The sequence below is a fragment of the Balaenoptera physalus genome (genome assembly GCF_965194825.1).
Source record: "Balaenoptera physalus genome assembly, chromosome: 15".
Taxonomy (NCBI): Eukaryota; Metazoa; Chordata; class Mammalia; order Artiodactyla; family Balaenopteridae; genus Balaenoptera; species Balaenoptera physalus.
In genome coordinates this window covers 64,837,333-64,981,511 of record NC_138894.1, presented here as the reverse complement: position 1 = coordinate 64,981,511, position 144,179 = coordinate 64,837,333, and positions in this window count along the sequence as shown.

Sequence of the window (144,179 nt, the reverse complement as noted above, 5' to 3'; positions counted from 1 at the left end):
ATTCATTTCTGCAGCTCCTACCTCGAAACTCTACCGTGAGCTCTAGTGGTCTCTTTGCAAAGAAATCTGTGCTCCTCTCATCCTAAAAAACAAGACCCTCCACCCTCTGAGTCTCATGGTCTCTAGGGCAAGAAAATACTATAGACTTCTTTTCGTTTGCAAAATGGGCAAAATAGTAGTATCTACTATGTGAGAAATGAGTGAATTAATATGCAGAGTTTGGGAAAATGACACATTGTAAACATTGTACAAGTGTTTGCTGTGACTCTTATAAAGGCTAAGATTCTCCTATGGCTTTTTAAGCTCCATGAACAATTTCCCCTCCATTTTCCCATATTTGTTCCTATAACATTCACTGTCTTGTAGCAACACATTTTAAGTGACATAATACTTTGTTTAGTAATAGTTAAAGAGTTGTGTGTCAGGGTTAGTCCCAGAGATGGGTAGTCTCTTATTCTTAATGTCCCTTGGTGCATGTATGTCAAAAAAATTCAAAGAAATCCTGTCACAGCCTTTGGTTTTAAAGGAGATTGAAGATAACAATGGAAAGCCAATGGAAGGGAAAAATGATTTGAGAGGGACGCAAAGAAAACGTGTCCCTGCTGCAGAATGGCTACCCTCTGATGAGACTGAGACATCGTAGATGGGACAGAGAGGGAGGGACTTCTCATTTGCATCAGAGAGAGACAGGTGCAGCCACCAAACTGCTCTCCTCTCATAAGTTGTAGAACTTTTTTTTGATCTTCCTCCATCCCTCACCTATGTCTTTGCCCTTTTTACTGTTCTCTACAAAATTCCCCCAGTAATACCCCCTTTCGCAATATTACTTTACTACCTAAAGTTCCCACAGACTTCTCCCTTAAACTGTTGCTGTGTCCTCTAGCCATCCCACCCCGCATCTCCCTGCCACAATTAGCTGAACTTGCTGTGTTGTGACACCAGAAACAGAGAATGCAATATATTCATCTTAAACTATGGTCAGAATATCGAAGATTATGCATCCCAAACATAATGAACACCATGTTTCCTGACACCAATTGTTTACAAATAATGTATGCCTAGCACCTCTGTTTTTTTTAAGTTAATATGCTACAATTGATATTCTGCCTCTATTGCTATGCTTTCCCTCTCCCACTGCCTTGTAAAATTTGTTAGTTTTATTTTTATCATTTTAAATGTCAGTTGTCTTCACAAAACAACCTCCTTTTTATTTAATGGCATCAATTAGAAAAAGAAATGTAAGTCGTACATATACATCACAAAGACAGAGTGAAAGGAGATAACATAAAATTTAAAAAGAGTGAGTACAACTGAAATGAAAGCTTACTACATTTTCTAAAAGAGAATGAGTGCTTTTTTCCATCAAGAAAAATGATAGTACTGATATATAAGACTTTTATTTCAATATCAATAATTTTTCCCAAGAGAACAAAGTCACTACCTGAATTCTAAGACAGGGAAACACCTTCCAGATATTTCCTGAAAAAAAATTAGAAAACCCAGATGACCTTGAGTATGGTGATGCCTTTTTAGGTGAAACCCCAAAGGGATGATCTATGAAAGAAGTAACTGATCTGCTGGACTTCATTAAAATATAAAACTTCTGCTCTGTGAAAGACAGAATTCAAGAGAATTAGAAGACAAGCTACAGACCTGTAGAAAATCTTTACAAAAGATAAAAAAAATCTGAGATAGTACTGTTATCCAAACATACAAAGAACTCTTAAAATTCAAAATTCAGAAAACAACCTGATTTAAAAATGGGCCAAAGACCTTAGTAGACACCTCACCAAATAAAATATGCAAATGACAAACATACAAAGAATGCTCCAAGTCATATGCCATCAGGGAAATGCAAATTAAAACCACTGCATATGTACTACAATGGCCCAGATTTGGAACACTGACAACACCAAATGCTGACAAGGATGTGAAATATCAGGAACTCTCATTCATTGCTGGTGAGAATGTAAAATGGTACAGCCACTTTGAAAAACAGTGTGGCAGTTTCTTAAAAAACTAAACATACTCTTACCACATGATCCAGCAATCATTCTTCTTGGTATTTACCCAAAGGAGTTGAAAACTATGTCCACACAAAAATCTGCACACAGAAGATTACAGAGCTTTATTAGTAATTGCCAAAAACTTGGAAGAAACAAAGATGGCTTTCAGGGTGTGAATGGATAAAATGTGGTACATTCAGACAATGGAGTATCATTCAGTGCTAAAAAGAAGGGAGCTATCAAGCCATGAAAAGACATAAAGGAAACTTAAATTTATATTATTAAATGAAAGAAGTCAATCTGAAGAGGCTGCATACTGTATGTTTCCAACTATATGACATTTTGGAAAAGGCAAAACTATTAAGACATGAAAAGATTAGGAGTTTCCAGGGGTTGGGGCAAGGGGAAGAGATAAATAGGTGGAGCACAGAAGTTTTTGAGGGCAGTGAAAATACTCTGGATGATACCATAATGATGGATACATGTCATTACATGTTATGCCAAATCCACAGAATGTACAACACAACACCAAGAGTGAACTGTAGTGTAAACTATGGATTTGGGGTGATTATGATGTGTCAGTGGAGGTTGATCAATTGAAAATTCCCACTTTGGAGGGGAATGTTGATAGTGGGGAGGCTGTACATGTGTGGGGATAGGAGATATATCAGACATCTCTATACCTTCTCAATTTTGCTATGAACCCAAAACTGCTCTAGAAAAATTGTCTTGATAAAAAATAAAATAAATGAAATTAAAGAATTTCTCTACAGAGCACAAATGAAAGGAGACTAGATGTCATGTGAGGAAGAATCAACCAGAGCCCTCTGTTCATTTACCTTGGCATCAATGCCAGGTCCCATTTACGATGTATGTTTTGGTAGCACCCTCCTGATTCTCCAGTTTGGCCACTGAGTCCTATCATTTTGGAGCTATTTGCATATCATTTTCTTCCCATCTGTGTATCACTGAATACTTCCAACTGATCAAAAAAATTGTTTTCCTTGAATTCAATAAGGAGTGAGAGTCCTTCTCCTTTTCTGTTAGTGAAAATAGCAGGAAATAATATGGGGTAGAGGAAAGAAGAGACCATTCCCAATGGAAATTATAATGGACCAAGAATCTGGAGCTGAAATTTAATTTTGATGATGCAAAAATCCATTTTTGTGCACTGTCCAAACAGCCTATTAAAAGGGGGATTATGCAGTCAATCACTGATTATTTGGTCTACACACATTTAACCTTGATATCTAGGCTGTCCTGTTTGTGGCATTTAATAAATCTGTGTGTTTTTCTGATTATATATTTAAGGTAGATTTATGTAGAAAGCTGTTGTTGAATCCTTTGTCTTGTATATTGTCTAAGATCTATTGTATAGATAACCACATAATTAATTGTGGTTAAACCGTTTATTCATTCAAACAACTATTATTTCAGAGCCTTATTGGTAGAAATTAGCTGGCAAAAGATGCAGAATCCTTCTCCTAATCAATCTTACAATCAAGTAAGAAAGAGAGACAACAAACCAGTGAACAAACAAATAATAGTAGTAAAAATGTTTATCTCACTTGATACCCTGTCAAACTTCTCTTTTATCAGGCAATAAGAGTTACATGGCTTAATATATTTCCATGTTTGCTTTGGCAGATTAGAAGGCCAGAATGAACTTTCAAGAAGAGGAATGATATAAGGAGAAAGGATAGGAAATAAACGACCTGAGTTTGACTCTCATTCCTTCAGCTTTTACTTGTAAAAACTTTCTTGTGTGAAACCGCATTTCCGAGCCTCTGCTTTCTCATTTCAACATGGAATTCACTAACACCGGGACTTCTTATCTCATTGTTTTCAGAAACCAATGGCACCATGTACATAAGGGTAACACAAGTAATTTATAAATATAAGACATTAAGGAATCATTCTTTTTTTTTTAAAGTGAACCATCTTTTCCCCTATATTTATTTATTTATTTATTATTTCTGGCTGTGTTGGGTCTTCGTTTCTGTGCAAGGGCTTTCTTTAGTTGCGGCAAGTGGGGGCCACTCTTCATCGTGGTGCGCGGGCCTCTCACTATCACGGCCTCTCTTGTTGCGGAGCACAGGCTCCAGACGCGCAGGCTCAGTAGTTGTGACTCACGGGCCTAGTCGTTCCGCGGCATGTGAGATCTTCCCAGTCCAGGGCTCGAACCCGTGTCGCCTGCATTAGCAGGCAGATTCTCAACCACTGTGCCACCAGGGAAGACCCCCATTCTTAAATTAACAAAATAAATTGCATTAGATTTCTTTTCTCCTTTAAAGCTATGACTGACACTTTCCTATATATATAAGAGCAAATATATTTTATACATTTTGTTAAAGTTTCACTAAATCTTTTTGAAATGGAATATTAAATTCTAGGATTAGGAAAAAAACCTTAAAGTTTATCAAGTCCAACTACCACTTGATGTTTAAAATCTCATCTATAACTTCCACATAATATGTGAGTTTAATTATGCCAAAGTTTCAATTCCTCTAGTAATGGGGGATTTAGAACTTACTGAAACAGTTCATTCTGACTGTTAAAAGCTATGTCAGAAATGTCTTCCTAATTTGGAACTGAAATGTCTCCTGGTAGCCTCTGCCAAATGTTCCTAAATTACAAAGACACTGGGTATGTAAGTGCAGGTTGTGCACCGTACAGGGGCACTGATTGATGAGGCATTGTTCTGATTGTAAACGTTGCACAGTTGTCTGTTTATTAAGATATTTTTTTCTGGCCAATGGAAGTAAAATAAATTAAGGAGGAAATGCTATTTAAAAATTCTTGCAAAGGTACCTTTGGGTTAACAGTAGCCCTGTTTTATCATTTGTAGTCAGATAGATAAAAGCCCATCCCTCCTCCCATAGTGACCTTTTGGATATTTATTTTGGTCAGTATATTTCCAAGAGCCTGTAGACTTCCTCTCTGAGAGGGACTCAGGTTTTCGGCTTCTAAATCACAAGTTGCCCACCTTGATCAATATAAAAATAAATGTAACAATTGTGAAAAGCATCTAACTACTTATAATAACATGTAAAACATCATGCAATATTTTCTCTAATGTGGAGTCGCAGTGGGATTGTAACGTGCCGCAGTATTTTGAAGAATCGATTATCAATAATACACATTAAAATGTAAAGATTTCTTATGAAATTTCTGATATTACCCAAATAACACATAAAGGCACTTTTTATAACACTCTCATGTTATCCCCTATAGTATCATAGGAGCTTCCATTGTCTGTTAGGAATAGATTCAAAATATCACCTGCTCAAAGATATTCTTATCCAGTGTGTGCATATCAATAACATTCAGTGTTATTTAGCTAAATTTACATTGTTAAACAAGCGATTCTGATATTAAAATAGAATCTATATCTTGGTTTTGAATCTCACACATCTGGTTTTAAAGAGACAATGAATATTGTTGAGCAATTAAATTTTATCTAAAACTTATAGCTTGAAGGGAAGGGGGTGGGATTAGAATAAAGGTATGATCATTAACAAACATTTTATTACACACTGCCTTTCCATTTTTAGCTAAATGGGTCTCAATTCTTGTATCTCCTATCTAGTAATTTCTGTCTGGATTTTTTTTTTTTTTTCCTAGAACAGGACTTACCACCTGTAACACCATTATATGTTTCTTAAATAAGAAAAAATGATGCAATTTTCATTGCAGAAGTTAAGCTAGTTCCAAAGCTTTTGAATTAAAAAAGTGCGAGTTTACCTCCTTGCCAGGCCAGCCATCCAATTTCCCAGGGCCAATCACAAACCTTAATTTTTTTGTTTATCTCTTAAGCCATTTTTTGGTGCCTGTACAAGAACTGTTTAGACACATTAATATTTTAAAAATACAAATGGAGTTCCTTCATTTATTCAACAAATAGAGTCTACTCTTTTTGGCAGTGTTCATTCTTGTACTTGGGGGTAGACAGATAATAAAGCAAAAGAAGAAAATAACAGATAGATATATAAGACCAATAAGGAAAATAAAACAGGGCAGCCTGACTGATGGATGGGATGGTGTTTCATTAGATTGGTGGACAGGGAAATCCTGCCTGAGGGGTGGCGTGGGGACAGAGTATTCCAGGACAATGAAATGAACTGAGGCAAAAACAAGATTAGCATCATCAAGGAACAAAATCAAGTTCCCAAGGAATGAATCAGAATAAGGGAAGAGAAAGGGGTAGAAATAATGTGAGAGAAGTAGTAAGTATCTGTAGGGTCTTCTAGGCTGCGATGGGGAGCCTGGATTTTATTTTTAAGTGTGATGTGAAGTTGCTGGAGGGTTTTAAGGAGGTAAATGACATGATTTTATTTTTATTTAAAAATTATCATTCTGGCCACAATGTGGAGGGGAGATTATACAGACATATCTTAGAGATACTGGGGTTTCAGGTCCAGAGCCCTGTAGTAAGGTGAATAACACAGTAAAGTGAATCACATGACTTTTTTGGTTTCTTGGTGCATATAAAAGTTATATTTAACTATACTGTAGTCTATTAAGTGTATAATAGCATTCTATCTAAAAAAGTACATATTTTTTATTAAATTAAAAAATACTTTATGGCTAAAAAATGCTAACCGTCATCTGAATCTTCAGTGAGTCATAATCCTTTTGCTGATGGAGAGTCTTGCCTTGATGTTGGTGCTGCTGACTTATCAGAGTGGTGGTTGCTGAAAGCTGGGGTGACCATGGCAATTTCTTAAAATAAGACAACGGTGAAGTTTGCTACATCGATTGACTCTTCCTTTCACGAACAAGTTCTCTGTAGTGTGCAATGCGTGTGATAGCATTTTACTCACAGTAGGACTTCTTACAAAATTGGAGTCAGTCCTCTCAAACCCTGCTGCTGCTTTATGAACTGAATTTATGTCATATTCTAAATCTTGTCCTGTCATCTCAGCAATCTTCACATCATCTTCACCAGGAGTAGCTTCCATCTCAAGAAACCACTTTCTTTGCTCATCCATAAGAAGCAACTCCTCATCCATTAAAGCTTTATCATGAGATTGCAGCAATTCAATCACATCTTCAGGCTCCACTTTTAATGCTAGTTCTCTTGCTATTTCCACCACATCTGCAGTTACTTCCTCCACTGAAGTCTTGAGCCCCTCAAAGTCATCCAGGAGGGTTGGAATCCACTTCTTCCCAACGCCTGCTAATGTTGATCTTTTGATCTCTTCCTATGAATCACAAATGTTCTTAATAGCATCTGAACTTTTTACAGAAGATTTTCAACTTACTTTGCCCAGATCCAAAAGAGGAATCACTATCTATAGGCTTATTAAATTTGTCCCTTAAATAATAAGACTTGAAAATTGAAATTACTCCTTGATCCATGGACTGCAGAATGGAGGTTGTGTTAGCAGGCATGAAAACAGCATGAATCTTGTTGTACATCTCCATCAGAACTCTCGGGTGACCAGGTGCATTGTCAATGAGCAGTCATATTTTTAAAGGAATCTTTTTTTCTGAGCAGTTGGTCTCAACAGTGGGCTTAAAATATTTAGTAAACCATTTTGTAAATAGATGTGCTGTCATCTAGACTTTGTTGTTCTATTTATAGAGCACAGACAGAGTACATTTAGTATAATTCTTAAGGGCCCTAGGATTTTCAGAATGGTAAATTCACATTGGCTTCAACTTAAAGTCACCAGCCTCATTAGCCCCTAACAAGAGAGTTGGCCTGTCCTTTGATACTTTGAAGCCAGGCATTGACTTCTCTCTAGCTGGGAAAGTCCTAGGTGGCATCTTCTTCCAATAGAAGGCTGTTTCGTCTACATTGAATATCTGTTTAGTGTAGCCACCTTCATTAATTGTCTTAGCCAGATCTTCTGAATAACTTGCTGCAGCTTCTGTATCAGCATTTGCTGTTTCACCTTGCACTTTGGTGTTATAGAGATGGCTTCTTTCCCTAAACCTCATGACCCAGCTTCTGATAGTTTCAGACTTTTCTTCTGAAGCTTCCTCACCTCTCTCATCCTTTATAGAATTGAAGAGCATTAGAGCCTTGCTGTGGATTAGGCGTTAATTTAAGGGAATGCTGTGGCTGGTTTGATCTTCTATCCGGGCCACTAAAACTTCTGCCATATAAGCAACATGGCTGCTTCTTGTTCTTATCACTTGTCTATTCCAATGGAGTAGCACTATAATTTCCTTCAAAAACTTTTCTGTTGCATTCAAAACTTGGCTAACTGTTTGGGCAAAAGGCCTAGATTTCAGTCTATCTCAGCTTTCCACATGCCGTCCTCACTAAATTCAATCATTTCTAGCTTTAGATATAAAGTGAGAGACATGCAATTCTTCCTTTCACTTGAACATTTAGAGGCCATAGTAGGATTAGTAATCAGCCTAATTTCAATACTGTTGTATCTCAGGGACTAGGGAAGCCCAAGGAGAGAGAGAAATGGGGGAGCAGTCAGAACACACATAAAATTTATCAAATTCACCCATCTAATATGGGTGCCATTCACAGTGTCTCAAAAAAATTATAATGGTAACATCAAAGATCACCATGACACATACAATAATAGTGAAAAAGTTTGAAATATTGTGAGAATTACAAAATTGTGACATAGTGATATAAAGTCAGCAAGTACTGTTGGTTAAAAGGCACTGAAAGACTTGCTCAATGCAGGGTTGCCATAAACCTTTGATTTGTGAAAACGTAACATCTGCAAAGTGCAATATATCGGAGTGCAATAAAATGAGATATGCAAGCAAGTGGAGGTAGAAGTTGATGGGAGTTTATTGTGTTCACAGGATGGTGGTAGTGCTGGGACTGAGTAATAGAGGGTGGAGGTAAGGACATCAATTAGGAGGGAATGTAGGGCATCTGGAACAGAGTGGCAGCTGTCTAGATAGAACTGAACAGAATTGGTATATGTTTTAGGGAAACAGTCAGCATAGGGGTGTGGTGAGATGAGGGGATGAGTAGAATACTTTAAGATAAATCCTAGGATATTGGCTTGGGCAAGTGAGTAAATGGTGATGCACTTTATAGGAAGGGAAAAGATTAGGATGAAGGCACATTTTGGCATGTTCAATTGAAGCTTCCTCTTAGAAATGCAAGTGAATATGTCAAGTGGGTAGTTGACCATTTAAAAAAAAAACTGGCGTTCAGGGAAATTCAGAGTATGGGTTAGAGGCATAACTTGGAGAGTCATCACCATGGATGGTACTTAAAATCAAGTGAGTGGCTAAGGGATCCTAGTATATATTTTAATTTTAATGCAGTTTTTGCTTTTTATTTTTTGCTCTATGTTTCCTAATTTTATTATTTATTTATTCCCTCTTCACCCTCTCATTTGCTGTTTTTTGGGAAAGTTGAATCAAGAATTTGTTCTTTACATTTTAAAATTTTGAATTATTTTCATTTATAAAAAAGACATATGTATATGTATATATATATATATGGTAATGCAGGTGCTTTTCTAGGAGTACAGATGCACATAGAGTAAAAAGTAAGCCCCTCTGCTTACCCTGTCCCCTAGATACTCGCTTTCTCTCAGGAGAAGCAATGTGGGCTCCAGTTGTTTTGCGCAAATGGGAGTTTATTAAGTAGGTTCTTCTATACCTTATTTATGTCACTGGGCATTAGATGTTGAACAAATTTCTGTGTTCCACTCTATGGTGTACCATAACTTATTTGACTAGTCTGTTGAAGCACATTTGGCGTCTTTTTATTCTTTTGTTATTCTTTCCTATTTCCTGCATTATCTGCTTGTTTACTTTCTGTTTATCTCTAGCTACTACTCCATTTTTTGGTTCTATTTTACAGCAAATTCCTTGGAAGTGCTGCTCATAATCACTAAAATCCTTTCTTTCCTGTTCTGTCTCGTTACATATAAAAGGTGTTTATTGTCCATTTCTGTAATGATCGTCTTACTACCTTTAATTCTTTCCTGATCTCTACCACTTCAGTTGTCTTTTATTTGTTATGTTCCTTTCCTCCTGTTTGCTTTACATCAACTCTGTATACATCCCTTTCGTAATCTTTCAGGAACGTTCTTTGTGTGTGAATGGAGACCATCGTTTTCTGGTCTGCCCTTTGTACAAGTAATGGGCAGAGGCGATCAATAGCTTCCAAATGGGAATGGTTTCTCAAAATATTTTCTAGATAAATATGCTGTGTCTCCTGTTCTAGAGGCAACACATCCCTGAGTCTTTTCTCTAGAGGGAGCAGGTACCATGGAGCCAGTTCAGCGTGTTTCTAGCATACCTCTCCTGGATTTATATCTGCCCAGACCAATTTTGCTAGCGGATGCAAGGTAATTTTCCCTTCCTGTCCTGCCTCATTTGCAGTTTATTTCTCATGTTGGGAGTCATGTTTGGAGACATAAATGGGGTGCTCTTGGCATCACTTCTTTCTCAGCTTCTGCTCTGATGCTCTGTGCTCTAGAACCAAATTCCCCAATTATTCTTCCTCTGGCCAACCCACACGCCCAGCTCTCATCGTTCTAAGAGATGTATCATTGGTCTCTCAGGATGGCGTCATTATTTTGAGAGAAATAAAGAACACTGTTTGAGATGTGGAGACATGTTTTAGACTTTTGGTGTCCTTCCTGGATTTGGATGAATTTCGGCAGATAATATTCTTGTCTTAGCTGTTTCCTGTTTTGTTTTTTAAAGGGATTTTTAAAGTTATTTTTGTTTCTTAGGTTAATATTGGTTATTTTCATGAAAGAAAAGGAGGAAAAAAACCCCCTTATTTTTTCTCTTCAGACTTTTGTGGGTCTTCAGCAATCCAATAATTCTTCAGTAATCTAGGTATTCTTTCTCAGCAAATGAGCTTATTTCTTACTAAGCAGAGGAAACTGATTTCAATTTCCTGATCTCCTACTTATAAAGTTATCCACACTTTTCTCTTCCTGTACAGAGGCTGTGCTAGCATGTATATGCATAACTTCATTTAATTGCTACCTCCTGTGGAGTAGTGATTATTATTACTATTTTAGAGATGAAGAAACTGAGGCTCAGATAAGTTAAGAATTCTGAAGTTGCACAGATATGGAGCAGTAATTGAGCCTGGTTCATGATGGAGCAGTAAATGGAGCCCAGATTTGATTCTTAAATACTATGATCTATGCATCGTAAAGATCATATAAATAAAATATTAGATTTTATTGATATTTTATTATTCAGTTGATTATTATACAAATAACTTTTTACTTACTAGGACCTATCTTTGGAAGGTATTACTATAACGTGGTTATTAAGAAGAATGTAGGCTCTAATACCTATTATATCTACTAACTTATTTGCTTGCGTGTAGAGTGATTTGAGGGCTGAATAACATAAAGTTGTGAAGGTACCTAGTTATAAGTTGTGTGGATGAAATTATGGTAGGTGTTCAGTAAGTGCTCATTAGCCCCTCTTGTCAAAATCATGCCCCAAACAACTGATCAAGCAAAAATTAGCTATTGACCAATTCAGGGTACCAATTAACACTCCTTGATTGCAATAACAGTGTGGCCATCCAACCAGTTTCCCAAGAGGGGACATTTAAGATTATCATGATACTTTCAAATCTTCTCTTTACTTTCTTATACCTCTGCAATACAATCCAAAGTTTACCATGTCTAGAGATGGTTTTGTGGGTGTATAATTATCCCCAAACTCATTAAATTGTGTACATTGTATATGTACAGCTTTTTACATGTGAATCATGCCTCAATAAAGCAGTTTAAAATTTTTGTCATGAGAAAAAAAAAAAACCCACGAAAAACAAAGATCACCATGTCATGCATGGAGGACAGGGATTATACCTGAGCTTTGAAAATCAGCATGGTGTCCTGGACATATTAGGAACCTTGGGGTTAGGTACATGTAGGTTTGAATTTCACCTTTGGCATTTATTAGTTGGTTGGGAAAAAATTTCACTTCTCTGAGCTCATTGTAAATTCTCATTGTAAAGAAAAAAAAAAACTCACCAGATTGATATGAGAATTAAACTGTGTAAGATGAGGAAAAGTATGTGCACAAAGTGGGCATTCAAACCAATTTCCATTTCTTTTCTCACTACTCATATTGTATCTTTTGCCATCCAGGCTAACAGCTTTAAAAAAAATTTGAACACCCAATAAGCTTTTATAATATTTGAGATTTTATTACAATGAAATAATATAACAGGGCATCCTAAAAGACTCGTAATATGATACAAGAAACAGTTTATAAAAAATTACACTGAAGCCTATGCATTGTGCAAAGAGATTCTGAAAACATTTTGATAAAATTGCAACAGCAAGGAGACCTTGGTAGGAACACATTCAGATACTAAAATATTTCACACATATGTATAATAATTGAGCAAATAATTCAGCTGAATTGTCCAATGAGAGATTTCTCAATGCAGAAGAGGAAAAGCAGAGAGCATTAGGAATTTTTTTTCAGGAAAATAGGAAATTTAGTTAAAGCCTTTCAAAGGACAAATCTGAGAGTCCTCATCAAGGAAAGCTACTTCACTGCTTGAGGATTTGTTATAAGACCAGTCAAGGAGAAATGAAAGAAAATGTTAATATATTTGGTCTTGAAGGAAAATCTGTGAGATAAAGAAAATTTCAATTTTTAATTTAATATTTAAGTGAAAGTTCTGTCATATTCGTAACCCTAACATGATAGAAATAAGTGTGTCTCAGCTAGCAAAAAATGCTTCCATTTATGCTTTTGCATTTTTATGTAGCTCAGAACAGAAATGCTTGGGGCATGGAGTGACAGCATTTAGTTAGCAGGGGTGTCTAAGTTCTCTCAATTGGACATTGGAGGAAATGTTCCATTGGACTGTTCAGTCAGCTCATCCCAATTCTGTACTTGCAAGCCCTTGCTCCACAATATAGCAGATGGAAACTATTAATGCAAAGAAAGTCAGCACACTGAAGATATTCTTTATTAAGCAAAAATTCATTTCAATATCACAATGATTCATGTTAAATGCCCCTCAAAATCTTGACCACATCTCTTGCTGTCGTCATTTGTCCCTGGGTCCCATGTCATTTCCTACTAGACTCTTTCTTGCATGACATGTCTTCAGGTCCTCTCAAGCTCAGTTGTTCTCCTGGTGTGCTCAGCTCCATTGGCCTCTGATAATTCATCTGCACAGCTTCTGTTCCAAAGTTCCCTCCTAACCAAAGTCTCTCTCAGCCATCATGGACCCCCAGAACTTTCTCTGAGTACCTTATATATTAGCGGGGGGAAAACTTTAATATCTCCCTGTGATCTGGAAAGGGGTTTAGAATTAGTGAAAAGAGCCCTGGGCTTGGAAACAACATCTGTCTTTAAATCCCCACTCGGCCTCTTGTTGCTATGTGGCCTTGGGCAAAATAACCTCTTTAAACTTTTTCCCTCATCTGTGGATGCTTACGAGAACTAAATAAAATAAAGTATATGAAAGCATTGTGTTGTGATACATGGTGTGATATAGAAGTCAGTTTTCAGGGTAATCATCAACACAGTTCTTACAGCAGCAGAAGCGATGGGCACCATCCAATCACTGAATATCTCCTTCGGAAACTAATTCCTTCTATTTACAATTCAGCCACCTCTACACAGGAGGTGTGCTTCCTGCTTGCAGGGTAGCAAATTTTCTCTTCTTCAGGGATTTTAAGTGCACTCAGAGGTACTGACTATCTGCAGATAATGGGGCTGAAATTTCACTTGAGCTCTGGGGTCTTGGTTTCTTAATGAAAATAAGACCAAAGGACTCTTTTAAATAAATAACTCCTTCTAGGTCAAGGGCTGGCAAAGCGTTCAAATACACCTTGATTCATGTCTCTTTAAGCACTGAATGTTAACAGATCAAATATGGTTGCAAATGCTAGGTACTACTTCCAATCCTCCCTCAACTCCCAAACACACACACCTGATAGCAAACAAGACTACACATCCTGCATTAAATTCTCCAAACTCTGAAAAGAAAAGCCATCTGGCAAAGCCTAGATGCTGTGCTGTAGCGATGCCATGGACCCACTGGTATCTGAATATGAAAATGATATTTTTTAGAAAATAAAAGAAAAACTCCTTTTTACCTTTCTCTCTTCACTTTCTCCTTCCCTCACGTCCCCCCAAATTCTGAAGTGCAAGCAACCAAGCAGGGTCTTGTTTCTATTATTTTAGCGGTTACTCCAGAAACAACTTAGAAACAGAAGTGATGTGACTCTTCTAATCCCAGCATCTGGTGTCATTCGCTTCTCAAGTCCTGTGGTCCCTGGTGCCATGGAATGACAGCAGTCTCCTAGGTTTGTTTATTTACTCACCGACATGTCTGAGCTTTTGCTCTTCCTTTGTATTAAATACTCTTCTGTTCTTGGTCAACTGAGCAAATCCGTAATTGTGGATCAAGTCCAAGGCAAACAATACTTCTGGGATGCTTTCCCCACTTGACGGCTTGTCATGTGGTCTTGTTTTTACATGCCATCATGATTTCTACTCCAGATCTCTTTGGACAGTCCTTAGTAGATTGTACTCTAATTTATTAGCAGCTTACCATCTCATTACTTTTCTTTATTGAGACAGAGTGTGACTTTATTTATCTTGATATCCCTAGTCTGTGCTACAGTGCCTAGAAAGAGTGAATGCTTAATAAAGCTAATTTAGGTACTAAATAAAGAATGGCTTCTGGTTTTATAAAAATTAATTAATTAGCTTCATTTTATGCACACATTTTATTCTCAGTGAGTAACAAAAATTAAGGAGATAGGGAACCGAGACTTCAAATTAATTCCTTTTTAAGTCTTCTAAGAAAAAAATTAAAGCCTCAGAACAGACTTTACCTATTTCACTTACATTCAGTTCTATGTACCAAATATAAAAATACGTGGCTCTGAGGTCAGGCATTTGAGTACTAAAATTTAGTATACTGAATAAAGCAAGAGGAATAAAAGAGAAATAATTTGATTGTTGAAAAATAATTGTATTAAAATCTGCAGCAAATGCTCTTTTAGTAGTAGATTCCTAAATCCCCCCAATTCTAGTATTACTCAAGATAAAATCTGTCCAATCAAACAAGTTGTTTTTTAAGGAAAATAATTTCATGCTCTTAAAAAACACCTGGTTAGTTGCTTTCTTTCTGGAATTATTTATTTTTTTGGCAAAAAGTACTTCTGTAAATGACTTTGTAGCAATCCCTATCAGTATTTGATGGGTATATTGTTTAATTTACTTTTATTTTATGATTTTTCTATGAAAAGATTAGACACAGGTATACAATTTGATATATACATATATTGTTCTCTATTTTAAAAAGCACTCATTCACACAAAACAATTTTGCTAATTTTTAAAATTGTACTAACACAAGGGGGCTTTGTAGAGCAGTGGTTATGAATGTTGAGGATGGAAGCTGATAAAATTTGGGTTGAATTCCAGCTCCATTCCTTGCTAGCTGGTGACCCTGGATGGCTCAACAAAACTGTCTGGATCTCCATTTCTTATCTGTGAAATGGGGATGTTTATACCTACTTAGCAGAGTAGTTTTAAGACTCAGCATAAGTTAATGCATTCACAGCTGTTAGCATGGTTCAGGCCCTTAGTGATTCCTTAATAAATGGCGCCTGTTCTTATCGCTGGTATCTTCACCATCATCAATACTCTGGAATATAAGCTCCGAAAGTGTAGAAACTGTACCTGGTTTGTTCACTGCTTGCATGCCCAGTGACTTTTCATTTTGTCTCACACATAGCAGTCTATCAATGTTTCTGTTGAATGAAGCGAAGAGAAACTGAATATGAATACTGTCATAATTATGTCACTGACAAAAATCATATTAGTTAAATTATTGGTGCCTATCCTTACAATCGGAATAGTTAGGAATGATAAGTATTTCATTTGGTCATCTCTGTGTAAATGTTGTAATCAGCATCTTCTCTGAAAGAAATGATTGAGCCCACGTTAAATTCCTGTGAAAAGTTAATTCTCAAATTTACACTCAGTAGAAAGTTTTATTTAATTACATTCTTTTTATTCTTTCATAGAATATCATTTCGTAAGTTTTGCCAATGAAAATATGAATGTACTACTCTAGCACCTGATGAACATCTGATCAACTGGTACACTACACAAGAGATGGATATGCTAGTGGAGACTATGCTTATCCAAAACAAATCTAAGCCAAATAAAACAATACACAAAAAAGTAGAAAACATTCATGGCTTCTTTCATTTACCGATACATACGTTTACCCATCCATCCATCCATCCATCCATCCATTTAACCATCCATCAGGAGACATGTTTACTGAGCATTGGCTATATTTCAGGTATTATGTTGGGCTTCTAGGGATACAATAATGAATTTAGGCACAGCTTCTACGGGCAATTAGGTCACATTGTTGCAGGAAAGAAAGGTACATAGACCAGTGTTTAGAATACTATGACGTAAGTAGCAAGAAAGAGTGGTACACAGAGCACTGTGAGAATACATAGATATACATAAAAAGGCCATAGTGTTCTTAGCCTTGTAGCGCAGGTGGCTGTGGTCCTGAGGTAAGGTGATTGAATTGGTAGTCAGAGAGGACTTTATCAGGAAGGTAAGGCTGCTGGGAGCCTTAAAAATGAAAAGGATTTGCCGAATGAAGACACAGTTTAGTAAATATGTCAATCACCTAGGAAGTTGTGAGGAATTCAATTTGTTGGTATAAGCAATAAATCATACACAGAAACTATTTATAACATGTATGTATATTTTCGATAGTAGTACCAACACAAACATCCATGTACACATGTACACAACTTAAGAACCAAAATATTACTAACTTAAACTCTGTGATTCCCTCCCTAGTTTCGTCCCCTTTTTTTCCATCCCCTTCAGAGCATATATTGTATTGTTAGCCCCTTGTTTTTCTTGTTTTCACCAAATATGTATCCATCTAAAATAAGTTTTTTAGCATGACACTTTTTAAACTTGGTATATATACAGAACCATATAGCATGGAATGTCTAGAAGTTGCTGTTTTGCTCCACATTTAATTTATTAGATTCAGCCATGTTGACTAGGGTAGACACAGTTCATTCAGTTTTACTGTTATATATTTTCTGTGCATAAATATGTCATCATTTTTACATGTATTCTTCTGTTAATGGGACTTTGAGTTGTTTGCCTTTTTTTACTACCATGAACAACGCTACCTATGCACATTTTGTTTTGAGGGGTGTGGTGGGAGGTTTCTCCTGAAGAAAGTATGTGAGAGTTTCTCTGGGTTGTAAATATACTGATTACTACTAATGATTATGGTTTTATTCAGGTTTTCTTCCTTTGTCATTTTGTGTACTATACAGTTTTCTTGAAATATGTGTTTCTCCTGCTATTAACATATGATCATAAAGGTTATCAGTTTTCATTATCTTTTAATCTCTGTTTCTGTGGTTATATCCCTTTTGATACCTAACATTCTTAGCTTATTAATTTTCAGCTTTTTCTCTTTTCTAATATAATCTGTATTATGAAGTCTTTAAGCTTTTCTCTCTGGGCAGCTCTAGATGCATATCATAAGTTTTGAGATATAATATTTTATTATTAATTATTATAAAATTTGGCCTATCAAAGTATTTTTAAAGAATTTTCAAATACATAGTTTGTTTCTTTACATTTTCCATATTTATATCTAACCCAACTTCATTCTTTTTTTTTTTTTTTTAATTTATTTATTTATTTTTGGCTGTGTTGGGTCTTCGTTTCTGTGCGAGGGCTTTCTCTAGTTGTGGCAAGCGGGGGCCACTCTTCATCGCAGTGCGCGGGCCTCTCACTATCGCGGCCTCTCTTGTTGCGGAGCACAGGCTCCAGACGCGCAGGCTCAGTGGTTGTGACTCACAGGCCCAGCTGCTCTGCGGCATGTGAGATCTTCCCAGACCAGGGCTCGAACCCGTGTGCCCTGCATTGGCAGGCGGATTGTTAACCACTGCGCCACCAGGGAAGTCCCCCAACTTCATTCTTAAGACTGTGGTTCATATGATACTAGTGTTTGGAAAATGTTGAGACTCGTGTTAAGGTCTAAAATGTGACCAATATTCATTCATTTGCCTGAATGCCTGGAAAAAAATATTTTTCAATTGTTTGGTGCAAGATTTTATGTGTCTATTAGATCATATTTGTTAACCATATAGTTCAAATATTATGTACTTTCCTGGTTTTTCTGTGTGCTTTGTCTGTAATTACTAGAAGTGTAATAAAATCTCTGATCATACTGTTGTATTTGAAAATTTATCATTGCAATTTAATACTTTGTAGCTTTATAGTTTTGAAATTATTTTTAATATGATTCTTATAAACCTCATATATCTCAGGAAAAAATTCAGTCTGACAATTTTGGGTTGTTTTCACTGAAGACTGTGCTGTATTAATTTGTTAATATAATGATACTGGATTTTTTTCTATCTTCTTATTTCTTTCCTTTTATTTTTTCTACTATTTGACTTCTTTCTTTTTCTCATCTGTATTTTTTTGATATGGTGTGCTTTTCTTTTTATTTAATTCAGATGTTCCCCTCTACTACTTTGGAAATTTAACACTTAATTTTAATTTTTTCAATGTTTATGATAAAAATTTTACATGCATACAAAACAATATTTAATATCTGAAGTAGCAATAGTGCTCTACCAGAATTTTGATAAATAAACTTACTTGTCTATTAATCATTACATGTCTTCAGCATGGCTCTAACATGTCATTTTTTCCAGGTTTGTTGTTTCATTCTTTTAACAAAGATTTCAAATAGATGAAATCCACTGTGTTCTGTGAGTTGGTCCTAAACATTAAAAAAACAAATGCGAGGCAGTGTTGAACCCAGAGCAGAATAATAATGGGCTGCTTCTGAAACCATTTTTCCAAATAAACACTTATTTATGAGTTCAAATATAAAACAAATAAAAGTGTAGCTGCTCTGTTTGAAGCAGCTCCCCTGCAGTGCTGGAGCTCCAGAGAAAATTATTTGAAAAATCACTCTGCATAACTCCTACCATGAAAGTGTCTAATGTAGCAAAACTTTTATTTTCTCCTGATTTACCTACCCTTTGACTAATTTCTAATTAATTGGGGATTAGAAGGAATGTTTCAAAATTTTCACCTGAAGGGTAGCTGTTTAAAGCTTAGATTTTCTTTCTAGAAAATGGAAATTACATATTTTTAATAAACAGAACTATCCTCAGAAATAACAGTTCACCGAGAAGGAAAGAAAAAAATGGGAAGGAATAGTAAGCTAAAGATGGAACACTTGAAAGGAGAAAAAAGACTCTACTGGTTATCTATTGTAAAACTGTGAAACAGGAGAGCAAATCTGATTGCCATTTATACCTACTGGAAAAATGAACAATCTGGGTTTTTTATTATTATTTTCTGAGGTGCATTACTAGGCTTTCAAAATCCTCTGTCTTACTGAGAGACACATCTAATGCATCTCTTCAGTCTTATTTCTCTAATAAAGGGATTATGCTCCAGTAAAGTAAATTGATGATTTTCCAATCCACCTTTGATTAGTTGACCTTGAACACCTGAGATGTCTTTTTCTCTCTCCATTCAAATTATTTCTACCCTTCAGGAGCTTGCCCAAGTCCCACTTTCTCCATACAAATTTTGCCTTCTTTGAATTCTCATAACATTTCCAGTTTTAATGGCAAAGGAGAATATTTAATAATAGACTGTTTGTAGGGATTGCTACTGCTTTCTTCACAGCAGATAGTGCTTTTCACAGAGATGATGACTGCCAAAATTTAACTCTATGGCTTTGGTGAAATTTTCTGAAAAATTTGACCTCAGTTTATGCATCTGTCAAATGGGTTGGAAAACAGCCTTTATTTTTTCATCCTTCTCTGAGACTATAAGACTCTTTTTGCTTGTTTGTGTGTGTGTGTGTATAATATATATATGTATATATATTATATACATATATATATATATAGAGAGAGAGGTATATAGTTGATGTACAATATTATATAAGTTTCAGGTGTTCAACATAGTGATGCACAATTTTTAAAGGTTATATTCCATTTATGGTTATTATAAAATATTGGCTATATTCCTTGTGCTGTATAATATATCCTTGTAGCTTATTTATTTTATACATAGTAGTTTGTACCTCTTAACCTCCTACCCCTATCTTCCCCCTTCCCCCTCCCCTCTCCCCACTGGTAACCTCTAGTTTGAGTCAGTTTCTGTTTTGTTATATGTGTTTATTTGCTTTATTTTTTAGACTTCACATATAAATGATACCATACAACATTTGGCTTTCTCTGTCTGACTTATTTTTTACTGGGTTGAAAATCTTTGAGATATGTTATTATAACCTACTTTTTAAGATTCCCTTCCATTCCATTCCCCTCTCCCACTTTTAGAACAAAGCAGAGCACATACAAATATCAAATAAAACTAAATGACATTGGCATTACATTGGTTGGAATAAAATGGTTTCATCTGTGTAATGTACTTATTTCACATGAACACATACATGTAAACACTTTTACTCAGTAAGAGAGGATCAAGCCCTACTGTACGGAGGGTAAAGATTTTAGATTCCAGATATTTAGTTAAAGAATTGTCTTTGCTAAATTAACAAATACTGATATATATATATATATATATATATATATATTTTTTTTTCTTTTCTGAATACTCCTGTAACAGTCTAATTAGAAACTTTAGGTAACTCTTTAAGTAGCTGGAATAAGTGGAATAATAATGGAATGAATGGATGGATGAATACAGGCAAGTAAATCCTCATCTAGAGCACTTGACATCCCAGAGGTTTAGAACGATCCCTTCAGTGATTTCAGACTGAAATCATAGTTTCTGAAGGACCTTGAGAAAGCTTCTAATATGATAAGGTGTAGGTTATATCAATGAGATAAAAATTAGAAGACCATACAGTGTGTTTCTTCTCTAAATTTTCCTAGCAGGGAATGTGAATGCTACATAGAGTATTTTTCTTCCCTGGAAAATAGAATAATGTATAGACTAAAATAACGTTTATAACTTCTAGAATAACACCCCTCAGTTATGATGAATTAATTAATTTAGGCTTTCCACATTTTAGTTTATTTTAATTAGAATGAGATTTATTTTGACATGTCACTCTAAAGTAATGAGAAATTTATCTAATATGAGGAATTTATCTAATACAGCTTTAATCTCCTGATGACAATGGGAAATATATAGCCACTGAAATGTCAAAGTTATTTATAGCTGCCTCTTAGAACACTGGGTTCTTGCTTACAGAGTGACTAATAGTGGGGATCGAGATTTTATATAGTGTAGTGACTCGGCACTAATTGTGTGACTTGGGGAAAGTTGTTTAATCTTTCTGTGCCTCAGTAATCTCTTTTTCATAGTATTTTAATGGGGATAAAAGTGAGATAACAGATGTAAATTGCTTTTCACGGAGCTGGGCACATAATAAGAACCAATAAATTATACACATACACATTTTACTTTATATATACATATCATATATAGAGCGTTTATAAAAAGTTGAACATTTTCAAAAAATATGTTACTCAGTAACAAAGTTATTTAAGAACACATAATCATGTGGCTAAAACCAATTTTAAATACACTACCACTGTTATTTCCATAATCTTACAAATATGTGTCCCTTAAATTGTTACCAAGTCTGCATCAATCCTGTGGCTTCTAACCATGAGAGAGAGAGAGGTGACAAGAAATCACATAATGTCATGTCTGGGATCTGGGTGCCCACTGTTCCCAAGGCAGGGTAATGTGTTTAATGTTTAGAATAGATGGCTGCACAGTACAGCAGTGTGGAAGACATTCATTTGGGAAGGAACTGTGTCATAGGAATAGAGTGGTCTCTTTCTACTAAAATATGAAACTATCAGAGATCTAACAGTAGAGTGGAATGGTATCACTCCACCATTAGGTCTAAATATATTATCATTGTCTCTATGTCCTTCAAAATTAAAAAAAAAACAATGGAGTAATGAATTAAGTGCAAAAAAAGATATTCAATGTTGCAAATCCCTTATGTGTTTTGTAGTTACAGAACCCAATTTAATAAATTCTATCACAAGGACAGAGATGATTAGAATTCTAAGGGCATCCCTTGAGTTTGGTGCCTACTACATGTGCATGTATAATATGAATTCTGAATAATACATTTTGAAAGTAATTTATACATATATAATGATAACCATTTAGTTCAGACTAAATAATTACCTATTGTTCAAGGAGCATATTTTTGAGATTTTCCCTTCTGTCTTTGAAACACTAATGAGAAGAAATAGAATCCATATAATCTGGTGAAGGTGTCTGGGTCAAATTCTAAATTCTGGACCTAACCCTTGATAGTTGGGCAGGAATTGGGAAAGAAAGCCTACGCTGGTTAATAGGTGAATAGATCTCTTTAGGAGTCACAGATGAATTTGATATAGTGATGCTATGTCATTCATCACCTTAAGGAAGGTGGCAAACAAAGGAGGGGTCATGTTTGAGGTGAGGCATTCTGGATAAAGAAAGAGTAAACTGAACTGGAAAGTCTGAAGATTCAAGGAGAAGTTGACCACTTAGAAGTAGGGCCAGGGGACTGGGGGGAAGTACACAAATGAGAACCACAGCTGGGAAATAGCATATTTTCCTTCCAGTCTCATACAATCTGTTTAGAATCTAGTGAATTTGTAGCAAAGAACAGCTACAGTTATTATTCCTGGTTCAAAAAAGATGATCTCTCTCTTCCCTCTTCAGCATTGGTTGAAGAGCAAAAAATTATATTGAAACCCTAGTTCTATTTTGATACCCAACAATTAAACCTACCTCACTTTTTTTTTTTCTCCCCAAATTGATTAGCTTGTATTTTTTACTACCCTCCACAGGTCCCAGTTTCCTAGTCACAATTCAGATTTCATATTGTTATTTTCACAGATTATTAGTAAAAATGAACAAAGTGGGGCTTTGATCTTGCCTGAAGGGCTCTGTGAACAATACCATTTACTCTCTTCCTTTGTTTAGAATCCCTCAGCCCAGCTGCTTCAACTCTAGTCATTTCTTATTGTAAACCTGAGGCCAATTTGCTGTCACTCTCTGAGTTGTACAATAATCCTTCATGCTTACGAAAATGTAGATATTGCTTGTTCTTCTCACCAATTACAACATTCATTATCATATCTAAATAGTAATCAGAATTTCAGTCTTAGTTTGTTTTCAATCCATGTGTTAACAATTTCTGTAACTGCCTCTCACTCTGTATTTGAGAGGTTTTGTACTTAATTTTGTTAGAATTTTCACATTTTTCCTTCCAGAATTTCTGAGAGTTCTTGGTAGGCTGCTGCTTTGTTTTCCTCTGAATTCACATAATAGGTTGTCATTAGCTACAGAGGGTGTATAATTCTATTAAGTGTTTAGTATTCATTACACTCTTAGTCTCAGCAGTTGTGGACTCTTCTCTAGTTTCTGTTCCACATTGTAGGACTATCAGATAAGTTCAGACTAAGGGATTTCCTCCAGACTCCATTCCTCCAAAAGTATTTGTCTCAATACATTTTCATTACTCATTCATCCTTTGTTACAGGTGGCTGAATAATTGTCTTTTCAGCCATGGTTTAAGTAGACTTAAATAGTTGTCTACCCTATCACATTTAAGCTCTATCTTTTCCAGACAATGATATCATCAGACACCCACTAAGGCTTAAAACATCGATAACATCTGCTGCTCTTCCGCAAAGGCCACTTTCTGACTAGAAAGGCAGCCCCAAAATTAAGAAGAAAAGGTAAGGAAAAGACATTCTCTTCCAAGCTTTCTCCCACCCTCCCCTCCAGGTACGGTGAGTATATAAGTCTTAGGGTTGCCATATTTATACCCATCAGTGCCTGTCTTATGAAGACCATAGAGGTTTGAACACTTCAAAAAAGGTTAATTTTGGTATCAGTTACCCCAGGAATATAAGGAAACCAGTGGAGAACTGTAAGCATAGAGGCCTGTCAATGTGATGCCTGGGACTTGAGCTGATACAAGCTAACTGGAGCTTGCCCAGTGGAAGTGGCTGCTTAGAAGGAGGAAACCAAGAGGTAAACAATAGACTGGAAGTGAGTGAAAGACACAATGCAAAGCAGATCTTCTAGATTTATGCCACCCTCTGTGTATCTTTAGCCTTGGCTATCCTTCAGCTTTCAGCAAATTCTCTGAATGACCCCCTTACACCAATAAAGTTTCAGTTTGAATATATATATATATATTCCTAAACTTGGTCTAACATGTTTAAATTAAAGAAGAGGAATTGAAGGTCCGTGAGACAGAGCCAGTAGGAATGAGTGAGCATTCACCAGGAGATGGTGAATTTCCAGAAAGAAACTGGTGTTGGGACGTGTAATTTTCCATCTCTACATAGCAATTCGCTTCTAATGTGCACTTTGGAAGTTCTGGGGCTCGTTTTTACCACGGAAAGAACTTTAATTTGTAGAAAGACAAACTTTTTTTTTTAAATGAAGAAGACACTAGGGTAGGGAGACTGAGATGAAGCAGGGTGAAATTGTAGCAGACAGATGAATCCTTTCAGGGAGGAATGCCATCTCAAGGTAAAACTTTCAGAGAGCGCTCTGTTTGCCAGCATACTTAGACAAATCTGAAAAAAAAAAAGATCAATAAATAAAAGACCAAAAACTGTTTGCAGCACACACACATTATTTTCACATCTTTTATGTAGCTTCATCTCTTCTTAATAGCCCTGGAGTTCTATTAATCAATTATTTTAGCACCAGACTAGATATAATTGGTAATTTTTTATTAAACTGATCAGAAACCATACTCTAAAACACTCTTAAACAAATATATGAAATCATCATAGCCTGCTGGTTAAAAATGCTGGCCCTGATGTCAATCCTCCATCAGCCCCTCTCCCCGACCCATTTCCACTGTTTAATCACTGTTCTTTGGTGCAAGTTATTTAAACCTCTCTGTTATGCTTTCCTCTAGAGCTTATTTCACACATTAATGTAAGTAAATGGGTTAGAAAAATGCCAGGTATATGGTAAGTGCTCAATAAATATTGGCTGATGTCATTTTAATAGCAGTTTAATTTCATATCATTATTTTCCCTCATATATGTCACTTCATTGTGGCTCATCAGTAAAACTGTATGCATCAATAATTGTCAGATGAAACACTTAAAACAATCTATTCTCAAATCCTTCTTTAATATAAGGACCTGCATTTTAATTTCAATGTATTGTGTGTTATTCCATGTGAAAGAGGGTATATGGGGTTATTTGAAAAAAATATAGCCCACTGAGACTATAGGAAGTTAGATGTCCCTTAGACATCTCAGTTATGTGATGTCTACTTTTGGAGTAGTTGAAACTGAGGTACAGCAAGATGCTGCTTATTCAGAGAGATATATACTAGAATGTAAGTTCCATGAAATAGGGATTCTTGTCTGTTTTTTTCACTGTCCTACACCAATGCCTAGAAAAGTGCCTGGTACATAAAGGGTGATCACTAAATATGTGTTATTTAAAGAAAATGCAGTACCTTTAGGACCATGTACTGAAAAGACCATCAGTGATTTCAAATAAGAGCAATAAATCAAAGTCTTACAGGCAGATGCTTTGGCTCTTTTTGAAATCTGTTTCTCAAAGGGGCAACTCTCAATATAGCACATTCTAGGTGGAGCTGCAGTGGGTGGCCATTAATAAGACAATAGTGAAGTAGTGATTTTCCCAAAAGACAGTATTTATAGATCGTATAGCCCTAAGGAATCTTTAGAAGTGCTTGCATTTTTTAGCACGGTCATCAGGAAAGGCAGAAAGAAATCCTTAAATTCTAAGACATAGTATAATAAAAGCAGGGTAATATAGATATTTTAAGGTAGGAAAATGTGAATACCAAATAGAAAAGTCTTTATGCCAAAAAAAGAAAGAACAATAAAAGTGGGGATGGATATCTTAGTTATGATTTTTTTATGTTGAATTTTTTTATGTTGAATGACTGTCTTCTTTAAACTTTTCTCCTCATGAAAATGGCTGAATACTATAGAAAAATAAAACTTCAGGAAAATAAGAACTTAGAAAACTTCCTTTGTGTTATTTTTAGGTATTCAAAGAGAAGCATAAACAACTTGGACAGCAAATTTTCATTAATTTTTATGCATTTATAATTACTAATATTTTCTCAGTGTCATCTTTTATTTTGTTCTTTCTTTCATGACCTCATTTGCAAAGCAACAAATATACTTTAATAGAAAAAAAAGGAAAGGGTTAAAAACAAAAGTTTCTGAGAAGAGCCCCCCAGATCGATTAAATATCACAAAAACTCAGAGAAATATATAGTAATAATATATTTGCTATTTATCAAATTAACAAATTTGAGGAAATACCATTTAATGTTGATGAGGGATTGTAATACAGAGGCATTTATAAATCTTCTGTAGGAGTGCAAACTGATATATGTTTTCTGGAAATCAAGATGAGGATATGTATGAAATGTCTGAAAAACAATGCTTCTTTTCATCTAGAAAATTCATTTTTATTTATCCATATACTAAGGAAATAATCAGAGTGATGTCAAAGTTTTTGCACAAAGATGATCATGATAACTTTATATGGGTGAATATTTCAATATAATCTAAAAGGTAATGATTAAATAGTATATTCATTAATATTTATTGTCATATTTTCTTCTAGGAAGGATTTAAAGCAAATAATGATTAAATTAAATGTAGCTCATGCACATGGTAGATACAGTGTATCTTGAAATGATACTAAAATGTATGTGCATTGATGTTGGAAAATGCTTTTATTGTTAACCGAAAACTTTAGGAATCATAGTTCATTGTATTATTAATGACAAAAAAATGGATAGAAGGAAATAATAGATGAAAAACAGATTTCAGAATGTTAAAAACTGTTGCTTTGGGTAAAGAAATGAGGAAAATACCTCTAGAGAACACTCCATGCAGCAGTAGCATGGAGGGACAACAAATGGGCACAAGAAAACTATTTGTGGGATGGAAATATTCATTGTCTTGAATTGTGATTATCTTTTAGGGGTGTATACACACTAAAAACATTAAATTAACGTTTTAAATATGAGACTTTTTTGAAACTCAATTATATTTCAATAAATGTGTTAACATTTTTTAAAAGTAGCCATAATATTCTTGGAGAAGAACAGTGAGTGGGTTTGTTCTATGCAGACTTTTTATAATGCTACTCTAAATAAGATAATGTGATATAGATATATATATCTATATATATAGATAGATATCTATATATAGATATAGATAGTGTAAAGATAGACAAATAAAGCAGTAGAATAAAATAGAGATTACAGAAAAAGACCCAAGTATACATGGAGTGTTAATTTATAAAAAAGAGTGCTACTCCAGAGCTGGGAAAGGAAAATATTTTTCCATAAATCATGCTGGGGCATTTTATATCCATAAAAATAAAAATGAAATATAGCTCCTACTTCATGTCATATACAAAACTATCTTTTATGTAAAACATAAATCAAAATACAAAAAGCAAAACAATAAAAACTCTGGAGCACAGTGAAAGAAAATATCTGAATGATCTCAGATGAGTAAAATATATCTCAAATAAAGCAAGAACTCTAATCAGGAGATTAAGGTGAATAAATTTGAGTACATTAAGATTGTTCATCAAAAGACTCCATTAAGATAGTGGAAAGGCAAGCTGTAGTCTTGGTGAAGAAATTTTCAACTCATAAAACATGGCTATATCCAAAATCAGTAAGAAAAAAACAGACAAGCAGAAAATGAGACAATGACTTGAAGAGGCCTAGGAATATTGAAAATAGCCATAAATCCATGAAAAAGTGGTCAAGCTCATTGGTAATCAGGAAAATGGAAAATAAGACCAAAATAACATTCTACAGCATACCCTCTTGGATGACTAAAATTTCAGTCTGACACCTAATGGGAACTCTCATGGACTGCTGGGGGGGTGTAAATTGGTACTATTACTTTGGAAAACTATTTGGCATTTTTCGCTAAAGTTGATCACGTACAAACGCTATAACCTAGCAATTACATATATATGTATTAGAAATTATATATATATAATATAGAAAAACATATCTTAGTATAACTATCTATGTGCTCTAGCAGTTATGTGCTCAAATCAGCTAGTACTGGCCCAGAGAGCCAGCTGTTAAATTTTCAGAAACTTTGTGATTTGACTTTTAGACCAGTGGTAGCTTGAAACTGGTCATTGCCATAGTATTTATTTTAGAATTTTGTTCCATGCTATATAGTGTGGCTCTTCCCCTGCCACCCCAAGAACCAGTATATAATATGTGCACAAAGATACATGTAAAGCAATGCTTGTAGTAGTGTTATTTGCAATAACCTCAAACTGGTAACAACCCTAATGTCTTTCTAAGGTAGAAATGATACATAAGTTGTGGTATGTCTATACACTAGAATATTTATGGCAATAAAAATAAATGAACTACAGCTATGTACAGCCATAATAATGATTATAATTTTAAAAAGTGCTAATAATATGAGGTACTTAATGTATACCAGACCATCTCTCTCTTTTTAAAATATATATGTGTGTTTGTATCCTTAGAAAAAATAATGTGAATACATATAAAATGCTATATTTGTGTGATGGCATTATAGGTTATTAATTCCTTTATACTTTCTTTCTTTTATACTGATAAAATATTGCTTTATAATCAAGAAAACACAATAGAATTAATTTTATTTTCAAAATAAAATATAGGATGGTAGTCATGATAGTGGGGATATAATGTTTTTAATTGTTCTGGTGATATTGATATAGAGGTGTCTTACAAGATATGTGACTGTGTAGATATTATTTAACTGTACTGATCTTTGTTTCTTTCAACCTTAAAATTGGAATAAGGATATTGCATACTTCATAAGGTATTTGTGAAGATAAAAATAAGATATATGTGCTTTGCATAGTTACCAGCACAGAGTAGGAGTACAATATGTTTTATCTAGTGTATTAATGTCTGCTTACTTCCAGCTCTTTTAAGCAGTCCTTAGTCTATTAGAAGATCCTCTAAAATCATTTATTTGGATTGTGATAAAGATGGAACACCTTTATAATTAATAATATACCATTGTTATTTAGCTTATGGACACAAGTGAGGAAGCTTCAGTAGTAGGATTTGGGAGTTACCAAAGGAGGAAGGTTTAATTGATCAGTACCTGAGGGTTTAGTTAACCGGTACCTGAGTTTATTCAGAGAATTTTTACCGTTTTATGTGTCTGCTCGATTTATTTACCTGCTTTTAAGTCCTTGAAATGTGAAGGCATCATATTCACTGACACTTATATACAACTCCTGGAGGATTGACACATTTCTTTATCAGCTCTGCCACAGTTGCTAACTCTCTCCTTTTTCTCTACTCTCTATAGCTTTCTATTCTCAGACACACCCTGTTCAGTCGGTTTAGTCAAAGAGATAGTTACCCATCGTTGTGTGTGCAATTTAAGTTTTGTAAATGTAGGCTCTGACTCATTAAATGTCACAGACTTGCTTTAACTGAGAGAGTGCATTTCACTTTGATTCAATCAATGAGTTGCTAATTAAACCTCTTTGATCTTTGTCATAGAAACAACCCACCAGGGTGCATAAATGTTTTAATTATTTTGAAGGCATTAATTTTTTTTAATATTATATATAGCATTCTGCTAAACACATTAGCGTTTCTTGTAAGGCTGGTTTAGAGGTGCTGAACTCTTTTAGCTTTTGCTTGTCTGTATAACTCTATCTCTCCTTCCAATCTGAATGATAGCCTTGCCAGGTAGAGTATTCTCAGTTGGAGGGTTTTTTACCTTTCATCAGTTTAAATATATCATGCCATTCTTTTCTTGCATGCAGAGTTTCTGCTGAAAAGTCAGCTGATAGTCTTAGGGAAGTTCCCTTTTTATCTATAGTTCCTTTTCTCTTGCTGCTTTTAAGATTCTCTCTTTATTTTCTGTCATTTTAATTATTTTGATGTGGACCTCTTTAGGTTCATCTTATTTGGGACTCTCTGTGCTTCTGGGAGCTGGATGTCTGTTTACTTTCCCAGATTAGGGAGGTTTTCAGCTATTATTTCTTCAAATAAATTCTCTGTCCCTTTCTCTCTTCTCTTCCTTCTGGGACACCTATAATGCAGGTGTTAGTATGCTTGATGTTGTCCCACAAGTCTCAAGGTATCCTAATTTTTTTTTTTTTTGTATTCTTTTTTTTTTTTTCTGTTCAGCTTGGGTGATTTCCTCTACTCCGTTTTCCAGTTCACTGATCCACTCCTCTGTGACATATAATCTACTGTTGATTCTTTCTAGTCTATTTTTTATTTCAATTATTGTATTCTTCAGCTCTGTTTGATTCTTCTTTATATTTTCTAACTCTGTTATTTTCATTGTGGTTATCCATTTGTCTTCTGACTTTTGTAGAGCATCTTAATGATCATTACCTTGAACTCTTCATCAGGTAGATTGCTTGTCTCCACTTCTTTAGTTCTGGGGTTTTGTCCTGTTCCTTTATTTGGAAAATATTCCTCTGTCTCCTCATTTTGACTGATTCTTTTTTTTTTTTAATTTATTTATTTTTAATTAATTAATTTATTTTTTAAAATTTAATTAATTAATTTATTTATGGCTGTGTTGGGTCTTCGTTTCTGTGTGAGGGCTTTCTCTAGTTGTGGCAAGCGGGGGCCACTCTTCATCGCGGTGCGCGGGCCTCTCACTATCGCGGCCTCTCTTGCTGCGGAGCACAGGCGCCAGACGCACAGGCTCAGTAATTGTGGCTCACGGGCCTAGTTGCTCCGCGGCATGTGGGATCTTCCCGGACCAGGGCTCGAACCCGTGTCCCCTGCATTGGCAGGCAGATTCTCAACCACTGCACCACCAGGGAAGCCCTTGACTGATTCTTTATGTTTACTTCTGTATAGTAAACAGGTAGGTAGGTTATATTTCCCAATCTCGTAGAAATGACCTCATATAGGAGATGTCCTATGGGGCCCAGCAGCGCACGCCCCTCTGTTCACCAGAGCTATATCCTCTAGGGTGATCCCTCTGTGGGCTGTGTGGGCCCTTCTGTTGCGGTGGAGTTGACTACTGTCAGCACACTGTAGGCAGGTCTGGCCCCGGGCCTAGTTGGCTGCCAGGCCCTGCCTCATGTAGTGGCTGCTGGCCCGCTGGTGGGTGGGTCCTGGCATGGCTGACTATTGGTCCCAGGGTTCCCAGGGCTGGTACTGGGCCACTGGTGGGTGGAGTCAGGATCAGGGGTGGCTGGCTGTGGGGCCTCAGGGGCCTGAGGCTGGTGCCAGCCTGCTGGTGGGCAAGTAAGCCCCTGGTACTAATGGGCTAGAGGGAGGATTCCAAAATGGCACTTGCTAGCACCACTGTCCTTGTGGTAGAATGAGCTCCCCAAAATGGCTGCCACCAGCATCTTTGTCCCCAGGTTGCCTCCTGCCTCTCTGGGAGACTCTCTAAGATCAGCAAGTTGGTCTGACCCAGCTCCCTTCAAATTACTGCCTCTGTACTGGGTCTCAGAGCTTGTGAGAGTTTGCACGTGTCTTTCAAGAGAAGAATCTCTGTTTCCTATAGCCCTCTGGCTTTCCCATATGCAAGCCTGCTGGCCTTCAAAGCTAGATGCTCTGGGGACTTCTCTTCCCAGTGTAGGACACCAAGGCTGGGGAGCATGATGTGGGGCTTGAACTCCCTGCTCCTTGGGGAGAACCTCACAATTGTGATTATCCTCCCATTTGTGGGTCACCTACCTAGGGGTATGAATCTTGACTATATTGTGTCTCTGCTCCTCCTTCGTGTTTTGTTCTTTATATCTTTAGTTTTGGAAAATCTTTCTAGTCTTCAGGTCATTTGCATAAATAGCTGCTCTGTAAATAGTTGTAATTTTGGTGTGCCCATGGGAGGAGGTGAGCTCAGGGTCTTCCTATGCTGCCATCTTGGCCACACTTGCATTGTTTTTAATGCAAGGAATTAGTACAGTTTAATGGCTATAAGGCTTCCTTCAGATTCTGGACTATCTGTTCAAATACCAAGTTTACATCTTATAAGCAGAGTGACTTTGGTAAAGTTACTTCACATCTTTGTGCCTCAGTTTTGACATTCCATATATTAACATTGTCTCCCTCCAACTCAAGAATAATCATATGCAACCTCTGTGTTTTTCTTTCTTTTCATTTTAGTTTTGCTATATATTATGTACCTTTATTGTTGAGTTTGTGTGCTTTTAAAATTTATATAAATAGTATAATACTCTATGTAATCATCTATATCTTTCTTTTTACATCCAATGATATGTTTCTAACATTCAATAATTTGATGTTTGTAGCAGACTATTCATTTTCACTATTATATAGTATTCCCTTGTCTGACTATACAAAAACACATCTATCTATACTTATATGTATGCTCATTTTGAGTTTTTATAATTTGAGATCCAACAATGCCATAAATATTTTTTACGAGTCTCTTGAGACACATGCTCAAGAGTTTTCTAAGGTACTTATCTAGAATAGCTTCCGAGTCCTGAATTTGCACATACATAACTCCACCAGATAATACTAAATTGTTTTCCAAGGTACTGCATTACTTTACTCTCCCACCAGCTAACATGTGGCATTATCAGAACTTCCTATTTTTTTTTAAAACTGGTGGGTATAAAATGTCATTTTATTATGACTAAAATTTGCATTTCTTGGGTTACAAGTAAGGCAGAACATTTTGTTTTTTCCATTTTTGCACTGGCCTTCCAAGTTTCCTTTTCTGTGAAATATCCATTATGTGAAATCAGGGTTACATTTATATTCAAAGTCTTCGCTGTTCTTTTAGATTATATTAATATGTTCTAATTTTGAAAGATCCCAAATTGAAAATTTCTGAATAACAAAGCAAAAAAGTTACACAAAATTTGAGTATATTGTGGTATTTTCATTATTGAAGGACTTTTGCCATTGCATATTAATAATTTGAAGCAGAACATCTAAACTTCGAATTATACTGTTGAGGTAGGAATACCTTATAGTAAGTTCATTATTTGCAGATGAACTTCTTGAGGAATCAACTGTGAATCTCTACAGAGACTGAAATACAGCAGCAGCTCATTGTAAATATTTTAAATTAATCAACTGACTGTTAATGTAAAGCATGAAGAGCTGTGAAAGAATAAACATAAATGAAGTTAAACATTCTTCAGTTATATCCATCAGTGGGACAGTGTTTATCAATTTATATAAACATCATGTTTAGAGGAAAGAGCTAATATTATATAATGCATGATACCCTGATGAAATATGCCTGTCTAGATATTTGGATGTGTCATTTAACAGTGCATAAAACACACTAGCTTTTCTGTGGTTTCCCATATGCCCATTGTAGAATATTTTCTATGTTGATAATAGGTAAGAACTTGACTTTAAAAAGCAGTTTTTATATTTTTGTGTTGTCAAGGTAATTTCCTGGGCACTGAGTTAATGAAGTGGGCTTAGAATGACTAGGGAAGATATGGGGAAAGACACTTTTACTCACTTGGACAGTAAAATCAGTCTATTGAGAGATAGAATAATGTTAGAATATCAAGATTCATATCCACAGGACATCTGATTCACATATCCTCAGCTTTTCTTCTATGTGGCATGAATCAATGCAAAATAGTATTCAGTTATATTAAAGCTCATCTTTAAAACTTTCATATTTAAGCTCATCTTTAAAACTTTTATATTTAAGCAGTCTACTATTGCTTCTTCATCATTTGATGTGCCAGGACTCAGAAAAGAGATCTAAGCAATATCCCTTCGTACAAAGATTATAGTCATAAATTACAATTTTTCATACATTTGTTGAAACAATTTCTCCCCAGTACATTTTACTTCTAGCTCGACAATGACAGTTGCGTTTGGGGATTTAGCAGAAAACAAGGGTTGAATTACCACTAAAAATCTTTAAGGCATTTGATGAATCATTTTTTATATCCTTGTTTTAGTTTCGACAAATGTACTATGGAAATAATATTAGTCATCTCATAATTTCTTTCCTGAGATCTTTGGAGGATACACATATTTAAAAAATATATATATATATATATTTTTTTACATCTTTATTGGAGTATAATTGCTTTAAAATGTTGTGTTAGTTTCTGCTTTATAACAAAGTGAGTCAGCTATATGTATACATATATCCTCATATCCCCTCCCTCTTGCATCTCCCTCTCACCCTCCCTATCCCACCCCTCTAGGTGGTCACAAAGCACCGAGCTGGTCTCACTGTGCTATGGGGCTGCTTCCCACTAACTATCTATTTTACATTTGGTAGTGTATATATGTCCATGCCACTCTCTCACTTCGTCCCAGCTTACCCTTCCCCCTCCCCGTGCCCTCAAGTCCATTCTCTACGTCTGCATCTTTATTCCTGTCCTGCCCCTAGGTTCATCAGAACCATTTTTTTTTAGTTTCCGTATATATGTGTTAGCATACGGTATTTGTTTTTCTCTTTCTGACTTACTTCACTCTGTATGACAGACTCTAGGTCCATCCACCTCACTACAAATAACTCAATTTCATTTCTTTTTATGGCTGAGTAATATTCCACTGTATATGTGTGCCACATCTTCTTTATCCATTCATGTATTGATGGACACTTAGGTTGCTTCCATGTCCTGGCTACTGTAAATAGTGCTGCAATGAATATTGTGGTACATGTCTCTTTTTGAATTATGGTTTTCTTGGGGTATATGCCCAGTAGTGGGATTGCTGGGTCATATGGTAGTTCTATTTTTAGTTTTTTAAGGAACCTCCATACTGTTCTCCATAGTGGCTGTATCAATTTACATTCCCACCAACAGTGCAAGAGGGTTCCCTTTTCTCCATACCCTTTCCAGCATTTATTGTTTGTAGATTTTTTGATGATGGCCATTCTGACACCATTCTGGTGTGAGGTGATACCTCATTTTGGTTTTGATTTGCATTTCTCTGATGATTAGTGATGTTGACATCCTTTCATGTGTTTGTTGACAATCTGTATATCTTCTTTGGAGAAATGTCTATTTAGGTCTTCCGCCCATTTTTGGATTGGGTTGTTTGTTTTTTTGATATTGAGTTGCATGAACTGCTTGTATATTTTGGAGATCAATCTTTTGTCAGTTGCTTCGTTTGCAAATATTTTCTCCCATTCTGAGGGTTGTCTTTTCATCTTGTTTATGGTTTTCCTTGCTGTGCAAAAGCTTTTAAGTTTCATTAGGTCCTATTCATTTATTTTTGTTTTTATTTCCATTACTCTAGGAGGTGGGTCAAAAAGGATCTTGCTGTGATTTATGTCATAGAGTGTTCTGCCTATGTTTTCCTCTAAGAGTTTTATGGTGTCTGGTCTTACATTTAGGTCTTTAATCCATTTTGAGTTTATTTTTGTATATGGTGTTAGGCAGTTTTCTAATTTCATTCTTTTGCATGTAGCTGTAGGAAGTTTTCTAATTTCATTCTTTTACAGTTTTCCCAGCACCATTTATTGAAGAGGCTGTCTTTTCTCCATTGTTTATTCTTATCTCCTTTGTCAAAGATAAGGTGACCATATGTGTGTGGGTTTATCTCTGGGCTTTCTATCCTGTTCCATTGATCTGTATTTCTGTTTTTGTGTCAATACCATACAATCTTGATTACTGTAGGTTTGTAGTATAGTCTGAAGTCAGGGAGTGTGATTCCTCCAGATCCGTTTTTCTTTCTCAAGATTGCTTTGGCTATTTGGGGTGTTTTGTGTTTCCATACAAATTGTAAAATTTTTTGTTCTAGTTCTGTGAAAAACGCCATTGGTAGTTTGATAGAGATTGCATTGAATCTGTAGATTGCTTTGGGTAGTATAGTCATTTTCACAGTGTTGATTCTTCCATTCCAAGAACATGGTATATCTCTCCACCTGTTGTATCATCTCTGATCACTTTCGGCAGTGTCTTATAGTTTTCTGCATACAGCTCTTTTGTCTCCTTAGGTAGGTTTATTCCTAGGTATTGTATTTTTTTTGTTGCAATGGTAAACGGGATTGTTTCCTTAATTTCTCTTTCAGATTTTTTTGTTGTTAGTGTATAGGAATGCAAGAGATTTCTGTGCATTAATTTTGTATCCTGCTACTTTACCAAATTCATTGATTAGCTCTAGTAGTTTTCTGGTAGCATCTTTAGGATTCTCTATGTATATTATCCTGTCATCTGCAAACAGTGACAGTTTTACCTCTTCCTTTCTAATTTGGATTCCTTTTATTTCTTTTTCTTCTCTTTTTAAGCATCTAGAAGTAAGGTATATGATGTGCAATTTAAGTTCACTTAGTAAGTCATAGTAAAAGCTACAACAAACTACAGGTGGCTTTTCAATTTGCTCTCACTTCTCAGAAAATTTTAAATTGGTGACAAAGAATATCTTGGCAACTTATAAAAGGAAAACTAATCTTAATGTTTTGCTTCTTGAAAGTAATATTCAATAATAAAATCCAGCTGACAACCAAGCTTTTCTATCATGATCTAACTGCCAGAAAAGAGCTTAAGTGAGTTTTTGTTCTGGTTCTTTTAGACGAGGTGAATTTGCTTATAGGTCTGTGGAAACCTTTTTGAATATAGCCTGTTGCTGGAGGCTCAAAATTATTTAGTGCTGACTGTAATTGCATCTTGGAGGAGGTGACTGACAGCATGTTGACTCGTTTTGCCAAAAATGAAGCTTTTAGGTTTCCTGAGAACACGTTTTAACATACTGGTGTTTACTTGAAGATTATCTAGCCTGCCAAAGAATTCCTTTTTTTAAATAAGAAAATATGTTTACAATTGTGAGGTGTTGAATTTTCTTTTAAAAGATTTCCAGTAACTTGGAAGCTAGAAAAATTAGAAGGAAAATGGTTTAAGATTATTACAAAACAGTTTGCTTAATCCTGAGATGTTAATTTTCCTTTAGTATCATTTATGACAATTTCTTTTGCAAACAAAACTTGCAAAGCCATCAGAATATTCAGATCTATACAAATACAAAATGATGGCAACTTTTTATTTTTGGCATATTATGTCCAGTATTCTTTCCTGTACAATGGTAAAAACCATAATCATTTTTTTCTGGTGACTGGTATGTTTTTTGTTTTTGTATCAGGAGAGCTACCAATGTCTTACGTTAACTGTGTCCTGGTTATAGTTTGCATTGTATACCCATGTAGGAAAAAAATAGCACAATCTTTTAGATTATACAGCGATTTGTTTATTGTATTTAATTTTTATTAACAAGGCCGGTTATTCCCTAGGAACTGGTAAGAAAATGAGTCATCTGTCATAATCACTTTCATTGAAATGAGTGTATTTTCATCTTGAATCCATTTATTCAATACAGCTATGAATCACTCCTGGTAATTTTTTGGTAGGTAAGAAGTCATAGAGATAAGTTATGCTTGGAGGCATAATTTTCTATAAAACCGTGTTTAGACCTGGAAGCTAATCCTTAGAGAGACATGGGCAGGCTACATTTCTGTACTTTAGATTCATATCAGATCATGACATTTATTTTATTTTACTATATTGGCTCTTTCCACTATCTCAAAATTATATATGACTTACGTCCAAAATCACTACCAGAAGTAAGTAAAATAATTATTATTATTAGTGCATTATTAAAATCTAAAGACTATTTCTTATTTTATGTCCTAACTTTAAACTGTTCCTATTTTGTCATTAAAGATTTCTTCAACATATACCCATTTTTCTCCTTTTCCAAAAGCCCTAATATTAGAATTATTTTGTAGCCCCAGTTCCTCTCCATGTTTCTTATATGTTCTTTCAGGTTTTTATCTCTCTGTCTTTTTGTGCAAGTTTCTAAGTGACTTCCTCAGAACTTCCTTCTAATTCTCTCTTCAGTTGAGCTCGGTCTATTATTGAATTTACAAGTGTTTTATTTCAATTTTTATATTTTGTATCCACAGTTTCTAATTGGATCTTATACATTGCTAATTGGTTCTATTCCACCTTTTCTTGTGTTTGTACCATAACTTCATTGGTTTTTGGGTGAATGTCACTCCTTCACTTAACTCTTATAGCATTTAAAAGAGACTAATTTAAAAGTCTTTCTTCCCCCCAAATTGCTCCATAAATGTGTTTTAAATGTGGAGTAACTAAATGTGACATTTTTGTGTTTGTTTTATTTGTATACCCCTTTCAATTTGTGAATTGTGCAAAATAGTTCATACGGATAATTGATTGCATTAAAATGAAATATACAGTTTAAAGAACATTTTTAAAGTAAATGCCCATGGAAACAATCAAGAAATGGAAATAGAACTTTAATCTCTCTTCCATTAACTCAGAGTAGAAAAGAAATTTCTTCAAAGCATGTGTAACTATAGACATACTCTTATATGAATTTGGGATCTTTTTGGAAGCTTGATACAGAATAAACTTTTGAAAATATTTCACATACACTTCAGAAAAATGTTACAGAGTTCTATATATGTTTTTAAAGTAACTCTTAATAATCTTAATAAGTGTCCCCATCTCTTTCTTTTCTCTCTCATTCTCTCTCCCTCCTGCTGGTTTTCATCTAAGTTCGTGGTGGGTTCTTTAGAATGAATATTTGTAGACTTAAAGGTTTAGGCAAAATTATTTATTCAACCGATTGTAATCATAGTTTGAAAACAAGCGTATAGTAAGAAGGATATGAGATAAGTTATAAAGAACTTGTTGGACATCCTTTACAGATAATACAAGGAAATTATCTGGAATGATCTCTGTTTTTTGCCTCTCTCTGTTTTTTGCCTCTGACAGTAGCTTCAGGACTGCAATCAGTTGAATTTGCTCATGCCCCAGAATTCCATGACCAGCTGAGGGGGTTGCCGACTATATATATATATATATACGGACCTGAGCTGGGAGCAGGGCAGGTGTGCTGTATTTAGCTCAGTCACAAACATGCAAAACGCCTTACTTTGCATATTTGCACTATCATATCCTTTATCTTTCTGATGATTAATATGAAAACTGCTCCAAGACCTTGGATTACTTTCTAAAAGAATGAACTCTACTTGGCTCCCTTCTCATTATTTTAGAAATCAGTTTGTTTATGTTTTTCTAGAGCTTCAGTTTGAAGACTGTGGCCTGAATGCAATTCCATTGATGAGAGTACAAAGAGAGGAACTGGATATCTTGGCGAGGGCTCTGGGCAGTTGTGGTTAGTGGGCTTGGTCTTTGCTTTTCCTTCTGAAATTCTTTTTAAAAACTTGCACTAGTGTTCAGTAGACCTATTTGTTGTGTTTGTATGGGTATCCCCAAGACTTCTGTATTTCTTTCCAATTCAGTGTGGAATGCTTGGAATTTTGTCCAGACAGATAATCAGCTTCAGATGTTGAATGTTCCTGTTCTACCTGCCCCTCACCCAGCAGCAATTCCCAGTTAGATGAGTGAAATGATAGGTAAATACATGGCTTTTGGCTATGACACTGTTCTTCTGTGTTGGAGAACAATTTCCCTTGGCCTTGGCCATGCTAATAGTTCCCCACCCACCTCACAATCCTTCAGAGGATGTGATCTTCTTCGTCAGATACTTCCCTCCCCCTGCCTTTCTTTTTGCTAGATTTTTTTTCTTTTTTGTCACTGGGGATAATTATTTCTGGGCAATTAGGATTAATAGGTTTCCTTCCTCTACCTTGCTTCTCACTCTGGAAAAAGCCAGTGGCAAACCATGGCAATTTTCTGGCTTTAAGTTGTTAAGTCGATCCAGGACTGCTTCTTCACTAAAGGAATTATCTGCATATTTTCTTTGAGCTTTCTACATACCCTGCCATTTAGCTGGTCTCCAAATTGGGGAATTGTGAATGAGCTTTTTAAATATATGTACACTTATCTTCACCTTCACCATGCATTCTTTTGGAGAAGAGGTATGGGGAAAGAGTAGTAAACTTTGGACTCTTCTGTCCTTATTTCCCCCTGATAGCCATTTTTCAAAGATTATAGTATGGAAATATTTTTTCTTTTGTTAACTGCTAGTTCATAGTAACTGTAATTTTACATTAAAAAAATTTTAAGGGAGAGTCTATGATTTAGTTTTACTTGATTACATGAATTATCAGTGTGTTGAGTGAACTTTTAAAACATCTACTCATCCAAATTTCAGAAGGGATGTGGTAATCAGACATCTGAGAATGACTTCAATAGCCCTTGCCCTTGTATAATTCCCTCATCTAAGATATGATAGGATATGGCTATATATGTTACATGACCAAAGAAATTTTGCAGATGTAATTAAAGTTACTAGTCAGTTGATCCCATTTCCTTAAGATAGGGAGGTTAGGAGGACCTTCAAGATGGTGGAAGAGTAAGACGTGGAGATCACCTTCCTCCCCCCAAATACATCAGAAATACGTCTACTTGTGGAACAACTCCTACAGAACACCTACTGAATGCTGGCAGAAGACCTCAGACCTCCCAAAAGGCAAGAAACTCTCCACGTACCTGGGTAGGGCAAAAGAAAAAAGAAAAAACAGAGACAAAAGAATAGGGACGGGGCCTGCACCAGTGGGAGGGAGCCGTGAAGGAGGAAAGGTCTCCACACACTAGGAAGCCCCTTCGCGGGCGGAGACGCGGGTGGAGGAGGGGGGAGCTTTGGAGCCACGGAGGAGAGCGCAGCCACAGGGGTGCGGAGGGCAAAGCGGAGAGACTCCCGCACAGAGGCTCGGCGCCGAGCAGCACTCTCCAGCCCGAGAGGCTTGTCTGCTCACCCGCCGGGGCGGGCGGGGCTGGGAGCTGAGGCTCGGGCTTCGGTCGGATCGCAGGGAGAGGACTGCGGTTGGCGGCGTGAACACAGCCCGAAGGGGGCTAGTGCACCACAGCTAGCCAGGAGGGAGTCCGGGAAAAAGTCTGCAGCTGCCGAACAGGCAAGAGACCATTGTTTCGGGGTGCATGAGGAGAGGGGATTCAGAGCGCCGCCTAAACGAGCTCCAGAGATGGGCGCAAGCCGCGGCGTTCAGCGCGGACCCCAGAGACGGGCATGAGACGCTGGGGCTGCTGCTGCCGCCTCCAAGAAGCCTGTGTGCGAGCACAGGTGACTGTCCACACCGCCCCTCCCGGGAGCCTGTGCAGCCCGCCACTGCCAGGCTCCCGTGACCCAGGGACAACTTCCCCGGGAGAACGCACGGCGCGCCTCGGGCTGGTGCAACGTCACGCCGGCCTCTGACGCTGCAGGCTCACCCCGCCTCCTCCGTACCGCTCCCTCCCCCCGGCCTGAGTGAGCCAGAGCCCCCGAAGCAGCTGCTCCTTTAACCCCGTCCTGTGTGAGCGAAGAACAGATGCCCTCAGGCGACCTACACGCTGAGGCGGGTCCAGATCCAAAGCTGAACCCCAGGAGCTGTGCAAACAAAGAAGAGAAAGGGAAATATCTCCGTGCAGCCTCAGGAGCAACGGATTAAATCCCCACAATCAAGGACATGGAAGCAACCTAAGTGTCCATCAACACATGAATGGATAAAGAAGATGTGGCACATATATACAATGGAATATTACTCAGCCATAAATAGAAATGAAATTGAGTTATTTGTAGTGAGGTGGATGGACCTAGAGTCTGTCATACAGAGTGAAGTAAGTCAGAAAGAGAAAAAGAAATACCGTATGCTAACACATATGTATGGAAACTAAAAAAAAATGGTTCTGAAGAACCTAGAGGCAGGACAGGAATAAAGATGCAGACGTAGAGAATGGACTTGAGGACACGGGGAGGGGGAAGGGTAAGCTGGGACGAAGTGAGAGAGTGGCATGTACATATATACACTACCAAATGTAAAACAGATAGCTAGTGGGAAGCAGCCACATAGCACAGGGAGATCAGCTCGGTGCTTTGTGACCACCTAGAGGGGTGGGATAGGGAGGGTGGGAGGGAGACGCAAGAGGGAGGAGATATGGGGATATATGTATACGTATAGCTGATTCACTTTGTTATCCAGCAGAAACTAGCACAACAATGTAAAGCAATTATACTCCAAAAAAGATGTTAAAAAAAATAAAAGATAGGGAGGTTATCCCGGTGGGCCAGGCCCAATAAGGTGAGCCCCTTTACAAACAGAAAGTTTTCTATGGCTGGCGACAGAAGAGGAAGTCAGGGAGATGTAAGTCATGTAGAGGACTTGATGGGCCATTACTGATTGGAAGATGGAGGGGTCCAATTGAGAAGGGATGCAGGTGGAATCCAGGAGCCAAAAATGGTCCCCAGCTGACAGCCAGCAAGGATGAAGGGACTTCAAATCTACAGATGCAGGAACTGGATTTTTCCAAGAATCTGAATGAGCATGGAAATGGGTGCTTCCCCAGAGCTCCCACATAAGAGCCCAGTGTGGCCAAAACTTTGATTTCAGCCTTGTGAGACTCTAAGCATGGAACCCAGTTGAGCCCATCAATACTTCTGACCTACAGGATTGTGAGTGAATAAATGGGTTTTGTTTTAAGCCACTAAGTTTGTGGCAATTTGTTCTGCAACTGTGGAATATGAATTCAAGGCACATTCAAAACAGTCTGCAGGGAAATGTGGAAGGCATATCCCTATCCTTGTGGAAATATTTTAATGTTCAAAAGATGCTATGTATCAGATTTAAGAACTCATTCCCTTTTCCATGTGATCACATTTGCTTCTACTCTTTCCTAACTTCCAACCCTCTTTTTGATTCTTAAGAACTCCTCTCCTCCTTGGCTCTAACTGTCTCCTGGCCTGATGCACCAATCTCAATTTCCATCAACCCTCTGGTGAGATTTGTAGCTCACTAGGATCTGGTCCCATCCTTTCTCCTCCCTTTTTTGGCCCTACCCATCCATCTGTCTCACTTTTTTGTTGTTGTTGTTGTTTTGTTTTGTTTTTGTTTTTTTCTGTGCCATAGCTCTGTTGAATAAAAGGGAGTGCTAAGTTAATTTTGTTCCTTTTCCATAAGTTTCATTCCATTTAGAAATAATTAATCTTGTACTCTGACAGTATATACAGAACAACTGTGGATATTTAAAGAAAATTGCAATGAAGCCTGGCATGCATTACTTTTACAAACAAGGAAGAACTTTTTAGTTTAAAATAAATGTCTCAGTGATAGATATGTATAGTTAAGTTTATTCAATAAGGAAATATTCCAAATACTTCAAAAATTTCAAATAGGTATTTAGGTTGCTCCATGAAACACAAATCCTTATCATTCTTTCTGTCTGTGCTATTTATTTCCATAGTTTTTTTTTTAATTGATGCATATATCATACTCTGAAAATGTTTCTGAGTAGGAAAGAAATTGTAATTAAAATAAAGCAAAGGAAACACTAATTTACCACATACTTGACACCTTTCTTTCTCTTTCCTCCCATACAACCCAAAATACTTTAAATAGGGTGTACAAAGGTATAAAGATCACAAAAAGACATATGGGAAAGGAAGAAAGAAGTTACAAAGAGAAAATATTTTTATTTAATACCAAAAATTTGTCCTACCAAGTTTGAAGGATTTATTCTTAAAGGAAAAAGTAAAATGTCTAATAAATAATCAGGCATATGGGAAAAAGTGAGGTTTCCGGTAGTTAACTAATTTTTGAAATCAATTTGTGTAAACAAAGGCTATTTCGTGAATGTTTGATTCTTTAAAATTAATTCTATCGGATTCACACTCAGATGTGGAAACATGGCTCATTTAAAGTAGCATAATTATATGTTACAAAAATGATATTCATTTATTCTCTGTTTTCCATGATTATAATACTTACTATTGAAGTCACAGGATATTACAGATTATGTGAGGCCCTATGGGAAATATCTTATAGGAATGCATACTAACATTCCTGTTTCTCCCCACTATGTCCTGTACTATCCCAATACCAATCTGTGATAAAAATTCAGAAAGACAGACTGTGTTGACAGAATCGTACTTGGGAAGGAAATTTAGACATATGAAGTACAATTTGTTTGGAACAAAGACGTTTTGCAAAGTAATTTTAGTTGGTATCAAAAATGAGAGAAATTGGCACACTTCTCTGAAAGACTTCTGTCTTAGAACCATTGATTATAGAAGTTGGGTACCTTAAAAATCATTAAGATATCACCTCCTGTATGCAGTGCAATCTAAATTACACACAGCAGACTTCCCACAAAGTAAATCCTTAAATCCAAAGTAATGTATCTTATCAGCATTACTTCCTAGTACCCTTTAAAAGTCTTTTTCAAAATCTTTTAAAGTCTAGGCACTCTTTCCTTAGCCAGGGTGCACTGGAGAGGAAAATACAGTGTGGTTACACCTGGATCAAAATGGAGCAGATGCCATTTAGGAATCTAGAATAAATAAATTATGTATTGATGTTAACACCTTCATTTATTTAGCACTCCATCAGGCATCCAGATTACATGGGTAGTTCTGTCATCAGGAATTCATGAATATAGTATAACTGAAAAGTATATGTTTTATTTTCCTCTTAGATTAAAACGTCATGAGAACAAAGGTCAGTTGATTCAGACTTGTCCAGATACAAAGCTCAACAGGAGTGTTCAGTGTATATGTGTGTGTGTGTGTTTTATTCTGTGCTACATTTTTAATTTTTTGCTTATAAGTTGTTATTCACCATCAATTTTAACTTTCTAAAGGGCAGAGGGCATATTTCTGTAATTCTCTTAGTAAAGTGTCATGATGAAATGAAAGACCATTAAGTGATTTTCTTATTTGCTTTTATTTATATTATTGTTTTTAGTAGCTTTATGCATTTTAGAAGCAGAAAAACTATCAACTAATGAAGTTTCGCTATTTTTTTGTCTTTGGATAACAGTCAAGTTTTACATAGACAATAGTCTGTCTAATTAAATTTACTGAGGATCTCACATTTCCAGAACAAATATGTAGTGACATTTCTAGCATCTTACTTGCATCTCTTCCATGGTTACCTCTGATGGCTATAGATATAGGAATAGTTTCCTCAGCTAAGGTCTGATTTATTTCTCCCAATATACTTCTCTTTTAACTAAAAGTGCATAAAGGTAAATAGAATATGTTTGCTGTTCTTGAAAACTGCATAGACCAGTGGGGGAAGACACACAATGTAATAGTAAGCAAAATGAGCATTTCTCATGTGGGCCTTTAATCTTAAAGCACTGTGACTAAAATTTAAGCCACATTGATATTGGAAAAAAGAGCTAATTTTCTACATGATTATATATTATTCCACTTATTTAAAAACTTCCATATTGTTATTCTTTCATCAAGGTCCCCTTCCTTGATAAAATTGGGATGATTTATCTTTATTTCTTTTAGAACTGGCATTCACTTTTAATGTGCATCAAAATTTTTAGTGAAAATATTATATTTCTCAGAAAGATCGAAGCATTTAATGTTAAATTCCTAACATAAGCTCATTTATTTTAAGTGTGGAGGCATTCTTCAAATTCATAATTAAGTCAAAAGATTATAGCAGAACAAAGTTCATATAAGATAGTAGATCTCATTTGGATGGTGTTTTAATATCCATCATATTACTTTGATATTTAAGCAGACTTCTTGGCAAAATTTAATGCAATTTATTGGTGATTAGGTTGATGTCGAGGAAATAAATGCTTATTTTCTCTTTCATTCTCTCTTTCCCCTTATTTCTCTCTCTTTCCCTCTAACGACCAGTTTTTCAATTCCAGGTAAATCTTTTAGCTTTTCGTGACTCCTTCATATACCTCAGGCACCCTATTTTTCTTTTAACATAATTATATAAATTAGCCCCTTTCTCTTTCTCCACTACAAGTCAGAGAGATTTCCAGCACCTGAAATGAGAGGGAAATAAAACTTGGCTGGAAGAACTGGATTTAAATCACAACTTGGTCACTCCCTTCCTCTATGAGAAGAGTGAAGTGAACTGTTTAAGAGTCTGGACTCCCCAGCCAGACTGCCTGGATTTTAATTCCAGCCCTGTAATCTAACTAGCTGACTGACCTTGAGTAAATATTACCTCTATGTGCCTCAGCTGCTCCATCAGTAAAATAATTATAAAAGTTCATACCAACTAGAGTTTTTATGAGGATTAAATAAATACATACATACAAATTGCTTAGAATAATACCTAGCATAGAGTAAAAACACTAGATATCTTTGCTAGTATTGTTAGCTATTATTATTTGATCTTTGGTAAGTCATTCAATTTTTATATCTCTAAAATGGCATATTTTGCTGTCTGCATTGGAAGGTAACAATTCAATAAATTTTTATTGCAGATAAAGCCAAACTCCTGACTGAAGGTATAAATGTGGTCTAAACTGTAGACTACTGATATTTTAGTAGTATTCCCTATATAGTAAACTTATCACTTAGTGCCTTTCACCATCAGAGTCCTTAGGCAACAGAATACACCTTTTTAAAGGTATATTTTATTCAAAGTGAAGATGAGGTTGCTGGGCTAAGTTCTCATTGTTTTCCAAACCGAATTCAGCCAACGTTGCTGAATCTCCAACTCATCTCTCTGAGAGCTGAGGTACTGAAAGGAGAGACTTCTATCTTGGGGAGGATTGGTTATAGGCCTAGCTCTGCTCCCCAGTTGCTACATGCTAGGTTGTCTGGCATAATGAAGGAGATGACACTGAAGTTTGTGATCTAGGCTTCCAAGAAACTACACTGGTTAACAATTGTTCACTCAACAAACCATGTTCCAATACATCTTCTAGGCCCTAGGCATAGAGCAGAAAAATCAGAACTTATATTCTAGCTTGGGAAGGCATCTAATAAACAAAAATGAATTACATAACTAGTGTAACAAATGGTGAAAATTCAGGGGAGGAGAGAAAGCAGTACCTGGGATTGGGGGCTGTAAATTTATGAACCTAGTGTTGGGAAAACCACTCTAACTTTTGAGCAGAGACCTTTGAAGATAAAAATAGAGTTGCACTTTACTAAGGAATGGACAATTTCAAGAAATGCATCATGTGGGGTGAAAAAACAAGAATTTGGTTACGTTTGAAATATCTGTTAGACATCTGTGTGAAGATGTTCTGTATGCTACTAAGTATCTGAATATGGAGAACTGGGGGACAATCCTGGCTGGATATATACATAGAATAGTTTATCAACATATAACTAATATTTAAAGTCATGAGACTAGGTGTGATTATATAGGGAGGGAATGAAGTTAAAGAAGAATATCAAAGAAGAAATAAATGAATATAAAATAAAAATGTTTATTTTCCTTATTCTTAATTGATTTAATAGGACTATTTTTTCAAAATAACGATAGCCACAATGCTTTTGATTATGTCTGCTTAAGTATATTATATATGTATGCTTAAATATAAGTGAAATAAATGACAGCAATAATACAAAGGACATAAAATAATTAGGATTATTTTGTTACTATAAAATACTCATGCTACCTATTGAAGTAGGACAGTGTTATTTGGAAGTTGACTTGGATTAGTTGCAAATGTATATTACCAAACTCTAGGGCAACTACTAAAATTTTTTTTTAAGTATAATTAATATGCTAAGAAAGGAGAGAAAATGGAATTATATAAAATGTTCAATTAAAAACACAAAAGGAAGAAAAAGTGTGGAAGACAAAACTGGGAAAAAGGAACAAGTTCAACAAATAAAAAACAATAACAAATATGGTAGATATTAATCCAACTGTATTGATAATCATTTTAAAATCAGTGGTCAAGGGACTTCCCTGGTGGCACAGTGGTTAAGAATCCGCCTGCCAATGCAGGGGACACAGGTTCGAGACCTGGTCTGGGAAGATCCCACATGCCACGGAGCAACTAAGCCTGTGCACCACAACTACTGAGCCTGCGCTCTAGAGCCAGTGAGCCACAACTACTGAACCCATGTGCCAGAACTACTGAAGCCCGTGCCTAGAGTCTGTGCTCCGCAACAAGAGAAGCCACTCCATGAGAAGCCCCCACTCACTGCAAATAGAGAAAGCCGGTGCGCAGAAACGAAGACCCAGTGCAGCCAAAAATAAAGAAATTTATAAAAAAAAAAAAAGAAAAATAAATCAGTGGTCTAAGTATGTCAATCAAAAGACAGAGATTATCAGAGTGGATCAAAAACCACACCCAACTATATGTTGTCTAGAAGAAACCCACTTTAAATATAAAGACACATATAGAGTAAAAGTAAAAGAATGGAGAAAGCTCTACTATGCTAACTTTAATGAATAGAAAGCAGGAATAGCTATATTAATTTCAGACAGAGCAGACTTCAGAACAAGGAAAGTTATCAGGGAGAAAGGGGGGTGTAACATAACAATAAAAGTGTCAATTCTCCAAGAAGACATAACAATTATTAACATGTATATACCTGACAAGAGTATCAAACTACATAAGGCAAAAGTTGATAGAACTTCAAGGAGAAATAGATACATCCACTATCATAGTTGGAGACTTCAACACCCCTCTATCACAAATGGACAAATGGATCCAGTAGGCAGAAAATCAGTCTTTTCAAGAAATGGTGCTGGAACAACTGGATAGCTACAAACACACACACACACACACACACACACACACACACACAGTCACATACCTTACATCCTTCACAAAAGTTAACCCAAAATGGAATATAGATCTAAGTGTAAAACACAAAACTACAAAATTCCTTGAAGATAATATAAGAGAAAACTTATATGATCTTGGATATGGTGATGACTAAGATTCGACACCAAAGACCTGATCCATGAAAGAAATAATTGATTATCTGGACTTCATTAAAATTAAAAATTTGTGCTTTGTAAAAGACAATGCTAAGAGAATGAGCAGATGCACAGGCTTGGAGAAAACCATTGGAGAAGACACATCTGATTGAGGACTTTCATCCAAAATATACAAAATACTTAACACGTAACCATAAGAAAACAAACAACCCGATTTAAAAATAGATCAAAAACCTGAATGAACACCTCACCAAAGAAGACATACGGATGGCAAATAAGCATATGAAAAGATGCTCCCCATCGTATGTCATCAGGGAAATGCAAATTAAAAGAACAATGAGATACCACTACATACCTATTAGCATGGCCATAATTAAGAACAGCACCAAATGCTGGAAAGGATGTGAGGCAACATCAACTCTCATTCATTGCTGGTGGGAATGCAAAATGATACAACCATATTGGAAGACAGTTTGACAGTTTCCTACAAACCTAAACATACTCTTACCATGCCATTCAGCAGTTGTACTCCTTAGTATTTACCCAGAAGAGCAAATGAGTTGAAAACTTATGTCTACACAAACACCTGCACACAGATATTTATAGCAGGTTATTCATAACTGCCAAAACTGGCTGACAAAGATGTTCTTCAGTAGGTGAATGGTTAAATAAATGGTGGCACATCCAGATAATGGAATATTGGTCAGTCCTGAAAAGAGATGAGCTATCAAGCCATGAAAAGACACAGAAAAATCATAAATGCATATTAGTAAATAAAAGGAGCCAATCTGAAAAGGGGAAATACTGTGTGATGCTAACTATATGGCATTCTGGAAAAGGCAAACTGTGGAAATAGTAAAAATATCAGTGGTTGTTATGGGTTAGGGGATAAGGAGGCATGAATGCACAAAGCACAGAGGATTTTTAGGGCAGTGAGACTACTGTGTATGATAGTAAAATGGTAGATACATGTCACTATATATTTGACCAAATCCAGAGTGTACAGCACCAAGAGTGAAACCTATTGCAAACTATGGACTGTGGGTGATCATGATGTATCAACGTAGGTTCATTAATTGTAACAATGTACCATTCCAGTGGGAGATATTCATAACTGGGGAGGATATGTATGTGTGAGATCAGGAGGCTAATGGGATATCTTTGTACCTTCCACTCAATTTTGCTGTGAACATAAAAGTACTCTAAAAATTAAAATCTATTTAAAAAAAAAACATGCTAGATGGCCAAATACTTAGAGTCAAGGCATAGGATATTCAAGTGATAGAATATATATGAAACACTCAGAGTTTTGTGAAAAGTCCAATGGAAAACATTCAGTGATTACATTTTTATTCACCTCTTATAGTCATCCTTTTTTTAATATTGAAAGCTTCATAGTTTTGTATGGACAACATAAAATGTTACTGACATAGACATTAATGAATCATATCTTTAACAGAATTCAACAAATTCTCAAAAAAAAAAAAAAAAAGAAAAAACAAACAACTTAACTCTACACCTCAAGGAACTAGAAAAAGAACAAACTAAGCCCAAAGTCAGTAAAAGAAAGAATAAAGATCAAAATGGAAATAAATGAAATAGAAACTACAATGACAATAAAGAGCAATGAAACTGAGTTGATTTAAAAAAAAAAAAGGAACAAAATCGACAAACCATTAGCTAGACTTACCAAGAAAAAAGAGAAGGCTCAAATAAATTTATAAATGAAAGAAGATACATTCCAACTGATACCACAGAAATATAAAGGGTCATAAGAGACTGTATGGCAACAAATTGGAAAATATACAAGAAATGGATAAATTCCTAAAAACATACAACCATATCAAGACTGAATCATGAAGAAATAGAAAATCTGAACAGATCAATTACTAGTAAGGAGACAGAATCAGTAATCAAAAACTCTCAACAAAGAAAATACTAGAAACAGATGGCTTCATTGGTGAATTCTACCAACTTCAAAGAACTAATACCAATTCTTCTCAAACTCTTTAAAAAAAAGAAATGGAAACACTTTAAAATTCATTTTACAAGGTCAGCATTACCCTGATACCAAAGCCAGACTAGGACACTGTAAGAACAGAAAATTACAGGTCAATATTCCTGATAAATATAGATGCAAAAATCCTCAACAAAATATTAGCGAACAGAACTTAACAATACATTAAAAGAATCATACACCACGATCAAGTGGAATTTATTCTAGGGATTCAAGGATGGTTCAACATGTGCAAATCAATATAAATATGTTACATTAACAAAATAAAGGATAAAGATCATATGATCATCTCAATAGATGTGGAAAAATCATTTGACAGAATTTAACATCCATTTATGATTTAAAAAAAAAACTCTCAACAAAGTGTATAGAGCAAGCATAACTGTCTTTCTTGCTTGCAGGAGCCCTTACACATCGTATGAACTGCTTCAGAACTGTACATTGAGTTCATCTCTTTGGTGTGTTTAAGGAATAAAATCTTGCCCTGTTGCCAGTGACAAGTCCCTGTTCCTGAAAATCACTCTGCTGGCTTCCTGCTAAAACTCAGTTCAAAATTCCAACATTCTTTTGGAGTTTACTAAAATAAAAACTCTCCCTGGATCTTGATTTTTGTACATTCCCACATCTTTTGACAGGTCACTTTATCATTCAGTGGCTGACAGATCATCATGTTTCATACTCTTCACTAGACCTACTTTATCCTAATTAGGCCACCTCTGTGATAAGACCCAAAGCAGGTATCCAGCATCTATAACTAGGAGGATGTCATCTAGAAAAGAAAGGAAACAACGTTTCTTTTCACAGATTTTCTAATGTTGGTTATTTTCTTCATTTTGGCTACTAACCTCCTCAGTGAGGTGATACTGAAGCAAGTACAATTAACTTGAAATCTTTATTTTGCTCTTGTATGGTTCTCCTCTGAACTAAATTTTTTTTTTCAGACACATGTTTATCTTACTATCTCTGTACTTTATGAGTCCATGATTTTGACAAGTGAGAGACAAAAAACCCACAAACAAAATAAATTGCCTTAATGTATTATCAGATTTCACCATAAGTGCCAAAAAATACAGGAAGTTTTAAAGTTTTGGGTTTTTTTTTTGTCTTAAGATTTTAATCATGGATTTTACCTTGAGGGTAAGTGATTTTGATGGGAATCTACTTTTTCCTACATCTATTCTTTTTTCAAATCCTGTGGATTTAGTAATTACCTTTTGAAGATAGAAGGTAGTTTCAGATATTATTTTTAAGCCACTTTTGCTCTATTTTGTATATAATGCTTTAATTTTAAAAATTCTTCAAAATATCAAAACCCTGGCCTAGTTCATGCACATTTTCTGACTCAGAAAGCCTTGCCCTGTGACAATAATAACCTGCACTGTTAAAAGGACTTGCAGCAGACTTAAAAAACACTGCCATACGGTTAACTTGACCTGGTTTTATTTGATTTCAGGTTTCCCAAAGTAATACAATACGTGTTTTGCTATGAGTCAGAAAGAATCAAGGTTTATTCCTGATTTGGGTCCAGGTCATGCAGGAATCTTAAACAGGTGAAAGATAGGTAGATGAGCTGCATTCTAGAAGACCATAATAAAATCTTTGGGTGCTAGTGTCATAATTTTACATTTTTTATTTGTCTAATTTGTTATAGTTTTCAAAACTATCTGCTCTTGAGTTGCGATTATGTAGCCCCTTCTCCCACTCCTCCAATGTTCATTAGAAATTAATTTACAAATACAATATGCATCTGTAAATTACCTATATACCCAATTAAATAATGATAAGTGCATATGATGAAATATGCTATAATTATTAAAATGACTATATATTTGGATTAGGATTATAGATAATTTTTATTTTCTTCATTGTAAATTTTTATAGTTCCCAAATTATCAACAATTAGCATGTATTATTTTTGTAATCAGAAAGAAATGATGTTTTGAAACACACTTCATTCTAAATATAGGACTTAATTTGTTTCCAAATAGTCATATTTTCAAATGATACTCAAGGGGATATTTGCAAAAATAATATGCAATTAATAAATTAAAAATAGTTTATTTGGCTTATATTTTATTAGGGAGCCAGATTCAAAAAAGTTTCTATTAGGTGTACATTTACACGGATTACTCCTTTCTTATTCTTACAGTGATAATCACCAATATTTTACACAGACAATTGAATAAATATGTTTCAAAAACAAATTATTGTCAAAAATTATCATAAAGCAAGCAACACATTTGTAACAGAATCAATCTTGTCATCACTTGTTTAAAAATCATGTGTCTTCATTGGTTAGAAAATAACATTCAAACACTTTTTTTATGCTATTTGCTATCTGAATCTAAAATTTCCCCAGCACATCATCCCAAATGGTCTCCTAGCACTGCCTTTCAATCCCATCACATTTCCCAGAAATTTACAAGCCCAAACTCCAGAATCATAATCCAATAAATTAGATATTAATAATACAGAATATACCATTTCTTGCCTTCTCACCTCTCCTTAAGATACCAACACTCCCCTCCTCTTTCCTCATTCTTATATGATGACTTCTCTTATTTCATTGAGCAAATAGAAGCTATCAGAACAGATTTTTAAAAAATCTTTCCATTACCAAATCCTGTTAAGATCTGCATCGGTATCCTCCACTTTCCTCCGATAGTAAAGGGTAAGCTCTCCTTGCTCCTTTCTACTTTCGACTTTTTTATTGGGTCCCATCTCTTTTTGGATACACAAACTTTTCTCCTGCAATTATCCACTCCCTTTACATATACATCAGGGATCTTTCCCTCTTTATAGAATTGTTTTCATTGGAAACAAATAAGAATGTCTCTTTTTTTTGTGAGACTCTCTGGAGGGCAAATCTCTCTCCAGTTACTCCATTTCTCTTGCCAAGGGGGGAAAAAAGTCGTTTAGGTAACTCGAGTAGACGTTAAAGGCTTTATTCACCTGGTGCATATCAAGGGCCACCTGAAGACCAGGTAACTTGTTGAGTCAAAGCGGGATTTTATAGGGAGAGGAGCAGAAAGGAAGACTTGTGGTTTCACTCACATAGCAGTTTTCACCTCTGTCTCTTGTGAAACTCACTGTTGGGTCGGTTGAAGATTGTTCCAGTTTTCCATTCCTTCTACTTGGTATTCTTGGCACAATGACATCCCAGTAACTGTCAGAACAGTTTTTATCAAGAGCTGTTTGGTAAGCCTGTGGTTTGTTGGTTAGACAAGGTTCAAGGGTGGGAGATGTAGAAAAAAAAAGGAGGAAAAAGAAAAAAAAAAGGAACCGAAGCTATGGTTGAAGCAAGGGAAACTGGGGTCTCTGTATCACATCTGTTTTAATCCTTTGCACTCTGCTTTCCTTTTATAGGAAAATTCCATGAAATTGCTATTCATACCCTTTATTGTCTTTAATGCCCTACCTCCCATTCTCTCTAATCAAGCTTTCTTCCCCAACTAATCAAGCTTTCTTCCCTATACTCCAGTGAAAACCCTCTTGTCACGTGTTTTCAATGATGGCCATTTTATCAAATCCAATATTAAACACCCGGTTCTCATCTCACTCAAAATCTCATCATTTGATGTTGTGCAATTTCTGCCTTGTTAATAGATTAAGATCCCTCTGGAAGATAATCTTGGTTAAAATTATATACATAGTCCACCCAAATAAATCTTTAGGTCACCAATGACCTCATCACTGCTAAATCCAATGGTAAATTCCCAGTCTTACCTCACTTGATATATTTGACTCAGTTGTCTTTCCTGAACACTTTCTTCACCTGTCTTGTGGGATTCCTCCCTGTCATGGTTTTCCTGGAGATTTTCTGAACTAACTAACTGGCCATTTCTTCTCAGTCTCTTTTTAGTACCTCTGCTTTTTCCCCTAGACTTTGTATGTTATGGGGCCCCAAGTCTCACACTTTCTCCTTTTCCTGTTTGCTTCTCCTCACTTCCTAGATGATTTTATTTGGTACTGCTTGTTTTAAATGAAAACCTATGGGCTGATGATTCACTGTCAAAGTTATGTCTCTAGGCCCACAGTTTACCTTGAAATTTCAGTCTCAAGATTTTCTGTTTCACCTTTGAAGGTAAGGGCTTTGATTGCCTGGTTCACAGCTCTGTTATTAATGTCTGGAATAGTGTCTGACATATGGTAGGTGTTCCATACAGTTTTGTTGAATCAATGAATGAATAAATTTTCTGTTATTCCTACAGCACACAACCTGTTATCTAGTTATAACAGTTTCATTTTGAAGCATGCTCTTATCCCTGGGATGGTAATTTTTCTTTTTTTAAAAAATTTTTCTTTCTTTTTTTTTTTTAATAACACAATACTTCATTTATTTATTGCATAAGTTTGGCAAACAGCACAAAACTTCAGCAACATTTTAAACATGTAAAAAAGTCAAATGCTGAACAGTACTGGAAATATGTTTTTACATAATTAGTAATAATGAGTACACAGGGTTCTGCAAAGCTAGCAAAATACCAAGGATGGCTTGGCTTCTGAACATATACCACAAAAACACACACAAAAGCAATACAATTTATCTTTACAAAAATTACAGCCAAGCAATAAAAAAGGATGTTAATAACGAAGATACTAACATGTATGTTCACTACGTATATCTTATACATTGAAATGCTACACCTTGTACCCTGAAATGCCATGTGTAGAGAGCCAGACAGAGTAAATTTAGGCTCATCACTGAGGTTAAGAATTATCTGAGAATTTAATGCTTGTATGTAACATACTCAATTAAAACTTGCTATATACCAGTTCCTAGATCACAACAATGCATTTCACTATATATCTGAGAAGTTGAGTCTTCTTTGTTGGCAGTGTAAAATTTTTGACCAGTATCAAAATTCTTGTAAAACACACATTGAAGGCATTTTCTAGTGTATGCAATGTTTGGGGGCATTAAAGAACGTGGGAGAAATTCTTACATTTCACACTAAGTTTCTGCTGAGCTTTGTCAAACCAAACAGCTCAACTATAAGGCAAAAAAATTAACCCCCTGTAACAGATTAGTGGGTCTTACCAAATAAAGATAAGAATTCAACCTTAGGAAAAAACTCCCTACATAAGCAGATCTGATCAGTGGACACTAAAATGAACATCTAAAAATTACCTAACACCTTGATATTCAGTCATTGGTTCAGAAGCCTGACAATTTTTTGGTATGTTTTATCTAAGTAATGTTTTTGTTGTTGTTGTTGTTGTTTTTTGTTGTTTTTTTTAACATCTTTATTGGAGTATAATTGCTCCACAATGGTGTGTTAGTTTCTGCTTTATAACAAAGTGAATCAGCTATACATATACATACATCCCCATATCTTCTCCCTCTTGCGTCTCCCTCCCACCCTCCCTATCCCACCCCTCTGGGTGGTCACAAAACACCGAGCTGATCTCCCTGTGCTATGTGGCTGCTTCCCACTAGCTATCTATTTTATATTTGGTAGTGTATATATGTCTATGCCACTCTCTCACTTTGTGGGACGGTAATTTTTAACTATTTCTTTCTGAGAAGTCTTCTAGATCTTTCCCAAGAATGGGTCAATTTTTAATCGATCATTCCTCTGTCATTCTACAGCACTTTGCACATATCCACAATGTCATTATTAAATTGGAGAGCTTTATAGTAGTCACTGGTGTATGGATTGGTACATCCTATTAAGATGTGAATTATTTGAGGACTGGAATCATGTTTCATGTACCTTTTTGTCTCCAACACCTAACACCATGCTTGGCATATTATAGATGCAATGACATTTTCGTTGAAAATTGAAACCATTTTCTTCAGTTTGCATAATCAGAACTTAAATCTGTTTTAAAACTTCATAAAGCTTCTCTTTTTTCTGGTTTATCAGTGCAGTGATCTAGCTTTCTTGAGATTCCATGACCAATTCTTTTAAAATTTATTTTATAATAAAGATGTTCATTCCATCATCCTATTGGCCAAAAGTGTTCCATTATAGCCATTTATATCGACTAGTAAAAGAAGAATAATCACTCTGCCTTGGGTTCAATCCTGATTTACAGGCTTTTTTAGGTAGAAATAGCAATAGCAATCAAAATATAATGCAAATGTGTGTTTGGAGGTTTGGGACTTTTTTGTAAATATTTACAAATTAAAATTAATTTCTTTTCGGTGTTGTGTATTATTTTCCACCATCAACTCAATGTTATTTACATGTCTGTACATGTATACATGCATAAATATATTCACACATACCTATGATGGAAGAGTGAGAGATAAAATTAGAAAGAATCACATCAAAATAATAGTTGTTCTCTCTGGGAGACTATTTTTATTTATATATATTTTCTGTATTTATTTTTTCTATCTTTTATGTATTTTCAAAATTAGTCCAATCATCTTATATGTTTTGTCACAAAAACATATTAGTCTAAAACAAAAGGGGAGCTACATAATTCCCAAATCTTTAAATCAAACAGTAAAATTAGTTTTTAATTTAATATAAAGCTTGCATTTTTATTTAGGAATTTTTCTCTTGTTTCTCAAAAGTGATAAAACTAATAGAATATAACAATAGAAGGAGTGGTGAACAGAAAATTCACTGACTCCGAAAACCCTGATCTTGGTTCTCACTTTCATAAATTATGTGACGTTTAGAAGGGACTTCACCGTTCTGGGCATCAGTTCCTCTGTCTCTGAACCTAAAGGGCTGGGGCAGATGACCTCTAAAAATCCTCCTCTGGACTCATGAGTTCATTATGAAAATACTGTTCTAAGAACTATTTTGTACCATGTTGCTTAATTTCCATGAAAAGGAGATTAATTTCATGTATTTCTGGCTGCTCTTTGAAATAATGATCTCAAAGTGTCTGAAATTCAGAAAATATCCAGTTCTACAAACCGCAGTGTGATAAACATGGCAGAGTTCAACATCGATCTTGACTCTTCTGTTGGGAATTTCTCATTTCAGTTTCTTGTGGGAACCAACACTTACCGGCTTTTTTTTTTACATATATATGTATACACACACACACACACATATATGTACATATATATAAAACCATATATGCTTCCATGATTCTGAGCCTTCCTAGGTGCAAGCTACAATTAGAATGTGTGTGGGAGGACATTCAGTTTTGGACATCATAAGTGTAATTTCAAACACTTCCTTTAAAAGAGAGAAAGAAAAGGATCCGAAAACATTTCTATAAAATGGGCTTCCTTGGATATGTAAAGTTGCGCATGTGCCAAACTGTGTGTGGGTAAGTTAAGACAGGATCCAATTGATAAGTGCTCATCTCATAGCCCCAGGCACGTGGTTAAGAAGCAGCTGGAGAAATTGTAAGAATGTCTGAGGACAATTTAAGCTCCTTGCCAGCTGATACCTTGGGCTCCCGCAGTGCGTGGGAGAGACGTACGGTAATGAATGTGTGTGCCAGGAATACTCTGTAATAAAAACGTTTTATCATGGGCTAAATTCAGCTATTTTTTTTTAACTAAAATTACTACTTTGATTTGTTCTTGGGAGATTTCCTTCCCAAATGTCTCCCTCTCTGGGGACTGACCTTCTGTGAGAAGCAGGGAGGGTAAGGTCCTTGAGAAAGCGAGGAAACTGAAAACAATAGGGCTGAGATACAGCGCAGGGTGGAAAGCAAGAAGGATGCTAAGTGCCTCTGGAAGGGCGGGAAAGTGGGTTGCTGCCCACCCACTGCCTCCAGAAAGGCATCGGCTAAAACCAGGGCTCAGCCTTAATAACAGCTGTAATAATAATAGTAGTTTTAAAACATATTTCTCTAAAGAACTCAAAGCACTTCCCACTCACAATCTTACTGTGCCTGCAGAGGCCCAGCTACTCGACCCCAGTTAGGCAGGGAGCATAACAAAGAGAATCAAGAGTTGTGGCTTTTGAGGACCATTGTTCTTTCTTGCTGTAGCATCTAGAGCCCAGGAAAGCAGGAAGCACAGAAGCTTCAATACCTTTCACCTCATGATTATTATTTCCTTGTAACCCTCAGGAACAAAAACAAACATTAAAAAAAAAAATCACATACCTTTTCTAAAATTTTGTAACTTTGCAAGAATATTTTTGTCATTTTTCAGCCTGTTTCTCCTCTTCTCAATGTAACTTCTCTTTTCCTGGGTATCCGTCATTGCCTTCTTAATAGCCTCAGATACACAAGCTATATGCCCTATAGGCTCATTATTAAAAAATCACTCAGATTTTTAACTCAAGTTAAATTTCTTGATTCTCATATATTCTATACCATACTAACTACTTTATAAGCATGATAGAATCAAAGAAAAAATTAGTCTTAAAAATTTCATAATAATCATGAGCAGTACCACTAATACAGGAATAAACATGACTTCTGGATTCTTCTTCAATATTCAAAAATAGAGTAATATAATTGTTTGATATCCATCCTCTGATAGTCATTAACATGCTGTTATATTTCTTCAAAATATACAACTGTGAAATATTCAACTAACTCTGCTTATTTTCTGCTACTGAAGTGTTCTTTTCTCTCCCATTTGCCCACCTTGACAGTGTAGAATTCAAGACTACCAAAGATAGGATATGAGTTTAGTGGCTCATTTTCCAAATTTTCCAAATATGCAGCAAGGCATGAGTACATTCAATAAAGAATGTTGGCTAATAGATAATGAGTGTAAGATGATTAGCTTCTTTTTAAAATTTAGCATGTGTATACATCTTTAAAGGGGAGATGCTCTCAATGGATAGTTTGGAAGAGAAATCATGACAACTATGGGACATATCCTGATGGTTTCTTTTGCTCTGAGCTTGGAGGTAAAATATTGGAGAACACATAGAATTAAACGAAGTTTGAAAATTTGCCCACTCACAAATAGCTCATGCCTGTTACCTATTTTCAAATTATGTATACTGCCTATAAATGTGATTTGTTTATATTTAACTAAATAAAAGAAACAAGGACATGTTATTTTGGAACTAGAAGAGGTTTTGAAGAGCTCGTCAAATGGCTTAATTTTATGGAAATTTAAAAGTCGTGCACAGAAAATTACTCTTCTGATAGAAATGTCAGTCTCACCACATGCCAAACTTCTCTACCCCCAGTATGTTCTGTGGTTCATGCAGCCACAGGAATGTTGGTGTGAAAATATATACTTATGTAATGTATGTTGTACTGAGCCATATTGGGGAATTTTATAACACAATATTTATTTACTTCTGAACATTTTCCGGGATACTTTTCAGAAGTCACTGCTAGAGCCAAAGTTGTCCTTGTCCTTAGACAGACCTTGTCTGGTGTTCAGTAAATAATCATCTAAATGTGAGCATGATTTTTTATTCTAATACCCATTTCCTTGAATCAATCTGGATGGAAAAGGAAAGTGAACAAAATTGTTCCAATATGTTATAAACACTCTCATTTTCATGTGGAAATTCTTATTTAAAAACCCTGGAGCCATATTTTTGGCAAAAAAAAAAAGAAAGAAAGAGCAGATGTATCAAAATTCTCGCATCTTGATTATGATATTAGAAAATATAAGTAGCTTATTTTTTAAAACTAGAGCATCACATCATGATTCTTTAATTAGGATTAACAAAATATATTTTCAGAGTTCATAAAAAATGTGATTGTTTTTCCTCCTGAAAATAATAGGCAGTAGTCAATGTGATTTTCCAGACAAGATGACAATATTTCTTGGCTTTCATCACATTAATACCTCTGTGTCAATAATAACAGCATGTTTCCAAGCACTTTTCACAGAAGGACTTTTCCAAAATACTTGCTATGCTAGTAACTTAAGAGAACACCTGTATTACCTCTTCTTCCTTGTCCCCTCCTCCATCCCGCTTTTTCTGGCTCCTGACACACAGCAAGAAGGACTTTGAACCAATATCTTTATTCTTTCTGTTTCTCTCTTTCTCTCTGTCTCTCTTCCTGTCTTTGTTTCTCTGCCCAACCCCATATATATATAGACTATATGCAAATAGATATATAGTTCTTTTAATTATAATTTACATGTATTACCATGCAGCATATTATATTATTTAATTATTTATAATAATTAAAATCATTTTAATTTTCTTGTCCAAGATGAATCATCTTTTTAGAAGTAAGTTGCCATGGCAGTTTTGAAAGAGTATGATTTATTCTATCGAAACACCTAATTTTCTCATGCTTTCACAGTTGGTGGTTTTCAGGCAAAGCAGGTAAAATTTCAAAATTGAATTATGCATCTTGCATGGAAGACAGCTTTTAGCTAAGACCAAGCTATGTCCTGAAACTCAATGGCACAGTCTATGCAGTTTGTTGATTTAAATATGTATTTTTATGCTGTGTGTTATTCTTAGGCTAGAATCACCTTCAAATATTTATATATGAAAATAATCTTAGGAAACACTTTGAGAGAAATCCAAAGAAAGCATAGAATTAGATCACCAAATCTCTCATATACATCCCAGATTGGACCAAATATTAATAATTTAACTGCAGACTGTATATACTGACTTCTCCTTCACTTAGCTACTATTTTTTTAAAAATTTGGACTCTTCCAACTATGATAATAATTTTTATATGACAAAAATTTAAAAGGTCTAAGAAGTTTTTATCCCATTCATTAATACCCACCATAAACATTTATTGAATACTGTTTAAAATAGAAAATTATCAGTTTAATCTTATTTCTTAAAACATTTTTCTCTAGTAGTGACTTTATTTATTAATAATATTAAAAGGGAAAGGTATAAAATAAAATTAAGTGAAGTTGTACTAGATAGCAACTAATTCCTTGACAGCTGAATGCATGCCTTCCTTCTGACTTCCCCATGTAGGACTGAATTTTAATAAATGCAAAAATTAAGCAAGAAAAATAACTACAGTAAAGAGTAGAAGAGCTAACCTGACTTAATTGTGAGGCAAACTTTACAATGTGCATTGAGTAGCAAATGCAACTGTCATATTGCAAATTTATATTTTATCATAAATCTGAATTTTATGAATAATATCTATTTTGAGTAGAGTATTCTTGCTTACATATTTTATAATTAACTTCAGACTTAAGATGACAGTTTGAATACAAACATTTATTCCCTCTAGGATATTCCCTCTAGAATCCCACACAAAATGTCAGATAGGGGAAGAATTTTTTACAAAATGAGCAAATATTCCAAGACAGAATGAGAGGGGTTATTAGAATCACAAATTTCAGAAGCTAAAAAGCAGGTGGCCAAAAGGGTCTTAACTCAAACCTGATCTCTCAGCCAGGGGAGAAAGCCAAGAAGTGACCAATTAAATACTAGCTAACAACCCAAACACACAAAAGATGATAGCACTTGTAACATTGGAAGTGGCAATAAAGCTAGGACTAAAAAGAAAAGGATTGATCAAAGATGTCTTAAGATGAAACTAAGAAATGTTCAGATCCTTTTCCATCCTGAGCAGTGAAACCACACCAGCAGAAAACTGAAGATTTAGCTTCTGGAAAATGTGAAGAGAACATCTGCTCTTGGGAATAGCAATGGGGCTGAGAATAGAGACGCATTCTGAAAACTGGGGAATCAACTGAATTCTGAGATCCCCTGCTTTCGTTTCCAGTTATTAAGGGCTCAATTGTGTCTCTGCACCGCCAAATTCATATGTTGAAATCCTAACCCCCAGTATCTCAGAATATGACTGTATTTGGAAATAGGACCTTTAAAGAGCTGATTAAGTCAGAATGGAGCCTTCGTGGTGGGGGCCTAATCCAGTCTGACTGGTGACCTTATAAGAAGAGGAACCTTGGACGTACAGAGAGGGACCAGAGATGCACACACACAGGGGGCAAGACCATATGAAGACACAAGGAAGGCAGTCTTGAGCAAGGTAAGAAGAGAGCCCTCAGGGGAAAACAAATTTGCTGACACCTTGATCTTGGACTGCTAGTCTCTGGAACTGTGAGAAATAAATTCCTGTTGCTTAAGCCACCCAGTCTCTGGTATTTTGTTATGGCAACTCTAGCAAACTAATATATCAGTGAACTTCAAGGATACTGGCAAATTCTGGGCAAAAAATTGAAAGAACCTTCTATGGAGACAATGTTGATTGCTACAACTTCTTAATTCCAATTAAAAAATCAGACAAGGAGTGATATATTTGTCAAGACTTGGATGATACACTTCAGTATTTTCAAAAAGGTAGGTATATAATAAATATATTTGATTCAATAGAATTAGAAAATTACAATTTTAATCAAATTACTAATTCTTTTATGGTTTTCTAAACTACTTTTTATTGAAGTATAGTTGATTTACAATATTATAGTAGTTTCAGGTATATGATATAGTGATTCAGTATTTCCATAGATTATTCTCCATTTAAAGTTATTACAAAATAATGGCTATATTCCCTGTGTTGTACAATATATCCTTGTTGCTGATTTATTTATTTTATATACTTACTTTTTAACATCTTTACTGGAGTATAATTTCTTTACATGGATGTGTTAGTTTCTGCTGTATAAAAAAGTGAATCAGCGATATATATACACATATCCCCATATCACCTCCTGCTTGCGTCTCCCTCCCACCCTCCTTATCCCACCACTCTAGGTGGTCACAAAGCACACAGCTGGTCTCCCTGTGCAATGGGGCGGCTTCCCACTAACTATTTTACATTTGGTAGTGTATATATGCCACTCTCTCACTTCATCCCAGCTTACCCTTCCCCCTCCCTGTGTCCTCAAGTCCATTCTCTATGTCTCCATCTTTATTCCTGTCCTGCCCCTAGGTTCTTCAAAACCTTTTTTTTTTTCTTTTTAGATTCCATATATATGTGTTAGCATACGGTATTTATTTTTCTCTTTCTGACTTACTTCACTCTGTATGACAGACTCTAGGTCCATCCACCTCACTACAAATAACTCAATTTTGTTTCTTTTTATGGCTAAGTAATATTCCATTGTATATATGTGCCACATCTTCTTTATCCATTCATCTGTCGATGGACACTTAGGTTGCTTCCATGTCCTGGCTATTGTAAATAGTGCTGCAGTGAACACTGTGGTACATGTCTCTTTTTGAATTATGGTTTTCTCAGGGTATATGGCCAGTAGTGGGATTGCTGGGTCATATGGTAGTTCTATTTTTAATTTTTTAAGGAACCTCCATACTGTTCTCCATAGTGGCTGTATCAATTTACATTCCCACCAACAGTGCAAGAGGGTTCCCTTTTCTCCACACCCTCTCCAGCATTTATTGTTTGTAGATTTTTTGATGATGGCCATTCTGACACCATTCTGGTGTGAGGTGATACCTCATTTTGGTTTTGATTTGCATTTCTCTGATGATTAGTGATGTTGACATCCTTTCATGTGTTTGTTGGCAATCTGTATATCTTCTTTGGAGAAATGTCTATTTAGGTCTTCTGCCCATTTTTGGATTGAGTTATTTGTTTTTTTGATATTGAGCTGTATGAGCTGCTTGTATATTTGGAGATTAATCCTTTATCAGTTGCTTCATTTGAAAATGTTTTCTCCCATTCTGAGGGTTGTCTTTTTGTCTTCTTTATGATTTCCTTTGCTGTGCAAAAGCTTTTAAGTTTCAGTAGGTCCCAGTTGTTTATTTTTGTTTTTATTTCCGTTACTCTAGGAGGTGGGTCAAAAAGATCTTGCTGTGATTTATGTCACAGAGTGTTCTGCCTATGTTTTCCTCTAAGAGTTTGATAGTGTCTGGCTTTACATTTAGGTCTTTAATCCATTTTGAGTTTATTTTTGTGTATGGTGTTAGGGAGTGTTGTAATTTCATTCTTTTACATGTAGCTGTGCAGTTTTCCCAGCACCACTTATTGAAGAGGCTGTCTTTTCTCCATTGTATACTCTTGCCTCCTTTATCAAAGATAAGGTGACCATATGTACATGGGTTTATCTCTGGGCTTTCTATCCTGTTCCATTGATCTATATATCTGTTTTTGTGTCAGTACCATACTGTCTTGATTACTGCAGCTTTGTAGTATAGTCTAAAGTCAGGGAGTGTGATTCCTCCAGCTCCATTTTTCTTTCTCAACTTTGCTTTGGCTATTCAGGGTCTTTTGTGTTTCCATATAAATTGTGAAATTTTTGTTCTAGTTCTGTGTAAAATGCCATTGGTAGTTTGATAGGGATTTCATTGAATCTGTAGATCGTTTTGGGTAGTATAGTCATTTTCACAATGTTGATTCTTCCAATCCAAGAACATGGTATATCTCTCCATCTGTTTGTATCATCTTTAATTTCTTTCATCAGTGTCTTACAGTTTTCTGCAAACAGGTCTTTTGTCCTCTTACGTAGGTTTATGCGTAGGTATTTTATTCTTTTTGTTGCAGTGGTAAATGGGAGTGTTTCTTTAATTTCTCTGTCATATTTTTCATCATTAGTGTATAGGAATGCAAGAGATTTCTGTGCATTAATTTTGTATCTTGTGACTTTACCAAATTCATTGATTAGATCTAGTAGTTTTCTGGTAGCATCTTTAGGATTCTCTATGTATAGTATCATGTCATCTGCAAACAGTGACAGTTTTACTTCTTTTACTTCTTTACTTCTTTTCCGATTTGGATTCCTTTTATTTCTTTTTCGTCTATGATTGCTGTAGCTAAAGCTTCCAAAACTATGTTGAATAATAGTAGTGAGACTGGGCAACCTTGTCTTCTTCCTGATCTTAGTGGAAAATGTTTCAGTTTTTCACCATTGAGAACGATGTTGGCTGTGGGTTTGTCATATATGGCCTTTATTATGTTGAGGTAAGTTCCCTCTATCCCTACTTTCTGGAGAGTTTTTACCATAAATGGGTGTTGAATTTTGTCGAAAGGTTTTTCTACATCTATGAGATTATCATATGGTTTTTATCCTTCTATGTGTTAATATGGTGTATCACATTGATTGATTTGCGTGTATTGAAGAATCCTTGCATTCCTGGGATAAACTCTACTTGATCATGGTGCGTGATCCTTTTAATGTGCTGTTGGATTCTGTTAGCTAGTTTTTGTTGAGGATTTTTGCATCTATGATCATCAGTGATATTGGCCTGTAGTTTTCTTTCTTTGTGACATCTTTGCCTGGTTTTGGTATTAGGATGATGGTGGCCTCATAGAATGAGTTTGGGAGTGTTCCTCCCTCTGCTATATTTTGAAAAAGTTTGAGAAGGACAGGTGTTAGCTCTTCTCTAAATGTTTGATGGAATTCGCCTGTGAAGCCATCTGGTCCTAGGCTTTTGTTCCTTGGAAGATTTTTAATTACAGTTTCAATTTCAATGCTTGTGATTGGTCTGTTTATATTTTCTATTTCTTCCTTGGTCAGTCTCTGAAGGTTGTGTTTTTCTAAGAATTTGTCCATTTCTTCCAGGTTGTTCATTTTATTGGCATATAGTTGCTTGTAGTAATCTCTCATGATCCTTTGTATTTCTGCAGTGTCAGTTGTTACTTCTCCTTTTTCATTTCTAATTGTGTTGACTTGAGTCTTCTCCCTTTTTTTCTTGATGAGTCTGGCTAAAGGTTTATCATTTTGTTTACCTTCTCAAAGAATTAGCTTTTAGTTTTATTGATCTTTACTATCATTTCCTTGATTTCTTTTTCATTTATTTCTGCTCTGATCTTTATGATTTCTTTCCTTCTGCTAACTTGGGGTTTTTTTTCTTCTTCTGTCTCTAATTGCTTGAGGTGTAAGGTTAGGTTGTTTATTTGAGATGTTTCTTGTTTCTTGAGGTAGGATTGTATTGCTATAAACTCCCCTCTTAGAACTGCTTTTGCTGCATCCCATAGGTTTTGGGTCATCGTGTTTTCATTGTCATTTGTTTCTAGGTATTTTTTGATTTCCTCTTTGATTTCTTCAGTGATCTCTTGGTTATTTAGTAGCGTATTGTTTAGCCTCCATGTGTTTGTATTTTTTACAATGTTTTTCCTGTAGTTGATATCTAGTCTCATAGCATTGTGGTCAGAAAGAATATTTGATATGATTTCAGTTTTCTTAAATTTACCAAGGCTTGATTTGTGACCCAGGATATGATCTATTCTGGAGAATATTCCATGAGCACTTGAGAAGAAAGTGTATTCTGTTGTTTCTGGATGGAATGTCCTATAAATATCTATTAAGTCCATCTTTTTTACCGTGTCATTTAAAGCTTGTGTTTCCTTATTTATTTTCATTTCGGTTGATCTATCCTTTGGTGAAAGTGGGGTGTTAAAGTCCCTTACTCTGATTGTGTTATTGTCGATTTCCCCTTTTATGGCTGTTAGCATTTGCCTTGTGTATTGAGGTGCTCCTATGTTGGGTGCACAAATATTTATAATTGTTATATCTTCTTCTTGGATTGATCGCTTGATCATTATGTAGTGTCCTTCTTTGTCTCTTGTAATAGTCTTTATTTTAAAGTCTATTTTGTCTGATATGAGAACTGCTACTCCAGCTTTCTTTTAATTTACATTTGCATGGAATATCTTTTTCCATCCACTCACTTTCAGTCTGTATGTGTCCCTAGGTCTGAAGTGGGTCTCTTGTAAAGACAGCATGTATATGGGTCTTGTTTTTGTAACCATTCAGCCAGTCTATGTCTTTTAGTTGGAGCATTTAATCCATTTACATTTAAGGTAATTATCAATATATATGTTCCTATTACCATTTTCTTAATTGTTTTGGGTTTGTTATTGTAGATCTTTTCCTTCTCTTGTGTTTCCTGCCTAGAGAAGTTCCTTTAGCATTTGTTGTAAAGCTGGTTTGGTGGTGCTGAATTCTCTTAGCTTTTGCTTTCCTGTAAAGGTTTTAATTTCTCCGTCGAATTTGAATGAGATCCTTGCTGACTAGAGTAATCTTGGTTGTAGGTTTTTCCCTTTCATCACTTTCAATATGCCCTGCCACTCCCTTCTGGCTTGCAGAGTTTCTGCTGAAAGATCAGCTGTTAACCTTATGGGGATTCTCTTGTATGTTATTTGTTGCTCTTCCCTTGCTGTTTTTGATATATTTTCTTTGTATTTAATTTTTGATAGTTTGAGTAATATGTGGCTTGGCATATTTCTCCTTGGATTTATCCTGTATGGGACTCTCTGCGCTTCCTGGACTTGATTGACTATTTCCTTTTCCATATTAGGGAAGTTTTCAACTATAATACTTCAAATATTTTCTCAGACCCTTTCTTTTTCTCTTCTCCTTCTGGGACCCTTATAATTCAAATGTTGGTGCATTTAGTGTTGTCCCAAAGGGCTCTGAGACCATCCTGAATTATTTTCATTCTTTTTTCTTTATTCTGTGCTGTGGTAGTTATTTCCACTATTTTATCTTCCAGGTCACTTATCTGTTCTTCTGCCTCAGTTATTCTGCTATTGATTCCTTCTAGAGAATTATTAATTTCATTTATTGTGTTGTTCATCATTGTTTGTTTGCTCTTTAGTTCTTCTAGGTCCTTGTTAAACGTTTCTTTTTTTCCTCCGTTCTATTTCCAAGATTTTAGATCATCTTTACTATCATTATTCTGAATTCTTTTTCAGGTAGACTGCCTATTTCCTCTTCATTTGTTTGGTCTGGTGGTTTTTACCTTACTCCTTCATCTGCTGCATATTTCTGTCTTCTCATTTTGCTTAACTTACTGTGTCTGGAGGTCTCCTTTTTGCAGGCTACACATTCGTAGTTCCCGTTGTTTTTGGTGTCTGCCCCCAGTGAGTAAGGTTGGTTCAGTGGGTTGTGTAGGCTTCCTGGTGGAGCAGACTGGTGCCTGTGTTCTGGTGGATGAGGTTGGATCTTGTCTTTCTGGTGGGCAGGACCATATCTGTTGGTGTGTTTTGGGGTGTCTGTGAACGTATTATGATTTTAGGCATCCTCTCTGCTAATGGGTGGGGTTGTGTTCCTGTCTTGCTAGTTGTTTGGCATGGGGTGTCCAGCACTGGAACTTTCTGGTCTTTGAGTGGAGCTGGGTCTTAGCATTGAGACAGAGATCTCACAGAGAGCTCTCACCGATTGATATTACATGGGCCCGGAGGTCTCTGGCGGTCCAATGTCCTGAACTTGGCTCTCTCACCTCAGAGGCTCAGAGCCAGAGCATCAGTACACTGTCATCCACATGGCTCAGAAGAAAAGGGAGAAAAGAAAAAAAAGAAAGAAAAGAAAGAAAGAAAGAAAGAAGAAAGAAAAAAAATAAAGTTATTAAAATAAAAAATTAAGAAGTGTATTATTAAAATAGAAAAAATTTTAAAAGCCATTAAAAAAAAAGAGAAGAGAGCAACCAAACCAATAAACAAATCCACCAATGATAACAAGACCTAAAAACTAAGCTAAGATAAACACAAAAATCAGAAACTAGTCAGTCACATATAGCAAACCCCAAGTCTATAGTTGCTCCCAAAGTCCACTGCCTCAATTTTTGGATGATTCATTGTCTATTCAGGTATTTCACAGATGCAGGGTACATCAAGTTGATTCTGGGGATTTAATCTGCTGCTCCTGAGGCTTCACGGAGAAATTTCCCTTTCTCTTCTTTGTTCGCACAGCTCCTGGGAATCAGCTTTGGATTTGGCCCCACCTCTGCAAGTAGGTCACCCTCTGGCATCTGTTCTTCACCCAGACAGAAGGGGGTTAAAGTAGAGGCTAATTAGGGGGCTCTGGCTCACTCAGGCCGGGGGAGAGGGAGGGGTACGGAATATGGGGTGAGCCTCTGGCGGCAGAGGCTGCCATGTCATTGCAGCAGCCTGAGGTGTGCCGTTTGTTCTCCAGGGGAAGTTGTCCCTGCATCACGGGTCCCTGGCACTGGCGGACTGCACAGGCTCCCTGGAGGGGAGGTGTGGATAGTGACCTGTGCTTGCACACAGGCTTCTTGGTGCAGCAGCAGCCTTAGCGTTTCATGCCCATCTCTGGTGTCTGCGCTGATAGCTGCGGCTCGCACCTGTCTCTGGAGCTCGTTTAGGTGGTGCTCTGGATCTCCTCTCTTCACACACCCTGTAACAATGGTCTCTCGCCTCTTAGGCAGTTCCAGGCTTTTTCCTGGACTCCCTCCCGGCTAGCTATGGCGCACTAGCCCCCTTCAGGCGGTGTTCACACCACCAACCCCAGTCCTCTCCCTGGGATCTGACCTCCGAAGCCCGAGCCTCAGCTCCCAGCCCCAACCCGCCCTGGCAGGGAACAGACAAGCCTCTCAGGCTGGTGAGTGCTGGTCGGCACCGATCCTCTGTGTGGGAATTTCTCTGCTTTGCCCTCTGCACCCCTGTTGCTGCGCTCTCCACTGTGGCTCTGAAGATTCCCCCCTGCCCACCCCCGGTTTACACCAGTGAAGGGGTTTCCTAGTGTGTGGAAACTTCTCCTCCTTCACAGCTCCCTTCCAGAGGTGCAGGTCCCGTCCCTATTCTTTTGTCTCTGTTTTTTCTTTCCACTTTTTGCCCTACTCAGATACGTGGGGATTTTCTTGCCTTTTGGGAGGTCTGAGGTCTTCTGCCAGCGTTCAGTAGGTGTTCTGTAGGAGTTGTCCCACATGTAGATGTAGTTTTGATGTATTTGTGGGGAGGAAGGTGATCTCCACATCTACTCCTCTGCCATCTTGAAGGTCCTCTGCTTATTTATTTTATACATAGTAGTTTGTATTTCTTAAATCCCTACACCTTTAGTGCCCTCCCACCCTTCCCTCTCCACTGGTAACCACTAGTTTGTTCTCTTTAGCTGTGAGTCTGTTTGTTTTGTTACATTCATTCATTTGTTTTATGTTTTAGATTCCACATATAAATGGTAACATAGAGTATTTGTCATTCTCTGTCTGACTTCTTCACTAAGCATAATACCCTCTAGGTCCATCCACATTGTTGAAAATGGCAGACCTTCATTCTTTTTTATGGCTGAGTAATATTCCATTGTATGTATATACCACATCTTTTAAATCCATTCATCTATTGATGGACATTTAGATTGCTTCCAAATCTTGCCTATTGTAAATAATGCTGCTATGAACATTGGGGTGCATATATCTTTTCAAATTAGTGTTTTCATTTTTTTAGGATGTATTCCCAGGAGTGGAATTGCTGGATCATATGGTAGTTCTATTTTTAGTTTTTTTGAGGAACCTCCATGCTGTTTTCCATAGTGGCTACGCAAACTTACATTCCCACCAACAGTGTACTAGGGTTCCCTTTTCTCCACATCCTTTCCCACACTTGTTATTTGTGGTCTTTGTGATGATAACCATTCTGACAGGTGTGAGGTGATAGCTTATTGTGGTTTTTTCATTGTGGTGCTGTCACTATTTTCAGATGACATGATACTATAAATAGAAAATCCTAAAGTCTTCACCAAAAAAACTATTAGAACTAATAAGTGAATTCAGTAAAGTTGAAGGATACAAGATTAATATACAAAAACCTGTTGCTTTTCTAGACACTAATAATGAACTATCAGAGAAAACAAGAAAACGATCTTATTTAAAATCACATCAAATGGAATAAAATAGCTAGGAATGAACTTAACCAAGGAGGTGAAAGACCTATAATCTGAAAACTACACAACGTTGATGAAGGAAATTGAAGATGATACATAGAAATTGAAAGATATTCCATGTTTGTGGATCAGAAGAATTAATATTATTAAAATGTCCATACTACCCAAAGCAGTCTACAGATTTAATGCAATCCCTTATCAAAATACCCATGATGTTTTTCAGAGAACTGTAGCAAATAATTATAAAATTTATATGGAACCACAGAGGACCCTGAATTGCCAAAGCAATCTTGAGAAAAAGGAACAAAGCTGGAGGTATCAGGCTCCCTAACCTCAAGTTATACTACAAAACTACAGTAATCAAGACAACATTTTACTGGCACAAAAACATACACATAGGTTAATGGAACAGAATAGAGAGTCCAGAAATAAACCCAAGCACTTATGGTCAATTAATCTAAGACCAAGGAGGCAAGAATATACAATGGAAAAAAGTATCTTCAATAAGTGGTGATGGGAAAACTGAACAGCTACATGTAAAAGAATGAAATTAGGGGCTTCCCTGGTGGCGCAGTGGTTGAGAATCTGCCTGCCAATGCAGGGGACACGGGTTCGAGCCCTGGTCTGGGAAGATCCCACATGCCACGGAGCAACTGGGCCCGTGAGCCACAACTACTGAGCCTGCGCGTCTGGAGCCTGTGCTCCGCAACAAGAGAGGCCACGATAGTGAGAGGCCCGCGCACCGCGATGAAGAGTGGCCCCCACTTGCCGCAACTGGAGAAAGCCCTCGCACAGAAACGAAGACCCAACACAGTCATAAATGAATAAATAAATAAATAAAAGAACGTGAATTTCAAAAAAAAAAAAAGAATGAAATTAGAACATTTCCTCACACCATATACAAAAATGAACTAAAAATGGATTAAAGACTTAAATGTAAGACCTGAAACCATAAAAATCCTAGAAAAGAAGATAGGCAGAACACTCTTTGACACAAATTGTAGAAATATTTTTTTAGATCTGTCCCCAAAGGCAAAAGAAACAAAAATAAAAATAAACAAATGGAACCTAAATAACCTAAAAGCTTTTGCGCAACAAAGGAAACCATCCAAAAAATGAAAAGACAACTTACTGAATGGGAGAAAGTATTTGTAAATGAGATGATTGATAAGGGGTTAATATCCAAAATATATAAACAGCTTAATATAAAAAGCAAACAACCCGATTAGAAAAATTGTCAGAATACCTTAATAGACATTTTTCCAAAGAAGAGATACAGATGACCAACAGGCACATGAAAATATGCTCAACATGGCTAACCATCAAAGACATTTTCTAAACTTTTTTGTGTTGCATGTAAAATTTCTTGTGAAATTCTTACATTATACCCATTTAAACATTTCATTACATTATTTTGGTGTGTGTTTTAGAAATCAAAATTTGAAATATACTAGAACTTTAAGAATTACATCTGTCTTTGATGATCTGTCAAGTATCAGATGGTATGATTAGTAATATTATTAAGAGAAGTATTTATAGGTCACATTTTAAATGATCTAAACCAAAATGCAACTAATGGATCATCTAGCCTAACTTTGTCAATTTAACAATAAGATAACTATGATCAAGAGAAACATGCAGGCAGAAAGTGAAAATGAAGTACATATGTTATCAAAATATCTCTTTGCTTTTCTCCATATTGGGTCTAATGCAGATTTCACACATTTGCATGATTTTTGTTTTTAAAGATTTATGAATTCATCAGAAAATGTTAAAAATGTTAAAAATATAAACATACAAATATGTTAATGTTGAATAGTAATTCTCTGTACCTTAGCACACAAATTTTCACCATTTTAACCTTCTTATGTTAATCTTCCAGAAATGTATAGATGTTTGTCTCTACATATGTTGCATATTGCTCTATTACAGTTTTTTACTTAGTGTCATCTTCATTAAAATGCAATTATCTGAATGGATATCTTATTATATATACTATAGTGAACACTTAATCAGAATAGATATCCAGTCTTATTCATAATTGTTCCCTTAACAGTTCTAGTAATCTTTCACAAATTATTTATATGGTAGATTACATAAAATTAAGAAGTAAACTGATGAGATTACTGAAGAGACCTTATGAACCAGATGAATGAATTCAAAGCAACTGGGTGGGGTAGTTGTAACTGTTAAATCAGGGCAGTAGGATTCAATATATCTTCAAGCGGCCAGACAAATGTCAATTTTCATTGTCTGAGATAAGTGGATGCCTGAGAGATGCATCACCAGCAGGACCTTGGAGAGCTCTATGGTTTGCAGTCCATTTGCTCCAGGCTGCAGCTGGGTTGATTTCACCCTTGTGGAGTTAAGACTCGATAGGTTTAAATGTATTCCAACCAATTATTGGTATTACTGGGCCTATTGAAACAAGTAACAAATCCAGGAGTCTTAAACTTTATGGGTTTCTCCAGAAATCACTCATTTTTGGAGAACTTAAATATAATATAAGTTTAGGGAGGTGGGGGGAGGTACTCACAATCAAGTAAACCTATTTGAAGCCTTAAGGCTGTGTGTATGTGTGTGTGTGTGTGTGTGTGTGTGTGTATAAAGTTTTATTTAAATAGAAAAATAAAACAGCAAATAATGCACTAATAAAACAGCAAATAATGCACTAAATAGCAACTTATATATCTAAAGATTAAAAATGAGAGTAATATAAACTTTATTTTTCTCCTTGCTTCCTAGAGATTTTTGAGTGTCCCTTCTTTTGAGGTCAGAGGAGATAATTTAAATTCTTTTTGTACTGTTGGAAAAGTAACTATTTTATGAATGTTCAAAAAATCATATGAAGGGTCCTAATTTTCTTTCATAAAGAAAATACATTACCAAATTTGTTACCACTGGAAGACTTCTTATCCTACCCTCTTTGGTTTTCAGGAGTGTGAGAACAGTAAGATCAAGGAAAAAAAAAAAAAAAAAAAAAAAAGCTGACTTCCCTTCTTAAAGGCAGCATTCATAATCTGACGCTATATTTTTATAGAGAGGAGCTGATATGCTTTTTTCCTAAAATATGACATTCAAAAATAGAATATAAAGATTATGTCTGTATGAATGCTAATATCCCAGTCATTGTGCTAAGCACTTTCAGCGATGCTTTCCGCATTGCAAATTTTAGCATAACTTCCTTTTCATCTCATATAAATCTAGATGTAGAAACAAACACCAAAAACAGAAATTGGGGGAATTCATTTTTGCAACTAGATTTTGGTAATAATTTGATAAGTTACATCACAGGTCTAAAATCTGCTGACTAGATATACATACAAGTTCTGCCTTATTACAGATAGAAATATGTCCTCATTACCAATTGGCCTATAGGTAATATACAAGTACCAATTGAAGACATTTTAGTTATTGGGTACAGTAGAATAAAATACAGCCAGGTTTAAATTGTTATTCCTTATTATCTTGGACAATTTTGTTAATTTCTCAGCCTAATTTTGGTCATCCATAAAATGAGGATACGTATACTCAACTTATACAGTTATAATGAAGATTAAAAGAGAAAGTGTAAGTGAAAGGATGCAGCCCATAATAGAGTCTCATCACTCATAAGTTAGATTCCTCCACACACTCTCTCATTCTTCCCTGTGATACATATCAGAAGAAATTGTAGTAGTTTGCAATTCTCTCTAAGATAACTCAGGTTACTGGGTTACTAGCCTTAGAGAATGCAAATGAGTCCTTTCCGGGCACAGGGTTGAGTGGGCCTACAAAATGCTGTGTAGTGGATAAAATGTGTCCTCCATTTCCCTCTGTATTCCACAGTTCTGTGCCCTCACAGAAGCACAACCTCTCCTCTCCTCAGGCACCCACTGGTGAGCCCTCTTCTCCATCCCACCTTGATTCATATGGGTGTATTATTGCAAAGTGGTGAGAATAGGATGTCTCTAATTGTCTGCCATATTGACATGCTAGTAGGGAGCAAGTCGTCATGTTAGTCCATCTTCAGCTGATTCCTGTTATTCCCAATGGGCCTCAGTTTCCTCATTATTGGAAAAAATGAATACATAGTTGGGGGAGTGGAGGCATGGTTACATTCCATTTCATTACCTTAGTGGGGAAATAGGCAGAAAGCAAATATGATTAAAAGGATTGGAGAGGAATGTGGAGAATTGATAATGACACATTAGCTGATAATAGCAACTAATAAAACATGCTAGGATTTCTTTAATGTCTGTATTCTTCACTAGATCATAACCTTTAAGGAGCAGGATTTGTGTCTGTTTTACTCACAATCTTAATTTTCTACGTGGGACAGATAGGCATAAAATAAACATTCATGGAATGAATACATGTGCTTACGGATACATTATATTGGGGTAAATATGTATAACTAGTAAAATATGCAAAATAAAAACAATGTGGGATAATGAGTGTTTTGATCTTTTAGCCAAATTTAAATTGCTGTAATTCTTTTTTTTAATATTTTAAAAGATGATAAGAAAATATGGGATGAAATCTAAAATCTATTCCAGCTCTAAATACTAGGTTGAGAAATTTTGGAGGACAGAGGTCTCTTTCTGTCACCTTTTGTAAATCAACTATACTTCAATAAAATAAATTAAAAGAAAAAGAAAAAAGTCACGTTGCTGGGAATCACTCAAAGAACTTGACTTTATAAAGAAAAAAAATCGTTTGCTGCACCATTGCCAAAACCATCCTCCAAGAACCGTGATGTGAGATCCATCTCGCAACCCTTAGACTGTGCTTCCCCCACCATTGTTTCCATTATGAATTTCCAGTTTTAATTTGTCTTCTTACATCAACATCTTCGAAATCTCAGCCTTGCTATTACTTGCCATTAAGCTTGTGCTGATGCAATCTGCCTGTTCTTTTATGTGGCAACAAAATCACCACATTTCAATTGCTATTAATCCATTTTAAAAGTTGAGGAGTGCCAAGGAGAATACTTTTATTTGTCTCATTCAGTATGTTTTTGAGCCCAGGAATTTCTTGAATGTTTCTACGGCAACATATTGCCAACAAAGGAAAGAAGTATTGATGTAAGCCTGGCCTCATGCCATTGAGTTACTGGCCCTGTTAAAATTGTTAATTATTTGAAATTAAGTTCAAGTTCACAAAGACTTTATCATTCTTCCTTTTAGAAAACTTCTTCACAAGATTCACAAAGATAAGAAAATTAAATTTTATTAAGAAAGTTAGTTTGTGAACTTGTCAGATTGATTCTTAAAAATATTATAGCCAAATAGCTCATCTTTTCTATAGGTGTCTTTGAGTCAAAAATCACTTTTTTTTGACTTGTTAATCTTTTCAGTGCATTCAAAATCAAAGGTGTTTGAAATCTTTACAATCAGTAACCATTTATTTTAAGTAAATAATATTTAAAAAGTAAGATCATCTGAAAATAAGATATCAATTGAAATGATTAAAATTAAAATGTATCTGATTTAGAGGCAAAATAAAAGATGTCGATTTAGGGTTGTATCAAATAATTACATATTATCCTAAGTATTATGGTTATAGGATTAAGGAGTGAAGTTATTCTGGAAAACTTTTACATAAATAAAATGTGAGCATTTTTAACTTAAATGATCAATATATGACAGTTATGACAAGAGCTTGTTTGTGTGACTATGCCTACATTGGTGAGCTTGTCATGTGTTTTACTCTATTTTGCATTAAATGTGTACATTCTTTCCTGTGTGAGAAGTTTGTTTTCTATTAAGTAATTTTCCCCTTCACTTTTTTAAAATACGGAAGACAGTATAAAAAACAAAATAGAGTTTTCTTAAATATATTGTAGTAAAGAGAAACATGGCAGATCTAAGTAGGCTGGTGTGGAAAATATGTAATTAAAGACAAAACAAAAGGTCACTCTGACTCTTCTCCTTTTAATTTAGAGGAAATATATTGTTGAAGAAATTCAGTTATTTATGAGAACATTTTAGAAATTAATAAATGCAGCTTATGCCATGTCTATGTTTCCTTACTGTATATAGAATTATAAAAACAAGTTCAAAGGAAAAAATAATAAGTATTTTTATTTTTATTAATAGGTCAAAATGGAGTAAGCCAGACTTAAGAAGATCTAGAAAATCTTTTTAAAATTTATTTTTATTTATTATTTATGCATTTAAAAAATTTATTTTTATTGTTATAATTAACATATAGTATTATATAATTTCAGGTTACAACACAGTGATTTTATATTTTTATTCATTATGAAATGATCACCACAATAAGTCCAGTTACCATCTGTCACCATGTAAAATTGTTACAGTATCATTGACTATATTCCCTATATGTACATTACATCCCCATGACTTATTTTAAAACTGGAAGTTTGTGCCTCTTAATCCCCTTCACCTATTTTGTTGGTCCCCCCACCCTCCTCCTTTCTGGCAACCACCAGCATGTTCTCTGTATCTATGAGTATGTTTCTGGTTTTTCTTGCTGGTTGTTTTTTTTTTTTTTTTAGATTCCACATATAAATTAAATCATACAGTGATATTTTTTCCTCTGTCTGAGAACCCTTGAACACTGTTGGTGCGAATGTAAATTGGTGCAGCCACTGCAGAACACAGTATGGAGTTTTCCCAGAAGCTAAAAATAAAACTACCATATGATCTAGCAGTTCCACTTCTGGGTATTTATCCAAAGAAATTGAAAACACTAAATCGAAAACATATGTATGTTATGTTCATAGCAGCACTATTTACAATAGCCAAGATATGGAAGCAACCTAAGTGCCTGTCAATAGATGAATGGATAAAGAAGATGTGGTATATCTACACACTAATTCAATACTACTCAGCCATAATAAAGAATAAAAACTTCCATTTGCAGCAACATGGATGGACCTGGAGGGTATTATGCTACATGAAATAAATCAGACAACAATATTTTCTTATTTCTAATCGTGGCCTGTTCTTTTCCACTTAGAGAAGACCCTTTAACATTCCTTTTATGGCTAATTTAGTGGTGATGAACTCCTTTAGCTTTACTTGTCTGGGAAACGCTTTATCTCTCCTATCTCTTCTGAATGATAACCTTGCTGGATAGAGTACTCTAGGTTGTCAGTATTTTTCCTTTCAGCACTTTAAAATATATCCTGCCACTCCCTTCTGGCCTGTAAGGTTTCTGCTGAAAAATCTAATAATAGTCTGTGGAGGTCCCTTTATATGTGATTAGTTGTTTTTCTCTTGCTGCCTTTAAGATTCTCTATCTTTAACTTTTGCCCTATTGATTATAATATGTCTTGGTGTGGCTCTCTTTAGGTTCATCTTGTTTGAGACTCTCTGTGTTTTCTGTGCCTGAATGAGTTTCCTTCCCCAGGTTAGGGAAGTTTTCTTTAAATAAGTTTTCTATCCCTTTATCTCTCTTTTCTCCTGGCCCCCTTTAATGAGACTATTAGTATGCTTGATGTTTCCTAGAGATCCCTTGAAGTTTTCTCATTTGAAAACAATTCTTTCTTCTTTTTGGTGTTCTGATTGGGTGATTTCCACTATTCTATCTTCCAGATTCCTTATCCATTCTTCTGTTATCATCTAGCCTGCTGTTGATTCCCTCTATTATATATATATATTTTAATTTCAGTCATTATATTCTTAAGCTCTGATTGGTTCTTTCTTATATTTTCCAAGTCTCTGTTGAAGCTCTCACTGTGTTCCTTCCTTTTTCTCCAGAGTTCAGTGATCATCCTTATGACCACTTCTTTGAACTTTTTATTAGCTAAATTATTTATCTCCCTGTTTCATTAGGGATTTTTTCTGGGTTTTATTTTGTTCTTTCATTTGGAACAATTCCTGTCTCATTTTGTTTGACTTTCGGTTTCTGTTTCTATAAATCAGGTGAAACCGCTACCTCTCTTGGTCTTGAAGGAGTGGCTTTGTGAAGATTGCTGGCACCTGGGGGCCTTGGCAGGCTGGCCGGAGCTGGAGCATGTGTGAGCCAGAAGCAGTCCCTGGGGAGTACTACACCTGAAGCGACTTTGGTGGGGCAGCTGGAGGTGGGGCAGGCACAAGTCAGGCGAGTCCTGGGGAGGCTCAAACAATGCCCGCTTGCTGCCGCATTCAACCCCGAGAGTTCCAGCAGTTCCCTGACAGTTTGCGGAAGCTCTAAGGTTAGTAAATGAATTTCCTTCCAATATAATGTAGATGCCCTTTAAAGTGCTGTTTTTTTCGATGTATCCCAGCATGGGTGAGTCTGTGCTCGGGCCTCTCAGCAATATCCCTCTGTACTGCAGGTCGCTGCAGCAAGGATACGTGGGTACCGTTTCTCTGTCTTTCCTACCTGTTTCTATGTGGTCCTTCTCTGCGCAGTAGCTGTTCAATCAGCCCTCAGGTCTTCTTCAGGAAGAATTGCTCTATTTGTAGGTGTAGATTCAGTGTGTTCAGGGGAGGTGAGCTCGGGGTCTTCCCTCACCACCATCTTGGATCATTCTTTCTACAAAATCTTTATTGCTTAGACGCCAAACTCTGTTAAAATTTTGTAAAGCCTCTATTTTTTAAATTACGCCCCTTCCATATGAAAATATTGACATAAAATCTTTCAATCAGTACCATATTGCTGCAGCAAAGTATTATTTTTCCAAGTGACCATAGCTAGAACTAGAGTTCCTATAAATGATTGTTAACTGAAAATTTATTTATAACAAGAACTTGTTAGTATTACATTAAAACAAAATAAGAATGCAAAATTTATATTTTTTATCACATTGATTGAATGGGTGGGGACGTATTACTTCTTCACTATAAACTTCATATTTAAATGTTATCCCCAAAGTAGATTTTTAATCTATGGTGTCTAATCCATTTTAAGCCATGTTTTAAGATATATCTGGATATAAGAATGAGAGCTTATGGTTCTACCTTTTTCCTGTGATCCATATGAAAAATTCAAATATCCCATTAAAGGGAACTTAAGGGCAAGTGGGGCAGCATGATGGTGTAGGTACAGGTAGGATAAATAGAGGAGAAACAAAGAAAATGGAAACAGAAATCTCAGAGTGAGATGGAAATAATTTATTCAAAAGCCCTTTCCATAATGACTGCAGTGCACTGTATGGCAGAAGCTCCATCTCATGGATCACATCCAAAAATGAAGTTTTCTCTTGGCCTCTTCCTTGGTGGCAAAGAGGAGCATTTGAGTGTTTTCTCTGTTGTGACCTCTTGCCCCCAGAAGAAGCTGGTGTCATCTTGGCAACAACACCATGTTATTTTGCTAGCCAGGCCCTCCAGAACCAAAGCGATGAATTACAAAACCCCTTTATTCTTCTACAGACAACAATAACAGATGAAACGTGTTAGGCAACAGAAAGGCTGAAGTTTCTAGGAGGTCACATATTTCAGATATATTATTTCCTTAACAAGTTTAGTGAAATAAATTTGAATTTTGATATGTACCAGGATGAACACAGAGAACACTTTGTTATCAGATGATTTAATGAGAATTGGAGATGATCCTCCACAGACGATTGATTATAGCCAGGATAATTCTAGCAAGCAGACATTTGAAATATCAGGTTTTGTTTGTTGCCTTAAAAATTCTCTTACACTGTTCCTTAAAAATAGATGGGGACAAAATTCTACCGTGTAGCTTTTAAATATTTTCGTCTACAGAGGCTCTTATTTTATGGCCAAAAGATACCTGTGCAGTCGACATCTCTATTTATTGAGGGTGAATCTCTGGCCTGAGGATGTCTTATAAAGTTTGCAAGCAGCAAGCAAAGTGGGAGCTTGGACAAGAACGACTGATTTTTAGCTGTGTGTGTGTGTGTGTGTGTGTCCCCTAACACTTGAAGTTTTATTCGTAGTCGAGCTATCAGATTAATCACGTTGACAAAACTGATGCAGTTGCAATTTGGAGGATCCCTCACTTTATTATTTACGTATTTTGTTTGTTTTTAGTTCATGGTTCAGGTTTTATCCTACATCCAGGGAACACAGTGAACCTGTAGTTTTAATTTTATTGTCTCTGGCCTTTATGATGGCTGTCATTTTTGTCTTCCTGATCTATAATTCCTGATCTAGAAATGAGTTACTCTCATCAAATAGCGCCTTGCAGAAGTACAACTATTTTCAGCAATAAAGCTAAACTTGGGTAGTTCTCCTGCCTGACTTTAGTTCTGTACTTATGCTTTCTTCCAAAGTGATAGGTCAGTAAGGTTAGGGGTGGTTAATGGAGCAGGAGAAAAGCAGAGGAAGAAGAGAAATACTGTAGAGTGTTTCAGAGAATATGGAGGAGAGAGCTTCCAAATATATAACCTATATATTTCCGTGGTAGTTTAAAGTATTATGCAAGAGTATAGTTAATTTAAATTTTTCTATATAAAATTGGTAAAATGTCGATGCTATTTATGTGTATAGAATAAGAACCCTCCACCTGAAAGGTTTTATGTCAAAGTGTATCAGGTCAGGCAGTAATAACACTGAGGTGAGACGCAGGAATTGAAAAGTTAACAAACACAGGGACTTAATGAAGGAAACTGTGCTTCAAGAACTGTGTGTCTGTGAGTATTCTTATATGTTCTATTACAGTTTCCAGAAGTTGGAGTAGAAAACAAACATAGCATTAAGAGGTGCCTGAACTGAGAACACATGGAAAATGCACATGCATTTACTGAGTTCAGTTACTATCAAAACCTTCCTGTGTAGTGAGGTCAATTCACCCTCCTAGGTTTCTCGGGCATTAGGTTATAAATTGTATAATAAAATTTCATGGTATGATTGAGTTTAACTTATGAAAATTTGATATATTCTGGCAACTTCTATATATGGGATTTTGCTGATTTCAGATACAAATACAAATTAATATTCCCAGCTACATATTATAAAATATTTATTAAATGCCTGTATTCTATTTTTCCTCAACACATAGCCAGTATTAGCCAGGCTTTCCTGTAAATTTAGTTGACCATCTACTACAGAAATCTGTCAAGTTTCTTGAAAGCAGGGACTTTATGTTATTTGGATTATATTTCTGGCATCAAATGCAAACCTGAATTTCAAGTACAGAAACAATATGGTTTCGTACAAATATGTCTTGTATTCTAATCTTCTGTGTATCTAGGAATAAGCACTGATTTTTCAAGCATTAATCTACATTATCTAATATTGTACATCAACTATACCTCAATAAAAAAGTAAACTATAAATGTACATTTATTGTCAGAAATTTAAACAAAGTAGAATTATGTTGATTAACAGTTAGTAATTTTTTTTCTGTAAAAGGCTAGATAGTAAATATTAGAGGTTCTTTGGCTGTAAAATCTCTGTTGTAACTACTCAACCTGCAGCTGTAGTGCAAAAGCAGCCGCAGAAAATACCTAAACAAATGGATATGGTTGTGTTCTGATAAAACTCTATTGACAAAAACAGGTGGCAGAGTGGACTTGGCCAATGGTTTACCGACTCCTGGTTTGTTTATATCATTAACAATATTCATTTCCCATCCTTTTCAATCTCACTCCTTGCCTGAGTGATAACCACTGCTAAAAATTTCCTATATATACCTTCAAATAGGTTTCCATGCATGTAGACATATAAAGCTCCTTTACACAAATAGAAACATGTTAAGTGACATGTCTGTTCACTTGATCTTTTTCACTTACCTATTGGAGATCTCGCCATACTTATATGGGTAGATCTACATAATTCTTTTAACTGGCGCCTATTATTTTACTGTATATATGCTCTACAAGTTATTCTAAGTCATCCCCCTGCTGATAGAATTTTAGATTATTTTAGTTTTTGATATGTCAAGCAATGCTAAGAATATATATTCTCATTCATAGAATTATACCTTGATCAGTTACTATTGCTGCATGACAAATCACCCCAGCGGCTAGTGGCTTAAAAACAACAACAATCATTTTGCTATCTCTCAGGTTTCCTGTGGGTCAGGAATTTGGGAAGGACTTTGATGGGGAATTCTAGCTCAAGGTCTCTCTTGCAGCTGCAGTCAGATAGTGGCTGGAACTAGAAGAGAAAAGGTATAGAGCAGCTGGGGGACTAGCCGGGAAAGACTTCGTCATATTTTCCCAGGGCTTCTCCGTGTGGTCTCTCCATGTGAACTAGTTTGACTTCCTTATAGCATGGTGCCCCAGGGTGGTCAAATTGCTTTACATGACAGTTAATGTCTCTGAGCTAGGACTTCAGTAAGCAAGGTGCATGTCATAGCACTTTTGTGATCTATCTTCAAAATTCACATAATGTTACTTCTTTTGTACCCTCATAGTCACAAAAGTGGGCTCAGTTTCATACATTTCTTCTATGAGGCTTGTCTTTTAATTGTCAGAGTTTTATTAAATGTTTACTTGAATATAAACTTTTTTCAAAAAGTTGAAATATAGTTGATTTAAAATATTGTGTTAGTTTTACTTTTTTTAATTTTTAATTTTTAATTTTATTTTTTTGTTGTTGTGTTAGTTTTAATTCATGCACTTTGGAGTTTCTACTGAGATTGCCGAATTAACATTTGTTTTGCACTTTGAGTCTTTTCATCAGTGAACATAGTGAATCCATTTATTTAAATTCAGTAAAGTTGTATGATACATTTTGTATCATATGGTCATGCACATATTTTGTTAGATTTGTTTTTAATTGCTTATGATTGATTGCTAATATAAGATGTACTTCAAAAAACATTTCTCATATCCATTTCCAGAAGACTGGTTGAAATTTTGTATTATTTATAATAATATAATAATCCTAATATAATGAGAGAGGCAGTGTAGCATAAGACAAGAACATGGATTTTAGAATCTGATTGCCCAGGTTCATATCTAAGCTTCTCCACATACTAGCTTTTCATCTTTATCCCACTACAAAACATTTCTCTTCATAGGAGTACTCGTTTATACATTGGGTAAGAGAAAGTACCTCATAAAATGGTCCTGAGGAGTAAACAAATTAAAAGATGTAAAGTAAATTGAATAATACCTGGCATAATAGTAATGCTATGCAAATTTTAAATAGTGCTATTATATTTCTATTCATCAATTTTTTTACTTATGTTTTTCTTTAGATAAACTACCACTAATTCATAAAAAATTTAAGCTTTTTCTCTTTCTATCCAGTCTTTATAACTTTTGTCATTTTCCTTTTTTTATAGTGCTTTTTCACTATGAGGTAGAAGGCTTCCTTTTCCAATTCCTTGGTTTAAAGGGGATACTTCTAATATTATACTATTAAGGGTGATATTTGCTGTAGCTCTTGAAAGATAACCTTCACCATGTTAAGAAAGTTGACTTTTACTCCTATGTTTCCAAGTTATTTTAAAATTAATAATATATGTGGAATTTTATCCAATTTTGTTATTGTGTGTTGAACTTTATCAAATCACTACTGAGCTAATCATATGATATTACTCCTTTATTACAATGGGGAATGACATAATATATGTATGTTGAATCACACTTACTTTCCTAGTATGGACCCAACTTATTTACATTCTATTTTTTTTTTTTTTTAAAGCACCCATCAGTTAGTTATATGAGGTACTACAACTTTTTTTTTTTTTAATTTATTTATTTATTTATTTATTTTTGGCTGTGTTGGGTCTTCGTTTCTGTGCGAGGGCTTTCTCTAGTTGCGGCGAGTGGGGACCACTCTCCATCGCGGTGTGCGGGCCTCTCACTGTCGCGGCCTCTCTTGTTGAGGAGCACAGGCTCCAGACGCGCAGGCTCAGTAGTTGTAGCTCACAGGCCTAGTTGCTCCGCGGCGTGTGGGATCCTCCCAGACCAGGGCTCGAACCCGCATCCCCCGCATTGGCAGGCAGACCCTCAACCACTGCACCACCAGGGAAGCCCTACATTCTAATTTTTAGAGTGTTATTATAATTTGCTAACATTTCATTGAATTTTTTGTACCGATCTTCATGGGTGAGATCTCATGTCTATAATATTCCTTTCCCATGCTGTTCTTATCTGACTCAAGCATATGTTAGCTTTTTAAAACAACATATTCTTTGATATTATAGTCTCTGCAAACATGCAAACTTGTAGGATGGAATAAAAGTGACAATAAAGAGAAACAGCTTTAAAAGTGCATACTGGAAATAAATTTAATGAGTTAAGCTGCCATCACAAGAAAAATTTTTAAAAAGACTAATATTTTAATTCCAAAGAATGTCCAATAAAGGAATTAATAAGAAAATGAACAGATAAGCAGAAACTAATAAATCAGAACTCCAAGAAGCAATAGTTTGGTTCAAGAAAATGAAATATTTATCCTTTGAGAAGTTTAAGTGAATAGACACACCTCTAGCCCATTGATAATATAATAAGAAAGGAATTAGGCACAGTTTAGCAGTCTTAGAAATGAACAATGGAACACAACTATATCTAAAACAAAGATTTTTTTAAGTAATAAGAAATGTGGGAACAGTTTTATGCAAATATATTTGAAAACTGGATGAAATCAAGAAATTTCTAGACAAAAATATAGCCATAAAACTTACTCAAGGAGACTTAGAAAACACAAATAGTCCTACAGTCATTAAAATCATGGAGTCACAGGTATACACCTACACACACAGACACCCACCCACACACACACATCATACACACATAAACAAAATTTAGAGTTGTTGAGAATCCAATACTGATGATTTTTGTTTCCACTAGTGTTAGCTTATATATTTTGTTTCATTGCATATTTTAAATTTTTGTATTGTGAGCTCATTATTTTTCATTGGATACTTCCTGTGCCACCGAGGTTGAGAGTCTCTTCTTCCAGACTAATTTTATATTTGCTTTGTTAGATGCACCAAAGAAATTATGAATCCCAAAGCAACTCATTGCTCTTAACTTTTCTTGGTGGGATTTCCCAAGCCATGTGAATAGTATACATTTGAATTGGAAATCTAGGTGAGGCCAGTTCTATGTATAAAACCTTTCAGAAATGACTTTTGTATTTTAAGTTGCAGAGTTAAAGTATAAATAAGCAGTAAACATATTACGATGTGCCAGTGCATTGCTATTTCTTTATCTCATTATTTCTGGATTATTCAAGTGGTATAAATTCACTCTTTAGACCAAGGGTATGCTGAATGGAGCTAGCTCACACTGGCTTGTGAGAGCTGATTGTCTACATCTCTCCCCAATTCCACGTTCATGACATCACCTTGGTAGCTTGAAATCAGCAACAGTGGAATTACTTACACCACAGAAATTAGTAGATGCTAAAAATCAAGACCTCCCCCCCCATTTTCCCCCAGTTATTCTGTTTCTAACCCAGGAAATCACAGCTTCAACCCAATGTGAAGGCTGATGCAAAACTATGAATTGTCTAGGAATTTTTTCTTTCTTACCCAGAGTCCAACCAGGAACAGACTAACTGCCTTATTATCACTCCATGAATATGAGTGGATTTCTCTTGTCCACACTTTCATTTAAGTTGCAGCCTTTGAATGTCCAGGCTTCTTGAGAAGTTACTACTCCTTGACTCTGGTCGACACAAAGCCTCCTCTTTTCTCCCTGTGTGATTATTAAAACTCAATCCTCTTGATCACTCCTCTGTAATAACTACCCTCAGGACAGCCAAGGCATCCACTTCAGCTAATTGCTCTGCCTTTCAATTTCCTCTTTGATTTTGACCCCTGGGGATTCTCTTTTTCAATTTAACTATGCATTTAAAAATCAATATTAATATACTTCTTCCAGTTTGATAGCCAGAATATTTTCATTTTATCTGTTTATGCCATAAAAAATAGCCTTCATCCATCTTTAAATTATAAGTTTTGATAAGGTTACAGAAAAGCGCAGAAAATTAAAAGCAATATAATAAATGAAACTGTATTGTAATTTTTATTTTGAAGTGAGAAGTTCCTGTACTGTGTTCTATGTTGGTTACCCAAAAGCTGTTGCAAATTTATTTAACTATGAAAACTATAAAATTAGGCAGTTTTGAGATGCATTTGTCAAGCTTGTGACTTTTTTTTTAATCCAGCTCTTCCTTTAATTAATTAATTAATTAATTTTATTGGAATAGATTTCACATACAAAATTAAGTTAGTTTCAGGTGTACTACATAGTTATTTATATTAGGCTTGTGGCTTTTTGATTTATTAAATTTCACAAATTGAGAGTTTATAAATTTTTGTTTTCACTTGTACGTATGAAACCTGTATATAATGATCATAGCAAACATAATATTTTGCAATTATTTTTAGTGTTCATGGTGTTATAAGCAAATTTCCACTTATGGATTTGTAATGCTTAATTGGAAGGTTATACTCTGATTTTATTTCACTATTTCAATATTGTTAGATATTAAATTGCTTCCCAATTTTTAAATATCATACAAAAACTAAACCAAAATAAACTTATGCCTATGAACTCCATATCTGGATAATTGCTTAAGATACTTCTTTAGAAGTGATTCTCATATTGGTTTATTAATATGATAGTGGAAGCCTCTCTGGCTTCCTATAAGTAGTGAATTACAACTAGAGAAAAAAAAAATCAAATTACTTTATTATTCAAAGTTACTGGGACTTCCTCCTTCTTTTAGAAGAGAAAAGCCTGTTGAGTCCCTGTGGGCAGAAAGTTCACATAAGATAAACTTCCTTTTATTTTCCAATCCAACCCTATATTCTGCTGTCTTGGTAAAAATAAACTCTGCCATTTGTGCAAAGCATTTCCTTCCATTTTTAGGATAGCCTGGCAAAAACAAATTGAAGTAATTGAAGCTGAGAATACAAAGAGTGCTTCCTAGAGGAAGGCAATTGGATTTGAAAGAGGATCAAAAAGCCATTTCCTGAGAAGATTGGAAAGACTGATCATTTTCAGCCTAAAAGAGAGTAAGGGAGAGTTCTTAGCCCTTTTTGTTTGTTTTTCAAGTAGATGTACTGTCAGATGTGAGAGTCCTATTCAGAAAGAATACTTTCACTGAAACATGATTTCAGAAAAATGACATTTTAGCCCCCTTGATCTGTATGGTTTTATAAATATGGAAGGTGCAAGGATCCACTGATTCCATTGCAGTTATCAAACCATGAGGTACGACCTGGTTGACCACGATCACAGAAGTTCTCAGCATTTCCCAGAAAATTTCTGGGAAATTTTATAATCAACCATGGTCACAGTGGCCCACAGTGTCCATCTCTGTGCCTCCCAGGCATTTCTACCAGGGAATAGAAAGTGACTGGAAACTACAGGTAATCCTCCCAGGTCCTCTCCCTCACCCCTGCTAATTCATTCATTCTCCAGCTAGGCCCAGCTCATAGACAGAAATCAATTAATACCCTCTGAGGTTTTATCCCATCACAACCCCTTTTCTTGTCTAGTCCCCTTGAAAAAAATGTACAGCCTAAACACTGAGAATTATGTTTTACTCGTTGGACTTTCTTAGGACTTAAGCCTGGGAGGCGGCCTCTCAGGTAGCTCTGAGGGCCTGCTCCAAAGAGGTGAGGGAGGAGCCGGGATATATAGGGGGCTTTGCAACAAAGACCAGGTAAGTCAGAACATCAAAAGGTTATGGTTAATTAAAGAAAACCAGGTATCTCAAGTTAATGAGTTTAGCACTTTTCTATGTATGGGAAGATGCAAGTCTGGGCTCATTGAAATCATTCCTTGGATGTGCACCTTAGCTATCTAGGGCCAGTGTCATGTGCTTTCCCTCCTGAGACCCCTCAGGGGTGGCGGTGGCTGCAGTGGCTGAGGGCTTGGCAACAGGCAGCCTGTTTGTGTCCATCCTGAATTTCCTCAGGGCTCACTGTCAGGGGCCACTAGAGTGGCTAAGTGGCTTAGTGGCTTGATGGCTGCAATGCCCTTTGTTTGCGGACAAGGCAGCCAACATTTTTCATTCACACCCTGTTGATTATAAAATTTCCCAGAAATTTTCTGGGAAATATTGAGAATTTCTGTGCTCCATGAGTAGCTGTGTGAAGCTTAGTAATGCTGATTTGAACAGGATTGAAAAAATGTCTCTTAATCCGCTTGTATCTCGGACTATCTTTTTGCCTCTTGTATCTAAATGATTTAAAAACACTAAATGAGTTCAATTTTATTTTCCTTTCCTGGAAGTGCCACTAATCACTCTCTGGGCTGGGAAAGGTGCTCTCCAAGTTACTTCAGGTTGAGAGATTGACAGTGGACTTGAGGGTCTTATTAAAATGCAGAATTTGATGTAGTAGGAGTGAGGGGAGGGGGGGAGTCTGAGATTTTGTATTTCTAACATGCCCCCAGGTAATACAGATCATATGTGCTCCAAGGACCATGCTTTTGAGGGAAAAGGCTGCTGTATGTCTGTCAGTTGGCAAATAGAGGGATGTTTAGTGAACTCTTCCCAGAAATGTAAGCTATGATAGGACTGTTATAAGGGTTTGTTCCCCAGGTGTGAAGAAAACATTGAATCTGACTTTTCTGCTATGATCAACGCTTGATAGAGTTATAGGCAATAGAGTATGTGTGTTTAAGCCAAGATCAAAAGTTTTGTGAAAACAGTCCATCACCTTGAGATTCAACCTTCTCTATATATTCAGTATATCTGTTAAATGTTCAAATTATTTAATAAGGTGAATGAGGGATTGATTAGTCATGGTGATTAGTTGGATATTACCAAAGTACCAAAACGTAACTATTTATTCTTGTTCTAGAAACATTTCAAAAAATTAAATAATTCATTGTTGAGCAACTACTCTGGATTATACATTATGCTAAGATATTAGAGAAAGGTAAATACCCTAAAGTCTTCAGAGAAACAGGACTCATGCACAAGTAGTCTATCAATTATCTGTTGCCGTGTAACAAGTCACCCCAACAGCTCAGGGGCTTACAACAATAAACATTTATTTAGCTCATAACTCAGTGGTTGATAGTTTAGACTGGGCTCAGTTGAGCAATTCTGGTCCCAGCTGCTCTGCATGCATCTGCGCAAGTCTGCCACGTGGCTCTGCTTTTGGAGATTGGCTGGATATCACCTGGAGTGATGGGAACAACTGAACTATGTGTCTCACACAGTCTGGTAGGATAGCCTTGGCCTGTTCACATGGCACCTCAGCAGGGAGAGTGGAAGCATGAAGGCCTCTTGAAGCCCGAGTTCAAAAATGGCCCATTGCTCCACTTGTCATATTCTTGTGGCCAAAACAAGTCACAGAGCCAGTCCAATTCAGGTCATAGAAAAATTAGACTCCACCTTTTGATAAGAGGAGCTGTGGGGTTATATTGCCAATGGGAGCATATACAGGAAAACAAATGATTACAGCCATTTGTGCAAACAATCTACCACAATTACATTTTAGACAAAAATTGTTGCATGCCCTGGAAAACTTGCCATATCTCTTCTTGTTATATTTCTGAGATATGCAGAAATTGAGGGAACAATTGTTCAGCCTGTAAATTGGGGGAACAATTCTCTTTATAAATTCACTATGGGAAAGATGATGAAAAGAACCTGTATCACGAGGCTAGCAAAAACAACTAGCTAGACCAATTTGGATTCGCTTTTCTGAATATTACGTGTGACAAAACAATTCTGGGTAAAAATGAAGATCAGCTAGCTCTCTGTCTGTCAAGAGAACTCATCATGAGAACGTATACAATTTTAATACTAGCTCATTTAATACTGTTATTCAAATTCCTGTTTGACTAACATACAGTGAACTCAGTTTTTAAAAATTGTTGATAAATAGCTCTTATTTCTTTTTTTTTTGTTGTTAAATAAGCTGAGTCTTGAATGAAGGATTGGCTAGTGGTTATAAATACAACCAAGGAAGGATATTGTCTCCAGTTCCTGTAATTCAGAAATGAAAAGAGTATAAAATGTATGAAACAGAAAAATTTTATACATTTTTGAAGAATGCAACAAATTTCATTAAGCTTCTTTACGATAAGATTGAATTAGAAGAAACATCCCTGGATTTGCTGTTATCTAACTTAATTATATAAACTTATTTAGAATATTTTATTTGGAAAAGAAGACTATTGAAAGAGAAATCCTTTTCTTAGAATGGCTGGGGCACGCATGAAACTAACAGCACAGATCAGTAATTTTTTGAGGCATTAAAACATATTTAATTGATAATATGAAAAATACTAGGAAGTATATGTGCTTACCCAGTGGGCCCAATATTAGTATTATAGCGCTACAGTTTTAATTCCCAGGGGAAAAATAAAACACATTGTTCCATTGTGTTTGTATATGTATATAAATACATATATTTTGTATATAAATATATGTATTTAAATACATATATGTGTATAAATACATATATTTTGACCTTGCCTTTTTCTAGACCCTAGAGACACCATTATCTGTTTAACTACATTAACAATAGTTTCCTGCAATTGATGGATATAAATTTTTGTGTGTCTGTTTGAAACGGCATCATTTATAGAATCTGCAGCTTACAGTGGTGCCAGTCGCATAGCAGTGCTGACAGATCTTGGTGGAGAGTAATTACAGATGTTGATCTCCACAGTCGGTGAATTCACAAACTCTGGAGTTGCTATTCATCTCTTATAGAAGCCTCTCAAGGGCATCCACTTGCAAAATACAGGCCTTAATATCTTCTGTTTAGACTACATTTTTTAGTCCTTTTCATTTTGTAGCTGTTAAGCCAGCAAATTAATATTTAAACATATAAGCTTCAAAACTTGTTTGAAAAGCCCATGTTGGTGAATTGATGTATAGTCTGTGCTTCTTTTCCATATCTTCTGTGGTTCCTCCAGAAATTATCTGAAGTCAAGCAATGTGCTTCAGTAAATCTACACACTGTCTAAGCACAGCCCCTACAAATCCTGAAAATCAAGTGATTCTTTCAGATCATGAAAAACTTGAGAAATAACAAAATAAGTCACATACAGAGATTTGGTAGCTTTCTTACATAGTACCACCACTCTCAGTTTTCAAGAGTTTCAACTTCTTGGTTAACCTAATACTTTTTGAAACTTACAAAACCGTTTTCTACTTAGCCATCCTTATTTTGTCTTCATATGAATATACTCCTTTGACTTGGGTGATTGGATCAGCAGAAAGAGACAATTGGCATAGATAGACTCAACTGTATCAAAATCAAATCATTCTAATCTTAGGGTGCCAATCAACCTTCGAATGCCCTTGGATTAACACGAATAAAACACTGCTGTTCCAAACTGCCAAAGGATGTTAAAATGGAACAAGAGCTATCAAATTAAGGCCAGGATCATTTTTTTTCATACTCTGATTACCTGGCTTAAATGTTTAAAATTCAGAACTCACTTCTTTTATGAAAGAGCTGGATTCCAGAAAAGGTTTTGAAAACCACATATCTCTTCAATCATTCTTGTTTTTTATTTGACTATATTTTATTTTATTTTATTTTTTTTCACACACACACACACACTGCATTTTATTTTTACAAGAGATAAATAGACTGACACCAAGCATTGTACATGGATGACCACAACAAAAGCAAAAATGATTGCAATTACCAAACATGAAACACACTCATACTATGTCATAATATTGACATTCAGTCCAGTAATCCTCCACTGTAACAGCTCCTTTACTTTGCAGTGAAAATTGATTTGTATATTCTTTGCCTCTGAGTCCTTGTGGGATTTTTTTTTTTTTTTTTTTTAATTCAGACAGAAAGTCACAAAAATTATACTCATCCTCATCAGTTCACTCAGTCCCATGTAATTAATTGTTTTTTTTCATCTTGATCTTTTGTTAGCACTTTTATGAGTTCATCAGTTTTTCATCAGAGTTCTGAAAATGCTTATTCATTCAGTTCAGCAGTACAGTCAGTTACCAGAAACCTGTACTTGTCAGAGTCTTTACCATGAATTTCTTGAAGATGAAACCCTTTTATAGGAACATATTTGCAAAATCATCAGAGTACACCCAGAACTGTCTGTAAATGACAAAAGACTTAAAAATGACCACGGTAAAAGATTTGATGAAAGTTCATAATAATGCAGTTGACAAGAAAATTAGTTATTTCTGAGATATACATTTTAAAGTAATAACTAGGATTATGACTTATAACATTATACCAGAACATATAAGATTTTTAGAAATTTCATGTAATGTCTGAAACTTTTATATTAACATATTTCCATACATATTTCCATACAAATACAAATATAAGATTTTTAGAAATTTCATGTAATGTCTGAAACATTTATATTAACATATTTCCATACATATTTCCATACAAATACAAATATAAGAATTTTAGAAATTTCATGTAATGTCTGAAACATTTATATTAACATATTTCCATACAAATAACCCAATGAAAGTTTAGTATTAGTTGTTTTGTTTGTTTTTTTATACTGCAGGTTCTTATTAGGCATCAGTTTTGTACACATCAGTGTATACATGTCAATCCCAATCGCCCAATTCAGCACACCACCATCCCCACCTCACCGCAGTTTTCCCCCCTTGGTGTCCATATGTCCATTCTCTACATCTGTGTCTCAACTTCTGCCCTGCAAACTGGCTCATCTGTACCATTTTTCTAGGTTCCATATACATGCATTAATATATGATATTTGTTTTTCTCTTTCTGACTTACTTCACTCTGTATGACAGTCTCTAGATCCATCCACGTCTCAACAAATGACTCAATTTCGTTCCTTTTTATGGCTGAGTAATATTCCATTGTATATATGTACCACATCTTCTTTATCCATTCGTCTGTTGAGGGGCATTTAGGTTGCTTCCATGACCTGGCTATTGTAAATAGTGCTGCAATGAACATTCGGGTGCATGTGTCTTTTTGAATTACGGTTTTCTCTGGGTATATGCCCAGTAGTGGGATTGCTGGGTCATATGGTAATTCTATTTTTAGTTTTTTAAGGAACCTCCATACTGTTCTCCATAGTGGCTGTATCAATTTACATTCCCACCAACAGTGCAAGAGGGTTCCCTTTTCTCCACACCCTCTCCAGCATTTGTTGTTTGTAGATTTTCTGATGGTGCCCATTCTAACAGGAGTGAGGTGATACCTCATTGTAGTTTTGATTTGCATTTCTCTAATAATTAGTGATGTTGAGCATCTTTTCATGTGCTTCATGGCCGTCTGTATGTCTTCTTTGGAGAAATGTCTATTTAGGTCTTCTGCCCATTTTTGGATTGGGGTGTTTGTTTCTTTGATATTGAGCTGAATGAGCTGTTTATATATTTTGGAGATTAATCCTTTGTCCGTTGATTCATTTGCAAATATTTTCTCCCATTCTGAGGGTTGTCTTTTCGTCTTGTTTATGGTCTCCTTTGCTGTGCAAAAGCTTTGAAGTTTCATTAGGTCCCACTTGTTTATTTTTGTTTTTATTTCCATTACTCTAGGAGGTGGATCAAAAAAGATCTTGCTGTGATTTATGTCAAAGAGTGTTCTTCCTATGTTTTCCTCTAAGAGTTTTATAGTGTCCAGTCTTATATTTAGGTCTCTAATCCATTTTGAGTTTATTTTTGTGTATGGTGTTAGGGAGTATTCTAATTTCATTCTTTTACATGTAGCTGTCCAGTTTTCCCAGCACCACTTATTGAAGAGACTGTCTTTTCTCCATTGTATATCTTTGCCTCCTTTGTCATAGATTAGTTGACCATAGGTGCGTGGGTTAATCTCTGGGCTTTCTATCTTGTTCCATTGATCTATGTTTCTGTTTTTGTGCCAGTACCATATTGTCTTGATTACTGTAGCTTTGTAGTATAGTCTGAAGTCAGGGAGTCTGATTCCTCCAGCTCCATTTTTTTGCCTCAAGACTGCTTTGGCTATTCGGGGTCTTTTGTGTCTCCATACAAATTTTAAGATGATTTGTTCTAGCTCTGTAAAAAATGCCATTGGTAATTTGATAGGGATTGCATTGAATCTGTAGATTGCTTTGGGTAGTATACTCATTTTCACAATGTTGATTCTTCCAATCCAAGAACATGGTATATCTCTCCATCTGTTGGTATCATCTTTAATTTCTTTCATCAGTGTCTTATAGTTTTCTGCATACAGGTCTTTTGTCTCCCTAGGTAGGTTTATTCCTAGGTATTTTATTCTTTTTGTTGCAATGGTAAATGGGAGTGTTTCCATAATTTCTCTTTCAGATTTTTCATCATTAGTGTATAGGAATGCAAGAGATTTCTGTGCATTAATTTTGTATCCTGCAACTTTACCATATTCATTAATTAGCTCTAGCAGTTTTCTGGTGGCAGTTTTAGGATTCTCTATGTATAGTATCATGTCATCCGCAAACAGTGACAGTTTTACTTCCTCTTTTCCAATTTGTATTCCTTTTATTTCTTTTTCTTCTCTGATTGCCGTGGCTAGGACTTCCAGAACTATGTTGAATAATAGTGGTGAGAGTGGACATCCTTGTCTCGTTCCTGATCTTAGAGGAAATGCTTTCAGTTTTTCACCATTGAGAATGATGTTTGCTGTGGGTTTGTCATATATGGCCTTTATTATGTTGAGGTAGGTTCCCTCTATGCCCACTTTCTGGAGAGTGTTTATCAGAAATGGGTGCTGAATTTTGTCAAAAGCTTTTTCTGCATCTATTGAGATGATCATATGGTTTTTATCCTTCAATTTGTTAATATGGTGTATCACATTGATTGATTTGCGTATATTGAAGAATCCTTGCATCCCTGGGATAAATCCCACTTGATCGTGGTGTATGATCCTTTTAATGTGTTGTTGGATTCTGTTTGCTAGTATTTTGTTGAGGAGTTTTGCATCTATATTCATCAGTAATACTGGTCTGTAATTTTCTTTTTTTGTAGTGTCTTTGTCTGGTTTTGGTATCAGGGTGATGGTGGCCTCATAGAATGAGTTTGGGAGTGTTCCTTCCTCTGCAATTTTTTGGAAGAGTTTGAGAAGGATGGGTGTTAGCTCTTCTCTAAATGTTTGATAGAATTCACCTGTGAAGCCATCTGGTCCTGGACTTTTGTTTGTTGGAAGATTTTTAATCACAGTTTCAATTTCATTACTTGTTAGTGGTCTGTTCATATTTTCTGTTTCTTCCTGATTCAGTCTTGGAAGGTTATACCTTTCTAAGAATTTGTCCATTTCTTCCAGGTTGTCCATTTTATTGGCATAAAGTTGCTTATAGTAGTCTCTTAGGATGTTTTGTATTTCTGCAGTGTCTGTTGTAACTTCTCCTTTTTCATTTCTGATTTTATTGATTTGAGTCCTCTCCCTCTTTTTCTTGATGAGTCTGGCTAATGGCTTATCAATTTTGTTTATCTTCTCAAAGAACCAACTTTTAGTTTTATTGATCTTTGCTATTGTTTTCTTTGTTTCTATCTCATTTATTTCTGCTCTGATCTTTATGATTTCTTTCCTTCTGCTAACTTTGGGTTTTGTTTGTTCTTCTTTCTCTAGTTTCTTTAGGTGTAAGGTTAGATTGTTTACTTGAGATTTTTCTTGTTTCTTTAGGTAGACTTGTATAGCTATAAACTTCCCTCTTAGAACTGCTTTTGCTGCATCCCATAGGTTTTGGGTCGTCGTGTTTTCATTGTCATTTGTCTCTAGGTATTTTTTTATTTCCTCTTTGATTTCTTCAGTGATCTCTTGGTTATTTAGTAACGTATTGTTTAGCCTCCATGTGTTTGTCTTTTTTACGTTTTTTCCCCTGTAATTCATTTCTAATCTCATAGCGTTGTGGTCAGAAAAGATGCTTGGTATGATTTCAGTTTTCTTAAATTTACTGAGGCTTGATTTGTGACCCAAGATGTGATCTATCCTGGAGAATGTTCCATGCGCACTTGAGAAGAACGTGTAATCTGCTGTTTTTGGATGGAATGTCCTATATATATCAATTAAATCTATGTGGTCTATTGTGTCATTTAAAGCTTCTGTTTCCTTATTTATTTTCATTTTGGATGATCTGTCCATTGGTGTAAGTGAAGTGTTAAAGTCCCCCACTATTATTGTGTTACTGTCGATTTCCTCTTTTATAGCTGTTAGCAGTTGCCTTATGTATTGAGGTGCTCCTATGTTGGGTGCATATATATTTATAATTGTTATATCTTCTTCCTGGATTGATCCCTGGATCATTATGTAGTGTCCTTCCTTGTCTCTTGTAACATTCTTTATTTTAAAGTCTATTTTATCTGATATGAGTATAGCTACTCCAGCTTTCTTTTGATTTCCATTTGCATGGAATATCTTTTTCCATCCCCGCACTTTCAGTCTGTATGTGTCCCTAGGTCTAAAGTGGGTCTCTTGTAGACAGCATATATATGGGTCTTGTTTTTGTATCCATTCAGCAAGCCTGTGTCTTTTGGTTGGGGCGTTTAATCCATTCACGTTTAAGGTAATTATCGATATGTATGTTCCTATGACCATTTTCTTAATTGTTTTGGGTTTGTTTTTGTAGGTCCTTTTCTTCTCTTGTGTTTCCCACTTAGAGAAGTTCCTTTAGCATTTGTTGTAGAGCTGGTTTGGTGGTGCTGAATTCTCTTAGCTTTTGCTTGTCTGTAAAGCTTTTGATTTCTCCATCAAATCTAAATGAGATCCTTGCCGGGTAGAGTAATCTTGGTTGTAGGTTCTTCCCTTTCATCACTTTAAGTATATCATGCCACTCCCTTCTGGCTTGTAGAGTTTCTGCTGAGAAATCAGCTGTTAACCTTATGGGAGTTCCCTTGTATGTTATTTGTCGTTTTTCCCTTGCTGCTTTCAATAATTTTTCTTTGTCTTTAATTTTTGCCAGTTTGATTACTATGTGTCTCGGCGTGTTTCTCCTTGGGTTTATTCTGTATGGGACTCTCTGCGCTTCCTGGACTTGGGTGGCTATTTCCTTTCCCATGTTAGGGAAGTTTTCGACTATAATCTCTTCAAATATTTTCTCTGGTCCTTTCTCTCTCTCTTCTCCTTCTGGGACCCCTATAATGCGAATGTTGTTGCGTTTAATGTTGTCCCAGAGGTCTCTTAGGCTGTCTTCATTTCTTTTCATTCTTTTTTCTTTAGTCTGGTCCGTAGCAGTGAATTCCACCATTCTGTCTTCCAGGTCACTTATCCGTTCTTCTGCCTCAGTTATTCTGCTATTGATTCCTTCTAGTGTAGTTTTCATTTCAGTTATTGTATTGGTCATCTCTGTTTGTTTGTTCTTTAATTCTTCTAGGTCTTTGTTAATCATTTCTTGCATCTTCTCAATCTTTGCCTCCATTCTTATTCCGAGGTCCTGGATCATCTTCACTATCATTATTCTGAATTCTTTCTCTGGAAGGTTGCCTATCTCCACTTCATTTAGTTGTTTTTCCGGGGTTTTTTCTTGTTCCTTCATCTGGTACATAGCCCTCTGCCTTTTCATCTTCTCTATCTTTCTGTAACTGTGGTTTTTGGTCCACAGGCTGCAGGATTGTAGTTTTTCTTGCTTCTGTTGTCTGCCCTCTGGTGGTTGAGGCTATCTAAGAGGCTTGATGGGAGGCTCTGGTGGTGGGTAGAGCTGACTGTTGCTGTGCCGGTCAGAGCTCAGTAAAACCTTAATCCACTTGACTGTTGATGGGTGGGGCTGGGTTCCCTCCCTGTTGCTGTGGCGTCAGAGCTCAGTAAAACCTTAATCCACTTGACTGTTGATGGGTGGGGCTGGGTTCCCTCCCTGTTGGTTGTTTTGCCTGAGGCAACCCAACACTGGAGCCTACCCGTGCTCTTTGGTGGGGTTAATGGCAGACTCTGGGAGGGCTCACGGCAAGGAGAACTTCCCAGAACCTCGGCTGCCAGTGTCCTTATCCCCACGGTGAAACAGAGCCACCACTCGCCTCTGCAGGAGACCCCCCAACACCAGCAGGTAGGTCTGGTTCAGTCTCCCCCAGGGTCACTGCTCCTTCCCCTGGGTCCCGATGCACACATTACTTTGTGTGTGCCCTCCAAGAGTGGCGTCTCTGTTTCCCCCAGTCCTGTCAAAGTCCTGCAATCAATTCCCACTAGGCTTCAAAGTCTGATTCTCTAGGAATTCCTCCTCCCGTAGCCGGACCCCCAGGTTGGGAAGCCTGACGTGGGGCTCAGAACCTTCACTCCAGTGGGTGGACTTCTGTGGTATAAGTGTTCGCCAGTCTGTGAGTCACCCACCCAGCAGTTATGGGATTTGACTTTACTCTGATTGTGCCCCTCCTACCGTCTCACTGTGGCTTCTCCTCTGTCCTTGGACGTGGGGTATCCTCCTTGGTGAAGTCCAGGGTCCTCCTGTCAATGATTGTCCAGCAGCCAGTTTTGATTCTGCTGCTCTCGCAAGAGGGAGTGAGAGCACGTCCTTCTACTCCGCCATCTTGGTTAATCCTGTGACTATATTTTAAAATACATCTATCCAAGCAATGCAGCATAATGGAAAGAGCAAGGGCTTAGGAATAAACAAGATGATTTCAAGCCCTATCTTGGCCTGGAACCTTAGACAACTTTGTACCTCAGTTTTCCTACTTTAAAATAGAATAGTACCTCTCTTGTGAGGTTAATGTCACATTTAAAAATGATAATGTATGTAAAGCACCCTGGACAGAAGTTGAGGCATAACAGATGATAACCAAATTTACTGTTTCATCTATGTGTGTATGTATGTGTGTTCTCCATCAATAATTTATTGAGTTTAAGAGTTTCTGAGGCTGCTTCTACTATTTCAAGTGTCAATATTTTTCTTCTTGTCAGGGAATAACATGTACTTTGAATAAATAATATTTATTTCCATCTTTCTTTTATCAGTAAATTTTATGAAGTGCCTAACTAACTAAATTAAGATGCTGTATTAGGCACTAGTACATGAAAAGATGCTCGACATCATTATTCATTAGGGAAGTGCAAGTGGAAACCACATTGAGATATCACCTCATGCCTGTTAGAATGATCATCATCAAAAAGACAAGAGACAACAAATGCTGAAGTGGATGTGGAGAAAAGCGAACCCTCATGCACTGTTGGTGGGAATGTAAATTGGTACAGCCACTATGGAGAACAGTATGGAGGTTCCTCAAAAATTTTAAAATAGAATTACCATATGATCCAGCACTTCCACTTCTGGGAATATATACAAAGGAAAAAAAACCACTAAATCAAAAAGATATCTGCACTCCCATGTTTATAGCAGCATTATTTACAATAGCCAAGACATGGAAACAAGCTACGTGTCCATCAATGGTTAAATGGATAAAGAAGATGTGGTGTGGTTCAGCCTTAAAAACAGTGGAATCCTGCCATTTGTGACAACATGGATGGTCTTTGAGGGCATTATGCTAAGTGGAATAAGTCAGACAAAGAAAGACAAATACTGCATGATTTCACTTATATGTGGACTCTAAACAAACAAAATCACCAAACTCATAGAAAAAAGAGATCATATTTATGGTTACCAGAGGCAGAGAGTAGGAGGAGGGGGAATTCAAGGAAGGTAGTCCAAAGGTATAAATTTCCAGTTACAAGATAAGTAAGTACTAGGCATGTTGTGTACAACACGCTGACTGTAGTTAACACTGCTCTATGATATGTAGCAAAGTTGTTAAGAGAGTAGATCCTAAGGGCTCTCATCACAAGAATTTTTTCTTCTCTCTCTTTTTATTGCATCTATATGAGGTGACGGATGTTAACTAAACCTATAGCGGTAATCATTTCACAATATATGTAAATCAAATCATCATGCTGTCATCTTAAACATATACAGTGATGTATGTCAATTATTTCTCAATAAAACTGGGAAACAAAAGATACTGTTTTAGGCACTGAGTCAGCCACAGACATAAATTAGAAACTACCTTGACAGAACTTAAAATTGGAGACATAATATTTATACAAATATAACTATGATACCAATTATGAGATGATACCCTTAGTCACCAGCCATATGTTGAGAGCAGAGAGAGGGCACTTGCCATTTGGAGCAGGGATGGGAGGTGCCTGGGTGGGTGGATGAAGGCATTTGAGGGTGACCTTGAAGTAAAGCTCAGATTTGAGCCTGTGTCATTGGAGAAAGGGGGATTTCAAACAGTGAGCATAGCATGAGTAAAACATAATAATGTACCTCTTATAGGGACTAATATGTATGCTTAATTTGTCTGGATGTTAGAATGTAAGAAAAGATAAAAAGGTTGGGAAGATGAAAGTTTGGGAAAGGAGACTGGGGTCAAATAGTAGAAAATCTTGAATATTGGGTAAGGAGTGTTGATTTTTTTCTTTTGATTGACCAAATATAGTACTTCTTTCTGTTTTTGTTGACTCCACTCTACATACTCAGAGTGGCTCAGTCTCTTCCCTGGGCCGTCTCACTGATAGCGTATCACAATGCTAGCTTAGGCTTAGCTTTTCTTTAAATACCCTGTGTGTTGTCTCTCCTTTTCCTTCTCTGCTTAGCTCATAGGCTGATTCCGAAGGTACAGAACCAAGGTTAGAGATAAATATCGACTAGCTGTCTTGGTCTCAGAATGAGTCAGGGCCAGTTTGTCTCTTTCTCTTTTGACATCTCATAAATGCCATGTCAGTGAATCCCATTGGCCCACGGAAAGGGAAAAGGACAGAGATTCTGAAAGGTGTCCAGGAACATGCTGTTCTCAGAACAGCAAAAGGTGGGGGAATGTGTGTGTAGAGAAATCAAAACAAAATGCATTTGTTCACCTCAATGCTTTTGTTTCGCTTCTTAGAAGTGAATGCTGTGATATTTTGCCAGTTTCAAATACCTCCCGTCAGACTTCAGGATAAAGCAGAAAGACATTTTTTTTTTTTTACCAGAAACAGTAATGTTATGTGAAAATCACTTAGCTGTTCCACATGTGCTTAAAGAGCTTAATAAATGTCATTCTTTGTGCATGAAAATTCAGAAGGTGGCGGAGGATAGAGTGAGATCTCTGTAGGTACACAATACTCTCATCTGCTGCACAGGGGCCCAACCTGCCTTTTCCCTGAAACCATGGGAGACCTTCAGAACTACAGATGCTGGGGCCTCACACCCGGATAGGTTCAGTGAATTTTAACCCCACACATCAATGGAAAGTCCAACCAGGGTTGAGAGCCATTCCAACATTCCAAATCCCCTCGTGTTCCTGTTTAGAAACCTTAGCATTAGAGGCTGTAAGAGATATGCTCACACTGCTGATCAATAAAAAAAGCTAGGCCTAGAGCACAGTTCTTTAGACTACCAGTGTGCTTTCCCCAAAGTTTGTTGTTTCCTCACACATCATGGAATTTGGGGATTTATCATCTATTTACTTCTAACATTAAATTATTAAGTGAGGCAGTCACTTAAATTTTTATGTCATCCACTATTCCAAGTAAAAGGAATATAGCAGAAAACAAAAGCCCTGTACTCAGTGAGCTAACCCTTGACGATGGAAAGGAAGAAAAGGACACCTACAATGAACATAAGTAAAAAAGTGAGGAAATAACTCCAGAGCAATATGGGGTGTACGGGTGGTGAATTTGAGCAGCTGTATTAGATGCTTGATACTTGTAGACACTGAGGACACAGGGATTCAAAATAACTCCTCAGTGCAAAATAACTGGACTTGAAGGTTGAATAAAGACTGCCAGGAAATAAACATGGATGGGAATCTCAAGCTGAAGGTTCAGTTTGTGCAAAGGAATGAATTTGTGAGAGGAAATGGTACCTTCAAAGGATTACAAATCAGTTCAATTGTGTTGGAACAAAAATTGAATGAGGTTAGAAAAAAATAGATTTCAGTCAGATCATGAAGGGCAGTATATGCCTTGCAAGTGTATTGGTTGCTTTACTCCTATGGGAGTGTTTCTCAAACTATAGTATGTGTTATGTTACTACCTGGAGAACTTATATACCTGAAGATTCCTGGCCTGTCTCCAGTATTTCTGATCCAGTGACTCTGATGATGATGGCCTGCTCTACTTTGAGAAATACTTCTCTGGATGATGGCACAGCATTAAAGAAATTTAATGTGGGAAACGTGAATAGATTTTCATATTGTTAACAGTTAACATGAGAAAAGTATGGGAGATATATTGGGGGCAAAATGATATATTTGCTAGGGAAGTTATGACAGTACTATAAGAGGGAGATAATGAAGGCCTTTACTAGGGCAGCAGTGGAAATGAATAGAAAGTAGGAAATGGGCATTTAAAATATTTAAGAGCTGGAATTGACAAGTGACAGGACTTAAGAGCAGAGTTAATATAAGGAAGAGTGTGGAATATACAGTTGCTTGCAGGCATTTCATTTGAGTAATTGGATGGAAGGTATTATTAGCAAAAAGATGAGTTCAGACTTGGCATGTTTATCTCTAAATGAGGTTCAACATCACCTCAGGGGTCAGTTGTACCTACCAATCTGCATCTCAGGAGAAAAAATGCTCAAAGACATTGATTTGAAAATTGTCAATATATATGCAACCAATAAATTTCATAAAGAAGATCAGGAAGAAATGATGAGAGAAGCAGAAATTATGGAAATTGAGAGAGGAGAGAATTTCCAGAAACAAATGCTTAAATGTGATAAATACCCAAAGAGGCTGAGTAAAATATTTTGAAATTGCAATTTTAAAGCCATTGGTGAACTTAGAGGAGTAAGAGTGATAACCTACATTTTATGAATTGTCACTGAAAGGGAAGATTAGCGATGGGGGCAAGCACATACAATGTAGGTATATCTCAGAATGAGGGTTCTTCATACACACCCACCCCCACACACCCCTTTCTGTTGCCTATTATAAAAATCGTTCTTTTTTGTATATGCTTAGCAAATTGAAGTATGAAGAAGGCAAGCAGAATGAAGAAAATTCAAATGATGGCACTAAGCCTCATGAGCCAATAGAATAATAAATATTTGTGTAAGAAATTAATGGGCTCACAAAAGTAGCTTAATGTACTTTAAAAGAAGGGCAGAAACTAATCTGAAAGTTTATTTTCAATATTCACATCTCCAGCTTTTATTCTTGATAAAATAAAGATTTAAAAAATCATGGCAATTTCAGTTATACAAGTAGACCTCTGCCACAATATTTTTTGTAAAACCATCGGATAGTTTTAGAAGAGGGAAAATAATATAGAATTATATGTTACAAATATTTCAGGAAAAACAAATATAAATATTCAGAATGTCTTCAGAACTTTAATGCCCAAGTCTCCATAAAATTTAGCATCACAAACATTTTTACATCTTAACTAGTTCACTATCGTGTGCATCAGCAAGCCTTACTTCTCTATCTGGATTCTTTCAGTTTCCGCTTGAGGATGGGAACAAATCTACTTAGGCATTTTCTAACATCTCCCTATATATTAATAATAGATTATATCCTAAAAAGACTTAGGGATATGCTGTGCAATAGAAATATAATGTGAACCACGGGTTTAATTTTAAATTTTCTAGGAGACATGCTAAGAAGGCAAAAACACATAAAAACCAGGCAAAACTCATTTTAATAATGTATTTTGTCTATCATGATATAGCCAAGATATTATTATTTCAATATGTGATCAATATAAAAATTATTAATAAGATAGTTTACATTCTATTTTTGCCTAAATCTTCAAAATTTAATGTGTATTTTACTCTTCCTGCACATCTTAATTCAGATTGTCCACATTTCAATGGCTTGGTGGACACCTGTGGCTAATGGTTGCCATATTGGATAGTTTACATTCAAGACTATTCATTGTGTAGACTGTGTCTCTTACGTATAACCCAAACAGAATCTTATAATCATGCTTCATTTTCACCCAAGTTACAATGTTTCTGTTATTTTACTGTAAAATACTCCAGTGTGAGTAGCTGATTCGAGAAGATAAGTCTTCAATAATTAATTATTTCAAAAAGAGTTACTTAGCACCTGTAACTCTTGTCTTGTTAAGGGTTTGGAGCATAGGGGTAAACAAGATAGCTGTGCCTACAAAGGCACTCTCATTCTAGCAAAACCTAGGTACAATACTTGACTTGAATGGAGGAAATTGAAAATGACACCTAGTAGTCATTTCTTCCAAAATGACACATTGGCAGTTTAGGCTCATGCACTTTGGATATTCAGCAAAGAAAAGGCTTAAACTTGGGAAACATTAGAATAATGTTTGTGAAGATGACAGACCTTGAACTAGGCTTCAAAGTCTGGGTGAGGTATGATTTGGTAGAAAATGGAAAACCTAGACTCAGGGAACAAAAGTAATAAAATCATGGAAATGGGAATGAGTATGGCAGGGAAGAGGAACAGGAAAACAAGCAGCTGCCTGGAGAGGAGGGTTAATGAAAGGAAAACAAGATATAAAAAGTGATTGGGGCTTGGGCAAAGTAGGCATTTTTCCTTGCCTTGAATGGAAACCTATTGTAATACTGTTCATAAAAGACTGCCTAGAAGATTATAATGTGGAAATTTTCATGCACCATTGCCTTGAATAAACCCTTGATGGAAAAAAATCTCCCGCCAAAGGCAATATACTCTAAAACAAATAAATATCTTTCAGCGCTTCTTGAGTATGGCATGAGGCAACTCCATATTTATCCCAACTCCTTTGGTTTCATATTGTACAGAAGATAACCCAGAGATGTTAGCGTAATCTTCACTATCATCAACTCTCTAGAGGGTAATTTTTTACTTTATACCAAATATGAAGTACCACACCAACAATTTCTGAAAAATTGTTCTTAAGTTTTAAATATATCCACTTCTAGGATTTTATGAGAAGGAAATAACCAGAGAGGTCCACACTGAACTAAGTACAGGGACATATTGCATTTATAGCAATAACAATTTGAGAAACCTGATGTCCAACATTTAGTCATTAATTAAATATATTTGGTCCACTAATACTATGTGATATTATGAAAATACACATCATGTTTTCAAAGATTATTGGATTATATTGGGAAATACTCATGATGTAATTATTAACTTCATATTGAAATATAGGCATATAAAATTATACAAACCTTTAAGGACACAAATGGATGATTTTTTTTACAACATTATAAAGCCCATGTAACCAGTGCTCAAATCAATCAGTAAAATAATACCAGCTCACCAGAAGTTCCTCTAGTGTTCCCTTTACCCTCACTTCTAACAGCCTAAAATAATTTTCCTTCTTTTTCAAGTTTTTCTAACTGAAATCTTGTATTCCTTTGTGTTTATTTGGCAGATTTAATCCATGCTGTTGCATGTGGTTTAATTTCTTCTAATTGGTGTATAGCGTTCCATTATATGAATATACAAAACTTCATTTACCCATTCTACTGTTGAAAGAAGTTTGGGATGTTTTCAGTTTGAACTATTACAAACAGTGCTTTTAGGAACTTCTTTTTCATAATTCTCATGAGCTATGTATACATTTCCATCAAGCATATGAGCAGGAATAAAATTGCTAGGTCATAATGCCATGAATAGGATGAACTTTCATATCTATTGACAACAGTTTTTCAAAGTGATTGTACCAGTTTTATTTCTACGCACAGTATATGAGAGTCCTTGATTGCTCCACATCCTTGGTATATATTTGATCTTATCTGACATTTTCAAGGAAGCGATTTTGGTGGATAGGAACAACTTTGCATTTTGTTTTTATTTTGAATTTCTCCTAATGTCTAATGAATTTGATAAGCTTTTTATAACTTTATTAGTCATTGTGAAATCAGCCATGTGAAATTCCTGTTCAAGTCCTTTGCCCATTTTTTATTTAAAGATCTGCTTTTTTTCTTATTGATTTATATATTCTGAATATTAACCTTTTATTGATATATACATTACAATTTTTTCCTTCTAGAGCTTGTTTTTCACTTTAACGGTATTCTTTTGCATCAGTTGCACAGGTTTGGATAATTGAAAGTACTTAACAGACTCTTCAGGCTTTTACTCATACGATGCTTTAATAAAGATAGAAGTTATGGTCGGGTAGGAGAAAGAAAGCACAGGCAACACTGGCGTCCCAGGAGACTTCCAGATGCAGCTCTTCAGGGTCCTTTCTGAGTCACACAGTATATAGATTGTCTTCAGATCACGTGCCACGTTCCATACTCACTCAGAGCTATAAATACAGCATCGATCAAAACAAACAAATTCCTTACCTTCATGGAGCGTATTTTTATTTCAGTTAGTGAGGGAGAAACAAATGAATAAACAAATAAATATACAAACTATCAGATAGTGATATGTACACTGGGCAAAAATAGTGTAAGCTTATGTGAATAGGGCATATTTTCTACAGTAGGAAGGGGAGGAAGAAATAAAAGTTCCTTGATAACATGATGTTTGAGTAGAGACCTTAAGAAAATGACAAAACAAGCAATGCAGTTATATGTGGGAAGTGTTTCCAGGCTGAATAAGTAGAAAACGAAAATTCTCATGCAGGAGTTATGTATGGGCTTTTTGAAGACAAGCAAGCGTGGTTGAAAAGAATGAGCTGGGTACGGTGAGGAGAATCATAAGAGATTAGTTTGGAGGGACACCAAAATCTAGTAAGATATAGTAATCATAGCAATAGCTAATTGAGATGGAAAAAATCATTGTAGTGTATTAAACAAAAGAGTGACCTGATCAGAGTATGCTTTGAAAGCTTGCTCTGGCTGCTGCTTTGAGAATAAATTTTAGGAGGGCAATGGGGGAAGCAAGGTGTTTGCCTAGGATGCTACACTGATAACCTAGGAGAGACAGTATCGTGGTTTAGATGAGAGAGGGATTGTACAGATATATTTTGAAGATAGAACATTTATGGTTTGATGATGAATTGGAATCACGTAAAGGAGTAGTTAGTGATGTCTTCTAGGTTGTGTTCTATTCCACTGGTTTCTGAAATGGAAAATATTTGTGGAATGAAGATGTTTTAGGAAGATGGGCTGATTGGTAGAAATTAATTAAAGGGGAAGAAAAGTCTCACCACTTTAGTTACCAGGTAGGCTGTACATTTAAAAGTGTTGAAGGTGACCTGGATTATCTTTATAAGAACCAAAGTTCAGGAAATTTCCTGGGAATAATTGATATCAAAGAATTTAGTGTCACTTAGAAGGATAATATTTTTTAGTTTTTTCCTTTAAAATTTCCTCTCTTGTATAGGAAGTCCCTGAGGTACTTAAAAATGATTCTGAAATTATCAACTTTTTTTCTCTTTGAGATGCAATTGCTCTGGCTTGTATCCATTTTAGTGTCTTCCACATTTCTGATAAATATATGGAAATTTTCTCACCTGTCATGTCTTATAATTTATAATAATAAATATTTCATGAAAACACAGGTGCTTCTTCCTTTTTCATTTCTTTTCTTTTTTGTGTATCATATTTTACCTGTAGAGTTTTTTTAGTTTTGCTACATTTAGAACTTGGATGAAAACATATTTACAGGATGATATGATAAATACATGTGTTAATGGCTCTGATCTCTAAAATTTTTAATACGTATCTGGTAGAAATGAAGTCACTCATCCACATGGTGTTAACTACCATTCACTTGGCGAATGGTTAATCATAATTGTAGGTGGAGTACCAAAAAGGAAATAAGTGGATAAAGTTATAATTATAACAAGACAGTAACTCAAAAGTGATTCTGTTATCTGTAGGTACCAACAGAGTTGCTGACTAAAATAATTATCCTATATTATTTACTTTTAACATTTCTTATAGTTATTGTACACTTTTAAAGATGTAGCATTCCCAAAACTTTAGTGAGATTATGGATTAAATCAATTCAAAAAGTGGAACATATCTAGTTTACAGGACAATTCCAGTAACTAAAAATTTGGGGTCATAGCTACAGAAGCTAAAATCTTACATTTATTTTTCCTTTACATTTATTCATCTATCCATGCAACCATGCATTTCATAAAATTAAAGGGAATCCAGTCTATGCCAGGCACTGTTCTGGGTCTCCGGAGTACAAATAGTAATGAAACAGACAAATATTCATAACTGTATGAAACTTTCATTCTGGGGAGAGGGGTATAGAATTAAAATGGTCAAATAAATAAGTTAAAATACAATGTCATATATGGTAAGTGCTATGTCAAGGGAAGGAAAGAGAAGTAGGAGTTGCCATAATTAGGCACAGATGGGTATTATCTCCAATTTGCTTGGAAACAAATGAGGCATAGATTTCTGGAAATGAAAGATAACTTGAAATTAGTCCTGATGGTCTCAGGTGGAGAGAGGAGGCAAGGCTGTAAGTTCTGTGGAAAAGGAAACATCCTGTCAGGAACCTGCAGAATTCTGAGGGTCTCCTCTTCTCTCTTGCCAGAGATACCGAGGCCAGAAAGATGTCTTCCTACTCAGAGCTTGCAGAGTTTCTCAGCTCGATCTTGACTCCTGTGAGGGGAAATAGGGGGAAGAACAATATATTTTCCAATATCCAGACTGTTCTCACTTCATTTATATAATCCTTCTTTTCTATTCATGTTTTCCCTTCTATGTGTGCATTAGAGCATGGGTTCATCTTTGCCCTGTTTTCTTCTCAAATCACAGAGTGCAAGAGGAATATGAGCTTTCAATTCTTTAGGTAAAATATATTAGGTACAATCAAAATCCTCAGATTAAAATCTCTATAGAGGAAATTTATCCCTGTCACTGGAGGAAGAAGAAGAATCCTAAGAGGTAAATCGAATAAGGAAGCATATAGAAAACCACCTATGGTATTTACACAAAGGTGTATTGTAGTTTAAAAAGAGACTATGGTGGTCATATATGTACAAAATATTTCCCTCTCTCCACTTCCCAGATTTATGGTGCATGTGCCAGTTTTCTATTGCTGCATAGCAAATACTCCTAAAAATTAGTGGAGTAAACCAACAACAATTTTATTATGTTCTCTATCACATGGATCAGACATTAAGGAAGGGCACAGTAGGGATGGCTCATTTTTTCTGTACAGTGACTGGTGCCCCCTCAGCTGTGGTGGCTTCAGTGGCTGAATATAAGTGGATGACTTCACCAGAGCCATATGGCTGGGGCCTCAGATAGGGGTGTTGAATGGGTTCTTCAGTTCTTTTCCACATTTTGCCTAACAACCAGGCAACTCTCTCTATACATCCTCTCCATGTGTCCTTTGTGGGCTTCCTCATATCACAGCAGTGCCAGGGTAGTCAGAAATGTTGCATAGGAACTGGCTTCTCCCAGAGTGAGCCTTCCAAGAGTAGGAAACTGGCAATCTCTTAAAGCCCGGGCCTGGAGATCGGTACAGGGCCATTTCCTTACATTCTCTATTTGTAAAAGTAGTCACAAAACCTACTCAGATTCAAGGAAAAGGGTCACAGAACCAACTTCTCAAGGAAAGGAGAGTCAAAGAATTTGTGGCTCTATCAGGATTACAATTTTTGACTTCCTGAGAATTGAGTGGGTTCGTGTGACTAATTCTAGTCAATGAGTTGTGGACGGGTTGGCCTGTGTCACTTCCAGACTAGGGCATTCATCTCCATTTCGAGACTCTTCAAAAGTCTCTTTCCCTTAGACATAGAACCTGATAACGTTTGAGAGATTAAACTGAGTCAAAAGCGAAGAGGCATGGAGTAGAGGCCTCAGTCAACCTATAATGGACATGTGGTGCAGGTTAGCCAGTATTTAATGTTGCCTGAATAGACAAAACAGCTCAAGCAGAATTTATCTTTATTATATTTTACTTGTTCTCTTGCCACTGTCATATTCCTGTCAGTGTCTGATAATTCCTTTCCTTCTCATTTTTTTCCCATTTATTTCATCGGCTTACATTTGCTTAGTGCAGGAATCAATTTCTCATGATTTCTATTTCAGGATAGCTTCATGTACTTTTAGGAACTATAAATGACAAGGAAGTTTCTTCAGTTTTACATTTAAAAGTCATTTGGTTAAATAAAAAGACTATGCTTTTCTTTTAAAATGTATTTTATTTTATTTATTTATTTTTGGCTGCGTTGGGTCTTCATTGCTGCATGCAGGCTTTCTCTAGTTGCGGTGAGTGGGGGCTACTCTTCATTGCAGTGGCTTCTCTAGTTGCAGAGCACGGGCTCTAGGTGCACGTGCTTCAGTAGTTGTGGCATGCGGGCTCAGTAGTTGTGGCTTGCAGGCTCTAGAGCGCAGGCTCAGTAGTTGTGGTGTATGGGCTTAGTTGCTCCGCGGCATGTAGGATCTTCCCAGATCAGGGCTCGAACCCGTGTCCCCTGCATTGACAGGTGGATTCTTAACCACTGTGCCACCAGGGAAGTCCAAGACTATGTTTTTCAAAGCCACTTTTTATGATGTAAGTATTTAATTTCAGAGAAGAGAAGTGTACAGTGGTCATTTTCCACGTATTTTTGCAGCTGGGCTTATTGAAAAGGATTGATTTAAATTGTATCTTTTGGTTTTTAGGTTGAAAGGGCACCCACTAGATGGCAACAATCATTGGATTTGATTTTTTTTTCAAATCAGAACTTCAAATCCCGAACACGGTACAACATGTCCCCAGAAAATGTTCTGTGTTCGTGTCGCAAACTGGGGAACATTCAGGATGAGTTTTATCAGGTCAGTCAAGCATGGTTAGAAAAGAAACCTTGAATTACAAGATAATAGAATGTCAAAATTAGAACTTACAAATGTCAAATCTCCACTCAAATCACACTTCCCTACTTCTCCTGAATAATGATCATCTGGAAACTGCTTGAACTCTCATGTGACAGGAAGATCAAAGAACAAAAATTGTAGCTCATTTCCTGTATGAATAGCTCTAAGTATGAGAAAGTACATCTTTCATTGCCATGGAATTTGTGTCACTGTCACCACATAATTGTGCACATGACTTCCAATCCTTAAGTGATATAGGACAACTATGCCTCTCTCACATGTTAAGATCTGAAATGACCACTGCCTTGTCTACGTGGTCCCTAATTATGACACTCATATAGAAAAGTACTGAATATCTCTAAAGTGACCATACATGCAACTACTATACAAATCAAGAAATTAAGTTCTGTCAGCACCCAGATGTGTATGTGTTCCTTCCAATAACATTCCATCCCTCTTTTGTAGAGGTAGTTACTATTCTGAACAGGTATATAAGAAGTTTCTTATCTATCTTTTCTTTTTTTCTAAATTGAGGTATAGCAGATTTACAATATTATATTAGTTTCATGTGTACAACATAGTGATTCAAAATTTTGTAGATAATACTCCATTTATATTATTATAAAATATTGGCTATATTCCCTGTGCTGTAGAATATATCCTTCTTGCTTGTTTATTTTATACATAGAGATTGTGTCTCTTAATTTCGTACCCCTGTCTTTCCCCTCCTCACTGGTAATCACTAGTTTCTTCTCTGTGAGTCTGCTTCTGTTTTGTTATATGCAATCATTTGTTTTATTTTTTAGGTTCCACATATAAGTGATAACATAGAGTATTTGTCTTTCTCTCTCTGACTTATTTTACTAGGCTTAATACCTGCATTGTTGCAAATGGCAGAATTTCATTCATTTTATGGTTAATACTCCATTTTGTGTGTGTGTGTGTGTGTGTGTGTGTGTGTGTGTGTGTGACATCTTCTTTATCCATTCCCTGTTGATGGACACTTAGGTTGCTTCCATATCTTGGCTATTGTAAATAATGCTGCTATGAACATTGGCGTGTGCATGTGTCTTTTAAAATTAGTGTTTTCATTTTCTTTGGATATATACCCAACAGTGGAATTGCTGGATCGTGTGGTAGTTCTATTTTTAGTTTTTTGAGGAACCTCCATATTGTTTTCCATAGTGGCTGCACCAATTTACGATCTCACGAACAGGATATTACGATTCCCTTTTCTCCACTTCTTTGCCAGCATTTGCTATTTGTAGACTTTTTGACGATAGTCATTTTGACAGGTGTGAGGTGATATCTCATGGTGGTTATGATTTGTAGTTCTCTGATGATTAGCCCTGTTGAGCATTTTTTGTGTGTGCCTATTGCCTATCTGTGTATCTTCTTTGGAAAAATGTCTGTTTAAGGCTTCTGGCCATTTTTTAAAGTTAGGTTGTTTGTTTTTTGGATATTGAGTTGTATGCACTATTTATAATTTTTGGATATTAACTTCTTATCAGACAGTCATGTCATTTGCAAATATTTTCTCCCATTCAGTAGGTAGTCTTTTCATTTTGTCAATGGTTTCCTTTGCTGTGCAAAAGCTTTTAATTTTAATGTGTCCCATTTGCTTATTTTTGCTTTTTAAATATTGCCTTAGGAGACAGCTCCAAAATATATACACATATTTAATATTTAAGTCAAAGAATGTTCTGCATATGTTTTCTTCTAGGAGGTATAGGGTTTCAGGTCTTACATTTAGATCTTTAATCCATTTTTAGTTTATTTTTGTATATGGTGTGAGGAAATGTTCTAATCTCATTTTTTTTTTTTACATGTAGCTGTCCACTTTTCCCAGCCTGACTTAGTGAAGAGATTGTCTTTTCCCTGTTGTATATTCTTACCTACTTGGTCATAGAATAATTGACCATGAGTGCTTGGGTTTATTTCTGGGCTCTCTATTCTGTTCAGTTGATCTATGTGTCTGTTTTTGTGCCAGTACCATGCTGTTTTGATTACTGTAGATTTGTAATATAGTCTGAAGTCAGAGTGCATGATACCTTCAGCTTTGTTCTTTTTTCTCAAGATTGCTTTGGCAATTTGGGTTCTATTGTTGTTCTGTATAAGTTTTAGGATGATTTATTCTAGTTCTTGGGTATTTTGATAAGGATTGCATTAACTCTGTAGATTGCTTTGTGTAGTATGGACATTTTAACAATATTAATTCTTCCAGTCCAAGAACAAGAGCTATCTTTCCATTTCTTTGTATCATTTTCAAATTCCTTCATCAGTGTTTTATAGTTCTTGGAGTATATGTCTTTTACCTCCTTGGTTAAATTTATTTCAAAGTATTTTATTCTTTTTGATGCAACTGTAAATGAGATTGTTTTCTAATTTCTCTTTCTGATAGTTCATTATTAGTGTATATAAAAGCAACAGATTTCTGTATATTAATCTTGTATCCTGCAACCTTACTATTCATTTATTAGTTCTAATAGTTTTTTGGTGCAGACTTTAGGGTTTTCTATATTTAATATAACGTCTTCTGCAAATGTTGACAATTTTACATTTTTCCTTCCCGTTTGGATGCCTTTTACTTCTTTTTCTTGTCTGACTGCTGTGGCTAGGACTTCCAACACTGTGTTAAATAGACATGGCAAGAGTGGGCATCCTTGTCTTGTTCCTAATTGTAGAGGAAAGCTTTCAGCTTTTCATTATTGAGTATGATGTTAGCTGTAGATTTGTCATAAATGGCCTTTATTATGTTGAGATATGTTCCCTCTATCCAAACTTTGGTGAGAGTTTTTATCATAAATGGATGTGGAATTTTTGTCAAATGCTTTTTCTGAATCTATTGAGATGATCCTGTGATTTTTATCCTTCTTTTTGTAAATATGATATATCACATTGATTGATTTGAAAAACTTTAACCATTCTTGCATCCCTGGAATAAATCCCACTTGACCATGTTGTATGATCCTTTTTCTATACTGTTGAATTTGATTTGCTAATATTTTGTTCAGGATTTTTTCATCTTTATTCATCAGAGATATTGGCCTTTAATTTTCTTTATTTGTAGTGTCTTTGTCTGATTTTGGTATCAGCATAATGGTGGCCTCATAGAGTAAATTTGGGAGTGTTCCATTCTCTTCAATTTTTTGGAGTAGTTTGAGAAGGATAGGTATTAGCTAGCTCTTTATACGTTTGGTAGATTCCCCTGTGAAGCCATCTGCTCTTGGACTTTTGTTTGCTGGGAGTTTTTAAATTACAGATTCAATTTCAGTGTCAGTGATCTGTCCAGATTTTCTATTTCCTTCTGATTCTGTCTTGGAAGGTTGTATGTTTCTAGAAATGTGCCCATTTTTTTAGGTTTTCCAATGTGTTGGCATATAACTTTTCATAGTACTCTCTTACGACTTTTTGTATCTCTGTGCTATTTGTTGTCATTTCTTATCTTTCATTTCTTATTTTGTTTATTTGGGTCATTTCTATTTTCTTCTTGATGAGCCTGGCTAAAGACTTATCAATCTTGTTTATCTTTTCAAAGAACCAGCTCTTGGTTTCATTGATCTTTTCTATTTTTGGGGGGTCTCTATTTATTTCTTCTCTGATCTTTATTATTTCCTTTCTTCTGCTGACTTTGGGATTTGTTTGTTGTTCTTTTTCTAATTCATTTAGATGGAAGGTTAGGTTGTTTATTTGAGATTTTTCTTGTTTCTTTAGGTAGGTTTGTATCACTATAAACTATCCTCTTAGAACTACTTTTGCTGCATCCAATAGATTTTGGAAAGTTGCATTTCCATTTTCATTTGTCTCAAGGTATTTTCTGATTTCCTATTTGATTTTTTTATTGACTCATTGTTCTTTTTAGTAACATGTTGTATAGTGTCCACCTGTTTGTATTTTTCCCATTTTTCTTCCTGTAACTGATTTCTAAATTTATAATGTTGTGGTCAGAAGAAAATGTTTGATATAATTTCTATCATTTTAAATTTGTTGAGACTTGTTTATTGGCCTAGCATGTGATCTAATCTGTAGAATATTCCATATGCACTTGAAAAGAGTGTGTATTTTACTCTTTTAGGATGGAATGTCCTGTAGATACCTCTTAAATCCAACTGATCTGTTGTGTCATTTAAGACCATTGTTTTCCTTATTGATTTTCTGTTTGGATGATCTGTCCATTGATGTAAGCGGGGTATTAAAGTCCCTTACTGTTATTGTATTGTTGTCAATTTCTCCCTTTATGTCTGCTTTATATATTTAGTTGCTCCTGTATTGGGTGCATACAACATAATAAGTGTAATATCCTCTTACTGTATTGATCCCTTTGTCATTATATAATGTCCTACTTTGTCTTTCGTTATAGACTTTTAAAGTCTCTTTTGTCTGACATGAATATTGACAACCAGCTTTCTTGCCATTTCCATTTGCATGAAGTATCTTTTTCCATCCCTTTGCTTTCAGTCTGTGTGTGTCTTTAGTTCCAGTGAGTCTCTTGTAAGCAGCATATAGATGGGCCTTTTTTTTTTTTTTAATCCAATAAGCCATCCTAAATCTTTTGACTGGAGCATTTAGTCCATTGACTTTTAAAGTATTGATAGGTATATACTTATGGCTATTTTATTACTTGTTTTCCATTTGTTTTTTTGTGGATCTTCTCTGTTCTTTTCTTCTTTTAGTTTCTTCCCTGTAGTGTGATGATTTTGTGTGTATGTGTGTGTGTGTGGTATGTTTGTGTTTCTGTCTCTAGGTTTTGTGTATCTATTGTAGGGTTTCAATCTGCCCTTTCAGCGCTGCTTTGGGAGCAAGTGTTTGCATGTTGCTTACGGGCAGAGTCCAGGCTTCCCACAGCCCCCCTGTTAGTCCCACTAGCCTTCTAACCAGCCAAGTGGGCTTGTCTTCCCTTTGTCAGACCCCAGGGTTGGGGCACCCACTATGTGGCTTGAACCACTCACTCCTCAGGGTGGGATTACACTAGTGTAACCTCCCTTTTCCTCTGAGTTCCCTGCCAAGGGAACAGGTCCTGACCTGATCACTTCTCTTTTCCTCCTACCCAATTCCATGTGTGTCTTTCTTCAAGCCTTAGTTGTACAGAGTCTTTCTGCTAGTGTTCAGTTAGTTTTCAGTTAGAATTGTTTCACATGTAGTTGTATTTTTGATGTGTTCATGGGGGGGAGGTGAGTTCTATGTCCTACTCCACCATCTTGATTTGAGTCCCTTGGCCTGGTATTTTTAAGAAACTGCAAACACAGGAGAACAGGAGAAGCTTTTCTGTTTTATTTCTTAGATTCCACATATAAGTGATAATATATAGTATTTGTCTTTCTCTGTCTGACTTATTTCACTAAGCATAATACCTTCCAGGTCCATCCATGTTATTGAAAAGGGCAAAATTTCATTCTTTTTAATAGCTGATTAGTATTCCGGTGTATGTATGTGTGTGTATATATGTGTATGTATGTATATATGTATGTGTGTGTACACACACACACACATACACACACACGTACCACACCTTCTTTTTCCATTCACCTATTGATAGACATTTAGGGTAAAAAACAGTATGTCCTAGTTTTATCTGTTTTGAACTTTATTTAATTGGAACAATACTATTTGTTTAATTTTGTGTCTTGCTTTTTGTACTTAGCTTTACAGTTGTTAAGACTTGAGTAGTAGTAGTTTCTTCATTTTTGGTGCTTTATTGTATGCTTTTGTATAAATATACCACAATTTATTTGGTATTTTCCCTAAATCCAGTAAATGTCATAGTATGTGTGTCTTGAACATGTGGGTGTATTTGCTTCCGTAGGATGTATACACAGAAGTGAAATTTTTCCATGACAGGATATACGCATCTTAAATTTTACTAGAAACTGCGGAAATGTTCTCTAAAGTAATTATTCCAATCTACACTCCAACCAACAGTGCACAAAAATTCCTTTTGCTCCATATCCTCCCAAAATTTGTACTATCAGATTTAACATTTTTGCCCAATATGGTGAGTGTGATTATAATTTGCATGTCTCTGGTGATTTTTGAAGTTAAGCATATTTTCCTATGATTTTTGACTGTTTGAATTTTCTTTTCTGTAATATGCCTTATCTTTTCTTCTATATGACAGCATTTTAAAATGAGGACAAATTTCACACTTCTGCTTAGTTTTCTGTTCTTTCATTTTTGTAAAATTATATAGATTCTTGGATTACTTTTTCTATATGTACTTTAGACTGGCCCTTTCTTATTATAATACAAATGAGAATGAAATGCAGTATTCTTTAAGTGATCTGAATGGTGCAGAATAAATTATAGCTCTAGTCCCCTTCATTTGAAGATGATACTTAGATTTGCATTAGCAATTTCAGCAGCTTTGTTAGCAGGCCATAATTTATCCCACAGTATTGAAAGGCAGTGTTCTGTTGAGCTTGGTAGCATTTTTATAGAGTGATCTGAACAGGTAGGTTAATTTCATCTATTCACCAAGGTCAATTAATAGTTCTTATAACCTACCTACACACTGAGCACAATTGCCTTTCCCTTTTATTGGAGAAATATATTAGGGTGAATTATTTTTCTCCTTGGTCAAGAAGAGGAGTCGGGTAGGAACAACAATTTTGTGTATAAAAGTTGAGCAAATTCTAATAGGAAGGTAAAATTTTCATAGAATGATTTCATATGCCAAAAATACCAGTATTTTATATAGAAATGATTATACTAAGAACATAGTGTTTTGGTTTTCATTGAATATGTAGCAAAAACATTGAGCAAACATGTTTCATGGGATATAATTGTAAGCAACTTAATTTTCAATTCCCATTATTGTTTCATGTTCATTCTCTAGGGTTAGTATCTCTCCTACCTCTCTCTCTGTCCCAATCTGGCCCTGCCACCAGGGGGAAAGGGGTGCAGTGGCAGATTCTCTCTTTCCCAACCTTGTGATTTGAATCTTTTCCTGCATCTTCCCAATTGTCGTTTCTGGCCCTTCTAGGGTCAAAAAGTGAGAGAAAATGAGAGAAGAAAATGGGTAGGGCAAGTTGTTACTTGACATATTATTCTGAATGATTGTAATGCTCTCTGAGCTTTGAAAATATTTCAAGCCGACACAACCTTGTGCAACACTTTCATATGTTCTTAGAAGAGATCTCTATTGCCTGACATCCCAATCCTGCAGTTCTCTTGATGCAGATGATAAGCTCCCCACTGGTTGGCTGCTTGGTGGTGTACTTCCACACAGACCATCTCTCTGTTGGGTCTCAGTTGACCCTCTTGGGCAAAATTCCTTTAAGGAGTTTCCAGCTGGATTTTTCTTTTATGAACACAATCTACCTCTGGAATACTCATCTTTAGCTCTTTCGTCAGGACTGCAGGTACCAAATTGGTACTTTCCTCTGAGATGGAACTATAACTCAACCAACCTCTTAACCTTTAAGTTTCCAGAGCATAAATTAGACCACTGCATGTGTCAGTCAAACTCTCCAAGTGTCCTGTGGAGTCCTTTTTCTCTAGTCTTGAGGTGAAGAGTAGGTATCCTTTCCTTCTTCCACTCTGGAATGGGACTTACAGCACACCAACTCTCGTTGCTCAGAAATTCTTTGTTAACTATTAGATTTCTAACTTTGTTTATACCCTTTACATGGGGGGAGGAAAGATTCTGCTTTGGAGTGTAGTATATAATATTTTATAATTTAAACCAAAAATAAGGCTAAAATAATTTTATTTAAACAGTCAGAAATAAAAACACATTGCATACTTTGTTCTTTTTAGTCAACTAATATTTACTGAGGGTCTGTTATGTCAGGCACTGTTTTAGGAGCTGGAATCACACTTGGAAATAAAACAAAAAAAAATCATTGTCATTGTAGAGCTTATATTCTAGTTTGGATAGAGAAATAACAATGTAAACAAGTAACATATATAGCATGTTAGATGATGTTAAGTGCTAAGACAAGAAAACTCTAATGAGAAAAATAAGGAAGAGGAAACAGTCAGTGAGGGTGTTGTCATCTTAGATAGAGTGACCAGGAAAGATCTCAGAAGAGGCTGATGTTTGAACGAAGACCTGCAGAAGATGAAGAAGTAATCCATGCAGTTGCTATGTGAAGAGGATTCCAAGTAAAGTGGTCATATTAGGCCATGGTCCTGAAGTGGGAGCACAACTAGTTTGTATGAGGAAATCAAGGAGGCTGATATGGTTGAAGGGAGTGATCCAAGAGAAAAGTAATAGGAGATGTGGTCATAGAGGAAAATAGTGGGAAGGACTGGATTGTTTAGGGCCTGTAAACCACTGAGAAAACACTGGCTTTTGCCTCCAGTACAACTTGGAATCATTGGAGTGTTTTGAACAGAAGGAAGACATCATCTAAGTTATATTTTAGTAGGATTATTCTGCTTCCATGTACAGAGTAGAGTATGGGGTGGGGGCAATGGCAGAAGCCAGAGACCATTTAGGGGACTACTGCAATCATTCAGGCAAGAAATGATGGTGTCTTGAAAAGAGTCAATAGTGGGGAAACTGGTAAGAGGTAGACAGAATTTAGATACATTTTAAGAAGAGCTGACAGGAATTCAGGATGAATTGGATAAGGGTTTGAAAAATAGAGATGAGTTAAGGATGAATACAGGGTTTGGCCTGAGAAATTGGAAGGGAAGTCTTGTCACTTACTGAGATAAAGCAGATTGAGAAAGAAGCACATTTGGAGGGGAAGACTAGGGGTTCTGTTTTACACATGTTAAGTTTGAGATGTTATTAGAAACATCAAGGAAGCATTTGGTTACAAAGTCTGAGATTTAGGGGAGACTTCCAGGCTGGAGATATAAATGATATCCCTATTAGAGTAGAATAGCTTGGAGGCCAGTAATGAGTCATAAGTTTCTCCTAAAGGGAGATATTGAATCCTGAAATATAAAAGTACCTTAGAATTTCTAAGAGCTGGGACTAAAATCTTCCACTCTTGAGTTGGTGTTCATTTAATATCGGTCATCGAGGATGATGAGGATACCTGTTGTCCTGATGTCTCAGCCTTCCAGTGGTCATGTCTTATAAAATCCCTGAGCTGAGTATGAAAGTCGAGCTGAATGGAGGTACAGTAGATAACTTCAAATACAGACTGCTGTGGCCAACTCAACTTTAACCACGGAGTCAGGGAAGTCAGTGCTTCTAACCTGGGGTCATAGGACATCCTGTGATGCTCACAGCTGCTGATTGCCTTTCCAAGGTGGATAGTATTACTTAGTGTCCATTAACAAGCAATGAATAAAGTGTGCTTTCTAGCTAAGTCCTCAAGGCAGATCTTTGTTTCTGCCATTTTTGTTTCTGAGGCAAACTCCTTTTTTCCTGGCCTTAGCCATTAGCTTCAGCAGCTTAAGAAGTGACTTTGAGAAGACTTCTGTAGATTTAAGCACGTGGCTGAGAAACTCTGGAGCCAGCCTGCTGTGCGTACAAGCTAGCCCTGCTGCTTACAAGCAGTGTGAATTTCCATAGGTCAGTTATCCTCTATGGGACTCAGTTTCCTTATCTGTACAATGGAGCTAATCGTAGTAACCACCTCACATGCTTGCTGTAAAGATTACATTAGGTAATTTACAAAAATCTTTAACCTGGAACAGAGTAAGTTGGAAATAAACGTAGGCCACTACCTGCCTGCTACTTGAAGTACATCATGATTCAGCAAACTGTTGTGGGAGGGATGAAGAGGAAAATCCTCTCTACTATGTCCCATCTAGTTCTTCCTTGATAACCTGAAAGAAGGACTTATTCAAAGGGCCATGTATGATCCTCTCATGGTGCTGGTCAAGAAAACTCCCAGTTGACCGTAACTCTCCCTTTGGAATTGGCTTGCAGGGAATAAAGATGCTGTAGGACACTTCTTTATTGTGTCACATCCCTGCAAGTCTCAAGGACTTCATAGACCCTGTAACGCTATCCCTCCAAGGTAGTTTTGGATGAATGAAGAGACACAGAAAAGATATATAAAGTTGGAGCCTGGGGAGAGTGAAAATTCCCAGGAAGCTTCTCAAGCACTACTCTCAAACTAAATTGCACCTTCCTGTTTGAAATTAAGTTTTCTGGAGTGGTGGGCATTGGCCAGGATAAAGGCCTATGAGGTTCAAGGTGAAGTGCCACCAGGAAAAAAAAATAACAACAACAACACACAAAACTCAGTAACCTCATGTCTGAAATTGTTAGTTCAGTTTTGTTATTATTTACTTCTGAAATTCAGTTCAGGTATGTCATTTCTAGAAGTGAAAGATTGATCCAGGATTGGCTTAAGCTATATTTTCATTGAATAAGAAATATTTCAATTGCATATTAAATTGGTTTAGTTTCCTTGTTTTTAAATGATTCTTTAATTTATTTAGTTTATTTGGAACATGTAATTTGATAGACCATACATTCAGAATTATCCTAAAGAGAAGTTGCCCTTATTAAGTATTTTTTAGTTATCAAATCGCTTAGGTTTTCTAACTGTAGGAAGTTTATATCTGGCAACAATAAGAAACAGATCAGATGTAATATATCCCTTTTTTAAATACAAGTATAGATGACATACAATATTATACTCATTTCAGGTGTACAGCACAGTGATTCAACATTTATACACATTACAAATTGATCACCATGATGAGTCAGTAACCAGCTGACACCATAAAAAGTAATTGCACTATTATTGGCTATATTGACATAGGGATGCTGTACAATCCCATGAATTATTTATTTTATAACTGGAAGTTCACTACCTCCCTTTTAAATTGAGGATGCAGAGTTCCATTGCCAATACTATTTCTAAAATCACACCACAGTTTTTCTTTTAAACAGGAGTGTACGTATACACAGGCACAAACACACCTACACACAATTTCTCCTTTTATTGAAACAATATACGTTCATGCACATATATGCGGACAGTGAACAATAGTATTTGGCCTCTGCTGGATTGTTCTAGCACTTTCTGAAGGAGAAATTAGTCCCAGAGCAGTGGTGTAAAACATACCACTTATTCTAAATGCCATTTTGGCCACCAGTATTTCTTCATTTTTTGTTTCTGCATAGTAATTGCTATTCTGGTCCACATAAATCATGACTATTAATAAGTCAAAAACAAACAGTGGAGCTGGTCTTCTCCTCAGGCAACTTGTACTCTCTCATGGAAAGGCAGTGCTGTCAGTAATCAAAGTACAAATTGTTCCCTCAGGAGAACGACGATGACAGGAAGAAACAGCATACACAGAGAATTATATGCTTGAGAAAGCAGAACTACACTAACAAGTACCTAAGAGAAGCACAGATCTGTCTACACATTTCACACATCAATAGATGTGAAGTAATTATATCTTGCGGAGCCCTAGAATTTCAGAGTTCAAAGGAATATTAGAGGTCTTTCAGGCCACAGATAAGAAAACTGAAAAGGTAAGATGATTTTCACAATTCCTCGGAACTAGTTTCCAGCTAAACAGAGAGTTGGATGTTCTGTTTCTGGTCCTCCAAGTCAGCTTTTTCAACAGTAATATTCTAAATAGTTTTCTCTCTCAAACTTCCAAATTCTAGGGTTGAGGGCAGAAGTCATTTGGGCAAATGTACAATGACATGCATACACCATTATAGTATCATACAGAGCAGTTTCACTGCCCGAAAAATCCTTTGTGTTCTGCCCATTCATCCATCCCTCCCCCCTCAACCCTGGCAACCATTGATTTTTTTTTACTATTGCTATAGTTTTACTTTTTCCAGAATGTCATACCGTTGGACTCATACAGTAAATGGCCTTTTTCAGATTGCCTTTTTTCACTTAGTAATATGAATTTAAGGTTTATAAAATGTCTTTTCATGGTTTGATGACATTCCTTTTTAGCACAGAATAATATTTCACTGTCTGGAGGTACCACAGATTATCTATCTATTCACCTACTGAAGAACATCTTGGTTCTTCCACATTTTGATAATTATGAATAAGGCTGCTACAAACATATGTGTGCAGTGGTTTGTGTAGACATAAGTTTTAGCTCCAAGGAGCGTAATTGCTAGTTCATAAGGTAAGAGTATGCTTAGTTTTGTAAGAAATTGCCAAACTGTCCTTCAAAGTGGCTGCACAATCTTGCATTTCCACCAGCAATGAATGAGAGTTCCTGTTGTTCCACATCCTTACCAGCATTTGGTGGTATTAGTGTGCTGGATATTGGCCATCCTATTAGGCGTGTAGTGGTATCTCATCGCTATTTTAATTTGCATTTCCCTGACGACATATGATGTAAAGTTATCATTTCATGTGTTTTCTGTTTTTCTTTTTACCATGCGTATACCTTCTCTAGTGAAATTTCTGTTGAGGTCTTTGGCCCATTTTTCAGTGGTGGTGTTTAATTTCTTATGGTTGAATTTTAAGAGTTCTTTGTCTATTGGGGTAACACACCTTTACCAGTTGTGCCATTTACAAAGATTTTATCCAAGTCTGTGGATTGTCCTCTTCTTCTCTTAACATTATCTTTTGCAGAGAAGAAGTTTTTACTTTTAATGAAGTTCACTTTATCAAATATTTCTTTTATGGATATTGCTTTTGGTGTTGTATCTAAGAAGCCATTTTCATACCCAAGGTTATCTAGGTTTTCTGTGTCATTACTGTTAAGGAGTTTTATAATTTTGCATTTTACATTTAGGTCTATTATCCATTTTGGGTTAATTTTAGTGAAGGGTGTAAGGTCTGTGTCTACATTCATTTTTTTGCATGTGGTTGTCTAGTTATACCAGCACCATTTCTTGTAAAGACTATCTTTGCTCCATTGTTTGGAGCAAACACTTTATTCCAAAGTATTGCCTTTGTTCCTTTTTCAAAGATCAGTTGATATATTTATGTGGGTCTATTTCTGGGCTCTCTATTTTGTTTACTTAACCTATTTGTCTATTCTTTCACCAATACCACATTGTCCTGATAACAGTAGTTTAATAATGATCCTTGCATTGAAGTCATGTAGACAGTCCTCCAATTTTGTTCTTCTCCTTCAGTATTGCATAAGCTATTCTGGGTCTTTGGTCTTTTCACGTAAATGTTAGAATCAGTTTGTCAGTATCTACTTGCTGAAATTTTCTTTGGAATTGCATTGAATCTATAGATCAAATTGGAAAGAACAGACATCTTGATAATATTGAATCTTTTTACCTATGAACATTGAATATTTCTCCATTTATTTAGTTCTTTGATTTCATTCAACAGAGTTTTGTAATTTTCCTTAAATAAATCTTATACCTATTTTGTTAGATTTATACCTAAGTATTTAATTTTGGGGGTGCTAATGTAAATGGTATTGCATTTTTAATTTCAACTCCTACTTGCTCATTGCTGGTATATAGGAAAGCAATTGACTTTTGTATATTAACCTTTTATCCTGCAACCTTACTATAATTCCTCATTAGTTTCAGGAATTTTTTTGTTGATTCTTTCGGTTTTTCTGCATCATGTCATTTGCAAACAAAGTTTTATTTCTTCCTTCCTAATCTGGGAATGGGTGTTAAAATACTTCCTGACTCATTCTATGAGGCCAGCATTATCCCAGTTTGAATCAAGAACATAGATTCAAAAATCCTGAACAAAATATTAGTAAACTGAGTCCAACAAAGTATAAAAGAATATACATTGCCACAAGTTAATAGCTGTCTCCTACTGTTCTTTTGACACTAATGGCAAAGAATGGTGAACAGAGGTCTTCCTCAGCCCTGGCACTCATGACGTTTTTCTGGCTCCTCACAGGTAGTACGAAATTTTATACTCAAATAGAATTTCTAAGCACAATCTAAATTCAATAAACATCTACATCACTTGTTAAAATACATGTTTTAGCTCTCACCACATACCTTCTAAGTAGGCCTGAGTATGCTTATGAAACTTCCCTGGTGATGATTATATACACTCAGCAGTTGAAAACTACTATACTAGTAGAAAACTCTGCTGTTTCCATAACTTTCTAGGCCAAATAAATTAAAAATAATACTTTGAGAATTTTGTTGAGCAAGAACTAGTAGCATTGGAACACCTCTGTGTTTTGTCCATAACTTTTCAGGTAAAGGCAAATTTTGGTATGAAGATTTTAGAGGATTTTTTTCTTTCTTTGTCTCTTTTTTTAGTATGAATTCATTTTTAGTGTAAACTCTTACCAAAACAAAGATAAGGGCACAGTGTTGGGGTCACGGTTTTCTCGGTTCCCTTAGCAATTCCTTACCTTTTCAGGTTACTATGAGCTATGGAGACACAGCAAACAGAGAAAATAAGCTTCATGTTGACTAGCAGTTCTTGATAGCAAGTTGAACACCATCTCACAACTTGATGTCTTCCTTAAATTTTAGGCCACTACACAAGCCCATAGAAGCTAAGTTACTTTTAAATTCCAAATAAGATTATTGCACAATCAAGCATTTCTTGATCTTCACAATTCTATATGATATACCCTATTTAGAGTTCTCAAAATGTAGGGAGAATCAAAAAATTAGTTTCTGTCATTGTTAGGTTGCCCATAGTGTTTTTTTGCTGAGCTAAACTGAGTATAAAAACATCTGTTAAGGGATACCATATTGGAAAAAAAAGTAGTTTGTCTAAAAGAAATTCAATTAATGTATTATTTTTCTTCGGTTGTTTGTTAGAACTCACTGATTTATTATATTTTTTATTGAGTCTCATACTTTTCTATCTTAGGTAGAGAGAGAAAATGATGGATCAAGTGTAAAAAAAGATGAATGCTCCATATTTAAATTTAAATTAATTAAAATTAAAATTTAGTACCTCACTAGTTACTTTTTAAGTGCTCAAAAACCACATGGGGCTTGTGTCTAACATTTTGGACAGCACAGATACAGAATATTTCTGCCATTGCAGAAAGTTCTATTGGATAATATTTCTCTAGATTCTTATTTCTTTTAGACATAGGAGTATAACTGGTATTCCAGTAATGTTCCAGAGTTTCAAAGAAAGAAATGATATATTCTGTGTGTTTCATTTTAGAAGTTAAAGAAACAGAGAACACATTTTAAAACATTTATTCCAATTTAAAATATATTGAAAGTTAGAGAATTTAAAGTGGTTAGTTAGGATTTATCTACCTGAGTAATTTGAGATGTGGATACTGGGCTGTTAAGTAATATTGTTTTATATATTCTTAAATGACTTAAGATTTTGAAGTTTTATGATATAGTGAAAATATGAAGATTGTGTCGTAGGAAGGTGGTATAAAAAATAAAAACAAGCTACCTGATTATAGGGTCCATAATCTCACCCACTGTTATGAGTGAATGAAAAATGTCTGTAAGATGTCTATTTTCCATTCTAACTAATGAGGGAGATGACAATATAAACAAAATGTTTGTTGTGCTGGGTTAGGACTGTTGAATGTCGTCTTCTTCCAGTTTCACATGTAGGTGAAATAACAGAAGCACATTGTAAATGTACTATTATAGGGTAGTGGTAGGCTTGTCAGAGAAAATACAGGATGCCTACCTGTGTACGTTGGAATTTTAGATAAGCAACAGATAGTTTTTTAGTATGTCCCAAATATTGCATAGGAAATGCTTATACTAAAAATAATTATTTGTTGTTTATCTAAAATTCAAATTTAACTTGAAGTCCTGCATTTTGTTCACTAAATGTGGCAACCCCAGGTAGAAGAGTTCAAAAGAATTATGATTCGCCAACCAACCATCTTTCTCACTCTGTGTGCTTTGAGCAGTTTAATTGTCCTGTAGGGAAAAGATATAGTAGGCTACTTACTGGTCATGGATAACCAAGGAACCATTGAGCCAAGATCACTGAGAGTGTTTTTAGCATTCTTTTCAGAGGGTTTATATCTGAACCAATACATCAAAATATTTGATAAGTGTTATATATACATACAATGTAGCCATAATAAAGTTTACTGTTATAACATGGCAGTGTGGCCCAACATGTATTGAATAATTTTGCCTCTTGCTCAGCCCCCACTACTCTGAATACCCAATCTGCAGCCTCTGAGTACGGTGCTTGCTTAGGCACATCTGGCACGATGTGCCCTTGAGAATCGCCGTGCTACTGGTACTGTTGTTCATACCAGCCTCCCTTGCCTTTTCCAATCCAGGGAATAGATGCTTGGAGATGAGCTGATTCCCCTCTTCGTATTCTTTAACAGGGGACGACCCTGCCAAAACGAAGCTAAGACAGGCTGGAAATAAAAGTGGCTTGACATAACTTGCCTTTAAAGATGTGGCAGTCTGCTCTCTTTCTCCTCTGTTATTTCATCTTGGGAAAAGAGTATTTCAGTAAAAATGGTAGATGGGTATCTACCAAATTGAGAGAGTCTTCAGAAGTATTCCAGAATAAAGTGTGGATTTTCCTCTTTCTTTAACAGTGATACCTGGTGATAATCATGCACACTCCCTATTCTCCTTTAACCTGGTTGATGTGTAGGTGCTAAATGATCTTGTTATTCTTGCAGACATGGCAGAGGACCCCAAACAGCAAGAAGTTCAGTTAAGTTCAGATCCCTGGGTGTTGGTGGTTGGTTTTGAAACATAAAAGTTGAAAAGATTCATAAAGAGATGATCAGAGATATACCTTATGGATAGTCTATTTCTAGCAGCAAATAGCTTTATTCTGCTTCTCTTTGAATGGCTCCTTCAACTACCTCTCATCTTCCCTACTTCCCTATCATATCATGTGGGTGTCTAGAACAATAGTAGACTATGTAAGACTATATACAGAGTGAAAAAAATCTTCTGAACTCTCTAAGTCTGTGTTAAAAATGTATACCTTTCATAAGTATTTAAGGGACTATATTGTGGATCTCCATGTGGTGCAAGATTGATAAAAATCTCTGAAGTTACTGGAAGCCAGGACAGTATATATATATTTAATATATCCAAGACCTCAATAAGTCCTTGAAGTGAGAACCTTGCAAATGACTTAAATAGGAAAAGCTACAGTCTCTCCTCTCCCCTAATCTTTAAACCCACTTATACAGGCACTGCCAACACACACACCCACAAGGGTATATTTATGGGCTGTGAACATAATGAGCACGGTAATGGTCCACTGTTCATTATTGCACAGCAGCCGGGAACATGCAACGCTAACAAAAATTTTGATCAAAGCTTAAGGCTCATAACACTGGAAAATCCAATAGTAAAATCAAGCACTCAAATTTTGTCGGTTCCACAAGAAATACACAAAAGGCACTCTGTTTGGGGATACAGGGGAGAAACATAATAATACAAACAGAGAGAAGCTGCTTATCCAAAAAAATGAACTGGCTGAAAAATTTCTCATTGTAGGCTTTGTGATAAATTCTGAATGACCAGTCTTTCTAAGAATATTCTTACTGTGAGCCACAAGAAATCATCATGGACCTCTGTGGTTGGGATTGACTTTAGCAGCATATAATGTGAAACCCAAATTAAAGAGGCTTTAAAATTATAGAAGCTTAAGTTTGTCTCACTGAAGTTGTGAAGATAAGGATTCCAGGTTGGTATGGCTGCTTCAGTGACATTAGGAAATACTGTCTCCTTTTTATCTTTCTATTCTACCTTCCCTGGCACATGTCTTCCATTTTTGAAGTTGCTTCGTGCTGCAAGAGGACTATTGTAGTTCCAGACAATACATCTGTGTTCCAGGAAAGAAGAATGAGGAAGCCAGGGAAGCTGAAGGGGAAAATGTCCCTCTTTACAAAAATTTCCTGATATCCTATCTGATGATTTCTACTGTATTTCACTGGATGCAAAGAAGACTGGGAAATGGAATATTTTATTCAGTTATTTTGTTGCACTGGTGAAAATCAGGTTCCCTTAGTAAGGAGAAGTAGTGAACAACTAGCGGTATCTGCCTTGCCATCAGTTTACTGCTGTTGTAATAATTATTTAAAAAATCTTTATTTGGTATTTGTCCAGTCCCTAACTCTCAGTAGATCTTAGGAGGTAGTCATCAAAACAGAACGTAAACATAACAATGGGTAACCCCAATATAGCACTCTATGTGCCAGGCTAATGTTCTAAATGCTTTACATATATAATATTGAAAAAAAAAACTGATGAGAAATGTACTATTATCATCATCCTTTTAACAGATAAGGAAACTAAGGTACAGAGAGGTTCAGTAACTTGCCCAATGACACACAACTAATGAATGTAGATTTGAATGCAGATCATCAAAGCATGCTTGTCAGCAGACTGCTATACTTCCATTCAAGGTTCAGAAAAAAAAATTTGATTTCACGTTTTCAAATTTTATTACTGCTACTTAAAATTAAGCATCTCAAAGACCCTGAAATGAAGTACAACATTTTGGTTATATTTTTCAGATGCAAAGGTAGAACAGAGGATATGTGAAGGGAAGTTACTGGAGAGTTCTAACCAGAGGGTGACATAATTGGAATAATGTTTAAGAACACAACAGAGGATAAACATTTGTTTTCCAGGACAGGGAGAAAAGATGAGTGAGTTTAAGATCTTGGGATCCCACTTCTCTTGAAAAATTCCCTATTTTCAGGCCCCCACCTTCGCCTCACTTTTATGTTAATTGGTTACTTGAATTGTTTGGTCTTCTGAATGTCTGTAGAACTGATCAATACTTTTGCTTCTTGAAAGATATCTTTCCCTCACCATGGCTCATTACCCTTAAGCATAGACCTTTTTCTCTTGGATAAGTCATCTACTTTTATTCCATCTCTATTCTGTCTTCAGATATTTTGGTTATAATAAGCAGATCTCTTTTTTTTTAAATTTAGGTACAGTTCGTATTGTGTTTCCAAGTAATTTATCTGTTTTTACCATCTTAATTTGGAAATTCTGTTCCTGTTACATTTGGAGATTCTCAGGAGAGAAACATCTGCCCTCAGTGGCACGCACTGCCGAGCTGTTTTGCATAGATGCAGAGCACCTAACATCAATATTCAGTCATTTAAGACTGCAGCAGTGCCAATACCCATGTTTACACATTCCATAGTACCATAGTGTAGAATGCTTTTTTCTGTCATCCATGAGCGAATGCCAATTTATTAGGACATCTTCTGACATTTGGCCACTAAATATTAGCAATACTGTACTGAAAGAGAACATTGGTAAGAAAACAGTGAAATTTACTCTCTTCATTAACAGTCATCAGAGGGTAGTTCTGAACAGAATTGGAAGAGTTATGAGCAGTGAATTCCAGCTCAAAAATAATAATCAAACCATCAGGCAATTTTATTTGGTACCCCAGCATCTACTTTAGAAATTCTTGTCTCTGCTTTTAATTTCTGTCTTGATACTAAAAAGTTTTCTATTTCTTGTCACCTAAAGAAAGAGACAAACTTATTTGCACTAGGGTTTTTGGTACTCATTATTTTTATAAAACAATTTGCACTTAAAAAGATGAATTCGAGAGAAAAGGCAATGATTAAATGAAATTACATGTTTAACTTCAAGCATGAGAAAAGATGTGGAGATGAGAGACCCTTCCAGTGTCTCAGTCATGCTATTCTCCATAAAGCTAGCCCTGATCATAAGGATTATGTTGCTCTATCCTGGAAAATGAACAGGTCAAGGCTGGAGCTTAGAGATATGGCATTAGGGGGTCAGAGTTAGGAGATAAATATTTCAAAATACTTAGAAAACTCATTCAGAAAAAAGCTTATTTTCAGTAAGAAATGGGTTGCCAAAGATCAAAAGAAAAAAAGGGCAAAACAAGGGGACTACTTACAATTCAGTCTATTTTTCACTCCTACAGCTCTATGAAATAGTTGTATATACTCTTGAAGGACACAGTAAAACATTCAAAAGTAGAACTTACAAAGCTTATATATTTTCTGAGTTTATGTTCAGTATCATACAGATGAGCATGATTCTAAAAGTTTAAAATCCTATTCTGTATATTTCAAGAATCTCACATCAGCTATTCCATTTGACTTGTTTCCTGTAAGGAGAGTATATTTAGTTTTTTAAACTTAAATTATTGGGAGATAATTTTATTGTAAGATATTATTACACATATTATGGTATTGCACAAGATGATTGGAAACACATTGACATTATCTTCCTCTGTGAACTGATTAGGATATTCAAATATGGTAAAAGTGAACAAATAACCACTGTGATCCTTGCAACTTAAAATGATTAAGTATTATAGAAATTTTTAACCCTGAAGTTGAGTCTTTTTGTGCATAGAGAAACCATTTAAGTGGAAGCATGCTATTCTCTATTTTTGGTTAATGCTTTTAAATTACTGGACTCTACTGTGCATCATAGCTTGAACCAACAGTTCCAGTTGTAGTTTCCTGATTCTTGCATGCAGCTATGGTCCTGTGATTCTGGAACCAAAAGAAGGGAGGGCAGTGTCCAGAATCCAGCAAAGGCAAAATTTCCCTTAGTGATCCACTTCTGAAGTGCTATTCTGGGAGTCATTTTGAAGGCCCTGGAACTTGCTCCTCTAAGTCCTTCCAATAATTTTGTAAATACTCATTCCCCCATTTCCAATACTCTTTTCCTAAAATTGCTAGAGGATTTGTTATCTGAAACCAAGCCTTTATTTTTTAACCAATTTTTATTATAGTTAATTTACAATGCTGTGTTAGTTTCAGGTGTACAGCAAAGTGATTCAGTTTTTCAGATTCATTTCCGTTATAGGTTATTATAAGATATTGAGTGTCATTCCCTGTGCTATACAGTAGGTCCTTGTTGTTTATCTGTTTTATATGTAGTAATATATACGTTAATCCCAAACTCCTAATTTATGTGACTGAAGCCAAATCTTTATTGATAAAGTATTTGGTCCCAAAAGTAGCTGCAGGCAACAGATTCTTAAGGATGGGAAATTGATTAGTTCTCTGACATTACTGATTTAAAAGCAGAAAATATCTCTTTTTCTACTACAGAATGGCATATTCATAGCATGGTGCCCACAGTGAAAAGCATTACTAAAAGTTTCACCGATGAATGTACGACTCTTTCAGATTAAGTGATGGCATCCATAGTACACCGTAACAGCCACGCCAAATTAGAAGCCTGTGAGACAGGCTGTTTCTAATATTACCGAATAATAGAAAAATAAAAATAATAGAACCAGGGCTTTAAATTCTTGGCATAAGGCACAGACAGAGAAACAGGAAATGTCTGTGATTCCTGTAAATTAATTTCTTTCCTGAATTAGCTGGAGGGCTAAAGTTAACAATGATCAAACAAAATCTGCTCCTATGAGATGCTATCTTGCAATATAAACGAAACCTACAGACTCCATAGGTCCCTTATGTGAACATTCATTGATAAAAAAAGAGCCCCCCAAAATAGAATTTGATATTTGAATGATTTTGTAGGTGTAAGTATTCTAAATGCCCAAGCCCCAAAGAGCCTCCCAGGCGAGACAAAACCTCCCCCTCGTCTCCTGAATACTCGCCTGCTTTATTGGAGAGCTGACATGACCTCACAGGTCACATTGGAAGGGAATAACAAGTATCTTCTTGCTCTACCACTACTATCTAATTTCCTCCAGAGCTATATTTACTATCAGATCCCAGCATGCCACAGAGACCAATTATAATGACTAACCAAGGAGAAGAAAATTTACATGCCAAAATAATTTCAAGATAATGGTAGATTGTATTTTTGTTTAAAATATTTTCTGTGTTCTCCCCCTGTGGCAAATTAGCACATCCCTATCTGATTGACTTAAGGCTTGGCCATAAGACTTACTGTGGCAAATGGAATGTGAGTAGGAATGGTGAGTGCAAATTTCCGAGAAGTGTTCAGAGCCGTCGTGTGGTCTGCCAGCATGTGTCTTCTGCTGCCACAAAACCAGCGATTTCCAGAAAGGCCCTCATGTTTCAGCTTGGGCTCTAGGACGCAGACAACATAAAACAGACTGTGCCCAACCCACAAATGAGGCATAACATGAGAAATATTTTGTGTGTGTGTGTTTTGCCTTTGCTGGAATCTGAAAATTGTCATCCCGACTTTTGGTTTGGGAATCATAATACCTTAGCTGCATGCAAGAATCAGGAAACCACTGCTGAAACTGCTGGTTCAAGCTTGGTTCTAGAACAAGGAAAGAGTGTCTCTTTCCACCTTTTACTCTGTTTGAGGTTATAGATATAAGACCTGTATGTGTCAATCTGATTCATGAGCTCAGAAATGCATCTGTAACCCTATGACAGAGTCTGAGAAGTCTTATACTTTGAGTTCTAATAAAGGAAGGAGTTTAAGGATAAATGTTGGAAAAAATAATAAATACAAATAAGAAAATAATAAGTATAAATAAATAATTAATTAAGATATATAATAATATATAAACATTTAGTATTTTTAAAAGCCTGTCTTCAGTATGTGTAGCATTGTTCTATTGTGTTTCCTGTTGTTTCTATTGAGACGTCTGTTTCCAACTTACTGTTTTCCTTAATAGATAAAAAAAATAAAGCACAATAGATGATTTTTACGAAAAAAAAAAATTTGGTCTGTAGTTGCATTTAATGTCTTCTTACTTGTTGTGCTGCAGCTTTTCTGTGTCATTTCTAGGTGTGGATTAATTTTTATCTACTCTTTTTAAGATTCATTATGATTCCTGAATATAAGGATTTAGGTACTTCAATAATTCTTAGAAATTCTCATTGTTATATTTTCTCTCTTCTAGTCACTCTGGTATGTCCTGCTGGGATGTCTATTATATATGTATACTTACATATATATGTACATACAAATGTATAAACACATATAAAACCTTCTTATAACATTTCTGTCTTTTAACCTTGTTACTATATTACAATCTCTACATAATTTTCTCATATATGTGTAATCCAGATAACCAATAATACAGCAGTATTTAAGTTGCTGGATAATCTATCCACTGGCTTATTTTATTTCAGTGACTATATTACTTACAACTTGAAGTTCTGTTTTGGTCTTTTGCTAAACTGGCAGGTATTTTTCCATAGCATCATACTACTGCCTCTTTTAAGCGATGCAATTATTTACTCTCGGCTGGTTCTCGTATCTGAAATTCTTTAGAGAGTGCAGTAGGTTGAATGATAGACTCTCGAGAAGATATATTCTTATCCCCAGAACCTGCCCATGTTACCTTATTTGGAAAAAGGGTCTTTACAGATGTAATTAAATTAAGGATGTGGAGATGAGATCATTCTGGATTATCTGAGTGGGCCCTAAACCAAATGACAAATGTCCTTATATGAGACACAGAGAGGAGGAGATGACAGAGATTGGAGCAATGCAGAGATTGGAGCAATGTAGCCACATGCTAAGAAATGCCCACAGCCACCAGTAGCTGGAAAAGGCAAGGAACAGAATCTTCTCCAGAGCCTCTGATGGGAGTTCAGCCCTGCTAGCCCTTAGACTTCATATGTCTGGCCTTGTGAGAATCAGTTTCTATTGTTTTAAGCCATCAACTTTATGATAATTTGTTAGGGCAGCCCTCGGAAATTAATACAGAACAAAACCTTGCTCTCCTTCTCTTGCCTACTCTCCCTCAAGGTTGATTAGTTCCTCATTCACTTAGTACTTTCAGATTGTGAAGTCTTGTTTGATGTTTTGTGCAGACTGGTTTAAGGACATGTCACTTTTAAAAGGTTATACATTTAATTATTCCAGAAGACTGAGGAATGTCACTAGTCTGGACCAATTTTTTATGTTTTTTATGTTAAGTTTTTAGATGTTGGAGGCTCCTAATAGATCCAGATAGTAAAAATGTGACACCCCCACCCCAACCCTAGACTGTGGGTAGGTAGGGCAGTTGATTGTGAATTCCCTGAGAACATTTATTCCTGTCCTGGCCAACCCTCCAACATCAGTTAATTTTGTTTTAGTTCACCCTTTCTTGAGAATTTACTACTCTCATTTTGTGTTCACTCTTCATTTTAAATCTCTGATAATTCTTTAATTTTATGCAAGAGCAGTTATGGTTTTTAAAGGACTTAAAAGTGTTTATTCCAGTATTTGTTTCTAAGTAATTTGTGGCATGAAGTATAGCAGGACATGTGATTGGCTTAAGTTTGTAACAGAGACCCAAACGTTGTACAGTGCATTCCAAATAAATATTAAATCATTAAATAAGTTTGTAGCAGAGACCCACAATAAAATTGCAACTTCCTGATTATGAGGGAAAATGGTTGAAGGGTTTATGAGATTTCTCTATATTAATTTATACAACTGTATGTAAATCTATAGTTATCTCAAAACATTTACAAAATAAAAATAAAATTGGTTAATCCACATTCGAGTTTATTTCTTTTTTACATGGGAGAATAGCTAAGTCCAGGTGAAATGGCTTAGGATTTTATATTATTTAGGACTTGAGCTGTTTTCAGCTTTCTGCTCTATAATTTTTTTATATTACAACCCTTGGCTTCAAGTCCCAAATTGTACTTCAGTTAAGATACTGATGTTCCTACAGCAGATTGGAGGCAGAGAGAAAAAAGGACACACTTTTCCTTTCAAGGATACATCCCCCAAATTGCATATATTATTCTCTCTCACCTTTTATGTCAGAGATTTGTTATATGACCACACTTTTCGGCAGTTGCCTGAGAATTGTAGCCTTTACTCTGGGTGACCAATTACCTATATTAAAATCAGGAGTTCTAGTTCTATGAGAGAAAGGAGTTACCTAGAGGTCTCTGCCATTGTCCGCATATTATCGAATACAAAAATCTCTGTTAGTATTTTTTTGCTATAGCAGGTAACAGAGAAGGAATATGATCAAGCATATTATGTATATGTATTTGTTAATTCAAAAACTAGAATTCTATCATATAATTCAAGATTCTGAAAGAATATCTGTAAAATAAAATTATACCTTTGACAGGTTATTAGGAGGCATTAAACTAGCATCTGCAGGATTTCTAATCATATTTATAATTCATTATTTTATTATTATTTTTAGGATGGGCCTTGGGGATGGGCAGAAACTAATGTGATTGTATAGTTAGGAATGAAATTTCTGCAATGTATTTTTTAATAAAGTATTAAATCAGCCAGAGAACTTTTTTAGAAAAGTTTTTAGTTAAAGAGCTTTGCATGAATGCTTCAGGAAATCATATGATCAAAATACCTGAAAGCTTCAAAATACTAAATTGTGTGTATAGCACTGTTCTTTGAAAATCGAGGTTTGTTTTAAAAAGAAAGAAACCTTTCTTCATGGAACCTTAGCAATCCATGCTATCATTCACTATGGCAACTGGAAAGGAAACAATAGTGGACAGTAAAATTTGGCATCCAGGCGGCAGTGAAGAGGTAGTGGGAGCATTTTCTTTCTCTGTCGGAGTAGTTCTCTCCCAAGAGCTAATTCAGTGATTGTTCCAGCTCAAGTGAATTTGTTAGGTATGTTTTTTAAAAATTGGAGTGTGTTGGCCTAACACTTAGCAATTTCTCAAGAGAAACTCATTAGTCACTGGAGCCATTGTTTAGTCTAGCCCTGCCTTAGACTTCAGTTCAAGCAAATGTCATCCCATTATCCCAAATAAGGTTATATGTTTTCTCATTGGTGGGTGGGAAGTAGTAGCGTGCACAGATCTCTCTCTTCATTAGCTAATTTTTTATATTATTTGAAGACTTGTCCAGGAATGAATATGCTTTGCTATTGGCAATATTCTGTTTAAAAGGATGCCTTATTAAGTATATCCTACACATTAAATGCATTAAAGTGACAAAATATGCAGAAAAACATGATGCCTTAAGGGCAGAAAAAATTCAGCAATGCATTCTCAGAACTGATTATTTTTTATTTTAATAGATCATTTACACAATGTGATTAAAGTGCTATTTTATTTGATCAATTTAAGCCTCAGTGACAATTTGATGCATGAAATACATTCCCTATTCAGTAGTCTAAATTATCTTCTCTTTCGACTTCTGGAAGATTGTACACTTAATTCTATCACTTGTAAAAATAAGAATTGGAACTGATTAGACTTTCATCTAGGGATATTCCTAGGTATGATGTTTCCAAATTGACAAAGTTCTGTAATTTCCTCTGAAATACAGCTTTTTAATAAAATACTGTTGGGCTAGTTTCTTAAGAAAAACAATTAAAAAAAAAAAAGAAAAAGGAAAACAATTTACCATTATAGTAGTGCTTTGTATTTCACAATACAATTCACATGTATTATTTATAGTTAAAAATAATATAAAAATCTGAAGGTGTTACTGAAATTATAATAACTTTTATACCTTAGGAAATATACAGTGAAGTATAAATGGGTAAATGAAAATCATGTATGTAATATTTCTCAAATGGTACATAAAATAATTATATCTTATATTTAGATATATCATATATATGCAATGGAGAATGATAAAACAATTGTGACAAAGTGTTAAAAATCTGGGTAATGGGTATATAAGAGGTTTTGTGCTTTTTTACTATTCTGCAAATTTTCTGTAAGTTTGATTTACTTGAAATCAAATTAACAAAAAGAATTGAAGAGGATTAGATGTATTTGGTTCAGCCCCTGTTTACAGGTGAGCAAACTGAGGAACAGGTCAGGAAAGTCGTGTATTAAAGTTATAGGGGGCTTCAGTGATAGAGCTAGGAATGAAATATCAGTGTTCTGATTTCCATAAAGGGCTCTTGCACGACTCCAAGCTTTATTTACACAATAACTAGGAGAGTAAGGTAGCACAGGTACTATTATTTCCATTTACAGATAATCCATTTACAGGTAAAAAACAGACTAAGAGGGGTTAAATTAATCTTCTTAGGTCACATAATTAGTAGGAGAGCAGAAATTCTCACTTGTATTTTGATTCCAAATTTTGTATTCTTTCCATAATGCAATGGGTCAATGTATGCGTATACAAGAGAACATGCTTCTGCTTAAAATCAGGAAAAAAATGCACAGTTAAAGAAAAGAAATGCTTTTTCCTTCAGAATGTATCAATATATAAAGATATAATAGAACACATTATCATAATATTCCAGAATGCATTATCATAATATTCCTGGAGGCTAATCAGCAATGGAATTAAGGTCAGGTATTATTTGTGTTTTGTATTATATTCCTCACATATTAGGAAATAATACTGTTCATGGTATGAATGAAAATTCACTGCCTACTGACACTGAAAGTAAAGTAACAACAATTACAATGAAGCCAACCAATTGTAAATTTTAAGTTTTAATTTATTTGAATTAATTCTACTCCAATACTTAATTTGTTTTGACTTATCTGACTCAGAGGGAAAACTCAAAGAACCATAACAAAAACTTCATTTTGTGGATAGGATTTTCTCATTGCTCTGCGTTTAAGGAGAATGACCTTTGTTATTTTTATTTCATGTTGGAAGTGTAGTCATCATTCTAGAATTAAATCCTATTAGGTGCAATTTGTATTTCTCTGTTTTAGCACAAGTTTCCCCATCATTGTATTTTCAAGGTGTTCTCTTCACCCTGAATTTTGCTACATTGAGTCAAACAAAACCTATTTATGATCTTTAAGGACATTTATACTTGAATTTGCTATATTTATCATATTATGTAGGCTCAATAAATGTTTATGAAATTAAAAACATTATAAATGTATATGGTATATATACATATCATATATATGTTACATACATTCACATATGAATATATATGTGAGAAAATTGGGGAATTCAGGGTAAGGTAGCAATTGTACTAAAAGTTCACTGAAATAATCAACATTTTTTTAAAGGGAAAATTTTACATTAGTCCTGGAAACTAGTCCGAAATAGGATTCTTTTAAGTATGAATTCAACCAACTTAAGAAGGTGTCTAAGACTAACTGACAAATCTGCCTCCTCTGAAAAACAAGACTTTTCAGAAAGTGGACGAAATTCACTCAAAATCCCATGATTGCTCCCTAGTTTGGAGTGGTGAAAATAGGGGGACATTTACAATATTTTTATCTTATCAAAAATGTTTTAAAAGATTGGATCAAAATGGCCATATTACTAAGGAGTGAATATGGACTCATATTACTGAAGATCCCGAAATTATTTCTCTTTAATATAAAGAAGTCCAGAAGTAAGAAGTCAAGGGCTTGGCATGAAGACTCTGTGGTTTCAATGAAGACCATGTTTAGTTCTTTCTGCTCTGTCATCCTAGATGTGTGCAATATCACCTCATGGCCACTGGAGCCTCAGGCATCCATTTGCTTTGTGGACCAATACAAAGAGGAAACACAGACAAAGACGAGGTGGCCCTTCTCTATGGGTCGATTCCTTGTAACCAGGCATCCTGAAAGTATGTATAACATTTTCTCATACATTCCATTGGCTAGAACTCAGCCAATTGGCCACACCTACCATTAAGAGAGGCTAGAAAATGACGTCATTTATTCACATGCATTTTACTCTGCTAAAATTTTGGTTTTGTTACTAAGAAGGCAAATTTCTTAATTATTTTTTTGGGTCAGATCCATAAAACTGGTTTACCTAATACTTGTTTCAGTTGTCTTTTGGCAAGATTTTATCGTTAGCAAAAGCAAGAAAAGTTAAAGCAAAAACTAAATTTCTAAGACTCCCTAAAACCAGAGTTCTGGTCATGATTTAAGTTTGTCAGTCAGTTTATTTCCACAAGATGTTAGTTTAGGGCTGAATTACACAGGGATAGAGAAAGAATTGAGGCCTCTATTTTGCTGGTAAAACTAACCTAAAATGATACAATTCTGTACCCAGCACTGGATTCCACAACTTTCTGAGCATGGTGATACACCAGCTTCACTGGCAGCTCAATTCTGTGGTATCATTTCTGGAAGCTTATTCTAGTGTCAGTTTCTGCATTCCTCTAAATAAGTCTTTGTTCAAACACCTAAAAAATCCCAGTGTGATTAAAGAGCTACAGTAGATTCTGTTGTCTATATTTAAAAACTCAAATCAATAAACACAAGATATGATAAATGCATGTTATTTAATTAAATTAATAAAGTCACCAGGTTACAAAAAAATTGAGGAATTTCTGAAAGATACAAGTCTGAAAGCTTCAACTTCTGAAAGATACAAGACTGAAAGCTTCAGTATAAATTAGCATAAACTTAATAAAAATAGTTTAAATGATGGTAGTTAAAATATTTTAAATTGATTGCTATAGAAATAAAAAATGCAATTTTGAAAATGTTAATGTATCCAAAAAGGAAAAAATATTTTTTAAAAGGAAATAAATTATTCTAGACAATAACATTGTAATGAAGCAGGAAAAACACAAAGTTTATGTTCCATGACTAGAAAACATAGGCTCTTGACACACAGAAAACAAAATCCAATTTACGCTCTCTGTAAGAGATACACTTAATGGAAAACAAGTAAGAAAATATGAAAAACTGATGTACAATGACATATTTGGCAAATTGTAACAAGAAAGGGGCAAGTAGGGTTGTGCTTCTACCTAATATGTAGAAAACTGGAATGAGCATCATTCTCATAATAACTATAATAATAATAATAACAATAAGGCAGAAAAATTAACAAATCATAATTTTCTTGAGCCCATTAGATAACTGAAGTTGCTTGGAAACCACCAAGTAGGATGCAATCTAAGGGGAGACAGGCCCCTTTGAGGAGACAGGACACAAGCAGTCACTCAAAAGGTGCAGACCACAGGAGGGAAAGGCACTAGGCACTGTATAAATGGGTAAGAAGAACTCAAATACAAATTTTAAACAAATTCTTAAAGGTTGAGTATGGACTACCACGAGAGTGTAGAATACTTGGGAGTGGCAAAAGGGGGATTTACACCAAACGCAAGAAGAAGAAAGGAAATAAAGTACAATTGAAAATCAAAAATTACTAAAATTTAAAACAGAAAACAATAGACAAAAAAAATGAAACTGAAAGTTGATTCCTTAAAAGATTAACAGAAATAATGAACTTCTAGCCTATTGATCATGAAAAAAGGAGAAAAGACAAAAATTACAAACATTAGGAATGAAAGAGGTGACAAAACTATAGCCATTGGAGACATTACAAGAGAATAAGGAAATACTACAAATAACCCTCTGCCCATAGATTTGACAAATTTGTAAAATGATCAAATTCTTTGAAAGATACCAACTTCCAAAACCTCACTCAAGAAAAACAGATAATCTGAATAGTTTATTCCTATTAAGGAAATTGAACTCATAGTTTAAATCATTGTAACAAAACTCAGAGCCATGTGGCTTCTCTGGGGAATTCTACTAAACACTTCAGGAAGAAATAATATCAGTTCTCCACAATCTCTTCTGGAATATAGAAGAGGAGTGAACATATCTAAACTAATTTTAAGGAAGAAAGACTACCTGATTCTGAAATCAGAATAGATACTACAAGAAAAGAAAACACAGACTAATATTACTCATAATCATAAATGCAAAAATTCTTTAAGTTATATATATCATCTAATGGGGTATATCCCAGAAATGCAAAGGTGATTCAACAAATTGATCAGCATAATCAACAGACTAAAAAAGAAACGCAATTGACAAAATTCAGCATCAGTTTATGACACAAAGTTTCAGGAAACTTGGAATAGAACGATACTTCCTTAATCCGGTAAATAGCATCCGTAAAAGGTCTACAGCTTACAAAATACTTAATGATGGAAGACAGAAAGCGTTCCTTTTAAGAAAGGAAGCAAGGCAAAGACCTCTACTCCTACTCAGTATCACTCTGGAGGACCCACCCAGTCATACTGGATTAAGGCTCACCTTAATCAATTCATTTTATCTTAACTTCTTAAAGGCCCTAAATCCAAATGCAGTCACATTGTGAGGTTAGGGCTTCAATATATGAATTTTAAGGGGACACATTTCAGTCCATAACATCATTAAATGCTTATATTATAAAAAAAATAAAGGTTTTAAATCAATGACCAAAATTTCATGTTAGAAAACTAGTAAAACAAAAGAAAATAAAGCCCAAAGAAAACATGATATAACAAAGATAAGTGTAGGAATTAATGACATAGAAAAGAAAATAATAAAGTCAACAGAATAGGTTTTTTTGTATAGTTCAATAAAATTAATGAATCTCTTGCTCACCTCACCAAGAAAATACAAACAAAAAGGACATAAATTACTTATATCAGGAATTGTCAATATCAGGATAAAATGGACAAATTTAAGGCAATACACAAACTACTAAAGCTCATTCAATAATACATACATATGTATGTGCATACAACCTGAATAGTCCTATATTTACTAAACACGTAGAATTCCTAGATCAAAACCTTCCCACAAAAAAGGTTTAGGCTCAAATGGCTTCAACAGATGAATTTCCCCAAACATTTAAGGAAGAAAGTATTGAAATTCTGTAGAAAATCTTCCATAAAATATAAGAGCAGGGAATACTTTCAAAGTCATTTCAGGAAGCTAGAATTACCCTGATAGCAAAACCAGAAAAACACATTAGAGAAATTTCCAGACCGGTATCACCCATGAATATAGATGCAAATATCTAGCAAAATATTTTCAAATGGAATATAGCAATATATAAAAAGTATAATATATTATGAACAAGAGGGCTTTATCCCAAGAAAGCAAGTATGGTTTGGCATTCAAGATCAATCAGTGTAATTCATTATGTCAAGAGATGAGAAAAGAAAACCTATATGATTTTCACAATATATTCATTAAAAATTCAACAAATTTAATAGCCTTCCTTGATATACACTCTCAACAATTTCAGAATAGAATAAAATGATAAAATGCACCTACAAAAACCGGTTAGCATCGTATTTAATATTGACATCTGAAGTCTCCCTGCCAAAGCTTGTGAGCAGGGCAAGAATATTTATTTTTACCACTTATATTTCATAATGTACTGAAGATCCTAGTCAGAATAAAATGGCAAGAAAAGAAATAGAGGTCAAATAAAACTTTCTTCATTCACAAAACTCCTGTTTAAGAAAAGCCAAATCTACGGAAAAGCTACTGAAAGAAATAAGTGTGTTTAGCAAGGTCACATGATATAAGGCCAATATAAAATCATCAATTTTATTTATTGCTAGCAATAAAATTTGGAAATTGATATGATGTAAAAATGACAAACATATAAAAATCTTGATAAACAGGGCTTCTTCAAAATTTAAAAACTTTTCCACTTTAAAAGACACTTAACAAAATGAAAAGACAAGCCAAAAACTGGGAGAAAATATTTATAAAACACATACTTTATTCCAAACATATGAAAAAAACAAACACAATTCAATACCAGGATTAATGACTTGATTAAAAAATGGGGAAAAATTTGAAGAGATAGTTCATCAAGAAAGAGATATGGATGTTAAATAAACTTATTAAAAAATGCTCAACGGCGTTAGTCATTAGTAAAACACAAATTAGAAACACGAATGAGATACCACTATACTCTTATTAGAGTGTCTAAAATTAACAAAAAAATCTGACATTATCAAGTAAATAACTAAGGTGACTTGAAATCTCATACTTTCAGAAAAGAAGAAATGTAGAAAAGAGCTTAAGAATTTCTCATAAAGCTAGAGGTGAAATTACTGGATGGTCCAGCATTCCACTCCTAGGTATTTACCAGGAGAAAACAAGACATATGGTTACATAAAGACTTGTGTACAAATATTTATGGCACTTTCAAAAATAATAGCCAAAAACTGGAAATAATACAAATGTCCATCAACTTGTTAAACAGAATGCAATGTATTGTTAAAATGGAATACCATTCAGCAATAAAAAGGCATGATGTGCTGACACATGCAAAAAATCAATGAATTTCAAAACTTTTTGCTAAATGAAAGAAGACAGATACCAAAGACTTTATGATTCTATATCAGGGTTCATAAAGTCATAATCATAGCAAGAGAAAGTAAATCACTATTTTCTAGGGACCATGGGTTTGGGGGAGAGCACTGACTGTTAAGAGGCAAGAGGGTACCTGTGG